The following is a 144,179-nucleotide window of genomic DNA, read 5'->3' on the forward strand; positions in this document are numbered from 1 at the left end:
CGAACAGCAAAGCTCACAAAGTGATGTGGGCCACACTGTGTTGGTGTTTCCTCAATACAGGTGTTTATCCCTTGTTATTGTTGCGATTGACGTTCTGTAAGGATGTACTTCCTAATGTCATATGTATTTTCATTGCTGTATCCAAACTATCATGCGATGATAACACTGTTCATAGTATGTATGGAATTGCATTGACCTTAATCGTACTCACTTTTATCATCACAGTTGTGATCATCACATATAGTTTAATTCTGTATGAATGTCTATGTTCAACCAAGAACTCCGAGGGAAGTAGTAAGGCTCTACACACATGTGTCACACATTGTATGGTACTTTCCCTCTTCCTTTTCTCCATTCTTTTTGCTAATATCTCTCTGCGTCTGTCAGCTGGAAAATCTTCCTCTTACGTTTTACAAAACCTGAGTGATTCATTGTTCTATTTGCTGCAGCCTCTTGCAAATCCGATCGTTTATGGATTCCGTATGGCTGAGATCCGCCGCAGCTTTCAGATTCTCCCTCAGATGATAATGCAGAAATTAATGAAACGGTATCCTGTAAAAGCTATTTGACTATTACACCACTGGTATTCAGAACACCTCTCTTCACAACTGTTGTCACCAGCTGTGTGTAATTCGCCATCAAGGTTTTCTCCTCCAACTTTATTCCTCAGTTTTTGATTAATTTTGTTGATGGCCATTTTTGGAGCAGCACCGAACTCCGAGTGGTGCAAAAATTTCCATTTGAATTAAACCTTAGATATATTTTATGGTTTGTGTCTTCCAGCAATTTTCATATTATTGTGCAGAGGTGGTGGGAGAATGGATTTTGAAACTTTTGCTCGCTGGGAGAAGCATTAGAAAGGCAGACAAACACCAACCAGGTTTGACGCTTGGGAGGAATTCAGCATTTTATAGCGGTGAAGCCACTTCAAGATTTGGTTTTGTTAAGTCGCCAAAATTGGAGTTTCACCCTCATCCTTTTTGTTGGATGAAGTTTTTTCTCTCTTGATTATTCATCCTCTGGCATCTAAGTAATAACATCCAGGCATATGTCAAGTTCTCACCCTTGAGCAAGTTGTGTATAAGACCAAAATCCAAGATGGCAACCACAACATTTTGGAAATCCCCTTTTCTCCTTAATTTTGCAACCTGATGTGTAGACATGAATGACCTATCATTTAATGTTTTCGGTTATGAAAAATCAAATTCCATCAACATTTCAATCATCGGACGCACCCAAAATGAAATAAGAACAATATTGCCACAAACTATTCATGACGAGAAGGCAGTAACTTACATTGCTCCATGCTGCCAGCATCAGGCAATTTTATACCAGAGTTTTGTGTGTTGTCAACCATCATTAATTGCATTTCATAAACTAGAGCTCTGACGTCACAACATCGATCGACATGCCTCCGCCCACATTATCAGATCATTATGCATACTTGTAGTACCACGTTTGATTTATATACATTCAGCCGTTCTCAAGTATCACATTTGTACCTCACACAGCTTCTGACCTTTGACAGCAAAATCTAATCAGTTCACTTTGCATCATAATATATACTTGTACCAAGTTTGACTTAGATCCCTTCAGCCTTTATTAAATTATGGTGGAAAGGAAAACCTATCATGGACAGACGGACGGACGAACAGCTGGACGGACAACCTGAAAATATAATTAATTCCTCCCGCGACTTTGGCAGCGGAGGCAGGAAAATAGTCAATAGTTCCTGAAAGGAGCATAAGTGCCAAGTATATTTCCTGACAAACAGTGATATATGTACAGTCACGTGAAAAAGTAAGTACACCCCATGTAAAGTTTTGACTTTTTCAACATATTTCAACATACAGCTATTTGATCTTCATTTCAACAATATTGATAGATAAAGGTGATATAATATAACAAATATCATGAAACATTTACATTTTGTAGTCCATTGTATAATTTAAATAAACATAAATGCAAATTTCGCATGTGGAAAAAGTAAGTCGACCCTTGGCTCTAATAGGTGGTATTGCCCCCTTTGGCAGAAACAACATCAAGTAGGCGTTTCTTATAACTGTCTACCAGTCTCTGACATCGACTGGGAGAAATTTTTGCCCTCTCCTCCATGCAGAATTCTTCAGCTGTGCGATGTTTGAGGGGTTTCTTGCATGCACAGCTCGTTTCAAATCCCCCCACAACATCTCGATGGGATTTAGATCCGGGCTTTGACTTGGCCATTCCAAAACCCTCCATTTCTTTCTTTTCAGCCATTCCTTGCTTGATTTACTGGTATGTTTAGGGTCATTGTCATGTTGCAAGGTCCACCTTCAGTTGAGCTTCAACTTTCCGACAGATGGCCTCACATTATCCTCAAGCACCCTCTGGTACAATGAAGAATTCATAGTGGATTCTCTGATGGTGAGCTGCCCAGGCCCTGATGCAGCAAAGCTGCCCCAAACCATAATATTTCCACCACCATGCTTTACAGTTGGTATCAGGTTCTTGTGGTCAAATGCTGTCTTTGGTTTTCGCCAAACATGTCTTCTGGTACTGTGGCCAAATAGCTCTACCTTTGACTCATCTGTCCAGAGCACTTTGTTCCAGAAGTGCTGGTCTTTGCCTCGGTGTTCATTGGCAAACTTTAGTCTTGCCCTGATGTTCGTTTTGAACAGCAAAGGTTTCCTCCTGGCACACATCCCATGTAGATCAAATTTGTGCAGCCTTTTTCTAATGGTAGACTCATGCACTTTGACATCAACAGTGGCAAGAGCTACCTGTAGGTCCCGTGATGACATTCTGGGGTTCTTAGGGACTACTTTCAGCATCTTGCGGTCTGCTCTCGGGCTGAACTTGCTGGGGCGGCCTGACCTGAACAAGTTGGCAGTTGTTTGGAACCTTCTCCACTTGTAGATGATCTTCCGGACAGTCGAATGATTGATTTCAAATTGTTTGGAGATCTTTTTAAATCCCTTCCCAGACTCGTAGGCATCTATAACCTTCTTTCTGAAGGCCTCAGAGAGCTCTTTTGATCTAGGCATGGTGACGCCGCATACTTCAACAACAAAGAGCAAACCAAACTAAATGTCTGAGGTTTAAATAAGACAGGTTCCTCCAAGATCCTCTCTAATGATGTTCTAATCATTTGCACCTGAGCTGGTGCACCTGATTCTAATTTTAGGTATTTGAAGTAGTGATAAATGTCAGGGTGTACTTACTTTTTCCACATGCGAAATTTGCATTTATGTTTATTTAAATTATACAATGGACTACAAAATGTAAAAGTTTCATGATATTTGTTATATTATATCACCTTTATCTATCAATATTGTTGAAATGAAGATCAAAAAGCTGTATGTTGAAATATGTTGAAAAAGTCAAAACATTACATGGGGTGTACTTACTTTTTCACGTGACTGTACATATTACAGGATAATGTTAACTGTGGAACTGTGGTTGGACAAAGCGTGTTTGTACCTTCCACCTGCGACCAACCATGAAAAGTGGGTTCTCGACTTGGAGGATTACGTTCTCAAGAATGAAACCAAATAGCAACTTGGAGATGGACTCCAGCCACATTCTCCTTGAATGCTTCATTTGTGGGTGGTAGTGAGCTAAGCTTTGGTGCAATCGCCTTGGTTCTGCCAACTTTGAGTGACCATGCTTTCTTTTGGGCCTTTGTGAATGATGTGCAGTTGACTTGACCATAACAGGCTAGCATAAATTTACTAGCTTGATCGACAAATCTGACAAAGGTACATCTCCATCGATCATACCCAATCGATCTACTTTGGATTTTTCCTTTCGCTGAATTTTGTCCAACACCTTTGCCAATGCTGAAGTATGAAGCAACTTGTCACACACTAAGAGTGTGAGCAGCAAGCAGATCTGGGAGGATCACCTGGTGTTTTTACCTCCTGTAGCATTGATGTCCAATACAGCACGACCTTGTATTGGTGAAAGCATGATAACATTGCAGGAGACATGACCATGGTAGCAGTAATGCAACAGAATCACCTACACACATATGCGTGTCATCTGCAACCACCTGTACAGTTCCAGTTGTCATTCGTGAAACCTGATAGATGATGATTGCGGTGGTTTCTTCTTGAGTTGTAGCCATAACATGTCGTTAATCATCTGACCATGTGATATTCCTGCAGGATCAATAGCAGTGACGATCAGATTATTCGTATGAAACTCATCTTTGTGTGCAATTAGATCATCCACGATGAGTTCAAGGAGTTGAGCTTTGTTATTAGAGACAGTGACGACTGGGGTGGTAGTTGAGCTCAATGGCGTAATGTGTACTCTCTGCTGGGTGCCCTCTGGCACGCCATGTAATTTATTTGGTACTTCTCAATGTATCTATCAAATATGGTACACATTACATTTTGCTTACTCGCTGTGCACATAACAACGGAAACGATGTATGTAGTCCAGCACCGTGCCAGATAATGGCCAAATAATTACCCAAAGTACTGCACATCCATCCAGGAATATTTCCCAGAAATCCCTCTCAGCTAATCGCGAGATGATTCAACTTTCAGAGCCTTCTTCACTTTTCATTTAGTCATGACATCCTTCATATCCCACTCTCAACAAACATAGATGTTGATACTGGAGACAGTTCATGACTTAGCAGAGTGTTTGTGTCAATGTCACGTGCACTTGAATGTAGACGCATTACCCTAGCATAGATGGTTTCCATTTAAAACACTTGGAACTTCCAAACATTGAAGTGCTTATGTGAAACTGCCCTAGTGGTAACACACTTGGATATTGGGCTGTGGAACCCCTCTGGCCAGATTTTTTCAAATGACTCCATTAGTGTTTTGCCGAGCTGTGCTGCTTGATCAACATTGATTGAAGTAAGAGATACTACTTCTCTTGTGACAATGTTCACCAGTCTAACTGCTGGGTGTTGTGATGGGTTCATTGGATCAATGCAGAGCTGAAGTTTGTTTGATATATGATAACATTTGGAGAAGTCAATGATTAAAACACAAAATAAAATAGGCGATTAGATATCATCCAGTCATAATTTGTGGCAATATTGTTCTTATTTCATTTTGGGTGCATCTCTTCATCAAGACATTTTGTACATATTGTTACGGATCTCAGAGACGGCACTCCCCTTAGCAAGGGGGGGTTAATCCCCTTGGCCTGTTAAGCTGGCCGTCTCTCGTCCTGGTACTTATAACGCTCCTTTGTAGAGTGAAATTGGTCAGGGTTATTGGTCAAGGTGTTCTCCCGAATACCTTTACCAATCCCTCCGCAAAGCAGGGAGACAAGTACCGCTCGAACCACGGACAAGATGGTATTTGCTGAGCGGTTTAGCAATCCACGATTCGAGCCGTTAGCAATCGACTAACCTGATTCTGAGCGTTGGCCAAATCGTGCCACAGGTACCAATGGGGAAAAGACTAAAGCGACCGGATGAGAGGAAGCCAAAGAACCAAAAAGGGTAAAGGAAGAACACAGGTTTATTTCTATACTAAAAGAGGAAACGAAAGAAGGGCCTTTACAAGCAGGAAAAAGCAGATACACACAGCAAAGCTTAAAACAGTCTTAATTATCAACGCCCAGGACAACACACAGACTTACACGAAAGGGGAATAGCAGGCAGGAATGACTGGAAGGAATGAGAAGGCCCAGGCAGACAGTAGGCGTCGAGGGCCGGCTCCAGGAGTCGACTCGCGTCGTGGCGGGAAAACTGTGGCGGGCAGCGAGCACGTATCGTTGACCACGAGCGGACATTGCATATAGCGGTGGGACTGGGATGCTCCGTATGTAATAAATGGCTTGTGCCAACGCTCTCTCTCTCTTGAACAAGATGGGGGAGATGCCAGTTCGTAGCGCACTCCAGCTCCTTCTCTTCTCATCTGTACCTTCTCACTCATCTCTCTGAAGCAGTCTCTCGCAGCCGCTTTTATTGCCCGTCTCGGAATCAAGCCGCCGGCTCTGATGACATGCCTACCGGTTGGCTCACCACGGCCTTTTTTTTTGTATACAAGATCGAGGCTCGTGAAAGAGCGAACATTAATCACACAGAAAGACAAACCGAGCTGGTTGGCCGGCAAAGGGCTCGCTGACTCCACCTTTGCTGACGAGTCGACGTGCCACACCTTGTTCTGGTGGCTCTGCCCCATTCTTCCTCGGCTTGACCGCATGGCTTATGGTGGTGTGGTGCCAGCAAGAGCAGCCCAATGCAATGGTGGCGAACGTGGCTGGCAAGCGAGGTAACACAATTTGGAGAGAGCAAAATGGACGGAATGGGGCCTATCTTATTTGATTAATGCAACGCAGATTCAACTATTGGGAACAGATCCTTAACTGAAACACATAATAATGAAATAACTACAGAGAGGTCCTATGGTTTGCTACGTGTTGTACATGGACTAACTAGGGTGCGATCTTTAACAAAGCCAATTGATGGGGATATTTACAGGGGATCATTTATAAGGGAAACATTTACAAAAATTTACTAGTGAAGGTTATAAAAACCGTAACACAATCATTGTGAATCTATTTTGATTTATCATGCCTTAAAACATATATAATGATCGTTCATTAATGTCTATAACAATAAAGTTGCGAAAATATAACGAAAAGGGGATTTCCAAAATTCCATGGTGGCCAACATAGATTTTTGTCTTTCATGCAAATTGCTCAAGGGTGAGAACTTGTCATCCACCTGAATATCCCGAATGGGTTGCCAATGATGCATAATCATTTTAAAACTTTATCCGGTAATACTAGGTTACCCTCCAATGCTGCCAGACTATGTCGTTTCTTCCATCCATCGATCCATAAAAAATGAAGAAGACGAATCTTTCTAAACCACTGTGTTTAGAGCTAAGGGGTTCTGAAGGGTAATTGTAAAGGGCCCAAAAGGGTAATTCTGAGGGGTTCTGCAGGGTAATTTGAAAGGGTTTGAAAGGGTAATGTTAAAGGTCAGGTCAGGTATGGGAGCATGCGCCGGAGCAGCGCGTCGCCACATCCACTTTCCGACAGTTCTCCAGGGGCCTCTGTCTGGCCATCCCCCATGCTGATACTTGGCCCATCCCTATCTCCTTGAGATGCCGATCAACCTGCTGAAACCACAAGGAACGTGGTCGGGCTGTTGGCCTCCTCCACTCACGACGATCCCTTGCTGAGAATATCTGGTGAGCTGAATCAGCGTCGGGAAAACGAGCCACGTGTCCATACAGCCGCAGCTGACTCTCACGGACCATACAGGTAACAAATCTCATCTGAGTCTCTCTCAGTAACCACTCGTTGGACACAAAGTCCGACGAGCGATTGCCAAGGATTCTCCGAAGAGATTTGGTTCCGATGGAGTTCAGTCTCATTCTCTAGCCCTTGGTAAGGATCCAAGTCTCGCATCCGTAGAGCAAACCTGGAAACACCAAGGACTTAAAGATTCTGACTTTCGTCCTCCTGCATAGATACCGAGAGCGCCACACCCTATGATCCAGTGAATCCATGACTCCTCAGGCCCGACCCAGACGTCTATCAACCTCTGGCTCACAACATGCGAGACATGAATAACACTGCCAAGGTAAGTGAATCTCTTCGTGACCGAAACATCTTCGCTACAAACAGGCACAGACAAGACGGCAGCATCCAAGATGTAATTGAAAGGCTGGATCTTGGTTTTGACCCAAGAAATCCGTAATCGCCCCTCCTTATTCGGTAATCCCCGTTATCCCAACAAGCTCCGCCTCCTCATTCAGTGCCTGGAGGGCACCCGTAAGAATATCCAACATCTCCGCAAAGATCACTGCATCATCTGCGAAATCAAGGTCAGAGTTCTTGACAATCCCAAACGATGCACCGCACCTATTTCTAAAGGGTAATTCTCAAGTGTTTCGTTCTTTTCTCAGCTTTGCCTATTTCAAGGACTGGAAATCATTCTGTTCAGTTACCAAATCCTCTTTATATCAGAGGTCTATTTTTCAACCACAACCATGTCAACATTGACAAATCCCTGTCATCCCCGAGTTTAATTGAATGACCATGGTTTGGAAAATGCTGCAGTTTCGAAATTCCATACTTCGAATTCCAATGGTCAAAGACATAACAAACATTATCAAGAGAAAGGGGGAAAAGGGGTAATTGGAGAGAAAAGACAAACAGGAGGGTAGCAAAGGAGAGAGGATTAATCAAGTGAGGAGCAGAGCGATCGTTTCTCTTCATGCAACTTTTACAAAAGGTACTGAAGATTTGTTTCTCGGCTTCTACTGGACGAAATTGGGTGCAAATTTCAGAAGTAAATATATTTTGTACGTCGAGGTAATATGTTCCAAATTTCAGCAACGTCCGTTTGTGCATTCTTGAGTTTTTTCAGAAAACCCTTGAATTATCGTTGGTGTCTGTCAGTCCGTCCATGTGTCCGTCCGCCTAAAACGTGTTGGCGCTCATCTACTATAAATGGATGTGTGTGTGTGTGTGTGGCATAATTTTTGTGTCTATTTATTACGTACGTCTATTAATTAATTACGTACGATTCAGATGTACCTTTTAACCCTTTAGACTGCTGAGACCCCTTAGACATTGGAATACCCTTTAACACTTGAGACCCAAAAGACCCCAAGTACCCAAAAGTCCCAGATGACCCAAAAGACTCAGATGACCCAAACGTCCTTAATGACCCAAGAGATCCAAAAGTTCCTGGGCCCATTCCTATTCCTGATCTTTATCAATGATCTCTCTGACCGAAAAATCCTCTACCAATTTGCTGATGACTCCACCCTCTGCCATGACATCTCCCATCCTTCAGACATGCAGGCTGCAACCTCTTCCCTCAATTCAGAACTTGATAGAATCACAAGCTGGTCAAACACTTGGAATATGTCTTTCAATCCTGACAAATCTTACACTCTCACAATCTCTCTCCTATAAGACCTTCTGGCAAACCCTCATATCTTCTTTCTTGGCAAGCCTCTTTTGGAAGTTTAGTCATTCAAACTCCTGGATCTGACTATCAGCTATGACCTTTCTTTGGCAAACCAGATTTGAAAGCTAGCCTCCAAAGCCAGCTGCTGACTGGGCATGCTGCCGTACAATGTCCTTCCTTGGCACACCTGAACTCCGATCCACCTACAAGGCCTTCATCTGCAGCTTGATGGAGGACTACTCTCCCCTCTGGGCTGGCTCCTCTGCCTCATATCGTGCTCAGCGTGATGCTGTGGAAACCATGGCCTCTAAGATTATTGGAAGCTCCCTCGATTAAACTGAGTCTCTGCGCTTATCACTTCACCATCACAGACAGGTCGGTGGTCTTTGTCTTCTACCACCTCCTTTCTGGTCTTTCACCCTCTGCTCTTTCTGTGCTTTGTGTAGCCGCTACAAGTCGCACACACACTCGAGGTCTTCTTCCAATCGTTTAATGAATGTTTTGGTTTGAAGGGAACACAAGATAAGAAAAAGGGGCAGCAACATGCTGTAAATACAATCGGAATAATAATCAGGTAAATAATGATTAATAACAATTAACATCTTTGGTAAGCAATACATTTTGATACACTAACATGTGTATCAACAATAATAGCCATGTAATACTTTAACCAATAACATCAAGCATACCGAACTGTAATACAGCATCACCTGGGTTGTTACCACGGATCTCCCCAAGACATTAACCTGTGTACCTGCATTAATAGCTCCAACTACTGTAGCCAATAATCCAACCCTCGTCATTGTGGCCAAAACATGCGTCTCCGTGCTGCATCCATACATTACTATCGGTTGCTTTGCCAATTCCTACGCAACCTGATGAAGGTAATTCCACAACCATTACGAGCCCGCGCAGATGACCACTCAACAACCGAAAATGGCGCGTTCTTTGCCGATGAGGAACACAAAGGAGCGGCGTTTTAAGAGTGAACATACGGTTCACGTCATTAGTTCCGGTAAAATCAATCAAATCGGAATGGTAATAACACCTGTAGCCCACGGATCTCTGAGTCTGAGATAATTTAATAACTCTGAATCAATAGATACAAGTGACGCACTTACAGCTCACACGAGTCCTAGGGTCATTCGAGTCCAAACTCCGAATAACAACCGAACCCAAAGACAACCGTCTTCCTGGTAGTCAGGGCCCTTAGGGATATTTTGGGGCCATTTGGTTCAAATTCTTCCAAAAGCTCCAAATTTGGCCCAGATGTTGCCCATGCCATACTCTTTCGATTTTTGACGGGCGCCAAGACGGGCGCCCCCCCCCCCCGGGGGCCCCATATTGGCGAAATACTAAATGGCCGCCACCCGGATGAGAGGAAAATCAGTTAAATAACCAAAAGGGTTGGAATCATGTATGATACCACTTTTCAGGGGTTTTCGAGGTCGAGGAATCCAACTATGATGTTATTTTGATGATTCGACGTCAAGGTCAACCCTCAAGGTCATCTTAAAGGTCATTTTTGAGTCAAACATGTCGGTTTTTGAGTTTTTTGTCAAGATTTACGCGAGGTTCACCATTTTATGTTTCTGGGTTGGGTAATCGAACTCTGACCTTATTTTTGACAATTAGAGGAAATATTTACATGTCTATTTCCTAATTTTCAGGCATATGCAGTTCATCAGTCTAATTACCAAGGTACGGATTTTGATGTTTTATGAACTGTATGCCATATCCTTGTGTTTAATTTTTGTGCGATCATGATCCGGGTTCATGTATACATGATTGTATACATGTCATAAATATGACGTCATAGGTAATGTGACCTGGCAGCCATATTGCATTTTATGAAAACCTTAAAAATGAATCCCTGCCTTCATTTTTCGATCGATTCATTTAGAACTTTGACCACTTATAGTACGCCATGTGATTGGATGCATATCCTAATTATGACGTCATAGGTCAGGTGACATGGCGGGATGGACCGGTATGGTCCCCGGATCATACCGCCCTTGGCGACCGTCAAAAATCGAAAGAGTATGGCATGGTCAACATCTGCGCCAAATTTGATGCTTTTGGAAGAATTTGAACCAAAATATCCCTAAGGGCCCTGACTATGGGTGAAGAAGCGAATCCACACTCCCCGTTAATGGCTGGGCCTGAGAATGCGCCAAAACCCTGCTCTCTTCACGGCGGTCAGGGCGGAAGCGTGCTTTCGATTTCCGGTGGCCAACAACTAAACTTAATTTTACATTTTATCACCCTCCTGGCACAAATCACCACAAATCACACAACGATCTATCGCTAGATATTAAATTACAGTGGCAAGGAAAATGTAATAAAATTAATATACCAGCCAATGAGAACAACTCCGCATGGCCACACCTTACGCCTACATTTGTCCCCCTCAGGTTTCTGCACGGCTCAGATGGTACACCATCAACCCCGTTCTCGTGAAACTACCTAAAGCCAGGATCACTGCTCTTCTCCACTCATTTCTTCCTCATTTTCCACATTTGTGAAATCAACTTGCACATCCTCATGAATCTCCTTCTTCCTTCCAGGTATTCAGGACAGCTGTTTACCACCATCTCAGATCGTCCCAAATCCAAAACCATGATCTGTTCTACCCTTGTACACCCTCCCCAAATCCCTCCTCCTTTGAATTTTCCATTTTGGCTTCCTTCCTACCAGTTTCTCACTGAATCCATCTTGTCCCCCACATGTATCTTCTGTATCCATCTTGTCCACCCCATGCATGCGTTTTTGCGTCCTGTTTTTGTCTGTTACATTCTGATCCATTCAGTGTAATCTTCCACGAGCCTCGACTATGTATCCAATTTTTTTTTTTAAGCTGCAACTTTTGAGAAGTAATTTCCATTTAGTACTCTGTTGCGATCAGAATTTGGGGAAAGTGTGAAACAAGTGTTGAGTTTAGAAGTTTCAAGTTCTGACCAAAAACTGAGTAGTTTTGATTTTTCAAAAAAGGATTTGGATTGATGAAGGATGCCCAGTCTGAAAATGCCTTTGGCGATCAGCTTGGCTGTGTGGTCAGCCATGGCTGATGGTGAATTCGAGAGGCACAAACGACAGAATATCTTCAAGTGGATGAAGAAGGAGGTTATCAAGGCAGATTCATTTAACGATCCTTCAGGTGCAATTGGGTGAGGATGGAAGCTTTTCCAGGATTGAACATGAACATGAACATGCCCAGTATGTGCCAGGATTTGGTGGCTCAATTGGATGTGTAGCCTTCCTTACTTGGATAAGTTGTGGGATCTTGAACCTGAAATGGAGAATTAAGATTTATTATGGGTACACATTGGCTTCAACCTGATGTGTTGGCGAACTATTCTATTATATTTTGTGGAACCATTCTCCAATTAAAGTTTGCCGTTTCACAAAGCATCAAACTGACTTTTGAGAACTAAAATACATCATTAATAACCATTGGTCCAATAACAAATGAATGGCGATTACATTCAAACAATCAATGAAGGAGACAAAGTTGTGCTGAAATGTTTTACGAGAAACCTCCAAAATTAGGATATTAGTGATAATGGTTGCACTCCGAGAATTTAAACCACTGGAGGATGAATCTGTCATCTGATCCAGTATGTTCCAGGGCTCTGAGGTGGGGAGTTTATATTTTTATTTCCCTGAGAGAATTTCATATTTTATATAAATACCAGTTATTGATAAGCCAAACAGCTTGTGGAGTCGACGTTAACAGTGAGTACAATGAAATTGTTGATGTTGAATAATAGCTGCAAAGTAAAGTTTTTGATTCAAATAAATAATGTAATAAGAATCTGAATGCCATTTATTGAATAATTATTTTGTTTCAGTGGTAGAGTGGGTTAGTGTGTAATTAACCTCAAATTGATTAAGTTATTACTTTTACCTAAATTATTTTAAAACGACAAGCTTGGATATCATTGAACTTTTCCTCAGATCTCTTGCTGAGACAAAGACGACATGATTGAAATGTAAGGGTTACTTTAATACTTCCCATGACAGTAAGCGCACGATCATTAACCTTCAGTGGATTGAACCGAAACTTTCGAGAAAAATAAGTATTTTCGACAAAAAAGTACTTTCGTAAAAATAAAAAGGTTCGACAATATATTCCTCCTTTCCTTGGTAATCCTCCTTGGTATTCCAAAATATTCTTTGGTGTCCATCCTTGCACTTTTGGTCGGATTTTAGGTCAAATGAACTTACTTTCATAAATATGTCACATGGCTCTTAAATGTCATGCTTCAAAATTGACTTTCCAATTATTTTTTTAAGTTAATTGACTTTCCAATGATTTTTTCAGTTCATTCATATCTACGTTTTCATTGTTAAGAAGAACAAAACATGAGAAGAAAAATAACTGTTTCAGCAATATAATGTAAAAAAAACATTGCACAAGTACGCTGCTTACACAAAAACGTGACCTCGAGAAATTGATGAGTTTGACCGTTCGTTATAAAACATGAAAGTTAAAGTTTTAATTGTCACTTGATGATAGATAGTGTACTCTAAGTTAATTCTGCATTATTTCTACTCCAAAGATTAACTTTACCACCAGTTTTCATTAAATCGAAGCAGCTTCGGGTGTGAAACCCCATGAGAGGTTTTTACTGTCAGAGAGGAACCGAACAGCACGAAGGTTAATGATGGGAATTGTGAGTGAGACGAAAACACTCTTTGCTGTTATTCAATCCACACACTTTCCCAACACCGTCAACACTTGAAATGGTGTAAAGACAAAGGTCCATCAAACAACTCATCATATTTTGGTTTAAAAAATGCATTTCGTTCAGTAAATAGTTTCCTTTCAATAAATTTTTAGAAAAGTTAAAGTTGGTTAATTGAGACATGTTTGTACAATATTTTTAACTCTTCTGGTAGAGTTAAATTCCTTTGGCAGTCCAGCCTTATCGAGGAGGGAAAGAGGCAATAATGGAATGAGGAATGCACTGTTTCTCTTCCTATTTCGTTATTAATATTCGTGTTATTATTACGAATATTTTCAAATTGGAAGCAGAATGTGCTAAATGGGCCCTTCTCTCGGAGTGGCTGCATGACATTCAAATGTTATCGGGAAAGAGGATCCAGGCGTGTGTGAGGGCCAGGGTGTTTGTGCTTATTTACATCTTATACGTGTGAATACTCCACTAAAGAGAGTAAAATGACAGGATGTAGCCACAAAAGATTTTCTTAGGTTGCATATTTTAAATACATTAAACTTTGTACATTCTCAATTTTCAATGTTTGTAAATTATAATAGTAAAAATATGTCTCTTCTCTGCCACGATGACTTTTACTGTTTTGCGCTTTGATTAATGTAAATAAAGGTTTAAAGTGAAGAATTCATTCCATATATAAAGGAAAGAATATACTATTGTATATTAATTTCCATTTAACAGCATCGAGACATATCGATATCTGCTTCCATGACAGTGGAGACTTTACCATCTGCAAAACTTCAAAATACCACGATAATTGCAAATGTTAAATCTTATGGATGATACAAGAAAACATGGACGATATTTTAAAGGAATCCAGTGTAGAGACAAAACAGATTAAATACTTTACGGTTTAGATATTTTTTTTCCTGGGTTTATTGAAGAGGGGTGTACCTGGAATCCAGGTAATATATTTTCTTATTTTAAAAGGTGCCGTTGCTTCTTTACGTTTCGAGTGTCACCAGCAGAAGTGCATTTGCACATAACAGCAACAAAACAATGATTTGAATCACAGATTTTGTGTTGCGAGCAGAACCGAGTAATTATAAACACACACAGGGCATGTGCAAAAGGCCTCATTTAGCATCCATACGTCATTTCCAAAGTCACTGATGGTCTTTTTCATCTGTGTGGCCTCTCCGCTGACTCAAAGTGTCTCAATAAATCTGTCAGAAAAGTTTTGTATGATGATGGCAATTAATCTGTAAGCAATTCAGCCTCTGATTTACACTAAACTGTCAACATATTTTCTCGATCAACGACCACTTTTGGCTTTACAATTAATGTAATTAAATTACATTTTGCATGAACCAATCTATCCTTGAAAATGAAAAAAAATTCCCCTTCCTTTGCCATTTGCTATTGATTTATTTGGTGAAAACTTTATCTATCTTGGCAGAAATATTTCAAATCACCTTAGCAATGATCGTGTTATTTATTAGTCGTCACATCTCGGCCGCAGCTCCAAGTTTCTGCAAACTGCGTAGTCATGTGTCGCACTCTGATTAGATTAATTTACGAACATAATTTGCTGTGTATCGTGCCGTGGTTTTATCCACTCTTACCTATGGACTTAAAACCTTTCACCTGTACATCAACCAAATTAAATGGCTCAATGCACTGCAGCAACGTCAGGTGTCTAACATTCTGAAAATCAATTGGTCTGACTATGTATCTTACTGAGAAGTTGTGCACCTTTCGAACTTCAAATTGATATTCACGCATCTGGCCAAAGCAAATGCGTATTGCGTCGGCAGTTGTGTCTTACGGATTACATTTTATGACATTTTAATTTATTTTATGGATGATGATGTGGTTATGATGTGGATGACAACAGATTGTCAAAATCCATTTTATATTCTGAAATTAGCGGTGGCCATCGGAACCATGGTGTTCAAAATCTATGATACAAAAACCATCTCAAAATAATTTTCTATTCTGAAATTAGCGAAGGCCATCGGAATTGTGGTGTTCAAAATCTATTCCACAAAGACCATCTCAAAATAATTTAGAAAAAATGTAAAGTTTCCGTTTCCATGTGGGAAACATCCTGTCACCGTTATAACAATTGGAAAGCTTTGTGTGAAAATGCCATTGTGAAAATGATCAAAAAGCAAAATTATATTATTGATAAACACAAATAATACTAGAACTGCACTTGGTAGAGCGCATACCTCCGCCAGGCTGAACAGTTTGTTTTGTTGTTTTGTATCCCACTGATAGGCCGGATCTGGATTTGGACCTGAACGAAAATCTAATCGGCTTGTTTTTGTCACCTAACGAATTCGTGTACAAAGTTTAGTCATAGATTGTCCATAACCTTTTAAAATATCATGTTATACAGTATATCGTTTTCACCCGATCTCTCAATGGTGAAGAATCACTTACAAATTACGTAATTCTCGTATCCGAATCCATATTCAGATCTTTACCAAAATAGAATTGATTCGTCATTGTCACACACCCAACCGTTCCACCAAGTTTCGTCCAAATCCATCCATCATCCTTTGAGATATCGTGCTATATATTGGTTTTAGGCCTGCCACTCAATGGTGAAGAATTACTTTAAAATTAAACAATTCTCGTATCCGAATCCATACTAAGATCTTCACCAAAATCGAATGGATTAGTCCTTGTCATACACACAACCTGTCCACCAAGTTTCGTCCAAATCCATCCATAACTTTTTGAGATATCCCGCTATATTTCGATTTTGGCCCTATCTCCAATGGTGAAGAATCACTTTAAAAATTCTAGAAGCCGGATCCGAATTGGTATCTTCACCAAAATTTAATCATTTCGTCCTTGTCACATACACTACATCTCTGGAAAATTTAGTTTTAATCTGTCCACAACCTTTTGAGATATCTTGTTCACAGTCAAACAGACAAACAAACAAGAAATATGTCGTGCATAGTACGATACTAGCGGAATCCCTAAAATAAGTTGTTGGCCTATGATGACCTCAAAAATAATTGGTGGTTGAATTAATTGACCTCTTATGCAAATCAACTTAAAATTTCAAGTCAATCAGATGGAAATTGATAATTTGAGAAATTTGGCCTATGTTGACCATTTTGTCTATGTTGACCTTAAAAATACATGGTGGTTGAATTTATTGACCAGATATGCAAATCCTCTTAAAATCTTAAGTTAATCAGATGAAAATTGAGGATTTTAGAAATTCGGCTTATGTTGACCTTTTGGCCTATGTTGATCTAAAAATAGTTGGTGGTTGACTTAAGTTCGCTGATATGACAATCCCATTCAAATTCAAGTCAACCGGATTAAAATTGAGGATTTTAGAAATTTTAAATGGTTGTTCACCTTTGGCCTATGTTGACCTTTTGGCCTATGCTGATATAAAAAATAGTAGGTAGTTTAAGAATGGTTGAACCAATACCCATAACCCATCTCCTTTATTTCTAAATTGATGTCCTACACCCCGTTGTCTCTTAGGTTTATAGTATCCTCTACCAAGAAATATAGATTCACCCTTATAGTATGGTGAAAGGAACATCCCATCCCCATCTTTTATAATTATTTTATATTTTACCAACTCGTGTTTCCTCACAATCACCATCGTATTTATTTATTGGAAAACTTCACGTAGGTGAATTCTGATGGATATAATTTCTTCATTAAAGGAAATCATACGATTATCTTGATCGGTTATCCTAAAATTTACACTGTACAGGCAGTCCCCTGGGTTACGAACGAGTTCCGTTTTTAAGTTTGTCTGTAAGTCGAATTTGTATGTAAGTCGGAACAGTTACGTACGGTTCACATCTATGTATATGGTTTTTCCTGACAGTAAACAGACAAGATTTTTTGGTTCCATATTGAATATTTAACCAATCGGGATTGAGTATGCGCTGAATGAAAATATTGTATTTGTTCTTATTCCATCGTTATAAGCACCATCAATCAAATCACAATGAATTAATACCGAATTTATACCGGAGGATATTTGAATGACATTATCACTGTAAAACGTCCCGTTAGTTTCAATCTTTTTTGAAGAGAAACCCAATAGCTCTCTGAATGAATTTTCAATCATGAAATCAACTTTATAATTATTTTTAAGTTTAATAGTTGATTTTGAAGTATGTTTTTGAATATCTATTACAATATTTTTCGGTTCATCACCTTGGTGTTTCATAAGACAGGCAATTTCAAAAGGTATTTGGGCAATGTCATATGCTCCGGGTGAAACTGTAATAGTTTTATATCCACTTCCTGGATTATAACTAAACTTGTTATATTTCTCCGTGATATTTAACAAGGTATTATAAATTTCCATTGACAACAAAGAAGCCTCATATTCTTTTGCGAGGTCAAGTTGTAGTTGCTAAGGGAATGAAGCCGTTTAATCACTTGTCATGAAATTAAAACTAAGAATTGTGCTTCTCATCATTTTTAATTTGTAATAAAATATCTTTGTATTGACATTTATTAATTATTTTCATATTCATCAACATTTTTTTCTTTTTTTTGTGTATACAAGATCGAGGCTAACATTAATCTCAAAAAGACCATCTGACACATAAAACATAAGATAAAGGGAGTGAGAGACAAGATGGGGAGAGAGAGGGAAGCACACAAGTACAACATTTGAGAGCAGGGGCGTCGGGAGATCTGTGGGAAGGAGAGGGCTTGGGGGGATGAGGCATGGGAAGGGGGGGGGGGGGGTGGTTGGAGAGGTATTAAACACATGGACACTGCTAGGACTTCCAGGAAAGAAGTCGGAATTTCCAAAAATTGGATCTGGGGTGAATTAGCGAGGGTTGAAAAGATCAATGTTTTGGATGGGGGAAGACGAGAGATGGTGGTGAACAGCTGTTTTAAAGACCTGGAGGGAGGAGTGGGATTGAACAGAGTGAGGGAGTTTGTTCCAGAGGCGGGAGAAAAGAGGAATGAAATAGTGAAGGTGAATAGAGAGTCTTGATTTTGGCAGCTTCACCATAAGAGGGTTGCAGGCAGATCTTGTGCAACCTGTAGCAATATTTGGGGGACTGTGATGAATCTGAAGAAGAAGAAGAAGAGGCGTGTTGCGGGCATGGATTAAACATATCTGTGTCTCCCTCCTGCCATTGCTGGTGATAACGACCGTCGAATTGATGCTTCAACCTCCACTACAAACAGTGTTTCACTCCCCAACATTTAACCTATTAATAATGATCCAATCCACAACGCTGCTGACGATGTTACAAATGAACCAAGGAACATTTAGAGCTTTCAAAATTGTGTAAAACTATTCGATTGTGTAAAATTGTGTAAGGACAAGCGATCTCGGTTGTACGTTTCTACCCATTGAGTCATCCATGGTAACTCTGACATATCATCGGGTTCCTGTCAATTCTGATTGACTGCCAAACAGGAGTGAGGAATGTTTGACGGGAATACCCCACTTGGTCTTCAGGGCCACGTTTACAATGGCTCCAATGGCACCTTGGGGCCAGGCCCACAATGCGAAGGGGTCCATAATGACCAAGATAGATGTTTTTTTTAAGTGTACACATTGTGATACGTTAATAAAAGAATATGTATGGAATTTAATGCTATTTTTAAAAACATGCCATTTAAATTGAAAAAACATACTATCATTTCCTGGCGTGTGACGTCACCACACTGTTCCTTGGTGTATATACCAGTTCCAGTACAGACGGCTTGCGTTTTATGCATGTTCTGTTTGCGCATTTTTGGAGCAATATTAATGAGGAAGACTACGTACTTCCAGTCTTAAATCATCAAGCTTTGCCGGGATCATGAATGTTTTTGTTTTTTTGTTTTTTTCAGGTGAAAAACAGGGGTGCGGTTAATACACTGTTGCGGTTAATCCACTGGAAGATACGGTATTAATTTTTTTTTGACTTCAGGCATGGACAACTGGTTCGTGAATGAATTGGGTAAAAAAACCAGGTGAATTGCAAACGATCAACAAATAAATTCCACATTCCTGTGCCACCTTCAGTTGAATGTCAGGCATTGACAGCAGGTTCGTGAAAGACTTGCACAAAACACGTACCCAGGCTGAATGTTGATATATACAGTTGGAAATCCGAGAATGTCACGGATGGAAACCCTTGCGTCAATTTCTCGTCTCTCTTTAAACTCAATATCTCTATATTTTATTACAAACAGCATCATTCATCATTCCAATCACAAATTAATACCATCTTACTATAATTCACCAAATGTCTGTCTGTCTGTTCCCAGGTACCGCAAAAATGGCTCAACCGATCGCAACGACAATTTTGGGTGGGTAATCCTGGGACCCCCTGGAGTAAAATAGGCTATATTGTTTTCCAATTTTTTCCCAATTTTCCAATTTTTACAATTTTCCCAAACACGATGGAATAATATTTACCGATATGAACAGTGATGTGGCTTTTATTGAAATTCTACAAATACTGTTTAGATTTTGATGATTTGCGTGTGATATGATTCAACGGATGTTTATATAAATCGTTTTAAATGAAAAAAGCCTTCAATTTCTGATATTTTGCCTTTTCATTTGGGCCTCCCAATTGAAGCCCCGCCCATAGGGCGGGTACCGTTTCTAGTAGTATTAATATATCAAAAAATAATGTCAAATCACGATTGTATCGAGATATTATCAAACCAGCGAACCGTTATCATCTATCCACTTCCGGATTCGGGAGCAAGGTCCGTGTTTATCGCATTTCAAAATCATAATTGTATAGAAGAATTTCTGAAACCTCCCATCTACTTTACGCCACCCACTGGGACCCCAAAACGTTCCATGGAAGGTTATTATATTTCCTTTTAGTAAAATATGCAACTGGAATGGTTACTAAATGCCTCCCCCTGTCATCTGACCATATCCGTGTCATCTGACCATATCTGACCGTAGAAAGAAACGGCAGTTTGAGTATGAGGCCCAAGAAGAGGCACCACAAGATCCAAAGCAGAAATTCAAAGTAGGTTTCTACTCTGCTGTTTTAGACATGGCCATACAATCTGTTGAAGAGAGATTCCAACAGCTACAACAATATAATTCACTATTTGGCTTCCTGTATGATATATACATATACAGTATAAAGAGAAAATCTACTGAAGATGTACTTAAGGACTACAAGAATTTGGAAAAATCATTGATGCATAATGGAAACAAAGATATTGATGCTGAAGATCTGTGTTGCGAACTTGTAGCAATAGCTCGAAGACTTCCAGTCTATGCCGCCACAAGAAGTACTTCTCTTCATACTACAACAAACACTCCTGTATAATGTGCCTAATGTTTCCGTTGCTTTGAGGATCCTTCTCACACTTCCAGTATCAGTGGCAAGTGGTGAACGTAGTTTCTCAAAGCTCAAACTTATAAAAACTTACATACGCTCTACAATGTTGGAAAAGAGACTAGTTGGCTTGGCAACTGCATCAATTGATTGAACATGCCCAGGCATCAGCACTTGATCTGGTTGAATTTGTGACGAAATTTGCAAAGCAAAAGGCACGCAAAGTGAGATGTTGATGTGTCTGAAATTGAAACTTTTATGAGACATTTTTAACTCTGTTTGTCGGTTTTTTTGTTTGTTTCTCTGTCTGACTGTAAGCGAAATATTGTGGTGACATGACGGGTTGGTTACGCCAAGTATCCTTCAATGGTATATATACTTAAAGGTGTGTGAAGTAAAAGGTTTGAATGTTGTGTTGCCAATGGCTGAGGTATGCATTATACCGAGTGCCCTTTAGTTCAAAATGATTTGTGTGCCAAAATATTTTCTTTTGTATTTGCGAAAGATAATCAAAGATTGATTATTTAAAATTTTGATTTTGCATGTCTAAAACTTATTGCTCAAACCAAAAACTGTTTTATTTATCTGTAATTTCCATTCACACACTCATAAAGGGACCACTTTCTTTATTTTGCATGGCAAACCACATGGAGTGTCATATTTTGTTAAGTGAAAGCCCATTTACCCCAAAGCGTGGGGGTAACAGGGCCACTGCCATATTAATGGATATTGCGCCTTTAATATTGGTGCTGTAATTTTGCTGTAAATTGCCAACCAATACGTTGGCATCTTACGGTACTTATTCTTGCAATTTAAAATAAATTTAGCAGTTTCAAGTTTTCTGCTCTATATTTTTTCGACAAAACCTCTGTTTTTAATAATCGAAGTTGGCAATTTTTTTTTGGGGGGTGGGGAGGGATGCAAATAGCTGGCCTTGCCTAGGGCGAAAATAGTCTGGCCCTGCCTATGGCTACACCATAAAAATCCCAATTACTTCATGGCAATGCAGTAATTTTAGTTATTTTTCCTCCTCCAGGGTCGTCAAGCCTTTCTCAGAGATGAATCAGTCACTAAAGCACGTGTTCTTCCTCCAAGTGATTTTTAATGAGCCAGCGCAGATTCGGCCCTGGGCTTTCAGTGCCTTCCTCTTCACCTACATTGTAACTGTCACTCTCAACCTGGTGTTGATCCTGCTCATTATCCTGAGAAAGCAGTTACACAAACCTGCTTATATCTTCCTTACTTATTTGTTATTTATGGACATTATATGTTCAACAACTGTGCTGCCTCGACTCATGTACAGTATCATTATGAATAACCAAACTCAGATAAGTCTTTGTATCATTCAGGCTTTTTTTGTTGCATTTTATGCTGGAATGGGCACTTACATACTCGGAATCATGGCTATCGATCGTTACCTGGCTGTCTGCCATCCACTCCGCTACAGTGTCCTGCTCACGAATAGCAAAGCTCACATAGTCATGTGGGCCACACTGTGCTGGTGTTTCCTTACTGTCGGGGTTCTTTACCTGTTGGTGTTGCGATTGACGTTCTGTAAGGATGTACTTCCTAATGTAGGATGTGTTTTCATTGCTATAGCTAATCTGTCATGTGATGATATCACAGTTAATAGTATGTATGGAATTGCATTGTCTTCAATTATTCTCTGCTATATCATCATCGTTGTCATCGTCACATATGGTTTCATTTTGTACACATGTCTTTGTTCTGCCCAGAACTCAGAGGGAAGGAATAAGGCTCTACACACATGTCTCACCCATTGGCTGGTACTTTCTCTCTTCCTTTTCTCCTTTCTTTTTAATATCATTTCTCTTCGTCTGTCAGCTGGAAAGTCTTTCTCTCACGTTTTTAAACACCTGAGTGATTCATTGTTTTATTTGCTGCAGCCTCTTGGAATTCCAATCGTTTACGGATTACGTACAGCTGAGATCCGAAAGGGTATGACTATGTTCCCTAGGGTGTTTCTGAAAAGAAAATGATATTGTATCCTGTGAAAGTGATCTGACTTTGAACATTATGTGACACTCTATTCTTTATCTTGCCCTTTGATCTGAATTTGAACATCATGTGACACTCTATTCTTTATCTTGCCCTCTGATCTGACTTTGAACATCATGAACATTTACAAAGCCGAATGGCTCAACTCTGTGTTTGCCTCAAAATCTTGTGTCCCAAACCCATGTCTCTCTGTTCCCACCTTTCCCAGTCGAACCCACCTGCTCCTGGACTCTGTGTCCTTCTCTCCTGACAAGGTGGAGAAGTTTTTGTCAAACCTCGACTCTGATTCTGCAACTGGACCAGACGGCATCAGCCCACGGGTCCTAAAATCCTGCTCTGCCGCTCTATCTCACCCTCTCTCTGTTCTTTTCACCCTCTCTTTTGCTCAAGGTCATCTGCCAGCATCTTCGAAATCAGCAAACATTACCGCTTTACACAAAAAAGGTGCAAAAACAGATCCTTGCAACTACAGACCAATCAGCCTGCTCCCAATTATCAGCAAAGTCATGGAATCCATCATTGCTTCGGATATCAAATCCTGCCTCTTCTCCAATGGCTTGATCACTGATCATCAATTTGGATTCAGACCAGGTCATTATACTCTGGACATTTTGCTTCTGCTGTCTCAACAATGGATGGAGGTCCTCAATGCCAAACGCGAAATCAGAGCCGTCTCCCTTGACATATCACGTGCCTTCGATACGGTCCGGCACCCAGCTCTGCTCTCCAAACACTCCTCCTATGGTATCCATGGAAATCTCCACTCATGGCTTGCGGACTTCCTCTCTGGTCGTAGGCAACATGTGGCCCTGAATGGATTTCTCTCATCTCCCCTTCCTGTTCTGGCTGGAGTTCCCCAAGGTAGTGTTCTGGGCCCTGTGCTATTTCTGGTCTTCATCAATGATCTCTCCGACTCTCTGGAAAATCCTCTCTATCTCTTTGCTGATGACTCCACTATCTGCTGCTCCATTCCTCATCCCTCAGATCGGCAGTCTGCAGCCTCCTCACTCTCTTCAGGCCTGGACAAAATCACAGACTGGTCAAACAAGTGGAACATGTCTTTCAATCCTGACAAATCTCACACTCTTACTATGTCTCTCCGAAAAGGCCGACTGGAAAACCCTCCCATCTACTTTCTCAACAATCCTCTCCAAGAAGTTCTGTCGCTCAAGCTTTTGGGTCTCACTATCTGCCATGATCTTTATTGGGAAAACCACATTTCCAAGCTGGCCTCCAAGCCAGTCGCCGACTGGGCATCCTCTATCGTGCGAAGTCCTTCCTTGGCACACCTGATCTCCTCACCACATCCAAGGATTTCATCTGCAACTCAATGGAATACTGTTCCCCCCTCTGTGCCGGTGCTCCTGCCTCACACCTAGCTCGGCTTCACGCTGTTGAAACCAAAGCTTTCAGAATCATTGGAATCTCCTGCGATGAAGCTAACTTTGAGGGCCTTTCACTCACTCACCGCAGGCAGGTTGGTGGACCTTCTGTCTTCTACCGACTCCTCTCCGGCTTTGCTCCCCCAGCTCTCTCTGTGCTCTGTCCCCCTAATATTCCTACAGGTCGCACAAGATCTGCCAGCAACCCTCTGATGGTTAAACTGCCGAAATCTCGGCTCTCTGCTCACCTTCACTCTTTCATTCCTCTTTTCTCCCGCCTGTGGAACAAACTCCCACACTCCCTTCAATCCCTCTCCTCCCTCCAGGTCTTTAAAACAGATGTTCACCACTATCTCTTATCTTCCCCCATCCAAAACCTTGATCTTTTCTACCCCCGCTAATTCACCCCAGACACACTTTTCTTGAAATTCCAACTTCTTTCCTGTAAGTCCTTGCAGTGTCCATATGTTTTATACCTCTCCCACCTCAACCCAAGCCCTCCCCTCCCACATTTCTCTCGATGTCCCTGCTCTCAAGTGTTGTGTTTGTGTCCTTCCCCCTCTATCCCCATCTTGTCTACCGCTCCCCTTATTTTGTGTTTTATGTGTCGGTTTGACTTTTTGTGTGATTAATGTTAGGTCTTTCACTAGCCTCGATCTTGTATACAAAAAAAATAAAAAAAATAAAAAATAAATGTGACACTATTCTTTATCTTGCCCTCTGATCTGACTTTGATCATCATGTGACACTCTATTCTTTATCTTGCCCTCTGATCTGACTTTGAACATCATGTGATCCTCTATTCTTTATCTTGCCCTCTTCCTTAGTGCCAAGTTGTGAATAATTTGTCACATGTGTGTTCTTCCATCATGTTTCTCCATTGCTGTTTGTGGTGGGGCTTTGACTTTGCTGCACCAATGCTTGGATGTATTTTGCCTCCTTTATGCCCGAGTTTACTCATTATCACGGGTACAATTCATTTCCACAATCAATCATACCCTCTCCTCTATTCTCCTCCTTTTTCAGTCGTCCCCACTATCCACATTTTACGGTCGTTCCACACTTTTTCAGATCTCCAATTCCTCTTCACCCATTGTTCAGAAGCCTAGCTTACCATCTCTTCTGCATAATTCTTGCATTTGATCCCCCTTTTCAAAGTTCCACCTCACCCCTCCTTCGTGGTTCCATCTCCACCCTCCCTGCCTACTACATCACCGACACGAACTGGAGGCTAATGCCACATCAGCACATTTTCCCTGTCAGTCTCCATATATTCCAAATATGCCAGAACAAGAAAAGGGTGAGCTGAAATGCACACCATAACCCAATTAGTCCTGAAACTACAATCAATTCAAACATGTATATTTCCTCCAACTCTAAAATTTCATAAACTTTCCTCAAATTTTCAAAAACACCAATTATCTCATTCAAATGTCCTCTCTGCTGCTATCACTCGTAAGTCGATTGCTGCCACTGTGATGTCTTCTCAGAGGGCTCCATAGTCCTGAGCCATGCTCTTGGCTCCTCTAGTGCCACACTGGGCTCTTCTTACTCCGAGGTGGGCTCTGGGCCTGATAGCAACAATGCCCGTAGTGTTCTCTGCCTTTCCTCCGAGGCTCGTGGGCCCAGCCCAGCCACCTGCAATAGCCTGTTCTTTCCTCCTTGGCCTCTCCCGAGTATGGGGTGGCAACAGATGCTGGCGTCAGCCCCACCTTTCCTTCTCAGCTCTCGGATCCAGGCCTGGTTGAGAAACCTTTGTCGCCACAGATTTCTACCCTGCTCACTATCTAACTCATCAGTCATTGTTATTCTGGTTGGTTATGTTTCTCTTATTACCTTCTGCTTGCATATCTTATAAAAACGGAGCAAAAACACTGCACTAATTTCACTCATATGGATGCACACATCCCACTGGGAGGTTCTGGGCCCTGTCCTGTTTCGACTCTTCATCAACGATCTTTCTGTCTCTGCAACGTCATCTTTATCTCTTTCTTGATGATTCCTCCCTCTACCACAACATCCCCCATCCGTCAGATAGGTATGCAGCAGCATATTCTGTATTTTTGCCTGGTATTCATCTTTTGATCTCAAATCCAAATTTATTGAGCACATAGCAATAACAACAAAGTTGATTTCATTGTTCCAATACTTATGGAGGGCACTGTATGTGTAACAATTACAGCACGTATACATTCCCACTTATCCCCTTCGCGACAGATCCGCCTTCGGAACCTTATCAATGACTTAACATGCGACAGTACATATGCCAGTATGGAATAGTTCCTAACACTACAATAAAGGAAGACTCCACTTGAAATTGTTCGGTTTATTAAGACTTTAAAAGGGTAGGGCAGTATTTACTAATTCAAGACATTGACTAACTAAGAACGAATCTGAACTTTAAACAAACGCCTCGTTCATTCCTGCTCATGGCATGGCACAATCTTCTCCTACGGTCAGATCTTCTCTCCTTCTTCAGCCTCGGTCTTGGCCAGCGCAGCAGCTCTCAAAGTTACTTTTATCTAATAAAAGTTCCCTCTTTGCAGAGCCACTTTGTTGCTCAAATCACCTTATTTGGGCATAGAATTCCAAATTCCACACAGGGCCGTTCGGCCCCAAACAGCGAGACCTCTGGGTTCCATCTTTCAGAGTTCCAAGCCCTTTCCTTGACAGTGGCTATCTCAAATGGTAAAAACACCTCTTATCGTTATCCAGGAATGTTCCTCGACTCCAGGGTTACATTTCACAGAGCCTCACAGAAAAACACATTTGAAGAACAAGGAGAATATAAATAATTATATGCCTCCACAATTACTCATTTTTTTCTTTTTGTTTATATTAATCATTAATCTAAACATCAACCTATTTAATATTCGACCCACAAATTTGGTAATCCAATTTTGCCATTCATAAGGCATACACCGTCATTCTTTGAGAATATGATCACAAAACATTTCTCTTTCCATATAAATAATGCAATTCACTTCATTTGCATCAAGCATACAACACTTAATCTTTACCAAAACACAATAATTTCAGTTCACCATTAAAATAATAAAACATCTGCAACATTTGGCAATACGTTTGCTTTGACACAAATGTTGACTTTTTTATTGAAAAGAAGGGGCGGATCAGTTGTGTTTGAAATTCAAGTATGAAACATTTTCTTCTGATGTATTCATGGCACTTACACTATTGCGTAGGATTCTCTGCTGTTGTGATAGCTGGGCAGAGTCACAAACTGACCCTGCTTTACATGTAACATTCTTGCCACTCTTGCTGTGAGCCATAGTAGATTTGAACAAGGCCTTCATCCAATTGTCGTCGACTTGCCTCCTCACTCATCATGAGTATGGAGCAAGTGTTGATGTGATGTTGATTGGCCAGCAAGATGTGGAACAGGGATGTCGGATGCATCCGCAATGATGATGTTGGGACCATGGTACTCAACTTGTCCATGGTCCATACCAGGAGCACCGAGCAGAACCGTGCACAGCTGTTGTGAAGAAAAGGCACAGCCGTTCGCTTGTAGCTCCATGCTGGCTCCCTGGAAGTTGGTGAAGTAATAACACACGTCACCGCATCCCATGGAAGTTGCAGGTAAAATGTCGTTGTCCTGCAATTGCTGACGTGATGAATGTCCGAAGCATTCGAACAAAAGTAGGTGATCGCCCTTCTTTCATATGTTGCAATGTGATCCAGGCCAATGGTCACATAAATCTCCCTTGGTGAAGGTAAACATCCATCTCCAATCTTACAAAGGAGTATGTCTTCACCATTCTTTGAGACGGAGGGTGTATGCCAAAATCAACTTCATTTTAGCCACAAATTTTCTTTTTCGAACTTCTTTCCAGATGTCGTCATCACTCCATTTGAAATGTGACCTGGTCTTTCCTTTACTCTGCCACATTTATATCTGCTCGCCACACAGATTGAATCAAATGGGGTACATTGTAACATGAAATCACTATATTTTAACTAATCATGTATATCTTATAACAGATTCACACGAATAATATTCAAATCAAGTATGTGTTTTATACTACTAAACTAAGAATAACATCCACAATTGCTTTCAGGTTCATATAATTCAAAAATTAAACTCATGCAGTTATTTTAACACTACTTCAACGACAATAAATGCATTATTAGTTGAGTGTATATAAGTAAAATCATCAACAGGAATATCTAATTCCCAACAAATCTTGATTCAAATCAGCAAACTATGCATAATGTATTATTAGCATAGTCCTCCCACTTTTTCTTTTAATAGTGTATCTTATGGTGATACGAGTTCACTAACTCATAAAACGGACACCATTCACAATGGCTTGTTATGTCCTTATCTCAGCTCTACTGTATTCATTTGCAACATTACTTGATTCAATCTTTTAATCTCAACATTTATGTTGCCATAAAAGTCTTCCTCTTGTGGTTCCACATGTATTTCCTCATTTGTTGCTTCATTTATTTCTGCATGTGGTGCTTCATGCACTATCATAGTGTTATTTGTTATCTTATTCAAACCCACCGTTACTAAGCTTTTCAAGCAAGCCATCACTAAAACTATTGCCAATATAACAACTAATCCAACAAACAAGTATTGGAGTATCTTAGCATCCACAATTGGATGTTATCTTAGCATCCTCCAAATGTATTTTCCAACCATGCAAAAGCACCCCCTTTTACATAATCGTGATATCTTGCTCCCTCTTGTCTTATTGTATCGGTTATGTTATAAATGTCTCCCGAATTATCAGGTATATATGTACAACAATCTGTACCAATCACTGCGCATGTACCTCCTTTTTCTGCTAACAGCATATCTAATGCCATACGATTTTGTAATGCCATGGTTCTTGTTGCTGCCAGCTCACTTGTAAGGTTTGTCAATCCACTAGCTGTTTTATTTGCCAATATTTCCAGGTTCCATAAAATGGAAATACTACCATTCCAACCCATTCTCCCATACTAACAGTTATTTTCTGCCTAGCATGTAGGATGCGCATTGGTGACTCTGTTAACAAGCGCATGTGTGGAAGTACAAACCCAAGAAAACATGTTCCGAACCATCCTGACGGAAGATGCGGATATGCCTTGTGTCCACATATAAAATATGTATTATTATATGTCCATGTGTTGTCCATTCCCCAAGTGCCTTCCCAATATAAAGTTAAACCCTTGGTGCCATTTGGTCCTAGTGGGACAGGCATCCTCATCCAGCCCTCTTCAAGACCATAATAGTGGCATTTGGAGGTGCCCATATACCTATTATGCGCACGCGTCTGGGTTCTGGTGATACACATTAATCCTTTCATTTGGTGTTGAATAGTCACGAAAGAGGGCATTTTGTGCTTATTATATGTAGGTCTATAACTGTCCTTAAATTGGTAACAATTATATCCTCCTTTTTGCCATCCTATCCTTCCTGACATTGAGCCTTCAAAATCAGCTGCTATCAGGGTGTCTGGGAAGCGGCTACATAATTCTGCCCAACCAAAAGAAACTGCCTCCAATGGTACTCCGTTCTCACTAGAATGCGGCATTTGTGTGCATATCCAACAATTACTTTCATTTGCTATATCAGCCCTTGTGTGGGCTAAACGTAAAAAAAAGTATTAATCCCGTGTAATCCATCGGGTTCTAAAGGTGTGTCCCTATCTTCCATTAAACTTCTCCTTTGCTTATGTCGTACTGCATAATCATATATTTGTATGTCGGCCACCAATGTTGCGTTTTGTTCTCTCATTGCCCCGAAATAATGCATGCAACACAGAGTCCCCACTACTAGAGAACTCATTCCTTGGATGAATATCACCATTTTCAAGGAGTATCTGAAGTAGAAGTCTCTGTTTTCCCCTGATTTGTCGGCTTGTCTTGATAAGGTCTTTCCCTTTGTCCCACCTGTATCCATCTGTAAAACATGTGAGCTACCCCTTGTATATGTTCATACCTATAACATAATTATATGTCAATGACATTCAACATTATATACCAAACTAACAAGCTTCCTAAAAGGTAAGTAAATACACATCCCTTAATATGTAACATAAATCTGATTATTTGCCTTATCCTGATCCCCCTATCTCCCGGGGTCCATATTTGTGTCTATTCTTAGCAACTACCTATGGTCTGTCAGTTCGTTCCAAAATACCACAACCAAAGGTTTTAACCAAAGCTCTACCAAACTATTTCCAATGTGAACTCAAAATACTAGTGAAACAATCAATTCAAAGAATTAACTTCAAAGGGTCAACAAATTCATTTTATAAACAGATCTAATTTTCTTTCTATTGCTATAAGGAAGAACAATAGTTCTTATAAGTCTTTGTAATATCTCATTTAATTTACCCAGCATTGAAGAATTTATTTACTATTCATTCCCTTTCTGTTTACCAGTAACTTTGTTTAGACTCCATAACTTAATTTGATAAATCCCATGTGTACAGCTACCACTTATGGAAACCCCTATTTTTTGTAGAAAATATCCAAATAAGTGGTTTTATGCCCCCTTAACTGTTGCTCATCCATTTTATGCACCTAGTGAATACTACTAACACCTGTATGCCAATATAGGTGTGCCAGATTAACAAAATATGTTGCAGGTACACGTAACATCGCGTTGCGAGGTTAAATAACGTAACAGCGCGTTCATGTCTGCCCCTTGGGTTTAAGATGCACAATGCATTCCGTTTTTAAAACTTACAATAGTTCAATTCAGCAAAATTTTCTTTACTATTTGCCCATATCATCTATGCCTAAGACATATCCATACATACAGCACAATTTATATGCTGATAAAAGTCCAATTTATATATGTCATAATCCATGAGCAGAGTACTCTGGGAAGTCAGCAGCAGACCTCTCCCAAATTTGGCTAATTTTGTACTCCCTCATTTTGTTACGAAGCTCCTATCCACAAATAGCTTTTATTCTCATATAAATTCTATCAACAACGGAATCCCAAAACTACACACAATTGTAGTATTAATTAATGGCTGCTCATAACCCAGCACATCAAATCGTCATATTCCATCGCCCTTAACAGAAGGGATAATTTTCATTATCAAATGATATTTCTATTTTATTTTACGAATTTTCTGGATATGCGATCCCATCCACATGAAACTATCCATTTCCAGACAAGCACATTGTCGGTTTCAACAATCTTGTAAGATTGACACAAAAAACAAAACACAAACATTGTCACTCAAACGTACACAAACCCAAGCATTATGTATATGTGTTTACGTTGGAACCATTATTAACAGAGCAAGATGTGTGTCAATTTTATTTTTTATTTCGTAAAATTTGTCCCTTAATGTTTTAACGCTAATCGCACAAATAGACAAAACGTTTATTTTCAGAAAACCCCTCTAACGTCACATTGAAATTACCCTTTGGTTCCCACTATAATGTATCCAAATTTGACAATACATCCATTTACATGTCAGTCGACCCCTGACCTATCAATCATGCAAAAGAATAATCCAAAATGCCCACATTATAATCATGTGACGCTTGTCACTTGGCGTCCAAAAACTTGCAAAGCAATGTTCCACTTTTATAAAATTTAAAAAAATTGTGTGGCCCAAAATGCTCCCTAAAACCACATTTATAATTTACAAATATGAAGCTTCCAGAATGAACTCTAATTCTGGATCTTTTAATTCATGTTCCAAAAATATTCAGTTTTGGCATTTGATCAATTAATTATTAATTTGCTAACAAGCCAAAAAGTAAAAATCCTTCTTGCTCCGAAAACTTTTCAGACACAAGAAGCGTCAACAGTTATTCATATTGGTCTAGTGATTTAATCTGTTGAGGCCAGTCGTCATTTGGGATCTGCAGCAATGAAGGCCTAATCGTTATTTGAGGTCCCGGTAAACACTGGTACCCTTAATCTAGGTTTTCCCTTGCGAAATCGTGTTTTATTGACATACGGACATCTTCTTTTCCAATGCCCCATTTCTCCATAATTGAAACACCGGTTTTTGTCGTTGCCTGGTCTGTCCACCTGTTCACTTGTATTTCTGGGCTTCATCTCTGGGTCTCTGGGTCTCTGGGTTGCCACTCCAATCTCCGGTTATCTCCTGGTGCATTATTGCGTTGTTGCCCAGAAACCTATTGCGTTGATTCGTAGTCATCAGGGCTTGTGTCTGTAATTGCATCAATTTTTTCGGCATTTACAGCACTGTTCCTGGCCTGAATTCGCTGATGATGCAAGGCATAATTCAATATTTCTTGCATTGGCTTGCCTTCCTAAGCAATACACTGTCTTTCCACTTCATTCTTCAATTGTGGCAACAAACCATTAATAAAAAGAGGTTTTAAGGCATTGTCTATGTGTGTCCGGTCGATTCCCGAATATAGTTGGAAAACATCTCGCAATCTGTCCAAATAATCGCAAGCATCTTCGCCTGGTTTCTGCTTGCATGGAACCACTGTGTTCCAATCCGTCACAGGTGGCAATTTTTGTATGGCCTCTATCAATCTATTCATCTGTAATGTCTTAGCCTCCGTGGGCATGTCCAACTGTCCATCTGCTGCATTGACCCAGTTTGCCTCATGCATTAAGTCCCTCAAAGTGGTGGTATTGGGAATTAAACACTTCAAAAGTATTTCCATGTCTCTTGCAGTGGGCAACTGAGTTTCCACAATCACTCGCAGCTCCTCCGCGAATTGAAGTGGATCTGTTTTGATTGATGGCATACTACTCTGCAATGCCTTGCCCAACCTGTGTTGTATCTGCTTCACCTCCTTTTTCAAACCCCCCAGTTTTGTTCTGGTCTCCCTCTCCCTAGACTCAACGTCCCAGTAATAAAATGGTTTCCAATCCACTTCCAACTTCTGTCTCCCTCGTGCTTCTATTTCTTCTCTGAGTGTTTCCAATGTGTTCCTGTCAAAAGTGCCATCCATGGGGAATTCCTGTTTTCGTCCTTTCGTCCATTCATGCCAGGATTCCACATCTTTAAGTGACTCTGCACCATATCGCTGATGCATGTAGTTAATACAAGCACCTCTGTGGGACAAGTCCAATTGACCTTGCTTCTCTTTGGAGACTCCATTCCCTATTTCACCTGTGTGTGAGTAACACTCTATATGCACTCAATGTACCAGATAACTACCAAGACTACACTTTAGATTACACCTGCACCCACTATCGACTGTGTGTACTGCAAGAAATCACTGAAATTTGTTCCACCTTATACACCTCTTATCGTTATCCAGGAATGTTCCTCGACTCCAGGGTTACATTTCACAGAGCCTCACAGAAAAACACATTTGAAGAACAAGGAGAATATAAATAATTATATGCCTCCACACCAGCATCATGCATCCGATGTTGAAAGGAGAGATGGGTGATTGGCAAAGAATAATGGGATGTTGACAAACTCCGACAATTGCAAGAGATTTATTAGACACATGCATGGAAGAAGTTGATTGGCGTATAAGCGAGTAACACCAAAGTGACTGCAAAGTAACATCAATGCTCCTCACAGCAACACACACAACTTCTCAAAGAGCCACAACCAGTCCTGGTTTATATACTTTCTCAAAGCACAAAGGAATTCTGAACAGCAAGCTGTGATTAGCCTCACAAGGGAACAACTCTGACTCAAAGCTAAGTTATTTCTGTCTCCTACACAAAGGCTGACAGGGCATGATAAGATTCAGTCACACCTCTGCATTAGTGGACTTTTGGCAAGTTAAATTTCCTTTTAGAGAGGGAGTGTTTACCAAGGTCAGACAAAGGCTGTTGTCTCAAATGTACTAAAAGCCAGATGGTCAGCAGTTGTCAGACAAAAGTCTAGGGCTGCCCTGGAAATAGCACACTGTTTCTTCTACATGGACCACTGCTGCCTTTGTCAGTGAATTACTGAGATGAAAATCCCTGGCACGATTAATAAAAATAATCGATCGAGCCCTGAACAATCTGTGATCACTTCAAGTCACAAAGCTTTTAATATGCCCTTCTCTCCCTCAGTCTCTCAAATTCCTTCACGTAGCATCCATTTATAACTCTCCACATTTTTCAATATTTGCTTTGCAACTCCCCTCATTTATGGGTGGAGCCGCTTTCTTGGAGCAATCTTCTTCAAGAAGCACTCATGAAATGTGTGATAGCTGTCCTCAGGGCACTAAAGAAGAGAATCTGTTCTGGACATTTGATTATCACACAATCTTTTATCAGAGCCACTTGTGAAGTAGGGGTGGGGGGGGGGGGGGGCTGCTGGAGTAGTACGCTAATGGTTGAGGAAAGTATTCGGCAGATAGTCCACAAAAAGGAATGTGGAATGCTGAAAAATAATATTTGGGGTTTCTCACGCTCGCAATGCAGATCCATCAGCATGGGCTTTGCACAGTTAAACTAAATAATACAACTATAAAATAACTGCTTAACTATGGTAAGATTTATTTTGGAACTCACAACCACAATGAGGCACCATCTTTGGAAGACATTCCAAACAGGCTTGGATTATGTTCTCTCATTCTCTCTCCATACCATCTTTTTCCCTTATTATTGTATACCTTGCCAAATATTATTTTGTTATTTTGCCCTTCCTCCCCTCCCTTGGGATTAGATAGGGACATTTGTCGGGGTGTTTGATTGTGGTGCCTGCCTGTCCTTTAATTAATTATTTCTTCATCTCCACATGTCTGTGGAATCTTCCTATTGTTTTTTTTATTTCTTGGTTGCTTATTCTGCAGGTTGGCTTATCCTGAGTGAAGGATTTGTACTTATTTTTCTCTTAACATGCCTTGTTTTGCTGCATCAGCATACCTGTGCATATTGTGTGAACATGGCTGATGTGCGGTTTGGTTTATCCTAAGTATAGAATCTGCATTCATTTCTGAGCTTGTATTGCATTGGTGGATTGGTATACATCTTCATAATGTGTATCGCTGATTTGGGGGGGGTGTAAGGTTGCATGAGCAAGTGGATAATCTCGCTCAGTCATATCTGGCTGCTTAAGGCATGACCCATTAACTGGGAATGTATTGACCTCCTCAGTACATGAAGTAGGACCTCCAGAGTAATAGGCTGTACCCCGAGCCCTCTACCCAAAGGCTAGGTCGTAACAGCGTGTGAGTGGACACAATCTATATAATATTCTCCGTAGGTGATTGTCTGTCCGGGTGAGTGGTTACACCCAGTCTGGGAGGGGCTTCAAAAACAAATCACCACCATTTTATTTCCTCGCATACCTTTGAGGCCTCTTTTAATAGGCCCACATTGTCTTGCTCTTTCTCACAGTTTTATTTCAACTCTAATTCAAATATCATTTCATTTTTCACAGTCACTAACATGGTTTTAGACTATGTTGCAAAAATGGGAAGGAAATTCAATGAAAGTTACCGTTTATAGAACAAAATGCATTTTAAATGAAACGAAGGCCTGTCCATTGAGACTTCCTCATGGGAATCACTTCCCCATTGAGTACCTGTGGCACGATTTGGCCAAGCGCTATAATCGGGTTTAGTCCTTTTGTTAACAGCCTGAGTCCATCGAGACTTCCTCACGGGAATCACTTCCCCATTGAGTACCTGTGGCACGATTTGGCCAACCGCTATAATCGGGTTTAGTCCTTTTGTTAACGGCCTGAGTCATGGCTCGCTTCGCTCGGCGTGTCCATTACAGGACACGACTCTAATCTCGACTCTAATTCAACATCTGATTTCATTTTTCACAGTCGCTAAGATGGTTTTAGACTGGGTTGCAAAAAACGGGAAGAACATTTGATGAAAGTTAACGCACAGGCAGGAAATTGCCGAGATCGGCACGGTACATCATCCCCCGTCCAAATAACACAGACGGGAAATATTCGATCAAAGGTAGTTTGTTTGTTTAAAGTGAGTCAACTCTTTTCCAACAATGGCATTAAACAATACAGTACTTCAAAAATGTACATAATAATGTAAACTAACTGTGGAATACAATATTTATTAAACCTTTGTTTTTAATCTATTTTTACTTTGCAAAGTGAAAAGTTTTCAATACATTCAATTTTAATAATGAAGAAGAGTCAAGGCTCCATCGGCCTCTGATGTCCATTTTAGGACTGAATCAAGACGTCTTCGATCATAAATTATTTTTGGAAGAAACAAAGGTTCATTTTGATTACAACTAATGCACAGGAGACAAGGGAGTGCCTGTTTTGGTTGGAGCGATTATACACTGCCCCAAAAAGATGCGTTTCATAGCCATAGCAAATATATTCGTGAAATCTTTAATTACAATTTTTTTGTTTGTTTTCACATGAGTTTTCAAGGCTGAATCGTGTTCATATCCAGGATTAATAAACAAACTCCATTGCACGTGTGTATGGACGTGCAATTCACAGATGTGAAATAAATAAATAAACACAGACGGGAAATAATCTGGTCCGGTAAATACGATTATAATTGCTGCGGAAGTGGTCACTATAATTTGTCGTGATTCCGTGCTGTCACGTGTTGCAGATGTTGTTTTGTCAGGTTATTGGTGCGAGTTGCTCTCCATGTCAGAATATGCTCCATATACGTCGCGTGCATCCGAGCTGTCTTAAGCTTAAGGTTCCATAATGTGGGGCTATGTGGGTGGTCATTCCTGCTTCTGTATGTCAGTGCTGTCTCAATGAGTTGCATGAGGGTCATTTGTAACTGCCATTTTAAAAGTGAATAAAAGAATGAGGGAACAGAACGAGACCACCAATGAATGTCATGATCCTCTCCCCCTCCCCCGTGTGTGACACACTCCCCCATGTGTGACCCACTCCCCCGTGTGTGACCCACTATCCCATGTGTGACCCACTCCCATGTGTGTGACCCACTCCCCTGTGTGTGAACCACTCCCCTGTGTGTGACCCACTCCCCTGTGTGTGACCCACTCCCCTGTGTGTGACCCCACTACCCTGTGTGTGACCCACTCCCCTGTGGATGATCCACTCCCCGATGCAGTGTGCATGAGGTGGGAGGGATGGGGGCATGAAGGGAGAGGATTTGAGCTCTTGAAGTCACATTTTACAGATGTAATTACACATTTCAAACTTTATTTCCCATGTGCACGCACATGCATTCACATGTTATCAAAAGTAAATATATTGTGTAGATTACATCATTTGTGGATCTGTTAAATTGCCAGTATCCATTTTGTAAAACTGAATGTGCAGCATCGAAATGACGATGTCCAAATGTCACACACATCCATGTCCGTGGGATTCCCACGGGTGACCCCACTAGACCAGGAGCCCAGAAGGTTTATTCAAGTGAAAAGCGCCGAAGCAACTGACCACGTCGATTGAAAGGGTTCTACCCCCACATCACAAAAATGCATTGCTGCTGGGTCAGGGCTAGTGCCTTCCCGCCCAAAATAGGGACGCCATTACCGAAAATCCTATTTTCTTCAATACCTGGAAAACTATACATGGCAGTATCACAAATCTGGTGTCTACACCCATGTTTTCATGGTCAATCATTATAAAAATGCATTTCTCCTTAGTCAGGGTTGTGTCTTTCCCACCCAAAGTAAGGAAACCATTGCTGAAAATCCTATTTCCCTCAATATCTGGACAACTATACATGGGAGTATCACAAATCAGCTGTCTACACCCATGTTTTCATGGTCAAACATTACAAAAATGTAGTTTTCTCCTTAGTAAGGGTCATATTTTTCCCGCCCAAAGTAAGGAAACAATTGCTGAAATCCTACTTTCCTCAATATCTGGAAAACTACACATGAGAATATCACAAATGATGTGTCTACACCCATGTTTTCATGGTCAATTATTACATTGCCAACAATTGCAGTGCTTTTAAAATGACTAAATTCACCATGTATTATCTATACAATGGTGTGTTATATTGGATCATACATGGTGTTATGTAACATGTCTTGATTTTATTGCAAAATTTGCTATACTAGTTGCACCAATGTTTTTGATTTCCTTAAACCCCAAGGAACACAGCTGGGTTGGTGTCATTTTTTAAATATTATTCCAATGGTGGCCATTTTGAATTTCACAATGTCCGCCATTTTTACATAAAAATAGCTATATCTCAGATTGTAGTACAGCATCTAGTACAGTTATTTTGGTGCCAATGGGTAGGTTTATGGGATCAAATAATTCAAATTTACCATTATTTCCAATGTTGCTGAGTATCCATCTGCCAAAATTCAAGATGGTGGCCAAAATGGCTTCCAAAATGGACGCCACAGCAGAAAAAAAAATTCTGCCAGCTTAATGACTGTGGAAAAAAAAAACGTGACCATGATCACGGAAGATGGTGATAATACGAAATTATTAAATTAAATTGGACAAATCTGGGTATCCGTAGTAAAAAAAACAACTTTAGAGGGCAGCACAGTGACTACAGGCTTTGTTTACTACAACCATCAGCTCATCAAATTGGGTGGAAGTTCTGCATGCCATTGTTTGTATCAAAAGGTGACTAGTGTCATTGAGCAGTACTATTTTCCTTCTGAAGGACAATGACCCTGCAAGTTGTGAGTTAAGGACACAAGTTGGATGGAAATACCATAATACACCATTGTTGAGGTAATGCATGGTGAACTAGATATTTTAAACACTGTAAATGTTGTCAATGTAATGACTGACCATGAAAACATGGGTGTAGACATGTCATTTGTGACTTCAAACACTTTTCTTGCACAACGTTTCTAAAAATGTTTAAAACCTAAACACAAATGTCAAATTCATAAACACCCTCTGTTTAATAAACACAAGCCATCAACTTCCTAAACATGTTTAGCATAAATTTGAACATGTTTAGAAACGTGGTGCAAGATAGTGTTTAGAAAAGTGTTTAAAGTCTAAACACTGTTTTTGCATATGGTATTATCATGTATAGTTTTCCAGATAATTAGGAAAGTATGATCTTTAACAATGGTATCCTTACTTTGGGTGCTTTTGGGCTTGACCAAGGAGAAATGCATTTTTGTAATGATTGACCATGAAAACATGGGTGTAGACAGCAGATTTGTGATACTCCCATGTCTAGTTGTCCAGATATTGAGGGAAATAGGATTTTCAGCAATGGTTTCCTTAATTTTGGCACTTTGGGTGCTTTTGGGCGGGAAAGACAACCCTGGCTAAGGAGAAATGCATTTTTATAATGATTGACCATGAAAACATGGGTGTAGACACCAGATTTGTGATACTGCCATGTATAGTTTTCCAGATATTGATGAAAATAGGATTTTCGGTAATGGCGTCCCTATTTTGGGCGATTTGGGCGGGAAGGCACCGGCCCTGACCTGGCAGCAATGCATTTTTGTGATGTGGGGGTAGAACCCTTTCAACCCACGTGGTCAGTTGCTTCGGCGCTTTTCACTTGAATACACCTTCTGGGCTCCTGGTCTACACTTGTCTATATAATATTCTCCATTGATGATTCTTTCTGTCTGTCTGCCTGTGATTTGTTTGTCCAGGGGTGTGGCTACACCCGGTCTGGGAGGGGCTTCAAAAACAAATATCCACCATTTTGTTTCCTCGCAAAACTTTGAGGCCTCTTTTGTTAGGCCCACAGTGTCTTGCTCTGTCTCACAGTTTTATTTCAACTCCAATTCTATATCTCATATCATTTTTCACAGTCGCTAACATGGTTTTAGACTCGCTTACAAAAAAACGGGGAGAAAAATCAATGAAGGTTACCATTTATAGAACAAAATGCATTTTCAAAGGCCTGTAACATAAAGTCCATTGAGAATCCCTCACGGCTTTATCTCCACTCTAATTCACCATCTGATTTTATTTTTCACATTCGCTAACATTGTTTTAGACTTGGTTGCAAAAAAAACAGGTAGAAAATTCAATGAAAGTTACCGTTCATAGACCAAAATGCATTTTAAAATGAAATGAAGGCCTGCCCATTGAGACTCCCTCACGGCTTTATCTCGACTTTAATTCACAATCTGATTCCATTTTTCACAGTTGCTAACATGGTTTTAGACTCGGTTGTAAAAAAAGGGACGAATATTCGATGAAAGTTACCGTTTATAGAACAAAATGCATTTTAAATGAGAAGGCCTGTAACATAAAGGCCATTCATTGAGACTCCCTTGCGGCTTTATGTCGACTCTAATTCACCATCACAGTCACTGGGATGGTTCAAGTCTCAGTTTCAGCTAAAGTTGAGAAAATCCGTGAAATGTATTCCAACAGCCGTTGTGAATGTGTCTGGTCGGTCGAGATGTGGGCATGGGGAAGGAGAGGAGAAGGAGGGAGGAGAAGGAGAGAGGGGAAGGAGAGAGGGAAAGGAGAGAGGGGGAGGATAGAGAGGAAGGATAGAGGAGAAGGATCGAGGGGAGAGACAGAGGGGAAGGACAGAGGGGAATTACAGAATGGAAGGAGGAGAGAACGTTCCCAGGACTTTGTTATTTATAGTATTACTTAGTAAAAGTACAGCGACTGATTACTGAAGTTCGGGATCGAACTGAAGTTTAATTATATATATTTACATATTCCTGGGGTGTGATGAAGTGAGATGTCCGATGTCCGCAGACACGAAAGGCCAAGAATACGAGCCGTTTCATGTCGAGAAATACACATGTGGGAGAGGGACGTCAGCTCAAAACTGGCTCGATCCCTTCTCAAATACAATTCCCAGTGAGCTTCATTTATATACAAGCAGGCAAGGTCCAGCGCAGTGGAGATAAGAATATGCAAGTAAGTTTCCTTCTAAGTATATGCCACACATTCATAGTGCCACGCATACAATCTTGAAGGTCAGATTCGAACATGGGGTGACCTGTTCTCCTGAAAAACCCACAATGTGTTTTAAAATCTTAGATAAGCAGACAGAAACACAGACCAGCTTTTTGGTCAGAACGGCAAATGCAAGAGAAAAAGATCACAGAGCATGAGATATGCATTCTCAGCCTGTTCAGCAAACTAATGAGAAAAGGTTTGATAAAGCAACCATCAGCTCCCACATTCCCTTCTCCTGTTCAAATATTAATCTTTAATATCAAAGAACAACAATTTTGTGGAACTTTATTAACGTTTTGATCCGCAACGAAAATGGTTGGTTCAGCGAAGATGTGCCCAACTGGGGAACCAGTCACCTCCCCTGCAGGACTGGCTCCCTCCGCCTCCCACAACCACAATCCTTGCTGATATTCCAGTTAATCGAGCTCCATTTTCATGAGGGCTTGAATGTGTTGTTCCCATGGGGAAAATATGAGGTCGTTAATTTCTTGCAATATTCGCTCATGCTTAGCATAAAAGGCCTCAAAATCAAAGAAAAAGAGAGAAACGCCTCTTGTGTCGGGATCATCCATGACTGAGGACACCTTGGAATCTGGAGTGACAGGTAGATCAGGCAGTTCTTCATTCTTGTTAATCTCCAGTTGGGCCATTTTGTGCTGAAGAGCTAGAATATAACCTCTCCATACACATCCGAAAGAGATGCTTTGTTATAAACACAACTAAAATTAATCCCACAATTATGGTGAGACCCCACAAAACCCAGTACAATATGGTGTACCCAAAACTTGCTAAACCATCCTGAATCCCAATTTGTTATGCCCAAATCTTCCTGTCTAGTCCAAAGTTTTCAGTTTTGTATATCATCCAGTATCAAGATTTCCGGTACCACTGAGCCCAAAGAGCAGACTCCCTTTCAGTTATCAAATAAATAGGGGTAAGCTTTAACTCTGCAGATAAAGATTGTCCCATGTGGAGAAATCATATGATTTGAAGTAGGGCTGTCAACCGAGCCGAGACCGGGACGAAATCCCGGCGGTTTCGGCTTTCGAGACGGTCTCGGGACGGTCCCGAGATAAATTGATTGACGCAATTTCTCGGTAAAAAAATCCCGGTTAAAATTCCAACTTCTTGCAGATATTTTCCATAATAGAGGCATTTATTGAGCCTTGCTTTCATTACTCTGCTTCTGCACAAGCATCATTTTTCGCAAGTGCAGCTGAACTGACACAAACGATGATAGATAAAGTAAACTCACTGTTCCAGGATTTTCCCCTTGTCAACAAACAATGCACTGCAAACGAATCCGAATTCCGAATCCGGATCTACACCAACATCTAATCTGTAATCATGTCGTCCTTGTCACACACGCTGCATCTCCACAAAATTTCGTCCGAATCCGTCCACAACTTTTTGAGATATTGTGTTCACAAACAAACGGACAAACAGACAGGAGTGAAAACATAATCTCCATCCACCTTTGGTGGCGGAAGTAACGAAATCAGGATAAAGGTCCCAATGAAAATCCGCCTCATCACGACTTTATTTAAACCGTTGAATCCTTCCGCTGTATCACTCCGCCTCGCCCAGCTACGCTGCGGTCATGTGTCCGTCCTTGGAGACGAGTTACAGGATGTGGTTGCTATGGTCTTTTGCACATTAATATCGAGGGACTCGCTCGAGGCTCCGTGAATGGAGGGACGATGTTTATTTAGATTAAAAACACGTTTATAACGGATTATTCTCCACACAATGTATTAATACAAGTACAATACATTATGTAGTTTTATGAAATGAGTTTTTGATGAACGTTTATGTTTAATTGCAACGCTAAATCTATAAATTGTAAGAATCCCTCGGGGTTTGGTTTGACGGTTTGAATGTGAAAGTATTTTGGTTATCTTATCTCCACTTTAGGCCTGATAAGTCGATTACGTTTACTTTAGTCACAGAGTCAAAATAAGGAGGGGGGGGGGGGGGTGATCACTACACCGCCTGCTTTATAATTTACTAGCAGAAGTACCCGGCATTGCCGGGCGGGGGAGGGGAGGGGAGGGGAATGGGGGGGGGGGGGGAGGGGAGCGAGCCCCTTGGCGATCACAACTCACAAAATGATAATGAAACTCCAACCGGGACTCGAATATGCCTGGGCAGAAACATTTTCTCCCTCTCTCTGACATTCCGAGCAAGAAATTACACGACAATACAAACTGTAATGAGATAACCCGGTCCCGTCGGTGGCCGATCATCTGCATGTAGGCGGTGTATTTTATTTCATCCCGGTAAATGGAAGCTAAGTCGGAATTTAAGTACTCAACATCAGAAATGAAATTTTTTCATTGTTGTTTATATATTGTAATGAAATTCCATTATTTTTGAAGCCTTATTATTTATTTATTTATTTATTTATTATTATTATTATTATTTTTTTACTTTGCCGGGAACCGAGCCGATCCGAGATCCCGTTATGAAAATTGAAAATTTATCGAGACGGTTCCGAGACGGGATTTTGAATCTAGCTAACAGCACTAATTTGAAGGACACCTCATGCCCTCTGATTTTACCCTCATAATTAAACTGCTGAGACCCCTCAGATCTTGAACGACCCTTTAATTCTCCCAAGACCCCTCCAGACCACCAAGACCCCTGAATGCACCGAAATACCCTTAAAGACCCAAAAGACCCCGAAGATGCAAAATACCATGAAGATCCAAAAGACCCCGAATATCCAAAAGTCCCTGAATACCCAAAACACCCTGAAGACCCAAGAGACCCTGAAGACGCCAAATATTTTGGCAGTAACCCAAAAATACACTGAAATGGTCAAAGATGCCTATCCCTGTGAGATGACGTGTGGTGACTAAAGCTTTTTTCCCAATCCAACCTATCCTCTTGATACCGGGCAACACTTGGCCTCAATCTGTATCAGGCTTGGGTTCTCTGGAGGGACATTTACAACATTGTGAGTGCAGGTCGACTTTCCCAAATCTATCCCACCTTGACCTTTATTTATGAAATCCAAAAATTCAATGTCTCAGAGAATTTTAATAGGTTTAGGGGGTTTGAGATATGATGGCACAAGTTCATTCCCCCATTGCTGGCCATACATCTCGTTTCAGTAGCACTTCACTATGTACGAGCGGTGTCTCTATCATGACCAGCAGCAACATCTGTGTGCTGGTGTGTTGTGCTGGTGGTGTGCAACATGTTGTGCTGGGGTTGGTTGGTGCCCTGGGTGAGTGTTGGTGTTCTGAGTGGCCTCTTGGTGTTGTGTCTTTGGGGATCTCCATTGCTGAAAAACAAAAACTTAGGACAACAGCCTCCATTATAATTAACAAGCATCTAAAAAACAACAACCCATTATTCCAACGATTATTCCCCACAACTGGCCCTGGGAAACAATCTCCTCGAGCTGCAAGGTCAATTCTCCCTTCCAGGCACATCTGTCGAGACATTCACAGATTGTCCACAAGATCACATTACCATATTTCACACCTTACCTCCCTGGAACAGCTGGTGGTCCTCTGAGTGATGCATTCCGATGCTAAATCGCTTCAGCTCCTAAGTGCTCAACTTTGGCCTTACATGGAATCGCCCCGCAGACCTCATGGTCCCGCAGCTTTGTTCCTCTCCATGTACCTGCCTGCCTCTTTGAAACCCCTGTTCCACCACTATAACTCCATTACCAGCTTCATGAACACAGTCGGACGGACAGGGGTAAAATCATTCACAAAACCATTTATTCACCACTCAGCTCCTCGATCACAACTCATCAAATATTCAATTTTCCATACATTCATCCATACCCAACCTGTCAACGAGCTTTCGTCCGAATCTGTCCACAACTTCCTGAGACGTCCTGCTCGCAGACAAACAGATAGACAAACAGATAGGGGTGAAAACATAACCTCCATCCACTTTCGGTGGCTGCAGAACACACGTCATACCAATTCAATCTTAATCTTACAATATGCTCTTCTAAATCTTAATCTAAATCTTATGCAGATAAATTTCAATTTCAATCTTATAGTAGAAATCTCCAACCGTCTCAAAATGTCTCGTCAAGGGTTGGGAGGGTGTCGCCTTGTCCAACAGCCCATGACACCGCACTCCAACGTCTATAGAACAATTGCTTGATTAAATCAGAGTACCCCTCATATATACCTCATATGGTATCCTCACATAGCATCAGTACACCTCATATAGCATAATTTACTTACATTACAATGTGTGAGAACCAAACCTCAAATGCATTCTTTGGATTCCCGCCAAAACTCGGGCATGTTTATTGCGTTTTACGCAAACTGTGCTGGGAGCGGGGGGGGGGGTGAAGGAGGGGCAGGGGCCTCGAACCGCCCGCACTGTATCTCGTCCACACCCTCACAATGCTGAAAGATCACTCACAAGTCAATCCCCAACACACATGTGCCATTCAGAGCACACCACAAACGACATTATACCTCACTAATACTGAATTGACTAGTTGTCCCGCACTCAGTTTGTCCACCAGATCACATCCACATCTGTTCACAAACCTCTGAAACTCACACAACCTGTCCACAAAATTTCACAGTAAGGTGGGGTGAGGTGCAGATCAATTCTGAAATACAAAGGAGAACAAGAAAAAGAGCAATCAGAGATTGCAAACCCTTGCCAGGATGTATTTTCAGTGGTTTTTTAAGGCTTTTGTGTTAAAACAAATATGGCTGCCGAACCACGTGACCGATGACGTCATCATTTTTTTTCTCCACCAATTTATGCCTACATGACGCTCAAGAAACTTCATCTTGATTGGATGAAGTATTATACTTGTCGAATTATGACGACATAATAAAAGCACCCATGACATCATCATTAACATATTTTATTCCCCAAGGAGAGTTCTTTACAATGAGCCATGTCTCCAAATTTTTTTTAATCGGCGCTTTCGGAGATATAGAGGTGCAAAGTTTTTCGGTTTTTCCAAGATGGCCACCGAACCACGTGACCTATGACGTCATAATTATCATTAGAAAATTATACAGGTGGAGTTGCACCTATCATGAAAATTTCCTGTCAATCGGACTAAGGGTTGCAGAGAAAATCATATTTATTCTGTGCGGACAAACAGACAGACAGACAGACAAACAAACAAACAGACAAATGATAAATCGGTCAGAGAACGAGGACATGCCGGAATGTACTTTTTTTTTTGATTTGCCAACCACTCCCCGCCATCACGGTCGTCTCTCTAACGCACAATCCCACGAGATATGCGGAAAGGACGACCCAAAACCAAATATCTTTTTAAGATTTGCTTTTGTTGAGGCTTTTGTGTTAAAACAAATATGGCGACCGAAACACGTGACCGATGACGTCATCATTATTTGTTTTCTAAACTAATTTATTCCCAGATTATGCTCAAGAAATTTCATCTTGATCGGATGAAGTTTTGTAATTGTCGAATTATGAAGTCATAATGGAGCATCATTGACATGACATCCTATGACATCATCATTAATATATTTTATTTCCCATGGAGAGTTCTTTACAATGCGCCGTCTCAATTTTTTCTATTCAGCACTTTCGGAGATATAGAGGTGCAAAGTTTTTCGGTTTTTCCAAGATGGCGGCCGAACCACGTCACCGATGACGTCTCGTTATTTTTTTTCTCCACCAGTTTATGCCGACATGGCGCTCAAGAAAATGCATCTTGATTGGATGAAGTTTTGTACTTGTCGAATTATCGAATTATGACGTTATAATGGAGGCCTTGGGCCAAGAGAGTTAAAAATTGGGCACAGTCTAATCCAGGTCAAGACAAATATGTGTGTAAAGTATGGCGATTCTTTGTGCATCGATGTAGACGTAGTACTGCGCACAAACAAACAGACAGACAGACAAACAGACAGACAGACAAACAAACCAACCAACATACTTGCCGGAATCTTAGATGGGTTTTCATGAGACAAACTTCAGACAAAACCCTCTTTGTTACCCTCGCCATAGGAGAGGGTATTGCATTTGAGTCCATTTCATGGCTAGAGGAAATAAAATCGTGAAATATTATTTTAAAAAAATTTGTTTTGCACAAGTTTTCTAGGCTGAATCGTGTTCACATCCAGGATTAATAAAGAAACTCCATTTCACGTGTGCATGAACATGCAATTCACAGATGTGAAATAAATAAATAAACACAGACGGGAAATAATCTGTCCGGTAATTACGATTATATAAGCTGCGGAAGTGCCGCTATCATTCGTCGTGATTCCGTGCTGTCACGTGTTGCGGAGGTTGTTTTGTGAGGTTCTTGGTGCGAGTTGCTCTCGACGTCAGAATATGCTCCACATGTGTAGTGTGAGTCCGGGCTGTCTTTAGCTCAGGGTTACATAATGTGGGGCATGTGGGTGGTCATTCCTGCTCTTTTATGTCAGCGCTGTCTTAATGAGCTGCATGAGTGTCATTTGTAACTGGCATTTTTAAAATGAATAAAAGAATGAGGGAACAGAACGAGACCACCAATGAACGTTGGGATCCTCTCCTCCTCCCACTTTTGTGACCCACTCCAATGTCTGTGACCCACTCCCCTGTGTGTGACCCACTCCCCCATGTGTGACCCACTCCCCCATGTGTGACCCACTCCCTGTGTGTGACCCACTCCACCGTGTGTGACGCTCTCCCCCGTGTGTGACCCACTTCCCCATGTGCGACCCACTTCCCCGTGTGTGACCCACTACCCCGTGTCTGACCCACTACCCCATGTCTGACCCACTACCCCGTGTGTAATGCACTCCCCCATGTGTGACCCACTCCCCCATGTGTGACCCACTCCCCCATGTGTGACCCACTCCCCCCTGTGTGACCCACTCCCCCCTGTGTGACCCACTCCCCCCTGTGTGACCCACTCCCCCCTGTGTGACCCACTCCCCTGTGGGTGATGCCCTCCCTGGTGCAGTGTGCGTGATGTGGGAGTGATGGAGGCGGGGAGGGAGAGGATTTCAGCTCTTGAAGTCACATTTCACATGAGATGTAATTGCACATTTCAAACTGCATTTCCCATGTGCACGCACATGCATTCACAGGTTATCACATGTTATCAGAAGTAACGTGCATAGGAAGGTGCGGAAGCATAGGAGGGTGCGGATGGCATGCAAGGCTTCAGGCAACACAGAACCCCACTGATTAGAGTTCAGGCCTCGAGTTTTCAAAGCCATTTCCACAGCCTTCCAGACTATGCCATTAAATTGTTCGACTTCTCCATTCCCTTGCGGGTGATACGAAGTAGTATGGCTAGCAGTGATGCCTCGCTCCAGGAGAAAGGTCTTTACCTCCTGTGACATGAATGCCGCCCCCCTATCAGAATGCATGAAAGCCGTATATCCAAACAGTAGAAACAGCTGACGCAAGCAGCGAATGTCTGTCGCGGATGACATGTCAGGTCATGGAAACGCAAATGGTAATCACGAATACTCGTCTATGACCGTAAGTATATAGCGGTGCGGCCCCGACTGTGGCAAGGGTCCCTCAAAGTCGATACTCAATCTCTCCCAAAGACGGCCAGCTTGAATCAAAGTTCCTATCAGCGGCTTATAGAAATGCAGTTTAATTTCAGCGCACATTGAACATGAACGGCACAGGCGTCTGACATAATTTACCAAGAAAGGCAATTTATGACAGCGAACAAAATACGTGAGACGAGTCACCCCAGGATGTTATAGAGATTCATGAATCATTCACAAATCCTCAGACGTCATGCCTGCACATAAAGGGTGAGACAAACCATCTGCCACCAGATTATCATGACATAGACGATCGACTATGTCAAAGCAATACTCAGCCAATTTGATTCGCCATCTCGATATATTTTCATTCTTACTGCGTTGTGCATGCCGATAGTCATACTTGAATGCCACAGACTGCTGATCGGTCACGATTTGAAACTTCTTGCCCAATAGAAAGTGACGCCATCGCCTGATCGACTCGACGATAGCATACGCCTCCTTTTCAATAGCAGAGTGTTTACGTTCACTGTCGCTCAAGGTGCACGAAAAGAATGCCACAGGCTTCCCCCCTGGGTCAGTGTTGCAGCGATCGCACAATCAGAAGCGTCTGTTTCGACTAGGAAGGGTATTGTCTCGTCAATGGAGGTCACGCAGGCGCCTGCTGTGTTCTCTTTCAACTGCTGGAATGCGGCCTTGGCTCCCATCATTAGAGGGAATGCCTTACAATCAACAAGAGGACGAATCTTTTCCGAGTAGCCTTGGAAACCACCGGGAATCATGTGCAAACAGCCCCATGGCACGATGCAGAGACGCACGATCACATGGAGCCGCCATCTCAAGCAAAGGGTGCAGTCTCTCGGTGTGAGGTTTTATCTCGCCTCCGGTCACTGTGTACCCAAGAAGATCAATCATCCGGGCCGAAAATTTACATTTCTCCTCGTTGAAAGTCAAATAGTACTGCTGGGCCACCCACAGAAATCTGCGCAAATTGGCATCATGATCTTCTTGATCATGGCCACAATCCATCACATTGTCAACGTACACAAAAATGTGTTTCAATTGCTCTTTAGCAATATGTCATCAATGGCGGGCTGGAAACAAGTTAGCCCATTCGTTACTCCGAATGGTATGCCAGGAATTGATACATTCCTTTGGCCAGATTCAAACCCAGTTTAGGGCCTGTCAGACTCACATATAGGTATCTGATGGTACACACTTCTTAAATCTAAGGTACTGAACACGCGGTACTTAGCCACGTCACGTACCATGTCATCCAATTTGGGTAAAGGATATGCGTCAAGCTGTGTGAATCTATTAATAGTCTGCGAATAATCCACGACTATGCGCTTCCGATGATTAGCCGTATGCACCACGAGCACCTGGGCCCTCTACGGAGAAATGCTAGGCTCTATAATGCCCTCCCGTAGCAACCGTTTAGTCTCATCAGCGATGAACTGAGTGTCGGCGCGGGTGTACTGTCTAGACTTTATGGTCTGGGGTTTACAATCGGCATTTAAACTAGGGAAGAGAGCAGGGGGCGCGATAGCCATCTTGGCCAGACCGCAAACAGAAAGGGTATTCTCCCTGGCTCCGAACTGCATTTCCAACCGCCCATGTCTGCAGTCATGTCCCAGCAACACATCGGCACATACGTTTGACATAATCATGAGTTTTACATCTGGATACACAATATCATTGACAACCACATTAACAATGCACATTCCCTCCGTGCGTGTCCACAGGCCTGAGGATGCCATGTAGATTTGCTTCGTAGCAGGGCCGACCGTCCAGCCATGTCGTTTGACCAGCGCTTGACAGACATAACTTGCGCTACTTCCCGTATCAATCAGTGCGTCGGCAGCCTTCCCCTTGACGAGTACAGGCGGCACAGCGCTGGAAAGGCTCCGAGACAGGCCCGGGGGTCCGGAGTGGGCTTCCCTCGAGGTATTAATTCCCGTGAGGGTAGTACGTCATGTCTTCATTGAGCGACAAACCTTCGCAAAGTGTCCTTTCTTCCCGCAAGTAAGACGAATCGCATCATTGGTGGGACAAAGACCCTGGGCGTTCCGTCAGATCCCTAAAAAATAACACCTTGCATTCTCGGGAGGAGAGATCGCAGCGGCTGTACCCTGGGCTTCTTCATTGGGTGCCGGCAGAGCATTGGTTGCTCCCAGCTCGTCGTGGCGCCCACAAGAGGTCGCTCGGCATTAGAGGCTAGCTCCGTGTAAGCTTCAGCGGTAGCTCCTGCTGTTATGCAAGGCCATCCGTAAGCCTCGGAGCAAGTTTGCGCGAGCTGTAAGACGCAAACCTGATCGTAAGCATCTTGGAGACAGGCCCGGGTGTCCGGAGTGGGCTTCCCGGGCCTCCAGTAATCTTAGCCATATTGCTGGGGACGAGAGTCCAGTTACGAAGGCGTCTCACATCAAATCATCTGCTACCTCAGCGGCCGTTCGAGCCTTTGTCATGCAGTCCTTCGCGAGTTTCCTCAATTCTTGAAGATAACGTTTGAGAGGCTCCAATGGATTCTGTCTCCGCGTGGAGAGCATATGTCTCGCATACAGAGCACTATGAGGCTTTACGTAGTTTTCTCATAAGGCATCCATAGCAGCCTCATAAGTTTCACAATGTGAGATGTAGTCGAAAACGGTGTTGGACACGTGGCAAGTGAGCACCAACAACTTTTGCTCATCGGACAGGTTCGGTATTGTGGCTGTATAATTGGTCAAAGCTCGAAGCCAATGTTCCCATTGACTCGCAGCATCCATTGCCTGAGGGTCCCCATTGAACATCTCGAGTGGGAGTAACTTGCCCATGTTGACTCCGAGCAAAGGGTTTGATTTCAATAAAAAAATGTGGTGATATGGATCCACAAAAGCTCCTTCTCAATAGTGAGCTTTATTGAAATAAAAAACGTCCACGTAATCTAAAAGGAGATTAAGCAATCATTAGCAAACGGTCATATAAAACGCAATAGCATGCAAGCCGTTCAAAAGAGTGCTCATTATGCTTACCAGCTCGGATCGTCACAGAATACAGACCAGACAGTTCTCGCACGCATACCGAACTTCATATATATAATTTCTTATCTCCACCGCCAGGGAGGAACTGCAACAGATCACAACCATTAATTTCATTACACTGAGTGTCCCAAACTAATCAAGATGGTACTAGATCTGCCAGGTGGAATATATATATATTGAATGATCGTTTTAAGGCCATTTCCCCCCGCTACAGCGGGGGTTAGCCTTGCGGGCCCCATGGCAATCATGGTTCCCTGTTTGAGGCAATCTTTTTATGGCCAGATGCCCTTCCTGATGCCAACCCTTAGTCGCCTCTTACAATGCACAGGGACACGGTGTACCTTTTCTAAATCGGGGTACACACTGGGATCATTCATCCCAGCAGGCTGGTACTCAATTTGCTGACCTCGGAAGGATGACAGGCTGAGTCAACCCCCCTGGCGTTAATTCAGCGATCGACCAGGATGCGAACTCAGGATCCTTGGATCCCAAGCCTGCACCCTAACTGCTAAGCCAATACCAGGCTATGCATCACTATGAGAACTGAAGGTGGGCAGCGGTTAAAAGGTGATGTTATCTGCCAGGTGGCCACAAATGGGAAGGTCTAGGACAGAGAAGCAGGAATTCAGGGACACACTGGAAAAGATGATGGGAATATTTGAGATGGAGGTGATGCTGTACATTGTGGGGAACTTTAACATACATGTCGGAGTAGCGGAGCCTGGTGAAGGAATGTGTTGGAAAATTTGGTTGGGGAATGGGGAATAGAGTGGGACAATGCTGGTGGAGCTGGTGGCGAGTAATGGAATTGCCATAGCTGGTTCATTCTTTCAAAAGTGGGAAAGTCACAAGTTTACCTGTAGGAGTGGACAACACAGAACAGAACTGGATTTGGTGGTGGTAAGGAAGCGACAGTTGTGGAGCGACAGTTACTACTCAGCACAAGCCTGTCGTGTTTGTGGTGAGGATGAAGAAAAGGAGGGAAGTTAAGAGCAGAGGAAGAAAGGTTATTAGTTGGGGGAAGTGTCGGGGAAACGTCGCCGTAGAGTACAAAGAGAGGGTGAAGGCCAGGTATGAGCAACTTGGCGAAGAAGCGAAAGGTTTGGAGAAGGAGTGGAAGAAGTGCTGAAAGGTATTTAAGGGAATTGCTGAAGTGTTGTGTGGAATACATCAGGAAAGGGTGCATCGGTGTGGGATAGAACCACGAATAGTGGACGGAGGAAGTAGCAAAGGCAGTTGGTGAAAAGGAGGTTTGGAAGAGGATAGAGAAGACCAAGGATGGAGGGAGGCAGCCAGATGCAGGGATGCTGCACCTGTATGGGCAAAATAAGGCAGCAAGGAGAGCTGCGGATAAGGCGAGGAATGATATGAAAGATGAGGTGTACAGGTTGGAAGAGGGTGGTGGGAGGAAGATGATCTATAAATTGGCTTGTGGCAGGGTTGAGGATAGCAAGGACATGAAGGGGGACGGTGATTAAGGACAGACAGAGAGGGACGCACTATTGAAGGTGTGGGAAGGATATTTCACAGCTGTTGAACTGAGAAGGAAGAAACGGCGAGCTGGAGCTACTGAGTTATGTGGAGAAGAAAGTGGAGTTGGTGGAGATCATGGAAGAGGTAATGCAGATTGAAGAGGCTGAAAAAGGGAAAGGCACCAGGCATTGATAAGATGTGTACAGAGATAGTAATTGCAGTGGGAGAAGTCAGAGTCAGGTGGACGAAGACGTTGTTGAATGCATGTATGAGAGATGGGTCAATTCCAGAGGGGTGGAGGATATGGTTGTTTGTGCCAATATGGAAGGGGAAGGGGGATGTTCAAGACCTGGGGAAGTACAGGAGCATTACACTCCTTAGTTATGTCATAAAGGTGCTGGAGAGGATTCTGGATAGGAGGATGAGGAAGAGTGTGGAGAAGGACATCAGAGAAGAGCAGTAAGGGTTTAGAAAAGGTAGAGGAACGACAGATGGGATGTTTGCCTTGAGATATCTGGTGGAGAAGAGGTTGGAGGTAAAAGGTGAAATGGCGTTGGGATTTGTGGATCTAGAGAAGGCCTACAACACTGCCCCAAGAGAGATTGTGATGGCGACACTGAGATGGATGGGAGTGCTAGAGGCAGAAGTTAGGTTGGTGGAATGGATGTACAAATTAACAAAGGGAAGAGTTTTTGTTGATCCTGGGATGTTGAAGGAGTTCAATGGGAACATCGGTTTGAGGCAGGGAGCTGGTGAGCCGTCTTAGCTCGCTCCTGTTTATCATGTTGATGGAGCTGGTGAGCAGGAAGGTAAACATGAAAGATATCCTGGGGAGGATATTGTATGCAGACAATCTGGTTGTTGGGGTCGAGAGTGGGTGGAAGATGCAGGAAGTACTAGGGGAGTGGAAGGAGGCATTTGAGAAACAAGGGCTGAAAATGAGCATAGAGAAGGTAGAGGTGATGTGGGTTGGGCAGCAGAGAAAATAAATGAATATCAGGTTGGAGAGGAAGGAGATCAGACAAGGAAATAGGTTTGGTATCTGGGAGGAACAGTGACCGGGTTTGTAAATCAGAGGCTGATGCGCGGAGGAGGATTCAGTTCGGTGCGAATGAGTGGAGGAGGTGGAGGGTGAAATGGCAGACAGAAAGGTTTCAAGGAGATTGAAAGGAAATGTTTTGATGTCGTGCGAAACACCGTCCTACCTTTACGGTCTGGAATGGTGGCACTGACAGAGAGACAACAACAAAGGCTGCATAATTGCGAGACCAACTGGGTCAGGAGGATTGCGGGAATGAAGACAGTGGATGGAAAGATAATGGATGAAGTAAGGGAGGAGGTTGGTGTGCAGATGAGCATGACTGACATGGGCTGGACAATTCTTGCGGATGAGGGAAGAGAGAATGGCAAAGAGAGTGGATAGGTTGAGGGAACAAGGTAGGAGGAAAAGTGGTAGACCACAGTTGAGATGGGAGGATTTTGTAAAGAAGGCTATCAGAAAGTTGGGGGTTGTTGGAGAGTGGAGAGACTTGGGTGAGGACAGAGGGGAGTGGAGGAGTATTGTGGTCAAAGCAGAGCAGCAGTTTGTTTTTTTGTTTTTTTTGGTATACAGGATCGAGGCTTGTGAAAGAGCTAACATTTATCACACACACAAAAAAAAATCAAACAGGCACACACACAAACATATAATAAGGGTAGAGGTAGACAAGATGGGGATAGAAGGGGAAGCACACAAACACAACATTTGAGAGCAGGGACATCGGGAGATCTGTGGAAGGGCTTGGGGGGAGGAGGCGTGGGAAGGGGGAGGGGAGGGGTGGGAGAAGTATAAAACACAAGGACACTGCAAGGACTTCCAGGAAGGAAGTTGGTTTTCAAAAAAGTGAAAGGTTTTAAAGTTTTAAAGTTTTAAAGACCTGGAGGGAGGTGTGGGATTGACGAGAGTGAGGGAGTTTGTTCCAGAGGTGGGCGAAAAGAGGAATGAAGGAGTGAAGGTGAGCAGAGAGTCTTGATTTTGGCAGTTTAACCATAAGAGGGTTGCAGGCAGATGTTGTGCGACCTGCAGGAATATTTGGGGGACAGAGCCCAGTGAGAGCTGGGGGAGCAAGGCCGGAGAGGAGTCGGTAGAAGACCGAAAGGCCACCAACCTGCCTGCGGTGAGTAAGTGAAAGGCCCTTGGAGTTAGCTTCATCGCAGGAGATTCCAATGATTCTGAAAGCTTTGGTTTCAACAGCATGAAGCCAAGCTAGGTGTGAGGCAGGAGCACCGGCCCAGAGGGGAGAACAGTATTCCATTGAGCTGCGGATGAAAGGCTTGTATGTGGCGAGGAGCTCAGGTGTGCCAAGGAAGGACTTTGCATGACAGAGGATGCCCAGTCGGCGACTGGCTTTGGAGGCCAGATTTGAAATGTGGTTTTCCCAGGAAAGATCATGGCAGATAGTGAGACCCAAAAGCTTGAGTGACAGAACTTCTTGGAGAGGATTATTCAGAAAGTGGATGGGAGGGTTGTCCAGTCGGTCTTTTCAGAGAGACATAGTAAGAGTGTGAGATTTGTCAGGATTGAAAGACATGTTCCACTTGTTTGACCATTCTGTGATTTTGTCCAGGTCTGCAGAGAGTTCAGTGCTGTTGGGGAATTAATTACGTTAGCCTTGAATGATAGACAAGACTGAGGAATTAATTGTCCAATCTTGTTTCAGAAGTACCATCAGCTGATTTAATAACACATGGGAGTTCTCAATTCACTTGTACAAAGGTATTTACAAAACAGCTTTCAATTCAAGTTACACATACAGGAATAAAACGAAATCACTACACTACATTCTACGCACACTACATTCAACACAGGTAACTGGATTGAGAACCTCTCAATCATCACGCAGGCTCAACAGTCAACACACTGCATTTAATACATGCAATTGAACCGAGAGCCTCTCAATCATAACGCAGGCTCAACACACTACATTCAAACATGCAATTGAACCGAGAGCCTCCCCGATCTTCTGTTGCATGGCTTTTTATGGTCAGAGATGAAAGAGGGAGAGGTCGAATAAGGTTCAGAGAGATAACAGGCATTTCGGCATTTCGTGATTCCGCCACTCCTTGGCAGTCAGCCTTTCCTTCGTTATCTTCAACTCTCCCGGCCACGAATGTCAAGTCATGAGAAACAGAGATTTCTAACTGTCTTGCAAAATAAACAGAGCTTACTGTTCCCCTGAGATAATATGCCTTAGCGTGCCTGAGGACATCTGTTTTGTTTCCCAATCTCCATCTTGGCTGCGAGGCTCTGAAACTTGACAGGCCTGCCTCTGCATGCGAGGCTTGCTGGTCTTGTCTGGACTGTTAAGATTCATCAAATTACTAAACTATTTCTGTCTCATTGTCATTACAATACATTTTATTAATTTAGAGGATCAGGGACAAGTTTGAATTTGAATGCCTGCGATAACTCGCCTGCCCCTGGCTTGTAGAGGATTTTATACTTGTACAATCCCTCATTTTTTGTTTTTTGTTTAAATAAATAATTTAAACAACAATTACAAGTTACTCAAATTACAAAATTTGGGTGTTCAATTTCCCATCTTCCTGAGTATACACCATCCACATGAAAATATCTGGCCATTCATAGGCGTCAAGTGATCCACTTCCTTTAACATTTGGCAATTATTCATGTGTGATTTTCGGCAGCAGGATGAACGCTGGAACTCTGTGCTCCTGTCATCAAAGAGTGACCCTCATACAGGTCACAATCTTCTCTGTGCTTGCAATGCACAATCTGCCACGTTTTAGCAGCACACAAGCCATTGTGGGTTGAATCACCAATATTGCTGTAGATGGGCAAGATCACAAAACGACCCTGCATAGCAGGGCAGCATCACTGCCATTCTTACAACAAGCATTAGCAGATCTTCACCAAGGCTGTCGTCCAGTTTCATCTGACGTCCAGTCTCTCAAGCAGAGAGTGTGAGGAGCTGCACAAATCCCGCTCAATCAGCAGAATTGTGTGAGGTAAGGACCAAAGCTGGAGGTGCATCGATGAAGGCTCCAGGATCATGATGTCCAATTGATCAATGATGCACACCAGAAACAGCCAGCAGAGCCATGAAGGCCCAGTGTCCAGCGCAGTCCAGCAGTCCCATCCAGGACTCACCCTCCTTTGGCAATCAGCAGAGTCGTGATGTCATGTTGGAACATCAGGCAGGAGTTTTGCCTGCAATTTGCCATGCCAATGGAAGAAGAAACTTTGGCAGTTGATGTGAGCTCCAAAACAGGTGCTGACGTGATAGATATTTCTGACATTGTACTGAAGCAGGTGGTTGCTTTCAACCCACATATAACAATATGGTTCAGGCAAATGGTCGTCTTGAAATTCCTGTGAGGGTAGGTGAACCACAATATTCAATTTTCCAAAGGAAGGTGTCTTTCCATGTTTCGGAGGTGCATGCCATAATAATTTCATATTGAGCTAGCCAAGTTCACTGATCATAATCTCCAGCAACTCTTCCAAAAGCCTCTTTTTGATTCTTACAAGTGGGTTATTCTCCTCTTTCATTTAATCACACCAGAGCCTGTTTCCAACACACTGGATCAAGCAGAATTATTTTAAAACATGGAATTAACACATTAAAACTGACAATGTAATTAATATCCTGATTATGTCCTACCTTATAACAATTTACATTGGTTCACAGGTTCCCCGAGAACATTTGAAAGATTATATTTCATGTGTAACACCGGTGTGTACCGGTGTGTGTGTACCCCGGTTTAGAATAGGTACACCGTATCCCTGCGCATCGTAAGAGGCGACCAAGGGTTGGCGTCAGGAAGGGCATCCGGCCATAAAAACATTGCCTCAAACAGGGAACCATGATTGTCATGGGGCCCGCAAGGCTAACCCCCGCTCCAACGGGGAAAATGGCCTTAATTAAAACAAAGCGCCTTTGGGCTTCTTGAAAAGCGCTATACAAAATAAATGAATTATTATTATTATTATTATTCATTCATTCATATGTAACACCCGAAACAAAACATATTAAATCAGGGGTGTACATGTTTCGAGCATAACCAAAGTACCTATGAATGTATTCAATAAATCTTCAAAATTGTATTTCCCTTTTTCTCACAACACAAAATACCCAAAATTCTATGACCCAGAAATCTCAAATCTTATCATCTATCTATAATTCCATTAATCTCTGTGTGTATGTGTGTTTGTATGTGTGTATGTGTGTATGTGTGTATGTGTGTATGTGTGTATGTTTGTCTGTGACCGCTGTTTCTCGACAACTACCGGTCCGATATACTTTAAACTTGCCAGGTATATTGCTGGGGACCCGAGGTTCATATTAATCGGAGAAGTAGTTACCGAGCTATGGCGATTTCTTTACCAAACACTGCAAGCCGTTCGCTTTGGACCAAACCATTGCATGTAAATAGAGGGGGGGGGGTTCTGTGGTCGTTGCGAATGGACCAAACCATTCATGTAAATAGAGGGGGGGGGGGGGGGGTTCTGTGGTCGTTACTGCCACGTGGTTTCAAAGTTTTTTTTTGTTGTTGTTGTTTGCACGCATGTTTTTTTGCACCCACGTACGGGCACGCCCTAGGATGTTTACACACACACACCCCTACACAATTTTTTTTTTTTTTTTTTTTTGGCAAGGAACGGGCACCCACGTACGGGCACGTCCTAGCTTATATATAGTACGGGCATGCCCTAGTCTATCTATAATTCCACTAATCTCTGTGTGTATGTTTGTTTGTATGTTTGTATGTTTGTCTGTGACCGCTGTTTCTCGACAACTACCGGTCCGATATATTTGAAACTTGCCAGGTATATTGCTGGGGACCCGAGGATGTGCCTTTTCAAGGTTTTAAATTAATCGCAGAAGTAGTTACCGAGCTATGTCCAAAAAACGATTCAACCAATCAGAGAGCAGCGAGCTATCACGTGTGCCGAACGTGGCGAACAGACTCTGCCTCGGATGGCACATTTGAGAGCGTATTCATTTATTTCCCGTCGGCAAACTATGTTGGCGCTATGTTGGCGTTAAACTATGTTTTAAAACTAATTAAAACTAATTTGCGATTCTTTCGCTTTCCTGCGATATGCGACCTTCCGGAGCTCCTGTGAGAGCGTGCGCCATTACGGATAGTACGGGTACGGGCATGCCATATGTTGGCGTTAAACTATGTTTTAAAACTAATTAAAACCATTTCATGTAAATAGAGGGGGGGGGGATTGTCACTGTACTCGCAAGCCGTTCGCCGTTCGCTTTGGCGTTGCGAATGGACCAAAACATTTCATGAACCAAACCATTTCATGTAAAGCGTTCGCCGTTCGCATTGGCGTTGCGAATGGACCAAAACATTTCATGGACCAAACCATTTCATGTAAATAGAGGGGGGGATATAATTTTAGATATAGATATAGTACGGGCATGCCCTAGTGTATACAATCAACATTTGCATAATCATGTGGTCCTCTCACCACAAGGTGAGAAGGAAATCAATCATTACTGTAACTTTTAAATAATTTGTCTTCTTTCATCAACCTTACTTTCATATTTTACTTCCAAAATATCTCATGCAATTCACAGGTGCTCAAACAAGCATCAGCAAAATCTTTTTTTTTCCAAATCAAATCAAAGCAAAAATCCAAAATTAACCATTTATGTATTCTTATCATAATTATCACAGATCTCCTTTGCATCAATTTTCCAACAAAAACTGTCTGTATATGATTCACATTACTTTCAGCACATAATTCCTTGAAATCATCATCACCTCCCTTTTTCCTTTATTTTATAACAAATAAAACAAACAAAAATAATAGGCCTCAATTTATCAACCTGAATGTTTGTTTATAATAAGCCTCATTTTTCCCATCCTTAACAATTTTTCTTTCACATTATTTTCATTATCTCTCACATTCATTATTTTACAAAATCTGTTGCGAATGTCTGTATTTTCCTTCTCTCCTTTAAAAAAAACTTAAATTCAACCATTTTCTCTAGCCGTGGAATAGTCCATTATTCATATAAATAATCATAGCCAATTATTTTAACCCACATGTTTGCTCCAAAAACAACAAGTCACATTCCCACATATTCACATTCCCAACATTGTTCATCATTTAAGTATCATCCAGAACTAAAATTGTATTAATCCATCAACTTGTAGATGCATATATTTATATTCCATTAATCCAAGAACTCTCAATTGCTTGGTTTTTTAGTAATGCCATATATCCATATTTCTTTTCAAAATGTTTCTGACACACATGAATTCCATTAGACCTCAAATAACCTACAATCCTAGAAATAATTTTGTGACATTTCAACAACGATTACCATATTATTGTACTTCTCATCCATAACAGTTCAAACATTCAAAGGACAAATAGCAGTTTATTATGTGTATACCTATGTAACAGGTGCATGAATATGTAACAGGTGCATGCCCCCAGGGGCACTCTTTCCTTCCCTTTTTATCCACCTTATAAATTATCCACACCACTCATTAAAAAATACTATAAGAATCACATAATTCCACTCTTCCTTCAGTGAGGCCATGTTTTCCTTCTGGTTCAAGATTCACATTTCATTCAATTAATTGGAGCATCCCTTCATCTTTTTTATCATGAATTGTGATAAAAATTGATCATTTGAATGCAAATTGAAGAAAATTGATCAAACAAAACAGTTCCATTAACTCGACATTCTTTCCATAGCACAAAGTTCACTTGAACATCCTTTTACGGGATACTCCCTCTTTATTTTTATTATTTTTACAAGGGAAAAATAACCTAGTTTTATCATCAAATTTTACAAATTTCATATTTCCACTTTAACTAGTGAATACAAATGACATCAGTATGTAGATGTCCCAAGTTATCAAAAGTGTATGGTGCTGGTGCACGTAACATCACATTATTATGAAAAACTACGTAACAGCACGCTCAATAGTTCATAAAATTTGTGTTTTTCCTCCATTTTGAGGTTCACTACTACATCTCGTTCATATCATTAATCATAAGACAATATCATAACATATCTATTGTGATAAAACGTACAGTACTAATGATTGACCATTCTCATAACCCATTGTTTTGCGAGGTCCATGCCATCACTAGATGAATCCACGGGATCGTAATTTCAACCATGCTTCTCCACTTGTAACCCAAATATTTTCCATTAAATAAATAAAATGAATTTTATGAATTTTCTCATTATTCAAAAGTTTACAAAATGTCCCAAATCTGTATATTATTTTTCTACTGTGGTTACATTAAACCATATATATTGTTACTGATCGCGGTTTAGGATGTTGTTTGCCGAGCGAAGGCTCCGCGACCGAACAGTTGTTCCCCAACTCACCCGATTCACCCAGAACTTTGGCCGTATCGCACCGCAGCTGCCCAATCTGGGAAAAGACTAAAACGACGAAATGCAAAGAGGAAAAGGAATAAGACGAGAAGACGGACAGAAGAGTAATTGGATTTATTATACACACAAGCAAAAAGAAGGCAGTCACGTTTATTTACAACACATAAGACGCAGGTGACACAGTGCAAATACTAGCTTAAACAGACTTAATTAACCCAGGGACAGAACAAACAAAACAAACTCACGTACACAAGAAGGGTGGAAAGGCAGGAGGTGGATGGCTGGAGGGAGAGGAAGGTCCAAGCAAGGGGGTCCTGCAGCACGATCGGCGCGTTTAGCAGCCGCCGTTCCTTCGCGGCCCTGCTCAAAACCGCCGTCCAGGCCCCAAGCGGCTGTTGAGTGTTGTTGCTGCTGTGGCCGCCGCTTGCTTTGCCAGGACTCGTCTGACTCGTCTGGTCCAAACCCTCAACTCAACAACACTCTTGCACGTCTCCCTGTCCAACCACTCTTTCTCTCTTGGTCCAACCACTCTTTCTCTTTCTTGGTCCAACCACTCTTTCTCTTTCTTGGTCCACTCACTCTTTCTCTTTCTTGGTCCACTCACTCCTCACCACCGACTCTTCCCCGCTTCTTGCGTGCGCGCCTTTATAGCGCCTCCGGCGATCAAGCCGCCGGCCTTCAGGACACGCCCATCGGTGTGCTCAACTCGGCCCTGGTTGGTCACGCGACCCTCTGGCTCCACCCTTGATGACGACGGGCGGGCACGCCCCTCTTCCCCGACCCGAGCACATGTTCAATGGTGGTTTTGGAGGGGATGTAATTGGCAATCGAGGCTTGGCAATGACGAAAGGGGATGTGAAAGGAAATGGAGATTTTGGGGATGGGAATGAAAGGGGATCTATTCTCTTTCACTGGTGCAATGGAGTACTTCAATTAATGGGAGACACAGCCTTACCCTAAAACACAGAATAAGATATAACTATCGAACAGGGGTATTCTATTATTGGCTGACGTGTATGCTTGTGGACTAATTATGGGATGCCCTTTCACCTTTACACAGCTCCGGAGGCAGGGGGCGCAGAATAAACAATAATAATAATTCACACAATAAAAAAAATATACAGTCCTCATATCCGCAACACTGCACCCTCCTCCTCTTAGGCACGTCCCGGGCCTACAACTTTTACTTAGTGTGACACGTAGGTGTAGTTCCCTCTACTTTTAACCTGACCCTAAGTGCGACAGTTTTAAAACATAAATAAATGTGTCCCGCTGCTCCAATGCACCCTGCCTAACAGACTTACGCCCACAGTTAACCGAATTGCGGAATTGTCTTCAAACTATACACTGACGGTGGGAAGCATTATTTACAATGACGCTATTTTTATTTACAAAACTAACCCAGGACCTGTGATTGTTCTTTCTGGGGGGGGAGACAGTCTGCTCTGCATCAATGCACCATTAAAGCACCCAAAAACGCACCAATACACACCCAAGCACCAATCGGTGCAGTCACCATTGTTCATCAATGTTCAACAATAAAAAATAAATCACCAACCCCTAACCCTGCAGGTGATCTCTTGCTCTTCGGCTCCCTCTGCTGGTTATTATTATTTGTTCTTCCAGATGTTGTCATTCTTTCATTTTCTTACTGGCGGCCTATTTGCAATAAAGTGTGCCCAATGTGTCCTTTTTATTTTCTTTTATTTATGGCCCACAGGGCCGACTACGTGTGCTTCACCTGTGTGGCATCGGTGCCCTGTGGCCAAGGTCCGCCAGCAAGATTTCGGGCCCTCATGGCCGGTTCCAGCAGAGGGGCCATGCCCCAACCCATGGGGTCCATCAGTGGTGCTCGGCCACAGGCATGTGGTCCATAATGTGGTGCATCGATGCAGACAGCTGGTTCTGGGAATTTCGGGTGCACAATGGCCGACCCACGCACGCTCCCCTTGGCGCCCAATGGCGCACAGGTCATGTGGGAGACAAAAGGGGGACAATTGAGCGAGGGGTAAGGTCACAAGGGTACACATCAATAAGGCAATGCAAGGCGAAATGCGTACAGAGGGCGAAGTGAGAAAACTTGTCCCTACCGTACGTCACCCCCCTGTCACCTACACTACCCTTGCCCTTACCCCATATGTACAAAAATCTACACATTACCAATCCGTCGCTACTGTCACGTCTCCCCATATTTCCTCTATACCAAATTCGTCACCACAATCCCTCTATCCAAAATTTGCCATCACCCAATTCGTCATCAATCCTCATAAGGAGGAAGAGATGGAACAACAAAGCACAATGTCACACCCACGTCATGATGCGTCTCACAATCCAAACATTTGCACAGTAAAAAATAATCAAAACACGGCATGGTGTGGAGTTCCTGTCACCTCAGGTGAGTGGATGCAGATGGTACGAGGAGATCCTTCATCCTAACTATCCTCTAAATGATTTTAACACACTTTACACTACCCGGGGTCTTTCCCTGCCAATCCATTGGCCAACTTACACTATGGGTTCTAAAAACCAATTCCCATGGACCAAACTGTGGTGCTTCTGAATTTGGGATCTCACTCCCCCGATTCATCTCCCGGTGCCCTTGCACAATTTCTGGGCTGTGACGTGTAGCTCTCCCAGCAGGTCTACCCACCTGCACACCTCCACCACTGTAGTTGCCACCCGAGCTTACCTAGCTCCTCACCCTAACCTAACTAACTGGGGAAGACCCCTCCTGGCTCTGTCACCCCACTCGGTGCCCTCTGGCACTGGGCTACCCGGGTCCGTCCTCCGGATCCTCGGGCCCCATCCACAACAACTACTACCGGCTCCCAGAGCCCACCTGCGGCCTCACCTGGCCGACATCCTCACAGTGGTGGAGCGCCCAAACCAACTACACACACTAACAGGCTACACGCCCAGCCATTTCCACAACACTAATGCACCCATCCAATCACCATTCTTCCACCCGCACCACAGATGCCAATATCCAACCACAATTTACCTATACCCTCTACCTAACACTTACACTACCCGCCCCGGGTATCCGTGATGGGGGTCCACTCTTCCCCCATTCACACCTTCGCACCATCCACTCCACTCCACAATTTCCACCATACTCACTCCACGACCATCCATTCCAATACTCCATTTATTCCACACTACCATTTATTCCACACAGCCACATACACCTGTTGTTGCACACCTGTGCCCTCACACCTGGTGCCACCTGCACCCTCCTTTCTTCCTGGACCATTTGGTCATCACAATACACATCACCATCACTCACTCATACACTGCTCCATCCACCTGTTCAGTTGCACACCTGTGCAATCACACCTGTTCAATCCTCAAACACACGGCATCATCTCATCTAACTACTCCCCTCTGAAACTTGCGCTTCCCAGTCGTCCCTTTAAACTATTGCGCTCCCACATCATTATCATCCACGCTAATCTACCTGCGTCCCCACTACAGGTATCCTTGTCACTAACTAACCTTAACGTTACCTAATGTCATCTTCGCTAGATCCCTACACACAATATCCTAACCCACCCGGGCTAGTTTTCACTGCCATAAACCCCATAAGCTAGTGCTCCTTTGCCCCCCCCCCCCTGTGAGGGATGACAGAGTTGCCATCCCACCACATGGGGGGCGTTCCCACTATCATCCCCCCCCAGTCCTCTGACGCTACGAGCCCCCGTCGCAAGAGGTACTGGGTCCTGCCTCGGCATCTAGAGCCGAGGCGATCCATGAGGGCGCCTGCTCGCCGGCATAAGGTCTTATCCGGTCGGCATGGACGATCCGAGGGGGGGCCCGTGGCCCCATTTTGATTTTAATGACCACGTCACAGATTTGCGACAGGACGACTCCCGGGCCTTGCCAGGGGGAGGTGAGTTTTGGGTACCTGCCCTTCCGCCTCCGGGGATTAAAGAACCAAATCTTCATCCCCGGAGCGTATTGACTCCCCTGGCTCCGGTCGTCGTACCTACGCTTCATCTTGGGCCCCGCCAGATGGAGCTGGCGGCGGGCGAAGGCATGGACCCGCTCCATGCCTTCCTCCAGGTGACGTGCGTAACCCTCCCTCGGCGGTGTATCCGTGGTGTCTGGCACGGGACCGCATAGCAAGTCGGCGGGAGCCCGTAACTCCCGCCCATACATAAGCAACACTGGACTGCATGCGGTGGCCCCGTGCTGGCTAGTTCGGTAGGCCATCAACAGGTACGGGAGATGTTCGTCCCAGTCATCCTGACGGGTGGTGGTGAACAATGCCAGTTGTTGGATCAATGTTCGATTGAACCTTTCCACCATCCCGTCAGATTGTGGCCGCAAGGGCGTGGTGCTGGTTTTCCGAATTGACAGGAGTCTGCACACATCTTTTAGCAATTGACTTTCAAAATTTCGACCCTGATCGGTGTGCAGCTCCTGTGGAATCCCGTGCCGACATACAAATCCTTCTACGAAGGCCTGTGCTACCACCCCTGCTTCTTGGTTGGGGAAGGCATAGGCCTCCGGCCACTTGGTGAAATAGTCCATTACAACGAGGATATACTTATTACCTTGGCGGGTGCGGGGCAGCGGTCCTAGAATATCCATAGCCACCCGCTCAAGGGGGGCCCCCACCTGATGTAATTGGAGGGGGGCCCTCATCCTCCGTGCTGGTCCCTTTTTGGCAGAACAGGCGTCGCATCTCCGACACCAGTCCTGTATGTCGCGCCCCATATTCACCCAATAGAACCTCCGGCGGACCCGACATATTGTCTTTGTCCTGCCCAAATGGCCGCCGGAGCGGGTACCATGCACCTGTTGTAAGATGACGTTCTTGAATTTGGCTGGGACTATCACCAGCCAGGAAGTTCTATCAGAGGGAACCTCCACCCACTTGCGATATAAGATGTTGCCTTTCAACTCCAGGGTCTGCCACTGAGCCCAATACGCCTTTGTTTGCGCCCCGAGGGGGGTGACCTCTTCCCCCTTTGGTCTTTGCCCCAATTTGACCCAATTGAACACCGGCCCCAGGACAGGATCCTCCTGCTGGGCCGTGCTCCATGCCAAATCTCCAAATTCCTCGTCCGCGGTTAGTGGCAAAATTGGCCCTCTCACCCGGGTTGCCCGGACGACGAGAATCGGGGCAGAATCGCCCAATTGCTCCCTCTCCTCGTGTCTCGCACAAAATTTGCAGTTTTCCCCCAGACAAGGATGCCGAGAGAGTGCGTCCGCATTACCATGGGCCTTCCCGGCCCTATGGGCCACATCAAAATCGTACTGCGGCAACTTTTCCAACCACCTTGCAATTTGGCCCTCCGGTTCCTTGAACCGAAGGAGCCATTGCAAGGAGGAATGGTCAGTTCTAACCAAAAATTTCCGCCCGTACAGGTACGGGTGGAAATGGTTCATGGCAGCCAGCATAGCCAATAACTCTTTGCGAGTGACGCAATAATTTCGCTCGGGCCTACTTAAGGCCCGACTATAGTAACCAATCACTCTCTCCACGCCCTCCTGTGTCTGAGACAAAACTGCGCCCAATCCTTCCTGGCTCGCATCCGTGTCCAGGGTAAATGCCCCATTGCTAGTGGGGTAAGCTAGAAGGGGTGCGGATGTTAGACACCCCTTCAATTTTTGGAAGGCCTCGTGGCACTCCCGTGTCCAATTAAATCGCGTCCCCTTCTCCGTAAGCCGGTGGAGGGGACGGGCCAACTCCGCAAATTTCGCCACAAAGCGCCGGTAGTAGGAGCAGAGTCCCCAAAATCCCCGCACCTCCTTGATGGTACGTGGTGCGAGCCACTCCTCTACCGCTTTAATTTTGTCTGGGTCCGTTTTTACCCCCTCGCGGCCGATCACGTGACCTAGATAGGCCACCTCTCTTGCAAACAAAGTGCACTTACTCGGGTTCAGCTTCAACCCTGCCTGTCTGAGGCACCCAAACACCTGGTCCAAATTAGCTACTGCCTGGGGGAACGTTTTGGCATGTACTAGGACGTCATCCAGGTACACCAGGCATGATTGCCATGGCATGCCGCCTAGTACATGTTCCATCAATCTTTCAAAGGTGGCGGGGGCGTTACACAAACCAAACGGCATCACAGTAAACTGATACAGTCCCTTACCTGTGGAAAATGCCGTTTTCTCCTTCCCTGCCCTATCCATCTCCACCTGCCAATACCCACTCTTGAGGTCCAAAGTTGAGAACCAATTTGAGCCCGCAACGGCATCGAGGGTGTCATCAATCCTTGGCAGGGGATATGAGTCCTTGAGTGTCACGTTGTTTAGCTGGCGATAGTCCACGCAGAACCGCGTGGTCCCATCCTTCTTTTTGACCAGCACAACAGGTGACATCCAAGGACTTCCCGAGGGCTCGATCACACCTGCGTCGAGCATTTTTTCAACCTGCTCGTCAGCTTCTGCCCTCTTGCTCCAAGGGAGCCGTCGGGCGGCCTGACGAATAGGCCGGGCCTCACCGGTGTGGATCTGATGTTTCACCAGGCCCGTACGTCCAATATCCTCGGTGGACAAGGAGAAGAGGTCCAAATGGGACCCAACCAGTTTGTGTAAGGCCTCCCTCTGGGTACCTCCCAACTCTACACTACTACGATTTACCATCTCGCAAATGGGATCGGGCCAATTCCTAGAACTTATTGAAGGCTCCCCCTGGGGCCGGCTCGGCTGGACGTTCTCGCCCCTCACTGATGCGACTTCTCTAACTGGGGTGCAGCCAGCTACCTTCGTGCCCCTCACTATAGTGCGTGGTTCTGTGCTAATATTAATTACTCGGACGGCCACCACCGGCCCGTCCGTTTTTACAAGGGTACGGCCCACGATTAAACCAGGTATGGATAGCGCTGCCACCGGTTCGACCAAGCCGCAGGATTCCTGCCATGTCGGGCGAGCTGACCATCGGGCCGGCACGATGGCCTCGGCCCCCGGAGGGATGGTCACGGCCTCAGGAGCCTCCAGCTCCACCCTCTCGGCCGTGCTCATCCCCTCCAATGGTAGCTCTTCCACTCCCCATCGCAGGATCCCCCGACTCAAGTCGATTTTACAACTGCTGGCAGTCAACAAATCCAACCCTATTAAGCATGGGTCGCACACCTCCGCCACCCAAACCTCTATCTCCTGCTTTACCGATCCCAACTTGAGGGTCACAAAACCACGCCCTATGATCGGAGCCGTTGCCCCGGTAGCCAACTGCAAACTATGATTTTCCAGACGCTGGATTTTACCCCAGCCGTCTGCACTCGAATTAAGGACCACGGGGCTGATGATCGTGGCGCTGGCTCTCGTGTCCACCACGGCGTCTACCCCCACGCCGGCAATTTTGCACCGAATTGTCAAACTACCCGTCCCAATTCGGCCACAATGAATGACCTGCCGCGTCAACGAGGGCTTCTCCCCATCCCCTACTGCCGAACACCGCCCTGCATGCCCGGCACGTTCTAGTTTCCCGGGCCCTGGCGGGGGGGTGTCTGAGGTCGGCTAGGCCGATCTATACGGGGCGGAGTTGAGGGCATCGGTTGGCGGGAAACGTCCCGGCGCGGAGCTCGACACTCCCATGCACGGTGACCCATCCGAGCACAATTATAGCACCTCACCTGGTAAGGTGCTTGCCTCCGGTATTCCAAATTCCCCCCCCTGTATGTCCGAATTGGGGTACTCTGTCGGGGACTACCGGGTGCCACCGCTGAGGCCGCCTGCCATGGTCCAGGTCCCGCCATGCGCCGATCCACTAACCTCCGGACCATGCTCTCCAGGTCAGGGCCCCCCATCACGGGCCCCATCTGACGCACCGCCACTGCGTGGCGCTCACCTCCCCGGGCCAGGGGCCTCGCTGCTTCCCAACGGGCTGCAGCGTCGGCCGCCTGACTCATGGTTTGCGGGCGCCACATGGCGAGCTGTTGCCGGAGCTCCAGATCCGGAAGGGCCTGAATAAAGTGATCCAGCGCCAGGCTTTCCTGGGAACTCGCTGCCATGTCCGCGTGTGCAATCCCGACCGCGCGGCGAATGTCGTGAGCAAGTTCCCCGATGGTCTCCTGGGGCTTGCGTTTTCGCTGCGCAAGTTGGGCTTTAACAAGCTCGCTTTGCTGTTCAATGCCGAACCGATTAATTAATGCCGCACGGAGAGCTGGCAGGGTAAGAGCACCCGGTGGTAAAGCCGTCAGCACCTCCGCCGCCGCACCGCGCAGTGCCCCCACCAGGTGTACTCCACCTTCGTCCGGATTCCAACCGTTGCCTTTACACACGTACTCAAACTGCGCCAGGTACGCCCTCAAATCACTCTTGCCGTCATACGGCGTGAGTGGGACCTTGTGGGCGCCCGAAGGTCGGACCCCGCGCGTCACTCCTTGCGGGATCAACGCGGGACCAACCCGTTCGGGCTCCCACAGTACGCTATTCCTGGGGGGCTCCCGCGCGTCCCCCGTCCCTCCAAACACTACCCCTCCTGGTGTCGATGCCTGGGTCGCCCCTCCGCAACCCGCTACCCACGCCATACCCCCACATCCTTGCTCCCCAGCACCCCCCTCACTCCCCATAGCCAAACCTCCTTGCACACCTCCCCTGTCCATCCACTCCGGACCAGTCATACATCTTACCATTGGTCCCTCACGAACACCCGGGTCTACACCACCCTCCAAGCCGACTGACTCTCCCCTCACATCATATACATTGCCACTCACCTCCGTACCTCGTCGTCGCACCTCCTCTGCCACCTGCAAACTCTTTATTTGGTTAGTGAGCAGCACATCATGATTTGAACACAGACCTTGTACATATTCCATGACTTCCTCCTTTATCTCCCTCTTAGTTTCCCTCCGTCTCTTCTTAATTTCACTCACCCCCTCTTCCACCTCCTCTAATTTTTCCTTTACCTCCTTCATCTCCCGGTGCGCCCCCTCTATCTCTTCCTCTAACGCCACCTTAACCGTTTCTATGTGCGTCCTCACCTCTCGGTCCTTCGTCTCCATTACTTCTGTCACCTCCTCCAACTTCTTCGTCAACCCCTCATGTACCATCTGACATTCCTTTTGTGTTGCTATTAATTCGTTTTTAATGTCCTTTTGTGTCGCTTTTAAACCCCCGATGATTGCAGTGTTCTTTTCCACTTGGTCCGCTAGTTCCCTTTGTCCGACTGTCAGCTGTTCTACTCCCTTCGTCAGACCCTCTATTCCCCCCTGTAACCTAGCTGTATTATTCCTCACCTCTTTCTCCATATGCTTCTCACCTCGCTTTACCTCCTCGCGTAGCCCCGAAACCTCCTCACTCACACCTCGTCGTATCCCCTCTTTCATCTCCTCCATCTCTTTTGTAGATGCCACCCTCATCTGTCCCAATTCATCCCTCTGAGCATCCAATTTGGTTTCTACCCCGATTTTTACCTCCTCTATCTGCTCTCCCATTCGTTTGATTTCCCGGGCAGATTGTTCCCCTATTTCCCGCAATTTGTCCTCCATCCTATTTTCTAACCCCATTAACCCATTTTTCACCTCTTTTATCCCATTGTCTAACCCCTCAAAATTATTGTCTAACTTCCCAAATTTCTTGTCTAACCCCTCACCAGTACCCTTCGCTTCGTCCCTCATTACTCCCAATTGCTCACTCTGAGCATCCATCCGGTTCCCCATTTGTCCCATTCGCTCACCCTGAGCATCCATTTTTGCTTCTAGCCTGTCCATAAGGGCCCCCATTTGTAACATAAAAAGGTCCGAATTCTCCAGCGGCGCTGCTACGGTCACGGGCGCGGCTAGATTTGGTGCCGCTGTAACCGCGTGCGCAAAGGCGCCATTTTGCGCGCCTGATACCCCCTCAACCACATTGCCAATGTTCTCCTCCTCTCTTTCATCCACATACATTTCCCCGAGGTCCTGGGTCGATTCTACCCCGTCTATCTCTCCCACCGGCATCCCGTCACCTTGACCAGCCATGGCGCGATTTCAAAATTCGGGTTTTGTAAAACAAAAGCAATTTCGGTACTTTGTAATTTTGAGCGCGTTAAGCGCGCTTCGGGTCCAATCCCACTTCCCGACACCAATTGTTACTGATCGCGGTTTAGGATGTTGTTTGCCGAGCGAAGGCTCCGCGACCGAACAGTTGTTCCCCGACTCACCCGATTCACCCAGAACTTTGGCCGTATCGCACCGCAGCTGCCCAATCTGGGAAAAGACTAAAACGACGAAATGCAAAGAGGAAAAGGAATAAGACGAGAAGACGGACAGAAGAGTAATTTGATTTATTATACACACAAGCAAAAAGAAGGCAGTCACGTTTATTTACAACACATAAGACGCAGGTGACACAGTGCAAATACTAGCTTATACAGACTTAATTAACCCAGGGACAGAACAAACAAAACAAACTCACGTACACAAGAAGGGTGGAAAGGCAGGAGGTGGATGGCTGGAGGGAGAGGAAGGTCCAAGGGGGTCCTGTAGCACGATCGGCGCGTTTAGCAGCCGCCGTTCCTTCGCGGCCCTGCTCAAAACCGCCGTCCAGGCCCCAAGTGGCTGTTGAGTGTTGTTGCTGCTGTGGCCACCGCTTGCTTTGCCAGGACTCGTCTGACTCGTCTGGTCCAAACCCTCAACTCAACAACACTCTTGCACGTCTCCCTGTCCAACCACTCTTTCTCTCTTGGTCCAACCACTCTTTCTCTTTCTTGGTCCAACCACTCTTTCTCTTTCTTGGTCCACTCACTCTTTCTCTTTCTTGGTCCACTCACTCCTCACCACCGACTCTTCCCCACTTCTTGCGCGCGCGCCTTTATAGCGCTTCCGGCGATCAAGCCGCCGGCCTTCAGGACACGCCCATCGGTGTGCTCAACTCGGCCCTGGTTGGTCACGCGACCCTCTGGCTCCGCCCTTGATGACGACGGGCGGGCACGTCCCTCTTCCCCGACCCGAGCACATGTTCAATGGTGGTTTTGGAGGGGATGTAATTGGCAATCGAGGCTTGGCAATGACGAAAGGGGATGTGAAAGGAAATGGAGATTTTGGGGATGGGAATGAAAGGGGATCTATTCTCTTTCACTGGTGCAATGGAGTACTTCAATTAATGGGAGACACAGCCTTACCCTAAAACACAGAATAAGATATAACTATCGAACAGGGGTATTCTATTATTGGCTGACGTGTATGCTTGTGGACTAATTATGGGATGCCCTTTCACCTTTACACAGCTCCGGAGGCAGGGGGCGCAGAATAAACAATAATAATAATTCACACAATCAAAAAAATATACAGTCCTCATATCCGCAACAATATGTTCATATCTTAATCCAATCAGAAAATTGTCAATTTACTTCCAATATATGTCTGTACCCACAACATGGTTGTATGTATTTTACAAAATCCAACTTTACATGTGTCCGACTCCAATAAACTGAAAAAAAAAAAAGATTTTGCTTTTGGTACATGCAACCAAAAATGTTGACAGTGGATGAGAACCACAACAACGGAAGTGACGAATCAGTAACATAATGAAAATATATTTGAAAAGATATATTGTGTCATGACACACAAAAGGTTGAACGTGCGAATCCAGTTACAGAAAGGGGCAAGTATTTTTGATCCAGCTGACGTTTTCGTGTGACGATTTGGAACGTTGGGTGTTTGATCAATCCGAAAGATACAAGCCTTTCGTCTGTGAGCTGCAAGTCGACCTTTTGTTTAATTATAGGTATCATACCTTATATTTACATGTAAATGCATGACTGGTATGAGATTTGTAACTGCCCTGTGAGTTTTTGGGAAATCGGTATGTGTTGCTGGATTACGTTTGATCGAGTGGTTGTTACATATACTCTGGGTACATGTTGTGACTTGAAGGATGAATTGGAATTGTGGTGAACGGTGTAGATGCAGGAGGAGATGGGCAAGGACACATTGAGCTGCTAAATGAGCTATTAAGGTAGATTGGATGTGTTGTTGTTGTCTTAGGAGTTTGGTTGTTGCATTGCCAAAAGTTTCTGTGTGGTGTGGTGTCTGTTTTCTGTCTGTTACACTGAACTCTTGGATTGGGTTTTAATGAGAAAGATTCCAGACAAAACCCTCTTTTGTTCTCCTGTATTTCAGAATTGATTTGCACCCCAACCCACCTCACTGTGAAATTTGGTGGTCAGGTTGTGTGTGTCTCAGAGATTTATGGACGAGTTTGGATGTATCGGTGTGTGGGGAGACCTAGGGACATTAGAGGTCGGGTTTGTGGCATGGTGTAGACAGATGGGAGGTTGCGATGTTGGTGCCATGGATGCAGTGTCCCAATTCTGGTAAATTGGTATTTACAGATCACTGGAATTGGTGGTGGTACAAAGATTGGTGCATTTTGCAGAACACTCTGATGTGACGTGTCAAGGGTCATTTTGGGCAAGTTAAACGTTAAACATTTTGCTCGAAATTTGAGTTATTAGTTTTAATTGGTGACCAAATTATGTTATCGCATTGTAAATAGTATGACGATTGTTTATAAAGAATAGAATGATCGTTTTAAGGCCATTTTCCCTGCTAAAGCGGGGGTTAGCCTTGCAGGCCCCATGACAATCATGGTTCCCTGTTTGAGGCAATGTTTTTATGGCCGGATGCCCTTCCTGACGCCAACCCTTGGTCACGCTCTTACGATGCGCAGGGATACGGTGTACCTATTCCAAACTGGGGTACACACCGTGAGTATGACGATTGTTTGAAGATTGTAAATTCTATGAGACAAAGTGTAGACGAATTTTGTTTCACTTCTAAAAAAAAAAGGTTGGGGCCATCGACCTGTGTGTATTTTAAAATTGTGGACAAGATTAGATAAAATTTTGGTGGACAAAAGTGGGTGTGATTCAACTGTTTGGTAAGGATGTAAGGTAAAATTAATGAGGCAAGGGAATTTTATAAATGAAGCTTGAATTTTCAGTAATATCTTGAGATAATCTTGGAGATATTTGAATAAATATTGTATTGAGGACAGCAGAGAAATTGTCTGCTGACAGCAGAAGACTTCCAAATAATATTTATGGCTGGATTGCTTCAAGGGAAAATTACATACTATTTGTTTCAATTATGGTAGGAATTAATAGGATTGCTATTAAATTAGATTTTTTTCAATTGGATGTTAAAGCGACGATGTGTTGTATGGGATTATAATGTCATATAGTGACATCATGGCCAAGCTAATGTTCATTGTTGGATGGCAGAGGTAATGGTGCAGTTGAATAAGTTCACACTGTTTGAAAAAAAAAAATGCTCTATGTAACAGGATCCTAAAATAACCCCTCCCTGCATATAAGGATCAGGGAGGAAAGGAATGGAAAATTTGGGGTATTAAAGTTACGAAACTCAAAATATCTAGGTTTGGATGTACAGTCATCGGAAAAAAATTGAATATGATAAAGGTTCCAGATATCTCTGTATTCGAGGCATCCTCATTGGGTTAAAGTTATTATTTTAGGAATGAAGGTGCATTCATGAGGAAATACATTTTTGTCTGTTGAACTAATAGTTGTAGAGAAGAGGTTGCATTCTTCATCATTGAGAAATCAAGCGAAGGGCAATGTTAAATAAGCTATTTGTAAAATTGGTGAATAAATTGATAAAAATAATGAGGATAAGCCGATTAGATCTTGATTCAATTCTGAATCCAGATCCGGCCCAACTTTGGGATACAAAATTGATAAGGACAATGTATTATTATGATGTTGGTGTGTGTGGTGTGAAACGAAAGGTGTGTGATCACCAATTCAAAGACAATGGTATGCTTTTGAAAGATATGTCTTTGGTAAGTTTGCAAAATTTGTGAGGGATTATTTATTGTTATTGTTTAGGTGAAATAGAGATAACTGTTTTCAAAAGGTAAAAAAGTTAATGTTTTAAAAAGAAACCAGAAACCGGATCGGGAACCGGACGAAAAAGAAGAGGAAGAAGAAGAGGAAAAGGAGGCGGAGCAAGTGAGGTCGGAGAAGGAGCCGAGCTGTTTGGAGGTCTGGAGCAAACGCTGGCGAACGGGGGTCACTAGCGAACTTTGGGGTTTCCTGGGAAAGGGATTCCTGCGACAGAGTTGTTATCGCTGACAGTAAACCCACGTGACAGGTTTTGCGGTTGATTCCGAAGAGAATCATTGGAGTGCCGTTACGTCTCGAGAATGGACCGTTGGCCATTTTGCCTCGCGCCGGATTTCGCATCGCTCCAGGTTTTTCGCCTCGCTCCAGCCATTTCAACGCATCCAGCCGTTAGCTTGGTTTGCATGTGTAACGTGGATTTCGAGTGGGAATTTGCAGTTTGCCGTGTGGGGAGCCGTTGAACATCCATACCTGAAGGTGTGATTTCCCAGTCGCCTCTTGAGGACACCTTTGCCTATCTTTGGCAGTGTGACTGTCAACCGAGCGGGATTCTGGTCTCGATACAACATCGTTCTGACGATCACTGGAGCTGGATCGACTTTGGCTTAAAGCTGGGACAGAGACATTGGGAATGTTATTTTCGCTCACTTGGAGCACAGTGAGGTACATTGCACGAAACTGATGGTACCATCATAGGAATGATATATTGGTTGTACAATTGATTAATATTGTTATTGTCCTGTTATTCTTGTGTGACCTTAATACAATACTTGTTTGTTGGTAACAATTGGTGTGGTTTCACCATTGATCTTTGACACACAGAATAAAACATCTTTCTCCCATGACTCCTCTCGAGGCTCGGAGGTACACCGTGACCGGGGTTCGGGGAGGAGCACGTAACAGAAATTGGGGGCCTCGTCTGGGATAGAATTCCCTAACATTCCCAAAATTCACAAATTTTGAATTTTCTAACATTCCCAAATTTTTCAAAACATTTGAATTCTTTTTGTGTGAAGGTTAACAGGTGCTAACTGATAGTCACCATGGTGTTTGACGCAGAAAAGTTTGCGGCGTCCCCTAATGAGGCACAGTTCCAGGCGTTAAAAAGATCAGAACTCATGATATTGGCCAAATATTTTAACTTGGAGGTCCGAGTTAGTATGAAGAAAGCAGAGATTTAGACCTTGGTGGTAGAATCTCTAGTGGGACAAGGAACATGGGAAGAGGTAGCCTTGGATTGGTTACCAGAGGAAAAAGGAAATGTGGAGCTCCGGAAAATGGAGATGCAACTGCAGAGCCAGGAAAGGTTAGAGAAAAGAAGAGCAGAGGAAAGAGCAGAGGAAAGGAGAGCTGAAAAGGAAGCCGAAGAAAGAAGAGCAGAGGAAAGAGCAGAGGAAAGGAGAGCCGAAAGGGAGTTAAAGGAACGTGACATGGAGTATCAGAAGGAAATTAAACTCAAGGAGCTGGAATTACTGGGAGAACGGAGAGAAGCAGTATCCATGCTGGCTAGTTCGACAACTAGTGAGAACTCTTGGGATGTTGGTAGGCATGTGAGGCTGGTTCAACCCTTCAATGAAAAGGAGGTAGCCAAGTTCTTTTTACATTTTGAGAAGGTGGCTCAAATGCTAAAATGGCCTGTGGGGTCCTGGACTATGTTAGTGCAAAGTGTTCTGGTGGGTAAAGCTCAAGATATCTATATGGCTTTACCGATTGACCAATGTGCAGATTATGAGATAGTGAAGAAAGCCATTCTCAAAGCCTATGAATTGGTCCCTGAAGCTTACCGGCAAAAATTCAGGAATGCCAGGAAGGGGGAGAGTGAGACCCATGTGGAGTTTGCCAGAATGAAGGAAACCATGTTTGATAGGTGGTGTGACTCGAAGGAGATTGGGAAAGACTTCAACCTGTTACGACAATTGATCTTGGTGGAGGAATTCAAACAGTGTGTCCACGTGGACATTAAAGTACATCTGGATGAGAAGAAAGTACCAGAGTTGCATGAGGCAGCAACTGTGGCAGATGACTATGCTTTGACACACAGGATGGGGTTCCACAAACCTAACTTCTCACCGAGAGTTAGCCAGGGGAGTTATGGTAAATCAGGTTCGGAGGACAGATTTTCATGGAGGCGGCCTAGAGAGGACTATGGGGACAAATCTGATACCGCGACTTTTAGGGATCAGAAGACTGCAGTTCCAAGACATACCTATCTTCCAGGGGGCCCGAAGCAGACCACGAGTTTTTCCTCCGAGCCGACTTGCGCTTTTTGCAAGAAACCTGGGCATTTGATGTCCCAATGTTACGCCCTGAAAAGGAAAAATCAGGAGCGGAGTCAGACTAGTACAACTCCGAATGCATTGGCCAATGCGAGAAATCATCCTTGGAGGACAGTGCCTTGTGAAGGTTCCCATGCCAAAGTTACGGCATCACAGAACGACCTTGTTCAAGAGGGTTACAAACCTTTTATTTCAGAGGGGTTTGTTTCACTGGATGGGGACTTAACTAACCAGAGACCTGTTAGGGTATTGAGGGACACAGGAGCACATCAATCTTTGATGCTTGAAGGCATTTTGCCATTGTCAGAGAAGATGGCAACTGGTGTTAGTGTTCTTTTACAGGAGGTTGGTGGCTATGTTAAAGCTCCTCTTCATGTCATACATTTGAAGTCTGATTTGGTGTCAGGACCGGTCACCGTAGGTTTGCAAGCCACTCTTCCTGTGGAGGGAATCTCTTTTATTATCGGGAATGATTTGGCCGGTAGTCGAGTTTCTGGTAATCCAATGTTGGTTGAAAAGCCCAGTATGGAAAATAACACAGCACAGTTAGAGCAGGAGATTCCGGGTATCATTCCATCCTGTGCAGTGACTCGTGCTATGGGTAGGAAGCGCTCTGAAGAGAAGAAGGAAGGCGATGTGGATTTGGGTTCCTTAGAGGTATTGGAGGAAAATTCAAAAGAGGAAATGGGGTGTCCGTCGGAGACATCTGGGAACGAGGTTGAACAAACGGTGCTGGTCCGAAAAAGACTTGTTGAAGAACAACACAGAGATTCGGAGCTCCGGAGTTTGATTGATAAAGCCGTTACAGAGGAAGAGGCTATGAAGGTACCTGTTGGTTACTTCATGAAAGGGGAAATACTAATGAGAAAATGGAGACCACCAGAGGTGCCAGCAAACGATGAGTGGAAAGTTCATTACCAAATTGTGGTGCCACCGCCGTACTGGAAGGAGATATTGAGTTTGGCGCATGAGACACCTTTGGCCGGGCACCTTGGAGTGAACAAGACATGTGACAGAATATTGGTACATATTTTCTGGCCAGGATTGCGACGTGATGTGGCGGAGTTCTGTAAATCTTGCCACTCTTGCCAGCTGGTGGGAAAACCTAATCAGAAAGTCCCATCCGCACCTTTAAAACCAATTCCAGCTTTTGAAGAGCCATTCAGCCAAGTCATTATTGACTGTGTAGGCCCTTTACCTAAAACTAAGGCTGGACATCAGTATTTGCTGACCATCATGTGCGCTTCCACAAGGTTGCCAGAGGCAGTGCCTCTTAGAAAAATTACTGCGGCAGTTATTGCGAAGGCCTTGATTAAATTTTTCACTTTGGTTGGCCTACGTAAGGTCATCCAGTCTGATCAGGGTTACAATTTCATGTCAACACTTTTTCAGCAAGTGGTACACCTGTTGGGAGTGGAGCAAGTAAGATCAAGTACTTACCATCCCGAGAACCAAGGGGCCTTGGAAAGGTTTCACCAGACATTGAAGAATATGATCAGAACGTATTGTTTTGAATGTGACAAGGATTGGGATGAAGGAATGCCCTTATTGTTGTTTGCTACGAGGGAATCTGTTCAGGAGTCATTGGGCTTCAGTCCTTTTGAACTTGTGTTTGGACACGCAGTGCGAGGACCATTGAAATTGGTGAAAGAACAGTGGCTACAGGAGTCACAGTCAACAGTGGTAGAGTATGTGTCAACGGTTCGGCACAGATTGGCAAAGGCTTGTGAAGTTGCGAGAGGAAACTTGAAAGTGACACAGGATAAAATGAAAGTGAGACATGACAAGAAATCTCAGATACGAAATTTCAGTCCTGAGGACCGAGTGTTAGTGTTGCTTCCTGTTCCAGGTCAGCCACTACATGCTAGGTATTTTGGTCCCTATGCAATCGAAAGGAGGCTTATGAAACAGATTACGTGGTGACAACTCCCGACCGACGGAAAAAGCGGCAGCTGTGTCATGTCAACCGACTGAAGAAATATTATGAGAGGAAGCCTGTGAAAAAATGGTTCCTGTCTCACCTGTCGTGCCTGTAGTCGGGGTGCAAGAGAATCCAGAGGTTGAGGCCGGTGTGAAGTTTGATAACTTTGATGACCAGGCTTGTTCCAGATTGACAAACATGGAAGTGTTGTCATTTAGATGAGAAATTAGGTCATTTGACGAGGGAACAACAAGGACAACTATCCAGCCTAATTTTTGAGTTTGCACATTTGTTCACAGATGTACCTGGTCGTACTGACTTGGTATATCATGATATTGAGGTGGGGGAAGCCACTCCTGTGAAGCAACACCCCTATTGGATGAACCCTGTGAAGATGGAGTATCTTCGGAAGGAGGTTCAGTATATGTTGGAGAATGACATCATCGAACCAAGCAGCAGTGAATGGAGCTCACCATGTGTGTTGGTTCCAAAACCCGATGGCAGTTTTCACTGTTGTACGGATTTAAAACGGGTTAATGCAGTGACCAAGACCGACTCATATCCCATCCCGAGGATTGATGACTGTATTGATAGAATAGGCCCAGCTAAATTTGTAACTAAATTTGACTTGCTGAAAGGGTATTGGCAGATTCCTCTTACTGATAGAGCCGAGGAAATTTCGGCTTTAGTAACACCAAATGGGTTGTATCAGTACAAGGTTTTTCCCTTTGGATTGAAAAACGGGCCTGCTAAGTTTCAACAGCTGATTAATAAGCTCATTGCAGACCTTGAGGGGGTGGAGGCTTATCTGGATGATATCATCATCCACACCATGACCATGGAAGATCATATTAAACAAATTCATGCATTTTTCAAGAAACTGATAGAGGCAGGGTTGACCATCAACTTATCTAAGAGCGAGTTTGTAAAAGCACAGGTGGTTTTCCTAGGCCACGTAGTAGGTCAGGGTCAAGTGCAACCGGTGACAGCCAAGATAGAAGCCTTGATCGCTTCCAAGTTCCAAAAGGGAAGAAGGAGCTTATGAGATTCTTGGGTATGGCTGGTTGGTACCGGCGGTTCTGCAGGAATTTTTTCTGACGTGGTAGCCCCTTTAACGAATTTGCTGAGGAAAGAGACCAAGTTTGTTTGGGATGACAAATGTCAGGCTGCCTTTGCCCACGTCAAAGCAATATTAATGAGCTCTCCTGTCCTAGCAGCCCCGGATTTTCAAGCACCTTTCAGCGTTGGCCCTGAAAGGTGCTTGAAAATCCGGGGCTGCTAGGACAGGAGAGCTCATTAATCCCTAGTGTTGGGCTAGCGGTTAGGGTGCCAGCTTAGGATCCTAGGATCCTGGGTTCGAATCCCGGTCGATCGCTGAATTAACGCCAGGGGGGTTGACACATCCTGTCATCCTTCCGAGGTCGGCAAATTGAGTACCAGTTCACTGGTAATTCCCTGCTTGTCGTAAAAGGCGACAAAAAGGGTTGGCGGCAGGAAGGGCATCCGGCCGTAAAACATTGCTTCAAAAAGGGGACCGAAAAACAACAACAACCACGGTCCTCGAAAAAGGCCAACTCCCGCTTGTGGGGAAAAATGGCCTCTAAAGGTGTTTTTTTTTTGTTTTTTTTCAGGGTTGGCCATTGATGCAAGTGATGTGGGGGCTGGGGCAGTTCTATTACAGGAAGATGAGGATGGAGTGGATCTCCCGGTGTGCTACTATTCCAAAAAGTTTAACAAACACCAGGCAAATTATGCCACTGTGGAAAAAGAGACCCTTGCTCTCCTGCTAGCGCTTCAGCATTATGAGGTGTATCTGGGAACTACTACCTTTCCTATAAAAGTCTTCACTGATCACAACCCCTTAACCTTCATTCAAAAAATGAAAAATAAAAATCAGAGGTTGATGAGATGGAGTTTGGCTTTGCAGGAGTTCAACTTGGAAATTGAGCATGTAAAGGGCAGGGACAATGTCGTTGCTGATGCTTTATCCAGAGCGAACTAACTTCGGAAATTCCTGTAGGTTGTTTGGAAGTTTTGTTGCTTTATTTTGGGGAATATTAATTATTGTTGCTCACGTGAATTGATGAATTTGGGGGTGAGTTTTACTTTTGTTTGTTAAAAGAGTTTTTGCATGGAAAGAAATTTTTCACTATGTTCCAACTTTCTTTATTGAGGGGGGGAGGTGTTACGTATTCGTCACTTCCGTTGTTGTGGTTCTCATCCACTGTAAACATTTTTGGTTGCATGTACTATTATTGTTATCTTCTTCTTCGTCTGGTTCTTCTTCTTCATGTACTTCTTCTTCGTCCGGTTCCCGATCTGGTTTCCGGTTTCTTTTTAAAACATTAATTATTATTATTATTATTTTTTTATCTTTTGAAAACAGTCATCTCTATTTCACCCAAACGATAACAATAATAGTACAAGAACCACTCTAAAGGTGGTTCTTGCACTATTATTGTTATCGTTTAGGTGAAATAGAGATAACTGTTTTCAAAAGGTAAGAAAAGTTAATGTTTTAAAAAGAAACCAGAAACCGGATCGGGAACCGGATGAAGAAGAAGATGAATAAGAAGAGGAAATGGAGGCGGAGCAAGTGAGGTCGGAGAAGGAGCCGAGCTGTTTGGAGGTCTGGAGCAAACGCTGGCGAACGGGGGTCACTAGCGAACTTTGGGGTTTCCTGGGAAAGGGATTCCTGCGACAGAGTTGTTATAGCTGTGACAGTTAAACCTGTGTGACAGGTTTTGCGGTTGATTCCGAAGAGAATCATTGGAGTACCGTTACCTCTCGAGAACGGACCGTTGGCCATTTTGCCTCGCGCCGGATTTTGCATCGCTCCAGGTTTTTCACCTCGCTCCAGCCATTTCAACGCATCCAGCCGTTAGCTTGGTTTGCATGTGTAATGTGGATTTTGAGTGGGAATTTGCGTTTCGCCATGTGGGGAGCTGTTGAACATCCATACCCGAAGGTGTGATTTCCCAGTCGCCTCTTGAGGACACCTTTGCCTATCTTTGGCAGTGTGACTGTCAACCGAGCAGGATTCTGGTCTCGATACAACATCGTTCTGACGATCACTGGAGCGTGGATCGACTTTGGCTTAAAGCTGGGACAGAGACATTGGGAATGTTATTTTCGCTCACTTGGAGCACAGTGAGTTACATTGTATGAAACTGATGGTTCCATCATAGGAATGATATGTTGGTTGTACAATTGATTAATATTGTTATTGTACTATATTCTTGTGTGACCTTAATACAATACTTGTTTGTTGGTAACAATTGGTGTGGTTTCACCATTGATCTTTGACACACAGAATAACACATCTTTCTGCCGTGAATCCTCTCGACACTCGGAGGTACACCGTGACCGGGGTTCGGGGAGGAGCACGTAACAATTAATACATCTATCTGTAATGCCAGTAATCTCTGTGTGTCTGTCTGTGACCGCTGTTTCTCGACAACCACGGGTCCGATATACTTGAAACTTGCCAGGTATATTGCTGGGGACCCGAGGATGTGCCTTTTCAAGGTTTCATATTAATCGGACAAGTAGTTAGCGAGCTATGTCCAAAAAACGATTCAACCAATCAGAGAGCAGCGAGCTATCACGTGTGCCGAACGTGGCGAACAGACTCTGCCTCGGACGGCACATTTGAGAGCGTATTCATTTATTTCACGTTGGCAAACTATGTTGGCGTTAAACTATGTTTTACAACTAATTAAAACTAATTTGCGATTCATTCGCTTTCCTGCGCGTTTGTGCACGCTATGGCGATTTCTTTACCAAACTCCGCAAGCCGTTCGCTTTGGACCAAACCATTTCATGTAAATAGAGGGGGGGGGGGGGGATTGTCACCGTACTCGCAAGCCGTTCGCTTTGGACCAAACCATTTCATGTAAATAGAGGGGGGGGATTGTCACCGTACTCGCAAGCCGTTCGCTTTGGCTTTGCGAATGGACCAAACCATTTCATGTAAATAGAGGGGGGGGGATATAATTTTAGATATATATATAGTACGGGCATGCCCTAGTTCATACAAATGCCAGCTTCAGTCGCAATCCAAGTAGATTACAGCTGTCAGCCCGTCTCCAAACACCAATCACGTCGAATGTAAAGAAACCAAAAATATTTAAATCTATCTATCACACTACACATTCTCATTCACCCATAACTCTTACACACCATTTTCAAAGCACACCATTTTCAAAGCACATCCTTTTCTGTCCCTCTAACACCATAGCACTTCCTACAATGTCGTTGTTACATCTAATTATCATTCAACTCGTGAAGGGCTAATTAAATATGATTTAACCTATGGAACGACCGAATTTACATCACTCATGAAACGTAGACAATGCAAAACCTTTCTGCACTCATTTCATTTGTGTACATTCTCAATTAATTCTCAATTTTCGTTTCTGACACCAAATGAATTTCTCTAGCAACAACTGGCTCTCTTGAAAATCCTCTCTATCTCTTTGCTGACGACTCTACTCTCTGTCGCTCCATTCCTCATCCCTCAGATCGGCAGTCTGCAGCCTCCTCACTCTCGGCAGACCTGGACAAAATCACAGACTGGGCAAACAAATGGAACATGTCTTTCAATCCTGATAAATCTCACACTCTTACGATGTCTCTCCGAAAAGACCGACTGGAAAACCCTCCCATCCACTTTCTGAATAATCCTCTCCAAGAAGTTCTGTCACTCAAGCTTTTGGGTCTCACTATTTGCCATGATCTTTCCTGGGAAAACCACATTTCAAATCTGGCCTCCAAAGCCAGTCGCCGACTGGGCATCCTCCGTCGTGTGAAGTCCTTCCTTGGTACACCTGAGCTCCTCACCACATACAAGGCTTTCATCCGCAGCTCTATGGAATACTGCTCTCCCCTCTGGTCTGGTGCTCCTGCCTCACACCTAGCCCGTCTTCACGCTGTTGAAACCAAAGCGTTCAGAATCATTGGAATCTCCCGCGATGAAGCTAACTCCAAGGGCCTTTCACTCACTCACCGCAGGCAGGTTGGTGGTCTTTCCGTCTTCTACCGACTCCTCTCTGGCCTTGCCCCCCCAGCCCTCTCTGGGCTCTGTCCCCCAAATATTCCTACAGGTCGCACAAGATCTGCCTGCAACCCTCTTATGGTTAAACTGCCAAAATCAAGACTTTCTGCTCACCTTCACTCCTCTTTTCTCCCGCCTCTGGAACAAACTCCCTCACTCTCTTCAATCCCACTGCACCCTCCAGGTCTTTAAAACAGCTGTTCACCACCATCTCTTATCCTCCCCCATCCAAAACCTTGAACTTTTCTACCCCCGCTAATTTCGGTCCCCTTGTGTTTTATACCTCTCCCCCCCGCCCTCCCCCTCCCACGCCTCCTGCCCCCAAGCCCTCTCCCTCCCACATTTCTCCCTGCTCTCAAATGTTGTGGTTGTGTGCTTCCCCTTCTCTCCCCATCTTGTCTTCCGCTCCCTCTTTTTGTGTTTTGTTTGTCTGGTTGATTTGTTTGTGAAATAAATGTTAGCTCTTTCACGAGCCTCGATTCAGTATACAAAAAAAAAAAAAAAAAAAAAATGCAAGAGTCTTATCTCTGCACGATATTTGCAGTCCAAACTTACAATCTCACAAGAATCACAAGCACAATCAATGTACGCAAACAATGAATTACCACGCACCAGATCTATGACCACAATACGAATCGAATATCCCAAATATAAACTATAAACCCAACCAGAATTTGTACATTTCCAGATCAACTCAAATCAAGAAATCAACACAAATCCTTGAGCAGACCTTATACCAATACAACAAAATACTTCCTCAAACCACATCGTATCTCTGTTCATGTTTTCACGCCAACTTTTGCCAGCTCAATTGCCAACCATTATATATGCATAAATTGTGAATTAACAACTTATGTGACACATATATTAATAAAAGAACCATATATAATCCTTACTGTCCCATGAAATATCTGTTCATAAGTCGTCACCTACTTGGTGGACTTGGACTTTGACTTGCCACAAACACTCATCGCCGACCCGAGGGAGGCCACACAAAGGGCAGCCTCATGGCTTCCGATTGGCCGCCGAGATTAATCGCTGCAAAGCTTATCTTTAATTTAAAAAAAACTCGCTTTAATGCAGTTATTTGCCTATCTTCAATGAATGACGTTAAAAAAATTATTTTGAATGTGATTTCCAAAATCTAAGATACATTTTCGGGCTTCATACACCGCCCACTACAGCCATCAGGTCGGAGGTGTACAGCCTGCATCACAGCTCAGGGAGGACAGCTCAGGGATAATAACTCTATTTCACCACCATCTGCTACACCACTTCAGATATTGCCGCCAATTTATTTGTCTCTCGTCGTAAACAATGAAAATTTGAACCAACCAAAGTTATTTTGCACATATACACTCTTAATTTGATTAGCTAGCATATAAAATCCAATGTTTTTCAAATAAGTCGTTTATTTTACCGGAAATTACAACTGGACCGGATATTTCATGCTCTCTCTCGCCTAATCGGCCATTTTCCTTCTTCACGATTCGTGTCGGCTGTGTACAATGTAGCTACCGATTACCTTCTAGATACTGCCATCAAATAAGGTTCGCTAAGGAATTTATTCGTCTATGCTCGACCCCATTTCCCTTTCCTGCATGGGGCACAAAAAAGGTTTGTACATCTCGAACTCGTTTGTACAGTTGTATACGTAGATAGATATAGATCCCAATACAGAACCACTCAACCATGCCATTGTTGATCAACCAGGTGATTGAAGTGAAGTTCCCGTTACATAATCAGCCATTACAATTGAAGAAACGTGTTTGTAAAGCTGTGCATTCCAAAAAATGAAAGTGATAAGTTAATTTTGATGTTCAGTTTAAAACTGACCAGAAAAAAGTGGTGTGGCCCAACTGCTTCAAGCGTATTTTGCAGCGCCAATTTTGAAGACAATTTGTGCCCCACCGGCCTCTATTTCCAGTTTGAGATGGGTAAGTTAAAGCGATTAAAATCCAACATGATCCCCATGAAGATTAGAGATAATTCAAACCAATTAGATTTTAGGTCAGAATCCAGATCTAGCCTATCAGAGGGATACAAAGCCAGCATATAAAATCCTTTTTTTTTCAAATAAGTCGTTTATTTTACCGGAAATTGCAACTGGACCGGATATTACATGCTCTCGTCTAATCGGCCATTTTCCTTCCTCACGCCTTGTGTCGGCTGTGTACAATGTAGCTACCGATTACCTTCTAGATACTGCCATCAAATAAGGTTCGCTAAGGAATTTATTTGTCTAAACAGACCATAAATGCTAGACCCCATTTCTCTTTCCTGCATGGGGCACAAAAAAGGTTTGTACATCTCGAACTCGTTTGTGCAGTTGTATACGTAGATAGATATGGACTGAGTTTATCAGAGGTGTAGCATATTTAACAAGGATGAAATGATTAGACTTTTTTGTGAAGATCCGGATTCGGATCCGGCTACTAGAACCATTTTTTAAAAGCGATTCTTCACCATTGGGAAATAGGGCCAAAAACGATAGCTGACAGAATATCAAGAAATTGCGAACGGACTTTAACGAAATGTGGTAAATAGATTTTTAGTGTTCAACAAAGACCATCGCTCGTTATAGCTAACCAGATGTGACATTTATGCCTGTTTCTTGTATTTAATATGTGACAGCCAATTAATTAGCACCAAGTGGATCGATTCAGCCCACCATCCCTAACACCGTTTCAAATTTGGAAGATTCGACCAACAGGTAACATTATGCAGACATTCACAATAGACGTTGTGCTTTATCTCCTTTACACTAATTTTTTTATGATTCTTTTCCTCTGAGATATCAATTTTCTCTCCTATTGTTTAATGGGAGATAAATCTTTCATATCTAGATCTTTTATTTCCCAAACTCATCCAGATTTTTACTGAGGAATTAATTAAATCTCCGATTTATATACAAATACATTTTAATGAGCATTTTTTTCAATTAATCTGGATTTCTCCTCACATGCGAACTACTCTATTAAATTAGATACATCCAGATCTTACTTATATCCTTGTTGATCCACCAAAATCCTTATTACCTTCGATAAACTCAAACGCACAAATGAAATAAAGCAATTCAAAGACAGATCGAATCAGCAATCACAAATCACTTTTCCAACCAACACAAATGAAATCCAATATCCGATATCCAATCCAAGGAAATCAAATCAGGAAAAATGCAATTCACCATGCAAACAACACAATTGTATACCATAAGCAATTCACTGACACCAGATCCAGCTGGTTATCAGCAACCAAGCTTAAACACACAACTTTCACCTACTGTGACAAATAAAACCAAATCACTTCAAATCTGGCCTACACAGAGTACTACAACAAATCACTGTTCACAGCCCCTTCTTCTACAGTAAGAGCAGGTTCATGACAAAGTTTTAACCTCCGCTACAAGATGCGGACAACCTGTGTTTAACCGGTCAAAACCAGATCAAATCAGATCTGTCCTAACTATCAAACACACCAGGGTATTTCACACGATCAACGTCTGGTGTACCCTAAAAAACCGAATCTTTAACCAGATAACACATACCAGATTACACACACTACATCACACACACTAGGGTTATTCCACTCGTTTTTAGAGCCCGGTGCACCCAAACCGAATCAGATCTAGAAATCACAAATCACTGAACATTACACCTCAACCTGCGAGAGGGTTTTACACCTGTACATAATAAAGCAAACAGGTAAACACACACTTTACACAATACACGGTCATTTAAATCAGCAATTGGCTCTTTTTATACGTTACCAGGTGACGTGGAGAGAGAACAGATCATAGAACGCGAGAGGTGAAGACCATTACAAATTGTCTCTTTCTTACCTTCAATCTCTTACCTTGGTACTGTCTTTCCCTCGCGGTCCCCATGAACTGTCTTTGTCTTTCCCTCGCGGTCCCCATGTGCTGTTTTTGTCTTTCCCTCGCGGTCCCCATGTACTGTCTTTCCCTCGCGGTCCCCATGTGCTGTTTTTGTCTTTCCCTCGCGGCCCCCATGTACTGTCTTTGTCTTTCCCTCGCGGTCCCTATGTGCTGTCTTTGTCTTTCCCTCGCGGTCCCCATGTACTGTCTTTCCCTCGCGGTCCCCATGTACTGTCTTTGTCTTTCCCTCGCGGTCCCCATGTGCTGTTTTTGTCTTTCCCTCGCGGTCCCCATGTACTGTCTTTGTCTTTCCCTCGCGGTCCCTATGTGCTGTCTTTGTCTTTCCCTCGCGGTCCCCATGTGCTGTCTTTGTCTTTCCCTCGTGGTCCCCATGTACTGTCTGTCTTTCCCTCGCGGTCCCCATGTGCTGTTTTTGTCTTTCCCTCGCGGTCCCCATGTACTGTCTTTCCCTCGCGGTCCCCATGTACTGTCTTTCCCTCGCGGTCCCCATGTACTGTCTTTGTCTTTCCCTCGCGGTCCCCATGTGCTGTTTTTGTCTTTCCCTCGCGGTCCCCATGTACTGTCTTTCCCTCGCGGTCCCCATGTGCTGTTTTTGTCTTTCCCTCGCGGTCCCCATGTACTGTCTTTGTCTTTCCCTCGCGGTCCCTATGTGCTGTCTTTGTCTTTCCCTCGCGGTCCCCATGTGCTGTTTTTGTCTTTCCCTCGCGGTCCCCATGTACTGTCTTTCCCTCGCGGTCCCCATGTACTGTCTTTGTCTTTCCCTCGCGGTTGTCAGCTCTTTCACGAGCCTCGATTCAGTATAGAAAAAAAAAAAAAAAAAAAAAAAAAAAAAATCTCAATCAAACTGTCGGGAATTCACCTCCATGTACTTTGCTCTCTTCTCCTCACTCCAAGCCGCCTTCAGTATCCTTGTCACGGTTGCCATTGATGTTAGGGAATTAATTAATTTAGCCGTGAATGATTGACAAGACTCAGGAATTAATTGTCCAATCTTGTTTCAGAAGTATCATCAGCTGATTTAATAACACATGGGAGTTCTCAATTCACTTGTACAATGGTATTTACAAAACACACTTCAATTCAAGTTACACATACACGAATAAAATGAAATCACTATGCTACATTCTACGCACGCTACATTCAACACAGGTAACTGGATTGAGAACCTCTCAATCATCACACAGGCTCAACACACTACATTTAATACATGCAATTGAACCGAGAGCCTCTCAAGCATCACGCAGGCTCAGTATGCTACATTCAAACATGCAACTTAACTGAAAGCCTCCCCAATCTTCTGTTGCATGGCTTTTTATGGTCAGGGATGAAAGAGAGAGAGGTCGAATAAGGTTCAGAGAGATAACAGTCATTTCGGAATTTCGTGATTCTGCCACTCCTTGGCAGTCAGCTTTTCCTTCGTTATCTTCAACTCTCCCGGCCGCGAATGTCAAGTCATGAGAAACGGAGATTTCTAACTGTCTTGCAAAATAAACAGAGCTTACTGTTCCCCTGAGATAATATGCCTTAGCGTGCCTGAGGACATCTGTTTTGTTTTTCCAATCTCCATCTTGGCTGCGAGGCTCTGAAACTTGACAGGCCTCTGCATGCGAGGCTCGCTGGTCTTGTCTGGACTGTTAAGATTCATCAAATAACTACTAGACTATTTCTATCTCATTGTCATTACAATACATTTTATTAACTTAGAGGATCAGGGACAAGTTTGAATTTGAATGCCTGCGATAACTCACCTACCCCTGGCTTGTAGAGGTTTTTATACTTCTACAGTGCCATCAGACCTCTCCCCTTATAAAGGTAAAAAGGAGGAGAACAAAAATAATTCCTTCAAAGTGTGACCAATATCTCAAGTCTTTTATTGTTGGAATATGGTTCTGATCCACCAGCATCTTGTGTTTTGTATAGATCTTGGGGAGCTGAAACATCTTTTTCATCTGGAGATTGCCAATTTCCAACCCTTGCCCAGCAAATGTGTTGAGAGTTTGGGGAACACTCATTGTGCCCAGAGTGATCTGCATTCTTTTCCCAGTTCCTCCAAGTTGCCGCATGAGATTCTCAGTGCAGAATGAAACACTGCTGCCCGAATCAAAGAAAGCATATGTTTGGAGAGTGCGTAGCCCATTCTCAATCACTGTGACAAGTACGACTGTGACGTTCTTCACTGTGACTGGTATGATAGCCATGGTGCTTTCACCATCCCCAGTCCCAATGTCATCTGTATGTGCTACAATTGGGGCACATGCACCAGCAAGGAACATGGAGTTTTCAGCTCTGTTTGTTGTTCTTCTGAGTTTTCATAGTGACATAGTTGGATGTGGACCCTTGCAACGTGTAAAGCTAGCCCTTACTCTGCACATGTTGCACCGGTGGCCATGTTTCAAACAACCAAAGCACATCCCTTTGGATTTCATAAAGTTCATTCTGCACTGAGAATGCCATCTCGATGTATTGTTGCTGGATGGAGCAACGCTGTACAACCAAAGATGCTGTGAGTATACATGCTTTCCCAAAATATCTACATGTAAGGAAAATATACAGTCACGTGAAAAAGTAAGTACAGTACACCCCATGTAAAGTTTTTACTTTTTCAACATATTTCAACATACAGCTATTTGATCTTCATTTCAACAATATTGAGAGATAAAGGTGATATAATATAACAAATATCATGAAACATTTACATTTTGTAGTCCATTGTATAATTTAAATGAACATAAATGCAAATTTCACATGTGGAAAAAGTAAGTACACCCTTGGCTCTAATAGGTGGTATTGCCCCCTTTGACAGAAACAACCTCAAGTAAGCGTTTCTTATAACTGTTGACCAGTCTCTGACATCGACTGGGAGAAATTTTTTCCCACACCTCCATGCAGAATTATTTCAGCTGTGCGATGTTTGAGGGGTTTCTTGCATGCACAGTTCGTTTCAAATCCCCCCACAAAAATCTCGATGGGATGTAGATCCGGGCTTTGACTTGGCCATTCCAGAACCCTCCATTTCTTTCTTTTCAGCCATTCCTTGGTGGATTTACTGGTATGTTTAGGGTCATTGTCATAGTGCAAGGTCCACCTTCGGTTGAGCTTCAACTTTTCCGACAGATGGCCTCACATTATCCTCAGGCACCCTCTGGTACAATGAAGAATTCATAGTGGATTATATGATGGTGAGCTGCCCAGGCCCTGATGCAGCAAAGCTGCCCCAAACCATAATATTTCCACCACCATGCATTACAGTTGTTATCAGGTTCTTGTGGTCAAATGCTGTCTTTGGTTTTCGCCAAACATGTCTTCTGGTACTGTGGCCAAATAGCTCTACCTTTGACTCATCTGTCCAGAGCACATTGTTCCAGAAGTGCTTGTCTTTGCCTAGGTGTTCATTGGCAAATTTAGTCTTGCCCTGATGTTCTTTCTGGACAGCAAAGGTTTCCTCCTGGCACACCTCCCATGTAGATCAAATTTGTGCAGCCTCTTTCTAATGGTAGACTCGTGCACTTTGACATCAACAGTGGCAAGAGCTACCTGTAGGTCCCGTGATGACATTCTGGGGGTTCTTAAAGACTTCTTTCAGCATCTTGCGGTCTACTTTCGGGCTGAACTTGCTGGGACGGCCTGGCCTGAACAAGTTGGCAGTTGTTTGGAATCTTCTCCACTTGTAGATGATCTTCCGGACAGTCGAATGATTGATTTCAAATTGTTTGGAGATCTTTTTAAATCCCTTCCCAGACTCGTAGGCATCTATAACCTTCTTTCTGAAGGCCTCAGAGAGTTCTTTTGATCTTGGCATGGTGCCGCCGCACACTTTAACAACAAAGAGCAAACCAAACGAAATGTCTGAGGTTTAAATAAGACAGGTTCCTCCAAGATCCTCTCTAACGATGTTCTAATCATTTGCACCTGAGCTGGTGCACCTGATTCTAATTTTAGGTATTTGAAGTAGTGATAAATGTAGGGGTGTACTTACTTTTTCCACATGTGAAATTTGCATTTATGTTTATTTAAATTATACAATGGACTCCAAAATGTAAATGTTTCATGATATTTGTTATATTATATCACCTTTATCTATCAATATTGTTGAAATGAAGATCAAATAGCTGTATGTTGAAATATGTTGAAAAAGTCAAAACTTTACATGGGGTGTACTTACTTTTTCACATGACTGTAGACAGCCAACGTATACTCAACATCAAAATAAACTTATCAAATCTTTAGAAGGACACTCATTGAAATCCTCCACGCAAAAATATAAAAATATTTGAACACAGAGGTAAAGTTCAGGTATATTTACTAAACACATATCAATAAACAAGACGTTGCCTCAATCACAAAAAACAAAAAGCATGAACATCACAAGGGGTGGTGCAACAAAAGTCACAGCACTGCAACACAAAGGCACACACCTGAATACAGTCATAATAAAATGACACAGGAATGGACACAACACTCTTAACAGTCAAGGACAGAATGACAGCAGTCCTCAATATCGTCTGTGTGTCCTCCCTGAGCTGTGATGCAGGCTGTACACCTCGACGCATGCTCTGTTCCAGGCACCTGATGCAGTCCTGGCGAGTCTGTCCCACTCCTCCTGCAAGCTTTGAATGAGCATTTGCCGATTGACAGCCGTTGATCTCCTCGATGCAAGACGTCGACCAAACTCATCCCATAAATGCTCAATGGGATTGAGGTCAGGGGAATAAGGCATCCAAGGCATCACTTCAACACCCTGTTCCTGGAGGAAGTTGGTGGTCAGGCGAGCAGCATGGGGTCGAGCATTGTCCTGCTGGAAAACTGCGATGTCAGGATGAGCCTGGAGAAACTGCAGCAGATGAGGTCTCAAACTTCATTGGCATAACGCTGATGAGTGAGATTGCCTTTGATGACGACCAGAGGTGTCCTGAAAGGGGAGGAAATGCCAGCCCATACCATCACACTGGGTCCTCCCCAACGATTGATCTGGCTAATACAGCATGATGCATACCTTTCCCCACCTCTGTGCCATACCCGTTGATGCCCATCAGCAGCATGGAGGCAAAATCTGGAATCATCGCTGAACACGACTGCACTCCACTGTTGCTGTGTCCAGCTGTGATGCTGCAGACACCATCTTAGTCTGTTCCGCCGATGCACTGCGTTCAACACTGGACCTCTGCAAGGACGTCTTGCCACGAGGCCCCGACTTCTCAAGCGCCTCCGCACAGTAGAGACACTGATGCAGTTGTTGTGGTGACCTTTTGTCACTGCAGCTGTTTGTATCGCAGGGTGGAAACAATCACGAAGATGCTGCAGCACAATCCAGCGGTCTTGGTTTGGGGTGGTTACCCGTGGTCTTCCTCTTCATGGACCATCATTCAGAGTTCCAGTTTCACCGTAACACCTGGCCAGGTTAGAAATTGCAGGCTGTGAGCAACCAAGACGTTAGGCGATTGTTCACTGGCTTACACCAGCCTCAAGCATCCCAATTTCCCTTAGACGTTGTTCAGATGTCAGGCGTGGCATCTGAATTTTCTTGTTGGTTTCCCTGTCAGAAGCCACTGGACTTAGAGTGACTATAGACAGCAGTAAATGAATGTCTAACCACGAAAACTGAAGGATTTCATTATGAGGGTCATTATATAAAAGGAAAGATCCCTATACAGAACCACTCAACCATGCCATTGTTGATCAACCAGGTGATTGAAGTGAAGTTACCATTACATAATCAGCCATTACAATTGAAGAAACGTGTTTGTAAATCTGTGCATTTCAAAAAATGAAAGTGATGTTTATTTTGATGTTCAGTTTAAAACTGACCAGAAAAAGTGGTGTGGCCCGACTGCTTCAAGCGTATTTTGCAGTGTCCATTTTGAAGACAATTTGTGCCCCACCGGCCTCTATTTCCAGTTTGAGATGGGTAAGTTAAAGTAATTAAAAGCCAACATGATCCCCATGAAGATTAGAGATAATTCAAACCAATTCGATTTTATGTCAGAATCCAGATCTAGCCTATCAGAGGGATACAAAGCGTGAACTGTTCAGCCTGGAGGAGGTAAGCACTGCACAGAGTGCTAGTTTTAACTTTTACACAGAGTGCTAGTTTCTCTTACACAGAGTGCACAGAATGCTAGTTTCTAGTTTTAACTTTTACACCTCACAAAAATATTAGAATTAAAAACCATGTTCAGTTCTTTGTTTACGACTTAAAAATCGATATCATCAAATCAAAAATTATTCTGATTCTGTGGAACTTTAAAATCAAATCATTCATGAAGAAGGAGACAAAGATGTACTCCAATTTTTTGGTAGATGCAACAACCTCCACAATTCGGAGATGGTTTATGCCCCACAACAAGCCTCCACAATTAGGAGATGGTTTATGCCCCACAACAACCCTCCACAATTAGGAGATGATTTATGCCCCACACCAACCCTCCACAATTAAGATAATAGTTATACTTGGAGAATTTTAAACCACTGGAGGACTAATCTGTCATCTGATACAGTATCTTCCAGGGATGTGAAGTGGGAGTTTATGTTTTAATTTCCCTGAGAGGGTTTTATATCATATATAAATACCAGTTATTGATAAACCAAACGTAATGTGAAGTCGACGTTAACAGTGAGTACAATGAAATTGTTGTTGATGTTGGAAAATACAAAAGTAAAGTTTTGTCTTGAAATAAATAAATAATGTAATAAGAATCTGAATGGAATTTAGTAAATAAATTATTAATTTATTTTAGTGGTAGAGTGGGTTAGTGAGCAATTAACCAAATTGATTAAGGTATTACCTTCAACGAAATTCTTTTAAAAACCGACGAGTTTTTAAACAAAACCGATGACAACGATAACTAAATTTGTAAATACAATTGAACTTTTTCCTCAGATCTCTTGCAACAACAACGGTGAAATTGAAAGTTAGGGTTACTTTAATGCGTGAAATTGAAATGTTGGGGTTACTTTAATGCTTCCCATGACAGTAAGCACACGATTATTACCTTTCAGTTAATTAACCTGTTACTTGATCATCTGTTGACAGAATCACACTTGGCTTGACAAAGTCTATTATTCCTCCTTATACATTTCGTTAGCTTTTCGGTCAAACGAACTTACTTTCTTAATTCTGTTACATGGGTCTTAAATGTCATGCTTCAAAATTGTCTTTGTAACGGTTTATTCAATAAATTTATATTTGTTTGTCAATGGCAGTTATCATAAGAAAGAACAAAATAATTTAAAAAAAACACAGTTCTTTCTCCACCAAATATAATCTGTAACATCACTTTTCATTAAATAAAAGCAGCATCAGGTGTGACCCCATGAGAGGTTTTTCCTGTTGGAGTGGAACCACACGACGTTTAATGATGGGAATTGTGAGTAAGAAGAGAACACTTTTTGCTGTTATTCAATCCAAACACTTCACCAACAACGTCAACACTTGAAATGGTGTAAAGACAAAGTCCACCTAACAAATTAACTCATCGTATTTTGGTAAACAAAAAGAAGAAGTATTTCGTTGAGTCAATCGTTTCATTTAAATAAAATTTTAGAAAAGTTAAAGTTGGTTAACTCGGAGACATTTTTGTATAATATGTTCTCTTCTGCTGGTAGAGTTTTGGCAGTTCAGCATTTGGAAGAGGAAAAGAGGCAATTATGGAATGAGGAATATACTGTTTCTCTTCTTATTAGTTTATTGATATTGCAGTTATTATTACTTATATTTTCAAATTGGTGGCAGAATGTGCGGAATGGGCCCTTCTATAGGAATGACCGCATTGCATTCAGATGTTGTGGGGAAAAGGTATCCGGGGGTGTGTGGGTGCTGTGAAGGGGTCAAACAAGATGTTTGTGCTTATCTTGTTCATGTGAATACTTGACTAAAGGTGGTAAAATGACAGGATGTAACCACAAAAGATTTACTCAGGTCGCATGTTATCGATAAAACTAACATCGTACATAATCAATTTTGAGTATTTGTAAATAATAATAGTATAACTAAGTCTCTTCTCTTCCATGACGAACTTTAAACTTTTACAGATTTGCACTTTGATTCATGTTAAATAAAGTTAAATCAAGAAGTCATTACATACAAAATGGAGAAAATAATGTACGATTTTATCTTTATTTTCATGTCAGGTTTCAGGTTAACAACGTTAACAACAACAACAACGTTAACATACAGTTATCTGCTTTATTGATGCTATAGTGGAGAGTAACTTCTGCAAAAGTTTAAAATTTCATGATTGTAAATGGTAAATGCTATGGAGGATATGTGAAAACATGGATGATATTTGAAAAGCATTGAGGGCAGAGACAAAACAGATGAATTACTCAACAATTATATATTTTTTCCAGGGTGATTAGGGAGGGAGGGATGAGGATGGAGTCCAGGTAATATATATTCTTCATTAAAAGTGCTTCTTCCCGTTTTGAGTGCCACTGGCAGTGAGCATTTACATATCGAGCACAGACATCTATAATCTCAGCATGCCAAACACTGAATGGCTTCGAAAGGTCTGGGTTGAAATATAAAGTGTGTGGAAGTTCACGATCATACAGCAGAACATTTAAACAGAGGAAGATCACATTCTTTTGTCAAGTTGATCCCAGAATTAATTATTTCACGAAAAAATCTCAGAGATATTGAATTTATCAATCCCTTCCATAGTTCAGTGAAAGTGTTCGGCCCCTTTTGCAATTGAGAAGAAAGTTTCTTCAAACTGCGGAATCGTGTGTCGCACTCTGATTGGATCACTTTGCAAACAAAATTTGCTGTGTATCGTGCAGTGGATTTGTCTAATTTTACTTATTGACTTTTCCCCTGTACGCCAACCAAAACTTGTGTCAAATTCTGAAAATCAATCGGTCTGACTGTATCTCAATGAGAACTTGAGCACATTTTGAACTTACAAACTCATGCTCACGCATCTGGCCATAGCGAAGGTGCGTTGGGTCAGCCATGTGTGTCGTATGGATGACAAACGATTGCCAAAATCAATTATATATTCTGAAATTAGCTGTGCCCATTGGAATTGTGGCGTTCAATATCTATGCTACAAAAAAAATCTCAAAATAGGTTTTGGAAAAAAAATGTGAAGGTAGAGTTTCTACGTGGGAAATATCCTGTCACTGTCATAGCAATTGGAAAGCCTTGTGTGAAAATGGCATTGTGAAATTATATATATATATATATATATATATATATTTATATATATATATATATATATATATATATATATATATATTTTTATATATATATATATATATATATATATATATATATATATATATATATATATATATATATATATATATATATATATATATATATATATATATACAGACTTGGCATTTAATATGCAATATTTATTTTGTGGGGGTTAACTTACTTTTCAAGATGTCTTAGAACCAAAAGTTCATTGGAATTATGTTGAAATTATTCTAGATTTTGTTAATGTGACCTTTAAAAGAAACAAAAACCACATTTGACATTTCGAAACAAATAAATTGATCCTTGAAAGTGATGTAAACTGATATCGAATTCAATTCATGGACAGTACTGTGTTAAACTTCTGTACGTTTTCCAGAAGTATCTCTTTATTTTGCACATTAGGCAAAAAATTTTTTAACAAAAACAAAATTTAAATTACGACTGCGATTACGGACAGTAAAATTACAGTTCAGTACTTTGTGTAACCCCCACGAGCATTCAGGAGAGCATGTACACGTTGAGGCATGCTGTTCACGAGATTTGCCAAGGTTTGGACAGGAATCGCTTGCCATGCAGTGACAATAGCCGGCTGCAATTTATGCACAGAGGTCGGCTGCTGGTCCAAGTGGTCGATTTGACGCGTTAATTCTGCCCACAAGTTCTCTATCGGATTCATATCCGGGGACATGGCAGGCCACTCCATATGCTCTGCACCACGGTCAGCAAGAAAGTGTTGGATCATGCGAGCACGATGAGGCCGTGCATTGTCATCTTGGAAGACAAAGTTTCCTCGAAAGGCTGCACGAGCAAATGGAAGCAATGTTTCTTCCAGAATGGCCCTGTACTTGAACTGGTTCAGGTTTCCATTCAGAACAACCACGTCAGTTTTGCCCCCTGCAAGAAGAGCAGCCCAAACGGTCACCCCACCACCTCCAGCTTGGACTCTTGGCACTATACAATCTTTGTTGTAGGCTTCATGCACTTGTCTGCGCACTCGGACGCGGCCATCTTGACGATAGACCAGAAATCTAGACTCGTCACTGAAGATCACGTGATTCCAGTGTCCTGGTTGCCATTGACGGTGCTCTCTGTCCCACTGCAATCGACGCTGGCGGTGTTGTCTGGTCAGGCGTGGCTTTCTCAGGGGACGCCTGGCACGATAGCCTGCTTGAAGCAGTCATTGGTTGACTAGCCTTCTGGATACAGGCACATTTGTCAGTTGCTGCCACTCAGCCCTAAGCCGATTAGCTGACTTGGTACGGCCATTGCGGACTAACCGGTGCAGCTGGCGATCATCCCTCCTTGTAGTTCTGCGGTGGACGTCCTGGCCTCGGTATTGGAGTAGGGATACCGCTCTGAGCATTTCGTTTCAGGATCTTTGACACCTGACCTTGAGTGATGCCATACTGCCGAGCAATAGCACGCTGTTTCATGCCGTAATTTCGTAAAGCCACCACTCCATGACAAACAGCATTGTCGAGTTGACGGACCATCTCCAGAGGAAGCGGCAATAACTTTTGAAGATGTGCAGCAGTTGTTTTCCACTAATACAGAACGCAACAACCCTTGTATACCCGACTGTGAAGGCAATCATCAAATGCACCTGTCTGTACATTTTGCCACGCCACCTGTGATATAATCCTGTTGTTGACTTCTTGCTGCGACAGACAATCAGTGACATGGTTCTTTTTACAAATAAATCACCCAAAGTGTAAAAGAAACTCACCAGATTGATATACTGAGTTAAGAAAGTAAACCCAAGTCAAGAAAAAAAAATATTCCATATTAAATGCCAAGTCTGTATATATATATATATGTGGGAACATACGCTGGATCAGCACGTCGCTGTTTCTCCTCAGCACCATCCCAACACACACCACTGTGTGTGCTATGGAATGAGGTGTTTTTACGGCAGCCGGAGTGAAAATCCTGCCACCAATCTCCTTGAGAGAGGATCCAGTACCCTGGTACTCATTTCGCCGACCACGGAAGGATGATTGGCTAAGACAACCCCACCTGGTGTTAATTCAACAGCTGAACAGGATTTGAATTCAGGACCTTAGGATCCTTGGCCACCCTAACTATTTGGCCAACACCAGGTATGTGAAAATGACCCACATGCAAAATTAAAGTCTTCAACGGTGTTAATATAAATCACTTATAATTCGAATCAGTTGTCAGTGGCTTCTACTCCTTTATTACTCTTTTGGAATTAATTTTGGAATAATTCTCCTTTTCAAATTATATGTTGTAATTCAATTATTGCATGAATTATCCTGTCAAGTTGTTGGCCTTATCCTGTCAAAGGATGCCGAATGATGAGGATATTTTCAAGTATAATGATATCTCTTGAAGCCCTTGTGTCCATATAGTTAATGTGTAACAATAATATCCCAAGGCCCTTGTCTTTCCGCTGAACTACGCTGATGTCTCCTCAGATATTCCTTATGTAATGTATGTATAAGATTGTGTACGAGGTGGGATGGAAAATATCCTTGATCAAAATTGAAACAAGTTATACAATGATTGATCAACCTGAACTGTCAAGGATTTCTCACCAGAATTTATCAGATACTTTCTTGATCTTTAAAAATCCCAATTACTTAATCGCAAAGCAGTAATCTTTCTTCTTTTTTTTCTCCCCCAGAGTTGATAAGCCCTTTCTCAGAGATGAATCAGTCACTGAAGCACGTGTTCTTCCTCCAAGCGATTTTTAATGAGCCAGCGCAGGTTCGGCCCTGGGCTTTCAGTGTCTTCTTCTTCACCTACATTGTAGCGATCACTCTAAACCTGGTGTTGATCCTGTTCATTATCTTTAGAAACCAGTTACACAAACCGGTCTATATCTTCCTAGCTTATTTATTGTTCATTAACATTATAGGTTCAACAACTGTGCTTCCTCGGCTTATGTACAGTATCATCGTAAATAACCAAACTCGGATAAATCTTTGTTTCATTCAAACTTTTTTCCTTTCGTTTTATGCTGGAATGCAAACATACATACTTGGAATCATGGCTATCGATCGTTACCTGGCTGTCTGCCATCCGCTCCGGTACAGTATCCTGATCACAAACAGCAAAGCTCACAGAGTGATGTGGGCCACACTGTGCTGGTGTTTCCTTACGAGAGGTGTTTATCCCTTATTATTGTTGCGATTAACGTTCTGCAAGGATGTACTTCCTAATGTAGGATGTGTTTTCATTGCTGTAGCTAAGCTATCATGTGATGATATCAATGTTCATAGTATGTATGGGCTTGCAATGACTTTTATCACAATCACATTTATTATATTAGTTGTCATTATCACATATGGTTTCATTCTGTACGAATGTCTATGTTCTACGAAGCACTCCGAGGGAAGTAGTAAGGCTCTACACACATGTATCACCCATTGCATGGTACTTTCTCTTTTCATTTTCTCCTTTCTTTTTGCAGTTATCTCTCCACGTCTATCAGCGGGACAATCTTTCTCTCACGTTTTTAAACACCTTAGTGATTCATTGTTCTATTTGCTGCAGCCTCTTGCAAATCCGATCGTTTATGGATTCCGTATGGCTGAGATCCGCCGCAGCTTTCAGATTCTCCCACGGATGATAATGCAGAAATTAATGAAACGGTATCCTGTGAAAGCTATTTGACTATTAAAACACTGGTATTCAGAACACCTATTCCGCAACTGGTGTCACCTTCGTCCATGGCCAGATGTGATTCGCCATCAATGTTTTCTCCTCCAACTGAATTCACCAGTTTTTTAAATTAATTTTGTTGACGTCCATCTGTGGAGCAGCACGGAACTCTTGAGTGGTACAAAAATTGCCTTCTGAAATAAACCTTCGATATATGGTCCTTCGATCGACATAACTGATGTAAGGTCGATATAACGGATCCCCTTCCATACAGTCGACCAAGTGTTTATCAGCAATCGTCATTTTATTATTTTAGAGATGAAATGGTGGGGGAAGAGATTTTACAACTGTGTCTCTTGAAACTGTATTGCTCGCTGAGAAGCATTATAAAGGCAACGAACTCCAACCAGATTTTACACTTTACGCTTGGGAAGAATTCAGTATTTTTAAAGTTATTTTAATTTTCCAGAGACTGAAATTCACACTTGTGTGGTAGGTGAAGGACTGGAAATCATCTGTTCAGCTTCCAAATCCTCCATGTCAGGGGTCCATATTTCAACCATGACTACAACAAAATTGACAATTCATCAGCAGACTGTAAATATATGACCATCATTTGGACAATGCAGCAATTTCGAAATTCCAACATTCATGCTTTGAACTCCAATGTTAAAAAATATAGTCATTAAAATAAAAACTGATATAAATGGTGTGTGTACCAAGGACCGATTTCATAAATTCCGTTCACACATCAATGTATATAACTTAAACCTAGTTATTGTCCAGAAGGGAATTTTAGTGACAATAAATGCCCGGTTGTCATTCTCTGAGTTTACACAACCGACTTGTGAGCATATTTATGTGACTCATCATGTACATGATTCATGATATTTCAAAAATTTTCATACTGGCACTAAAATTCAATCTACATAATATGCAAGTTGTATGACAGTCATGCCCCTATGCATATACAACCCATATATTGTGATAATACAGTTTTCCAAGATTTTTTGACAAAATTATGTTTCGGTTTAGGTGTCGACGTTTCCAATAATGAAGGTCCACAGAAGAGTGTGACGCATTAAATTATCTTCACATATTACCCTTCATGGCAGAACACAAAAATCATGGAGTATTTATAGCAAGCATACCCTAGCATCGACAAATATAAAGTTACTAGTGGGGTCACCCTTGGGAATCCCAAGGGGATGCATGTGTGTGACATTTGGGCATCTTGAGTTTGATGCTGCACATTCAGTTTTACAAACTGGTTACTGGCAATTTATCAGATCCACAAATGATGTAATCTACACAATGTATTTACTTCTGATAACATGTGAATGTATGTGCGTGCACATGGGAAATACAGTTTGAAATGTGTGATTACATCTCATATAAAATGTGACTCCAAGAGCTCAAATCCTCTCCCTCCCTGCCCCAATCCCTCCCCGATCACACACACTGCACCAAGGAGTGGATCACCCACAGGGGAGTGGGTCACACACACACACGGGGGGGGGGGGGGGGGGTGGGTCACACACACGCACACAGGAAAGTGGGTCACACACACACACACATGGGGGAGTGGGTCACACACACACACACACACACACATGGGGGAGTGGGTCACACACACACACACGCATGTGGGTGGAAATAAGTTTCACTGTTGCTAGGCGACAGGTGTAGAGCACGCTACGTGTTGAAAGAAGTGCAGTGTTTGAAAGACACAGGAAAATCAGAAACAGGGGAAATGGGGGGAAATCAACACCCATTTTGAAATTTGCATAAAACATCAACAATCACTGAAATTTGCATATAACCAGGCCATCTCTCATCTCCGCTGCCATCATCTCCCTTCACTCTCCCTCAGTGAGACTCGTGAATCAAAGCTTGGCGGACATGTCTTGGAGTCCCTTCAAAGTTTGAGCACCTAGACCAGCTTTGGCAGCATGAGATATTAGCAACATTTGGCATGGATCCATCTTGCTTGTAAGCACTTTCCTGTTCAAAGTTCTCAATGTACACAAGAGTCCCCAGGCTTGGGTAAATAAACTTGCGTTTGAGCTTGAGGTGACACTCATTCGCTGTTGGTTCAGGTAAAATGTCCTTTACGTAGTGGAGTGTGCAGGAAAGACTAGATATTTTCAAAGTTTGTTATTTCATGTGATTTCATAACACGACCAACCAAGCCCGGCCACCACAGCTCGTTTCATTCAGCAAGGCCTTCTTTTCTTCCTCTCTGTGTGACTCAAATACTCTCACAGTAATCATCATCCATTTAGTTTACGTTCATTTGCATTTGTGCAAATCGTGATGGGGGGACAGGGGTTACGGGGACAATACAGCTTGTACTGTCTCCCAATTAACTTGTCCACAACCCTTTAAAATCACATGTTATATATCGCCATCTCCGTGAAGGATCACTCAATTTTTTTATCATTAACACATATCCCAATTTGCATTACCATCCTCACTAAAATTGAATGGACTTGTCATCACACACCCATGTTTTGTCCACCAATTTTCGTCCAATGCCATCCACAAACTATTGTGGCCATTAGTGCTAGTGGGATGATGTCTGGCCATTTGAGATTGGTCTCCGCACAAATTTTTTCCAGTTTGTTCTTCAACACCCCATTTTGCTGCTACACTGCCCTTGCTGACTATGAGTGGTAACGACAATGAAAATGGAGCTTTATCTGCATTGCTTTACACAGTTCCTGGGCAATTTGTGCTGTGAAGTGTGTTCCTTGATCAGAAGAAATTTTGCAGGGGACCCCAAAATGACAGATGAAGTCTTTCAGCAAAATTTCCACCACTGATTTTGCATCCGTGTGCCAACAGGGGTAAGCTTCAACCCACCTTGTGAACATATAGGGCAAATGGGGGCATTAAGCTCCAGGGGGCATTAGGCTCCACTACATTGTAAATGCATTATATTTACCTTCAAGATTTACAATGTAGTGGAGCCTAATGCCCCCTGGAGCTTAATGCCCCCATTTGCCCTAAACAATCACTAGAACAAATTTGAACCCGCAACATTTCTCCATTTGGATGAAATCCAATTGTACATGCACAAATGTGCCTGTAGGTGGTGGGGGTGCGGCTTGGGCAGTCTTTACCCCTTTCCGCGGATTATACTCTTGACACAAATGACATGTAGCACTATACTGTTCCACCACAGGTGTAAACCCGGGTGAATACCACTGCTTAAACACAGACGCACACATCCCTCCCCTTGCGTGTGACATGGTAACAATTGACGAGGAGCAACAACAAGCCCATCGCGGGAAATCCACATTTTGGACTCAACATCATATGTGCACCCTGCATTTATTCAGGTGTCCTTCTCTTGGTCACTGACAACTTCCTGCATAGCGCTTATGTCCTCTAGCATCGGAGTACTCTCGGGGGTGGGGGGGGGGGGGGTTGTCTCAGCTGCTTGCACAACCACTGGGCTCTGTTCAGAATTAGCCGCAAGTTTCACAGCATCATCTAACCAGATTGTCCCCAGGTGTTCCACAAATTGTAAACTCCCCCCCTAACCCCCCCAAGAATGTCATGGCCCCAATACTTCAAATCATGAATTGCAACTAACAAAATGAATTAAAATAATTAGTCCAAAAGGGTAAAATTGGCCAATCTCATGCAGAACACAGCCACAAGTGACACCAACATCCCCAATTAATCACTTGCTGACAGCAACATCAGCTCTAAGATCCAATCTCCCAGAACACCACAGCAGGAGAGCCACGTCCTCTGCCAAAGCCACTCAAGATGCCAAACACATACAGTCACGTGAAAAAGTACGTACACCGCATGTAAAGTTTTGACTTTTTCAACATATTTCAACATACAGCTATTTGATCTTCATTTCAACAATATTGATAGATAAAGGTGATATAATATAACAAATATCATGAAACATTGACATTTTGTAGTCCATTGTATAATTTAAGTAAACATAAATGCTAATTTAGCATGTGGAAAAAGTAATCGGTAAGCACGAGAAAAAGAAAAAGTACCGAAATACCACGCGGCAGGCCTGAACAAGTCGACCGAGGCCGAAAGAAGGCGGGGCAGGAGGAGTAGCAGCCATCGGTAAGCACGAGCCACCAATCAGGGCTCGAGGGGAGTGGCTTACCACTGCGGCAAGAGGCGGGGTTTGGAACATTCGAGTCGGGCTGGGGCGGGGCCATATAACCCTGTGCCCAGAGCCCCCCACCTGAGTTATGAGATGAGTTGGAGAGGAGATCAGATCGGAGATCAGATGCGCTGAGTTCAGTTGAGGTCCAGAGCAGACGAGTTGGGAACGCACGTCAGTATTGAGTGATATCGTCTGAACTGAATTCCCCCATTGTACACGAACTTGCCCTGCTCCCCGCGCTCTGCGCAGTATTAAGCGCGCTGTAAAAGACGACCCGCGCCGGGCTACAGACGCGCGATTTTCCTCCTGCCTGCCTTTACCTGATACGTGCCGCGAGGATTTTCCCTCCTGCCTGCCTTCGCCGGGATACATGCTGTGACCACCAGAGGGCCATGCTGGGTGAGCTGTTCCCGGAGCGACCGAAGCAGGCGCGTTTGGGCGCGATCATTCTTCCTCCATCTCCGCGTGTGTGTAAGTGGGCCCATTGTCTGGGGATAAGTATAAGATTAATTAAGTTCTGCCCTGTGTCCCTTTCCTTTCCTTCAAATCCCTGTAAATAGTGTAAATAAATCCTGTTATTTCTTCTGATTCGACCGTTTTTGTCTTTTCCATCATTGGTCTCGCATGGTATGAATTAGATCACTCTAATCAGGTTCTATAGAAAGGTAACAGCACGAGTCACGTGGTATGCATTCCGCTCGGGCATACTCAATTATGCGTGGTTCGTGCGAGACTCGATCCCCGCTACCGCTGCGGCGTGTGTACTCAAGGTACGTGTGAAATTGTCCCGAAACCCTTTTCCACGTCTGCCTGGAAGTGGCGACTCGGTCTCGTGGTTTCGAAGACCCAGAGGGGAAAAGGGGCTTAATCTCCCCTTTGTAACGGGAACGGGCTTTGAAGATCCGCAACAATATTAAGAGGACTAGCGTGACTCGGCGCGCCCCGTGTGCCTCACTACACGTCGTTTCAGAGGGGTAGGCATCTTTGACCATTTTGGTGTCTTTTGGGTTTCATGGTGTTTTGGGTCTTCATGGCCATTTGGGTCTTCAGGGTCTGTTGGATCCTCTGGGCTTTTAAGGGTATTTTGGGTCTTTGGTATCTTCAGAGGCTTTTGGGTCTCAAGGGTCTTCGGTGTCTTTTGGGTCTTAAGGGGCTTTTGGGTCTTAAGGTTCTTTTGGTTCTTCTTGGTCTTTAAAAGTCTTTGGGTCTTCGGGGTCTTTGGGGTATTTTTGGTCTTTGGGGCCTTTTGGGTCTTCGGGGTGTTTTGGGTCTTCGGGATGTTTTGGGTCTTCCGGGTGTTTTGGATCTTTGGGTATTCAGGGTCTTTTTGAGCCTCAGGGCCTTGCAGGTTATTTAGGGTCTTTGGGGGTCTCAGGGTATTTTGGGTCTTCAGGGGTCTTGGTGGTCTGAAGGGTCTTGGGGGAATTAAAGGGTCATCAATGGTCTGAGGGGTCTCGGGAGTCTTAACGCAATTAAAAGGGTTAATTAAGAGGGTGGTAATTATATTTGAAGAAGAAGACGTTTTCGACACATATAAACATACATACATAGCGACATACATACCATATACGTTTGCTCTATTACAATAAGATTATTTATTTGTAATTTATTTGCAATCAAAAAAGGTCCAAGTGGTGTAAAGCTCTACAATGCTGGTCTAATTGGCCTCAAGCATCTTATGGGTCTTCATGGCCTTTAATGGTCTTCATGGCCTTTTCAGTCTTTGGGGTATTTTGGGTCTCCGGTGTGTTTTGGGTCTTCGGGGTGTTTTGGGTCTTCGGGGTGTTTTGGGTCTTCTGGGTGTTTTGGGACTTCTGGGTGTTTTGGGTCTTCGGGGTCTTTTGGGTATTCGGGATGTTTTGGGGTCTTCGGGGTGTTTTGGGTCTTCAGGGTGTTTTGGGTCTTCGGGGTGTTTTGGGTCTTCGGGGTGTTTTGGATCTTCAGGGTATTTTGGGTATTCGGGGTGTTTTGGGTCTTTGTGGTGTTTTGGGTCTTCAGGGTGTTTTGAGTCTTCGGGGTCTTTTGGGTATTTGGGGTGTTTTGGGTCTTTGGGGTGTTTTGGGTCTTCAGGGTCTTTAGGGTTTTTGGGTATTCGGGGTCTTTTTGAGCCTCATGGCCTTGAAGGGTATTTTGGGTCTTCTGGGGTGTTTTGGGTCATCAGGGTGTTTTGGGTCTTCGGGGTGTTTTGGGTCTTCGGGGTGTTTTGTGTCTTCGGGGTATTTTTGGTCTTCGGGGTGTTTTGCGTCTTCGTGGTGTTTTGGGTCTTTGGGGTGTTTTGGGTCTTCGGGGTGTTTTGGGTGTTTGGGGTGTTTTGGGTCTTCGGGGTGTTTTGGATCTTCGGTGTGTTTTGGGTCTTCGGGGTGTTTTGGGTCTTCGGGGTGTTTGAGTGTTCGGGGTGTTTTGGGTCTTCGGGGTCTTTTGGGTATTCAGGGTCTTTTGGGTCTTTGGGGTGTTTTGGGTCTTCGGGGTGTTTTGGGTCTTCGGGATGTTTTAGGTCTTCGGGGTGTTTTGGGTCTTCGGGGTCTTTTGGGTCTTCGGGGTCTTTTGGGTCTTCGGGGTCCTTTGGGTCTTCAGGGGAGTTTTGGGTATTCGGGGTGTTTTTGGTCTTCAGGGTCTTTTGGGTATTTGGGGTGTTTTGGGTATTCGGGGTGTTTTGGGTCTTCGAGGTGTTTTGGGTGTTCGGGGTGTTTTGGGTGTTCGGGGTGTTTTGGGTCTTCGGGGTGTTTTGGGTCTTCGGGGTGTTTTGGGTATTCGGGGTGTTTTGGGTCTTCGGGGTGTTTTGGGTCTTCGGGGTGTTTTGGATCTTCGGGGTGTTTTGGGTCTTCGGGGTGTTTTGGGTATTTGGGGTGTTTTGGGTCTTTGTGGTGTTTTGGGTCTTCAGGGTGTTTTGAGTCTTCAGGGTATTTTGGGTCTTTGGGGTGTTTTGGGTCATTGGGGTGTTTTGGGTCATCGGGGTGTTTTGGGTCTTCGGGGTGTTTTGGGTCTTCAGGGTGTGTTGGGTCTTTGGGGTATTTTGGGTCTTCGGGGTGTTTTGCGTCTTCGGGGTGTTTTGGGTCTTCGGGGTGTTTTGGGTCTTCGGGGTGTTTTCGGTCTTTGGGGTGTTTTGGGTCTTCGTGGTGTTTTGGGTCTTCGGGGTCTTTAGGGTTTTTGGGTATACGGGGTATTTTTGAGCCTCAGGGCCTTGAAGGGTATTTTGGGTCTTCTGGGGTGTTTTGGGTCATAGGGGTGTTTTGGGTCTTCGGGGTGTTTTGGGTCTTCGGGGTGTTTTGGGTCTTCGGGGTGTTTTGCGTCTTCCGGGTGTTTTGGGTCTTCGGGGTATTTTGTGTCTTCGGGGTGTTTTACGTCTTCGGGGTGTTTTGGGTCTTTGGGGTGTTTTGGGTCTTCGGGGTGTTTTGGGTCTTCGGGGTCTTTTGGGTATTCGGGGTCTTTTGGGTATTCGGGGTGTTTTGGGTCTTCGGGATGTTTTAGGTCTTCGGGGTGTTTTGGGTCTTCGGGGTCTTTTGGGTCTTCGGGGTCTTTTGGGTCTTCGGGGTCCTTTGGGTCTTCAGGGGAGTTTTGGGTCTTCGGGGTGTTTTTGGTCTTCAGGGTCTTTTGGGTATTTGGGGTGTTTTGGGTATTCGGGGTGTTTTGGGTCTTCGAGGTGTTTTGGGTGTTCGGGGTGTTTTGGGTCTTCGGGGTGTTTTGGGTCTTCGGGGTGTTTTGGGTATTCGGGGTGTTTTGGGTCTTCGGGGTGTTTTGGGTCTTCGGGGTGTTTTGGGTCTTCGGGGTGTTTTGGGTCTTCGGGGTGTTTTGGGTCATCAGGGTGTTTTGAGTCTTCGGGGTATTTTGGGTCTTTGGGGTGTTTTGGGTCATTGGGGTGTTTTGGGTCATCGGGGTGTTTTGGGTCTTCGGGGTGTTTTGGGTCTTCGGGGTGTTTTGGGTCATCAGGGTGTTTTGGGTCTTCGGGGTGTTTTGGGTCTTCGGGGTGTTTTGTGTCTTCGGATGATGGATGGTGTGGGGGGGGGGGGGGGCGGGAGGGATGTGTGTGTGTGTGTGTTTGGAGGGGTGTGCGTGTGGGTGGAGGGTGTGGGTGTGTGTGTGGGAGGGGTTAGGGGGGATGTGTGTGTGTGTGTGTGTGTGTGTGTGTGTGTGTGTGTGTGTGTGTGTGTGTGTGTCGGGGTTGTATCCAAGGGGGTTGTGCCAAAGCATGTCCAATGATAGTAGGGTTGTATCACAAGTGGGGTTGTATCAAAAGTGGGGTTGTATCAACAGTGGGGTTGCATCAAAAGTGGGTGCGAGTAAACCGGTCATCACTGCCAGCAGTTTTAAAGTGGCAGTTCTAGTTATTATTCTCCCGCCCTATTTTGCACCTCTGAAAACTTCATAATTAATGTTCTCAGCAACCGCTGGTCGCATTGACAGGAAATTTTCATCAAATGATCCTCTCGGCTCCTAGAATTTTTTCATGCTAATTATGACGTCATAGGTCACGTGGTGTGGGCGCCATCTTGTAAAACAAATTCAACTTTTCCCCTCTGTATCTCCGCAACGGCTCAATGGAAAAATTTGAGGTATGGCTCATTCTAAAGAACTCTTCAATGGGAACAAAAGACATGTGTATCGAGTATATTAAAAATGCTAACGTTAAGAGGTAAGAATTCGTCAAACAAAAACTTTTCTCCCCCGAAAATGGGATTTTTTTCCCAGATGCTTAGTTAAAAAAAACTCAGAATGAAAATTTTTCCGAAGTCATACGTCACATGGTTCGGCCGCCATCTTGTTTTCCGTGAAAAAACACAAAAACCCCTTTTTCTCCGCAACGGCTGAAAGGATCGAGCCCAATCTTGGCATGCATATTCGCATACCCATGACGAACAAAAAAGTCAGCGAGCACGACGTCATCCGACACATGGTTTCAGAGTTATGACGTTTTAAAGCTCAAACTAGAAATGGAATCACCTCCATAATTTGTGGAGATATCGAGTGGAAACTTTACACAAATGTTCCTCATGGGGGTATGTTTCAACGTTACTTGAGACGTTTTGATAAGTCACATGGTTTGGCCGCAATAAATAATGGAAATTACATTTTAAAAAGCTTGTAACTCTTGAACCACTGCATGTAACGACCTGAAGTTTTAACGCAATGTAGCTCTCATCAAGCGGAACAAGTGTGCAAAATTGCAAGATGATTGGATGTACGGTCTCGAAGCTATAAGTCTTTATTGTTGAAAGAAGAAGAAACACACCGATTGTCTTTCCAGAACGTGATCACGATAAAGCGATCTCCCGCGGTCATTTGAACCTCAAAATAAATTATAATTGCAGATTTGTCAATAGATGAGGCATATTAACAAACGAATGAAACAGATTTGCTCAAATTCTGACTTTTTTAAACTCGATCGTATTTCACTCAAAGTTGTGAGCAACTGAAGAAGAAGATGTCCATCCAAGACATCATCACTATAAGTATAACGCAATCTCCCACGATCATTTGAACCTCAAAAAAAATTATAATTGCAGATTTGTCAATAGACGAGGCATATTAACAAACGAATGAAACAGATTTGCTCAAATTCTGACTATTTTTAACTCGATCGTATTTCACTCAAAGTTGTGAGCGACTGAAGAAGAAGATGTCCATCCAGGACGTCATCACTATAACGCGATCTTCCACGGTCATTTCGACCTCAAAAAAAATTACAATTGCAGATTTGTCAATAGATGAGGCATATTAACAAACAAATGAAACAGATTTGCTAAAATTCTGACTATTTTTAACTCGATCGTATTTCACTCAAAGTTGTGAGCGACTGAAGAAGAAGATGTCCATCCAGGACGTCATCACTATAACACGATCTCCCGCGGTCATTTCAACCTCCAAAAAAATTATAATTGCAGATTTGTCAATAGCTGAGGCATATTAACAAACGAATGAAACAGATTTGCTCAAATTCTGACTATTTTTAACTCTATCATATTTCACTCAAAGTGATGACCCACTGAAGAAGAAGAATTCCTTCCAGGACGTGATCATTATCACACGATCTCCCGCGGTCATTTCAACCTCAAATGAAATTCAAATTGCAGATTTGTCAATAGATGAGGCATATTAACAAAGGAATGAAACAGATTTGCTCAAATTCTGACTATTTTTAACTCGATCATATTTCACTCAAAGTGATGACCCACTGAAGAAGAAGAATTCCTTCCAGGACGTGATCATTATCACAAGATCTCCCGCGGTCATTTCAACCTCAAATGAAATTCAAATTGCAGATTTATCAATAGGGGAGGCATATTAACAAAGGAATGAAACAGATTTGCTCAAATTCAGATTTTTTTTAAATCGATCGCATTTCACCTAAAGTTTGAGGTACGAAAGAAGAAGAAGTATCGTTTAGCTTCTCAGATAAAATAAATAATTCTGTCTGCAATTTCAGGTTAATTTTCTTTTTAAAATGGCTTTTTCTGCAATCAGTGCATGGTGACACGTGTGGATGTGTGTGTGGGTGTGGGTGTGGGGGGGGGGGGGGGAGGGATGTGTGTGTGTGTGTGTGTGTGTGGAGGAGGGGGGGTCGGATGTGTGTGTGTGTGTATGTATGTGTGGAGGAGTGTGAGTGTGTGGGGGGGTGGGGGGTGAGTGTCGGGGGATGCGTGTGGGGAATGTGTCTTGGGGGGTGGGGGGAGGGGGATGTGCGTTTGTCTGGATATGTGTGTGCGTGTGGGGGGAGGGGTGTGCGGGTGTTTGTGTGTGTGTGTGTGTGTGTGTGATATGTGTGTGTGTTTGGAGGGGGTGTATGTGTGGGGGGAGGGGTGGGGGGTGTGTGTGGGTGGGGGTAGGTTGTGTGTGTGGGTGGGGGTAGGGTGTGTGTGTGTGGGTGGGGGGTAGGGTGTGTGTGGGTGGGGGTAGGGTGTGTGTGTGCGTGTGGATGTGTGTGTGTGTGGATGTCTGTGTGTGTGGGTGGGGGGGAGGGGGATATGTGTGTGTGTGTGTGGGGGGGGGGGGGGGTTGGAGTGTGCGTATGGGGGGGGCGGGTGTGTGTGTGTGTATGTGTGGAGGGGTGCGTGTGTGTGTGGGGGGGGGGGGGGTGGATTTGTATTACGGAGGGGTGGATGTGTGTGTGTGTGTGGGTGGGGGGGGGGTGGATATGTGTGTGTGTGTGGGTGGGGGGGGTTGGGTTGTGCCATATGGAGGGGGGGGGCATATGTGTGTGTGTGTGTGTGTGTGTGTGTGTGGAGGGGTGTGCGTGTGGGGGGAGGGGTGTTTGTGTGTGGGTGTGTGGGTGTGGTTGGTGGGGGGGGGGTGGATATGTGTGTACGTGGGGGAGGGGTTGTGTGAAGGAGGGGGGGTTGGATGTGTGTGTGTGTGTGTATGTGTGTGTGTGTGTATTGTGTGGAGGGGTGTGCATGTGGGGGGAGGGGGGATGTGTGTGTGTGTGTGTGTGTCTGTGTGTGTGTGTGTGTGAAGGGGGGGGTGTGTGAAGGGGCGGTGTGTGTGTGTGTGTGTGTGTGTGTTTGTGTGTGTGTGTTTATCAGGGTTGTATCCAAGGGGGGTTGTGTCAAGCATGTCCAATGAAAGTGGAAGTGGGGTTGTATCAAAAGTGGGGTTGTATCAAAAGTGGGTTGTATCAAAAGTGGGGTTGTATCAAAAATGGGGTTGTATAAAAAGTGGGGTTGTATCAAAAGTGGGTGCGAGTAAACCGGTCATCACTGCCAGCAGTTTTAAAGTGGCAGTTCTAGTTATTTTTGTTATAGCTAATAAAATGGTACCATTTATGGGCTTTGAAACTTGATTTATGTGTTGGTCTTTAATTCTTCCATAATATAATTATTTATATACCTTTGAAAATAGGAAAGAAAGTTAAAAATTAATACCACAATAGAGTGAATATTTACGCTATTACTTTAATCTGATCACTTTAAAGACACAGGGAAGCATCATAATTAATAAAGAAACAGAAAATAAAAACCAGCAATTGGGCACTTAAAACTTTCAAGGGAAATTTTCCCTTTATTTATGAATGGAAATTTTCATTGCTAAAATTGATTTAAGTGTCTAATTTATGGGTTTTATATTTTTCTTTTATCGTTCAATTATTGCTATCTGTTTCTTTGTTTATTGTGGGATAAAACGATAAAGCAAACAAACTGGGTTATATTCAACTTTTAAATACTTTATTTGACAAGTGGGATCACATGGTACATTTAGTTCACAGGTTATTATAAGGTCAGATGTTATGGCTATAAAGTTCATTTGATGGTCCAATTATAATAATTCACCAGTTGAGAGCTGCCTCCTGCCATGGCACCTGCCGGCAGCACTGTTATAATAGTGTTTGAGGTGTATCCGGAGCTCTTTGCCGGCACTGTTCTCCCTGGGGGCACGTAGTGCACCCTGCATGTCGGTGAGGTAGCCTGCATCCCTCCATGCCCCTGGGACAGTCACACCGTCCGCCTGCTCCCCGTCAAGGTCGGCATTCTGCAGGTTGGGAAAGCGGCTCCGCATCAGGTTGTGAAGTATCACACACGCCTTGGTGATCTTGGTGGATGTCTCGGGGGTGGTCATGAGGGTGGTGAGGAGGCACCGGAAACGGTTGGCAAGGATGCCGAAAGCATTCTCAACCACCTTCCTGGCACGGGAACACCTGTAATTGAAGATGCGTTCGTCATGCGTGAGGTTCCTGTGGGAGAAGGGCTTCACCAGGTATGTTCGCAGGGGGAACGCGTCATCCCCGATGAAAAAGTATGGCACGTCGTGGTCGTCGTTGGGGAGGGGCTCAGGGGGAGGGAAACCAAGTCTTCCTTCACGGAGGTCGGGCTCAATGGAAGACCAGTTGTAAATCCCTGCATCAGAGGCAGCTCCTTCCGCACCCACATGCACCCAAAGGAAGCGATAGTCTGCGTCCACAATCCCCATCAGCACTATTGAGAAGAAGCCCTTGTAGTTGAAGTAGACGCTGCCTGACTTCGATGGCTTCTTTATCTTTATATGTTTGCCGTCAATGGCCCCACAAGCGTGAGGGAAGTTCCACCTCCTCCCAAAGACCTGGGCAACTTCATTCCATCCATCAGGAGTTGAGGGGGTCACGAACACCTCGTCCCGGTACTCTTCAGAGATGGCATTGCACACCTCGGGCACAAACAGTGATATTGTGTTATGTGCCACCCTGAAGCTGAATGCAAGTGAGTGGTAGGAGTCACCCGTTGCCAGGAACCGGAGTGTTATGGCCAGCTTCAGGCCTGGCGCAAGGGGGGGCCTTGCACCGTCGCTTTTTGTGATTCTGGGAGCGACACGGACCAGCATCTCCTGGAACATTGCAGGTTCCATACGCAGGAATGCCTTGAAGTCACCCCTGGATTCACGCATCAGCTCCTGCATCAGGTTGTCGTAGTGGCCCAGGGTGACACGCCGCAACAGCCAGGGCTTCACCCACATCGTCCTCCTTTTTCGCTGCCGTCGGGCCAGCCACTGCTCCTCCAGGAAAAGGGCTGCAATCAGGTAATCTCGCTCTCGATGCACCCGCCTCAGCTGCATGCGCAGGTAGCCCAGCCTCTGCCGATGAGGAACAACCAGCGCCATCTGTATATAAACTGGTCCACAATCTACAGACTTGGCATTTAATATGGAATATTTTTTTTGTGGGGGTGAACTTACTTTTCAAGATGACTTAGAACCAAAAGTTCATTGGAATTATGTTGAAATTATTCTAGATTTTGTTAATGTGACCTTTAAAAGAAACAAAAACCACATTTGACATTTCGAAACAAATAAATTGATCCTTGAAAGTGATGTAAACTGATATCGAACTCAATTCATGGACAGTACTGTGTTAAACTTCTGTACGTTTTCCAGAAGTATCTCTTTATTTTGCACATTAGCCAAATTTTGTTTTAACAAAAACAAAAGTTAAATTACGACTGGGATTACGGACAGTAAAATTACAGTTCAGTACTTCGTGTAACCCCCACGAGCATTCAGGAGAGCACGTACACGTCGACGCATGCTGTTCACGAGATTTGCCAAGGTTTGGACAGGAATCGCTTGCCATGCAGTGACAATAGTCTGCTGCAATTCACGCACAGAGGTCGGCTGCTGGTCCAAGTGGTCGATTTGACGCGTTAATTCTGACCACAAGTTCTCTATCGGATTCATATCCGGGGACATGGCAGGCCACTCCATATGCTCGACACCACGGTCAGCAAGAAAGTGTTGGATCATGCGAGTACGATGAGGCCGTGCATTGTCATGTTGGAAGACAAAGTTTCCTCGAAAGGCTGCACGAGCAAATGGAAGCAATGTTTCTTCCAGAATGACCCTGTACTTGAACTGGTTCAGGTTTCCATTCAGACAACCAGGTCAATTTTGCCCCCTGCATGAAAAGCAGCCCAAACGGTCACCCCACCACCTCCAGCTTGGACTCTTGGCACTATACAATCTTCGTTGTGGGCTTCATGCACTTGTCTGCGCACTCGGACGCGGCCATCTTGACGATAGACCAGAAATCTAGACTCGTCACTGAAGATCACGTGATTCCAGTGTCCTGGCTGCCATTGACGGTGCTCTCTGGCCCACTGCAATCGGCGCTGGCAGTGTTGTCTGGTCAGGCGTGGCTTTCTCAGGGGATGCCTGGCACGATAGCCTGCTTGAACCAGTCGTTGGTTGACTAGCCTTCTGGATACAGGCACATTTGTCAGTTGCTGCCACTCAGCCCTAAGCCGATTAGCTGACTTGGTATGGCCATTGCAGACTAACCGGTGCAGCTGGCGATCATCTCTCCTTGTGATTCTGCGGGGACGTCCTGACCTCGGTATTGGAGTAGGGACACCCCTCTGAGCCTTTCGTTTCAGGATCTTTGACACCTGACCTTGAGTGATGCCATACTGCCGAGCAATAGCACGCTGTTTCATGCCGTAATTTCGTAAAGCCACCGCTCCATGACAAACAGCATTGTCGAAGTTGACGGACCATCTCCAGAGGAAGCGGCAATAACTTTTGGAGATGTGCAGCAGTTGTTTTCCACTAATACAGAACGCAACAACCCTTGTATACCCGATTGTGAAGCCAATCGTCAAATGTACCTGTCCTTACATTTTGCCACGCCGCCTGTGATATAATCCTGTTGTTGACTTCTTGCTGCGAAAGACGATCAGTGACATGGTTCTTTTAACAAATAAATCACCAAAGTGTAAAAGAAACTCACCAGATTGATATACTGAGTTAAGAAACTAAACCCAAGTCAAGGAAAAAAAAATATTCCATATTAAATGCCAAGTCTGTATATGACAGATATGAGATATGATATACATATGAAAAGGAACTGGTATATATACCCACTCGTTACCGTCCGTCTGGCCGCAAGTTCGCCTTAGGGCCCCCCTGCGGTCACCTTGCGGGCACCTTGAGGCTACCTTGCGTCTGCCTTGAAAATTCTATGGCCGCCGCAGGGACGCCCTAAGGTCACCTGTGCGACATCAAATCAAAGACCGTACGGCGCCCCAACGTTTTCGTTCTCCACAATTTTTAAATACCCCGTGCGGCTACCCGAAAAATAAAAACATATGTGACTGCTACATTGTGTGACCGTGGAAATACTGCGGCCGCCCTATAATTGCTAGTGGCCGTAGATTTTTTAGACCCTACGGCCGCCGAGCCAAATGTGACTGAAGCATTAGATCCGGGCTTTGACTTGGCCATTCCAGAACCCTCCATTTCTTTCTTTTCAGCCATTCCTTGGTGAATTTACTGGTATGTGTTAGGGTCATGTTGCAAGGTCCACCTTCGATTGAGCTTCAACTTTCCGACAGATGGCCTCACATTATCCTCAAGCACCCTCTGGTACAATGAAGAATTCATAGTGGATTCTATGACGGTAAGCTGCCCAGGCCCTGATGCAGCACAGCTGCCCCAAACCATAATATTTCGACCACCATGCTTTATAGTTGGTATCAGGTTCTTGTGGTCAAATGCTGTCTTTGGTTTTCGCCAAACATGTCTTCTGGTACTGTGGCCAAATAACTCTACCTTTGACTCATCTGTCCAGAGCACATTGTTCCAGAAGTGCTGGTCTTTACCTCGGTGTTCATTGGCAAACTTTAGTCTTGCTATGATGTTCTTTCTGGACAGCAAAGGTTTCCTCCTGGCACACCTCCCATGTAAATCAAATTTATGCAGCCTCTTTCTCATGGTAGACTCGTGCACTTTGACATCAACAGTGGCAAGAGCTACTTGTAGGTCGCGTGATGACATTCTGGGGTTCTCAGAGACTTCTTTCAGCATCTTGCGGTCTGCTCTCGGGCTGAACTTCCTGGGGCGGCCTGGCCTGAACAAGTTGGCAGTTATTTGGAATCTTCTCCACTTGTAGATGATCTTCCGGACAGTCGAATGATTGATTTCAAATTGTTTGGAGATCTTTTTAAATCCCTTTCCAGACTCGTAGGCATCTATAACCTTCTTTCTGAAGGCCTCAGAGAGCTCTTTTGACCGAGGCATGGTGACGCTGCACACTTCAACAACAAAGAGCAAACCAAACTAAATGTCTGAGGTTTAAATAAGACAGGTTCCTCCAAGATCCTCTCTAACGATGTTCTAATCATTTGCACCTGAGCTGGTGCACCTGATTTTAATTTTAGGTATTTGAATTAGTGATAAATGTAGGGGTGTAGTTACTTTTTCCACATACGAAATTTGCATTTATGTTTTTTAAAATTCTACAATGGACTACAAAATGTAAATGTTTCATGATATTTGTTATATTATATCACCTTTATCTATCAATATTGTTGAAATGAAGATCAAATAGCTGTATGTTGAAATATATTGAAAAAGTCAAAACTTTAAATGGGGTGTACTTACTTTTTCATGTGACTGTAGGTTATATCGAATTAATAGTGTATCAACTTCAGTTTGTATGACTTGAAAGAATGTGACTAATTTGCTTTCCTGGAGAAAAGTAATTTTATGACCTTGGTTGCTTAGGTAATTATCTGTTCATCAAGAGGGAGGGACGGTGCTTGAATCAGCTACAGATGTTGACACTTTTGCAATATAAACTCAGAACTTTAAATGTAGACTTAGACAGACTTACTAGTCCGGCAGCTAAGCTAAATATAGCATAACAATTGTGCATTTTGTGAGGAAAGCTCCAAATTTTGCAGACTAGTAGACTATCATATTATGAAAAGATCTGGATATTGGGCCATCTCAGATTCAGAGATTAGATTTTTGCAAGATTTGCAGATTTTGCAGATTTGCAAGCTGAGATTGCAATGCCAGGGACGGCCGACTCCTTCCTACGAGCTGCCCACGTCACCTGCACAAGAAGAGCTCATCAAATCACTGCAGCGGCACGACACATCCTGCAACACCGTGCGTATGAACGCCACTGTATGACATATGCTGATGATGCAGAAGACCTGCCTGAGTTTGAAGACTGGTGTCACCAGAGAGGAGAAGACATTCCCAACTTTCAGTACTGGGCAACTGTGCTGGAACTAGAGATGTTGGTACTGGTCTACGTGCGTTCTCTGCGGCAGGCTTCATTCACGATGTACCTTGATGCCCTGACGGAACTAGTACCATGGTTCCATGCCTTAGACCACACACACTATGCCAGGTGGGTCCCTGTTCACCTGAGGGACATGGGTGCACTCCCAATGAAGCACCCAGATGTAGCCAGAGAATTCAGGGCTGGCAACTTCACTGTACAGAAGACGAAGAAGGTGTTCTCTTCGATCCCAATCGACCAGGCGCATGAACAGAATAACGCCTGCATCAAAGGAGATGGTGGAGCAGTCGGCCTCACTGACAACCCAAGTGCCCTGCAGCGTTGGATGATTGCCAGGCCAGAAGTTGCCAGGGCAATATAAGAGTTCCAAGATGGCCATCAACACTGGGGGAGGCGAGAGGACACACGTCATCACGACCAGACACCAAGTGTGCAGACATCTTTCGCCAAGGATATCCGCGCCCTTGTCAGCGTCATAGAAGAGCTTGGCAACCCCTTTGAGGAAGAGAGCATGGATCTGGTTGTCCTTGACACAAAGGAAATTGCAGGTCCTGCTGCAGTTGAGACTGTCAGGAATGTGAAGAAGATTGGCCAAGAGCAGTTCCAGGCTTTCACCAGAGAATGCCTGGTGGAAAGGACCAAGCCAATTGATGATGCAATTCGTCGGAATCAGCTGAAGGTGTCATTTTGGAAAATGGCTGCCACAGCCATCACGGGCTGAATTTGAGATGGCCCAATATCCCAATCTGTTCATAATAGGATAGTCTACTAGTGTGCCAAATTTGGTGCTTTCCTCACAAAATGCACAATTGTTATGCTAAGTTGCCCCACTATACTAACAATTAAAGAGTTTTTTGTTCTATAGTTTATGTCATTGAGTATACGAGATAAAGTTGAAATCCATGAAAAGTAATATGAAATCATAGGAGAAGTCCTTTGAACAAACAAAGTATCTTTTGTGAAACTTTTAATTATCGGCTTGCCAGGTGTGGCCACGTCATGCAACACGGATTTGGCCTTCACTTCTGATAAGAAAGTTTTCAAGAGTTACAAACCATGGGAAACTTTTCCCAAACTTATATATATGTTGAAATCTGAATACATAGGTTATTTGTTGAATACTGTGGCGGACACGATGGCTCGCTGGCGTGGTGACATCATTCTGCGCACCAAGAGGGTGTCGGCCACGCCCGAAGAGTAGGCGTGGCCTCGGGATATACACGGGGCGCGCAGCCCCGAGCGAGTCAGTGCTACAGTTTGAGCTATTGAATAAAGACTCTTTTGACCTTATGCGTTGTGGCTTACCTTCATTGGCAAACAAGTTGCGTGCGTAGCACCACGCTACATTGGTGATCCCTTTTGGTTCAGCCGTCGCTGACCACAGAACGCGCCATGGCCAACAACGCGGTAGCGGTGAAGCTCCCTGAGTTTTGGGAAGCTCAGGCCGAAGTATGGTTCGTGCAGGCCGAGGCACAGTTCCAACTTCGAGGCGTAACGGCGGATGAGACGCGCTATTACCACGTCATCGCCGCCCTCGGGCCCGGCACAGCCGCCCGAGTCATGTCCGTCCTGCGGAACCCACCGGCCGACCACAGGTACGAGGTGCTCAAGCATCTCCTCATCACCACGTTCGGCCTCACGGAGTGCGAGCGGGCCGACCGCCTCCTGGACCTTCCCGAACTCGGCGACACATGACCATCGGTCCGGATAGACTACATGCTTTCGCTGCTGGGTGACAAAGCCCCGGATTTTTTTATTCCAGGCGCTCTTTCTACGCCAGCTGCCGGCACAGGTATGCCTCACGTTGGCCCGTTCCAAAATAAAGGAACCCGGCTCTGGCCGTCGAGGCCGAGAAGTTTTTCGCGGCTTGTGACATGCGGGCGAGAGTCGGTGCGGCCATCGTGGATCCCGAGGATGATGCTGATGCACACCTTGTGGATCCCGAGGCTGATGCCGATGCACACCTCATGGCCGCCGCCACGCCCCGCCCACCACCACCGCGAAAGCCGCGGCCTCCGCCTCCGCCACAAACCTGGTGCCGTTTCCACGCCAGGTTTGGCCACAAGGCTAGGAATTGTTGCCTGCCGTGCTCGTTTGGCAAGTCGGGAAACTCCCGGGCCGGCGCTCAGTAGCGGCTTTGAGCGTCGGCCTTTCCGGCAGCCTCCTTTTTGTCACGGACACCTTGTCCGGGCGTCACTTCCTCTGCGACACAGGTGCACAGGTGAGCGTTATCCCCGCCTCCACGTCCGACAAGCGAACTGTGGGCCAGGGCCCCGCATTGCTTGCAGCCAACGGTACACCCATATGCACATTCGGGAAGCGCGGCCTCTCCCTGCGCTTCGGAGGGCAACGCTTTCAATGGACGTTCGTAACCGCCAGCGTGCCCATGGCATTGTTCGGTGTGGACTTCCTTTGTGCAAATGGGTTGTTGGTGGACGTGAAGAACAGATGCCTCGTCCAGGCCGAAACGTTCAGCTTGCTTGCTTGCACGCTGAGCAGTTCGTTGAGCAGCTCCCTGAGCGGCTCACCGAGCGGCTCGCCAAGCGGCTTGCTGAGCGGTTCGGTTCCGGCGAGGTTGGTCTGTACGCTTCCGGCAGCGGACGAATTCACCTGCCTCCTCGCCAGCTTCCCGGCCCTCACGCAGCCCATCTTCTCGGCGGTGGCCATCAAGGATGGGGTGGAACATCACATCCCCACCGTCGGGCCACCGGTCTACACACGGGCACGCCGCCTCGAGCAGACGAAGCTCGCGGTGGCGAAGGCGGAGTTCGCTATGCTGGAGCGGCTGGGCATCGTACGGTGCTCCAAGAGCGCTTGGGCATCGCCACTGCACATCGTGCCGAAGCCCGGCGGGGGATGGCGGCCGTGCGGAGACTACCGCCGCCTCAACGATGCCACCACCCCCGACCGCTACCCGGTCCCTCACATTCAGGACTTTTCCACCCGGTTGGCGAAAATGTCCTTCTTTTCTAAGGTGGACCTCATCCGCGGATACCACCAGGTCCCCGTCAGGCCGGAGGACATACCGAAGACGGCCGTCATTACACCATTCGGCCTCTTCGAGTTTCTTTGGATGCCCTTCGGGTTGAAGAATGCGGCTCACGCGTTCCAACGGTTGATGGACAGCATCTTGCGCGACTTGGATTGCGTTTACGTCTACCTGGACGACATCCTCGTCGCAAGCGCGTCCCGCGAAGAGCACCTCCGCCACCTCCGCATGCTCTTCGAACGCCTCGGCCAGCATGGCCTGATCGTAAACCCCGCCAAGTGCCGCTTCGGCGTCGCCGAAATCGACTTTTTGGGGCACCGCGTCTCCAGGCACGGGGACACCCTCTTACCGGAAAAGGTGGAGGCGGTCAAGGGGTTTCCGCGCCCCCGCACGATCAGGGGGCTCCAGGAGTTCCTGGGAATGGTGCACTTTTACCACCGTTTCCTGCCCCGCGTCGCCCAGCTCCTGCGCCCCCTGCACGAGGCCCTCCGGGGGAAGCCGGGCAAAGGTGACGTTGTTTGGACCGAGCAGATGGACGTGGCGTTCGCGGGCACGAAGCTCGCCTTGGCTAACGCCACCATGCTCGCGCACCCGGCGCTCGATGCACCAATCGCCCTCACCACCGAAGCGTCGGACTACGTGGTGGGCGTGGTGCACGAGCAATGGCTGCGTGGCGCTTGGCAACTGCTGGCGTTTTTCAGCCGGCAGCTTCGCCTGCACGAACGCCGGCACAGCACCTTCGACCGCGAGTTGCTCAGGCTCCACCTGGCGGTCCGGCATTTCCGCCATCTGCTCGAGGGCCGTTTGTTCACGGCCTTCGTCGACCACAAGCCCCTGGTCTTCGCGATGGCCAAGGTCGCCGAGCCATGGTCGGCCCGGCAGCAGCGTCACCTCTCGGCCATGTCCGAGTACACGACGGACATCCGGCACGTCGCGGGAAAGGACAACCCGGTGGCGGATTGCCTTTCGCGGTCCGTCGCCCACGGGGTCCACCTCGGGATCGACTATGCCCGGATGGCGGCGGACCAGACCGCTGACCCCGACGTCCAGGCCTTGCGGACCGCCGTCACGGGCCTCCGCGTCACCGAGGTGCAGTTCGACGGCGCGGGCAAAGCCCTCTTGTGCGACGTCTCGCTCGGGCGGCCTCGCCCCATCGTGCCCGCGGGTTTTTGACGCCATCCACGGCCTGTCCCACCCAGGCACGAAGGCCTCCCGGAGGCTGGTCGCCGACAAGTTCGTCTGGCATGGCCTCCGGAAAGCTGTCCGCGATTGGACCAGTACGTGCCTCGCGTGCCAGCGCGTGAAGGTGCACCGCCACACCCAGGCCCCGTTGGCCCCGTTCACGGTGCCCGAACGTCGGTTCGACCACGTTCACGTGGACTTGGTGGGACCTCTGCCCCCCTCGCGGGGTTTCACCCACGTCCTCACCATGGTGGACCGCACCACCCGGTGGCCGGAGGTCATGCCTTTGGCGGCGACGACGGCGGCCAACGTCGCGCAGGCGTTCATCGCCACCTGGGTTGCCTGGTTCGGCGCCCCCTCGGACATCTCGTCCGACCGCGGCCCCCAGTTCATCTCGGAGCTCTGGGGGGCGGTCGCGCGGGGGCTCGGCGTCCAGCTGCACCGCACAATGGCCTACCACCCCCAGGCCAACGGCCTTTGCGAGTGCTTCCACCGCTCCTTGAAGGCCACGCTCCAGGCCACCCTCCGCAACGGCGGCTGGGTCGACAGGCTCCCCTGAGTCCTGCTGGGCCTCCGGACGGTGCCCAAGGATGACCTGCACGCATCCGCGGCGGAGTTGGTCTTCGGACAACCACTGCGGGTGCCGGGCGAGTTCCTCCCCGAATCCACGGCAGCATGGTCCGTGGCGCAGCAGCGCTCCGCACTGCAGGAGACCGCCCGGAGGTTCGCCCCAGTGCTGACGGCGCACCACGGGTGCCCGCCAACGCACGTCGCCCCGGAGCTTTGCACGGCGGAGTACGTGTTCGTCCGCCACGACGCCCACCGGACACCACTGCGGCCCCCGTACGACGGGCCCTTCCGCGTGCTGGAGACCGGGGCGAAGCACTTCACCCTCGACATCGGTGGTACTCCTGACCGCGTTTCCGTGGACCGCCTCAATCCGGCCCACCTCGACGTGGACCACCCCCCGCCAGTGGCTCGGCCCCCGCGGCGGGGCCGCCCCCCGGCGGGCGGTCCTCTGGCACCGCCCAGCCCCGCCGGCACGCCCCCCCCGGTCCTGCACCCATCCCAGGTGCCGCTGGGGGCATCCCAGATGACATCCCGGCATCCCAGATGCCGCCAGCCGCCAGAGGGCGCTTCGGCCGGGTCATCCATTTGCCCCGCAAACTGACCCTTCAGGTGCGCGGGAATTCTGGGAGGGTGCGTGTGGTGGGCGTGGCCTCGGGATATACACGGGGCGTGCAGCCCCGAGCGAGTCAGTGCTGCAGTTTGAGCTATTGAATAAAGACTCTTTTGACCTTACGCGTTGTGGCTTACCTTCATTGGCAAACAAGTTGCGTGCGTAGCACCACGCTACAATACAATGATTATATATATGTATTACATAAAGAGTACATTCATTTTTTGTGCAGATATTTAATGAAATAAACGATTCGTTAGTATTTGTCAATGTAATTGCGAAGCTGATAAGGGAACTCACAACTCGAGCAGGCAGGTTGCCCTGGAAAAGCACACGAGTTTGCCTGCAGCTTCGGCAAATATTTTATGACTCTTCCTCAAGTCCCAGTTACTAAAAGAGAATAGTTATTGCTGGTAGATTTGAAAACATGATTCAAACTGAACAATATATATTAATGAAGCTTTTGAAGCACGCGGTGCTACGCGCGTGACTTGCTACCAAGGAGGAAGCGGACAACGCGGTACGTTTATAGTTCTTTATTCCAAAGAGGTCACTGTAGCACTGGCGCACTCAGGGCTGCACGCCCGGTTTATATCCTGAGGCCACGCCTACCCCTCGGGCGTGGCCGCCGCCCACTTGGTGCGCGGAATGATGTCACCACGCCAGTGGGCTTTCGTGTCCGCCACACGCACCCCCCCAGAATTCCCGCGCACCTGGAGGGCCAGTTTGCGGGGCAAACGGATGACCCGGCCGAAGCGCCCTCTGGCGACCGGCGGTGTCCGGGGTGCAGGGATGCCAGGTGGGATGCCCCCGGCTGTACCCGGGATGGGTGCCGGACCGGGGGGCGGCCCCGACGCGGGGACCGAGCCACCGGCGGTGGGTGGTCCACATCGAGGTTGGCCGGCTTGAGGCGGTCTATGGAGACCCGGTCAGGACTGCCGCCGATGTCCAGGGTGAAATGTTTCACCCCGGTCTCCAGCACGTGGAAAGGCCCGTCGTACAGGGGCCGCAGTGGTGTCCGGTGGGCGTCGTGCCGGACGAAGACGTACTCCGCGTTGCGAAGCTCCGGGGCGACGTGTGTAGGAGGGTGCCTGTGGTGCGCCGTCGGCACCGGGGCGAACCTCCGGGCGGTCTCCTGCAGCGCAGAACGCTCCTGCGCCGCGGACCAAGGTGCCGTGGGGTCGGGGAGGAACTCGCCCGGCACCCGCAGCGGTTGTCCAAAGACCAACTCCGCCGCGGATGTGCGCAGGTTCTCCTTGGGCGCCGTCCGGAGGCCCAGCAGGACCCAGGGGAGCCTGTCGACCCAGCCGCCGTCGCGGAGGGTGGCCCGGAGCGCGGCCTTCAACGAGCAGTGGAATCGCTCGCACAGGCTGTTGGCCTGGGGGTGGTAGGCTGTGGTTCAGTGCAGCTGGACCCCGAGCCACCGCGCGACCGCGGCCAAGAGCTCCGAGGTGAACTGGGGGCAGCGGTTGGACGAGATGTCCGAGGGGGCGCCAAACCGGGCGACTCAGGTGACGATGAACGCCTGCACGACGTCTGCCGCCATTGTCGCCGCCAAAGGCACGGCCACCGGGTGGTGCGGTCCACCATGGTGAGGACATGGGTGAAACCCCGCGAGGGGGGCAGAGGTCCCACCAGGTCCACGTGAACGTGGTCGAACCGACGTTCCGGCACCGTAAACGGGGCCAAGGGGGCCTGGGTGTGTCGGTGCACCTTTGCGCGCTGGCACGCAAGGCACATCCTGGTCCAGCCACGGACGGCCTTCCGGAGGCCATGCCAGACAAACTTGTCGGCGACCAACCGCTGGGAGGCCCTCGTGCCTGGGAGTGGGACAGGCCGTGGATGGCGTCAAAAACCTGACGCTGCCAGCCTACGGGCACGATGTGGCGAGGCTGCCCGAGGGAGACGTCGCAAACGAGGGCTGTGCCCACGCCGTCGAAGGGCACCTCGGTGACGCGGAGGCCCGTGACAGCGGTCCGCAGGGCCTGGACCCCGGGGTCGGCGGCCTGGTCCGCTGCCATCCGGGCATAGTCGATGCCAAGGTGGACTGCATGGGCGACGGCCCGGGAATGGCAATCGGCCACCGGGTTGTCCTTCCCGTGATGTGCCGGATGTCCGTCGTGTACTCGGACACGGCCACGAGATGACGCTGTTGCCGGGCCGACCACGGCTCGGCGACCTTGCCCATCGCGAAAACCAGCGGCTTGTGGTCGACGAAGGCCGTGAACGCACGCCCCTCGAGCAGATGGCGGAAGTGCCTGACCGCCAGGTGAAGCCCAAGCAACTCGCGGTCGAAGGTGCTGTAACGGCGTTCAGGTGGGCGAAGCTGCCGGCTGAAGAACGCCAGCAGTTGCCAAGCTCCATGCACCCATTGCTCGTACACCGCGCCCACCGCGTAGTCCGAGGCGTCGGAGGTGAGGGCGATCGGTGCATCGAGCGCCGGTGCGCGAGCATGGTGGCGTTGGCCAAGGCGAGCTTCACGCCCGAGAACGCCGCGTCCATCTGCTCTGTCCAGGTAACGTCACCTTTGCCCGGCTTCCCCCGAAGGGCCTCGTGTAAAGGGCGCAGGAGCTGGGCGATGCGGGGCAGGAACCGATGGTAAAAGTTTACCACGCCCAGGAACTCCTGGAGCCCGTTGATCGTGCGGGGGCGCGGAAACACCTTCACCGCCTCCACCTTGGCCGGTAGGGGGACGGCCCCGTGCCTGGTGACGCGGTGCCCCAAAAAGTCGATTTCAGCGACACCGAACCGGCACTTGGTGGGGTTCACGATCAGGCCATGCTGGCCCAGACGTTCGAAGAGCGTGCGGAGATGGTGACGGTGCTCTTCGCGGGACGCGCTGGCGACGAGGATGTCGTCCAGGTATACGTACAAAAAATCCAAGCCGTGCAAGACGCTGTCCATGAGGCGCTGGAACGCCTGAGCCGCATTTTTCAAACCGAAGGGCATCCGAAGAAATTTGAAAAGCCCGAATAGCGTGATCACAGCCGTCTTCGGGATGTCCTCCGGCCTGGCAGGGACCTGATGGTAGCCGCGTATGAGGTCCACCTTTGAAAAGAAGGATATATTCGCCAAGCGGGCGGAAAGGTCCTGAATGTGGGGGACGGGGTAGCGGTCGGGGGTGGTGGCGTCGTTGAGGCGCCGGTAGTCCCTGCATGGTCGCCATCCCCTGCCGGGCTTGGGCACGATGTGGAGCGGGGACGCCCACGCACTCTCGGAGCGCCGCACGATGCTGAGCCGCTCCAGCGTAGCGAACTCCGCTTTAGCTACGGCGAGCTTCGTCGGCTCGAGGCGGCGTTCCCGGGCATAGACCGGTGGCCCGGCGGTGGGGATGTGGTGTTCCACCCCGTGCTTAACGGTCCCCGCCGAGAAGGTCGGCCTCGTGAGAGCCGGAAAACCCACAAGGAGGCGGGCGAATTCGTCCGCTGCCAGAAGCGTACAGATGAACCTGGCCGGAACGGAACCGCTCAGCAAGCCGCTCGGCGAGCCGCTCGATGAGCCGCTCTGTGAGCTGCTCAATGAGCCGGGCAACGCACACGCGAGCGAGCTGAACGTCTCAGCCTGGACAAGCCTTCTGCGCTTTACATCGACCAGTAATCCATTCGCACATAAGAAGTCCGCGCCGAGCAGTGCCATGGGCACGTCGGCCATAACGAACGACCAACGGAAAACCTGCCCTCCGAACCGCAGGGAGGGACAGCGTTTTCCGTACGTGCGTATAGACGTACCATTGGCCGCAAGCAGTGCGGGACCTCGGCCCGCGGTGTGCTTGTCTGACGTACTGGCAGAAACGACACTCACCTGCACTCCCATATCGCACAGGTAACGGCGCCCGGACAAGGTGTCCATTATGTACAGCAGGCTGTTGGAATTGCCGACGCTCACCGTTGCCACCGAGTGCCGGCTTGCCCGTTTCCCGACCTGCCGAATGAGCATGGCGGGCGACACTGCTGAGCCTCATGGCCGAACTTGGTGTGGAAGGAACACCAGGCGGGCAGCTGCGGCGTCGGAGGCCGCGGTTTTCTTCGCGGCGGCGGCGGTGGTGGTGGGCGGGGCGTGACGGCGGACACGAGGTGCGGTGCATCGGGGAAAGCTTCGGGAGCCTCGGGAGCCTCGGGAGCGGCAACCGCGCCAAGACTCGCCTGCGTGTCCAAAGCCGCGTAGTATTTGTCGGCCTCAGCAGTGAGCGCACGGGGTTTCATTAACTCGGAACTAGACAAAGCGAGGTGGACTCGTGCTGGCAGCTGGCATCGAAACAACGCCCGGAATAGAGCATTCGGGGTTTCGTCGCCCATGAGCGCCAGCATATGGTCCATACGGACCGACGGTCACGTGTCCCCGATCTCGGGGAGGTCCAAGAGGCGATCGGCCCGTGCGTCCACCGTAAGGCCGAACGTGGCGAGGAGGAGACGCTTGACCGCCTCGTACTTGCCGTCGGCAGGTGGATCCCTTAGGACCGATATGACGCGGGTGGCTGTGCCGGGCCCGAGGGCGGCGACAACGTGGCAGTACATGGTCTCGTCCACCGTGATGCCTCAAAGTCGGAACTGGGCTTCCGCCTGCAGGAACCAAACTTCGGCTTGTGACTCCCAGAATTCGGGGAGCTTGATGGAGACCGCGTTGGTAGCCATTGTTGCGGCGGTTTCGGGGAGTCAGCGATGGCTGACTCGAATGTCGGAGGTCACCAATGAAGCACGCGGTGCTACACGCGTGACTTGCTACCAAGGAGTAAGCGGACAACGTGGTAAGTTTATAGTTCTTTATTCCAAAGAGGTCACTGTAGCACTGGCGCGTTCCGGGCTGCGCGCCCGGTGTATATCCTGAGGCCACGCCTACCCCTCGGGCGTGGCCGCCGCCCACTTGGTGCGCGGAATGATGTCACCACGCCAGTGGGCTTTCGTGTCCACCACACTTTAAGCCTTATAAATGAAACAATTAAAACTCCAATCTTGCAGCAAGCTGTTGAGGCTCAAGAAAGTCACTCAGTTCACAAATTAAGTACTCAAATAATTAATTCCTCTTCCACAACCTCCACCTACTGGTAACGGTGTTCCTCTTGACCCTTGGGGGACGAGGCTCCGAACTAAGTGAAGATTAAATTCTCTGTTGTGTTTGTGTTTCATATGTATTGATGTACTACAGTGTTTATGATGTTACTGAGGTGGCACCACCTGAGGTTTGGAACCCCACTTAAGTGCAAAACGTCCGGTTGTGAAGAGTGCTGGTAAGGAGGGTAATCCCTGCACTGATCATGCAGAAACTCCATTGTCTTAGAGGTCTTGACGTAATAAGTCGAAGAGGTACTCAGACCGGTTTGCTTTAGGAGGTCTGCCATGTTGTGCAGGGGATAGTTTATGTGTACCAGTGTTCAGCAGGTTCTGAGACTGGTGCATTTTTGTTGTCCATACTGAGGAGGTATTGAAAAGGCATGTTGTGTAATGTAATTGTCCAAGTGTAAAATTGATGGAAATTGTGTGATATGTATGTATAAATGTATATATATTGTGATTAAAGAAGCCTCACTAAGCCAAAGGGCAGCTTCATGTGTGAAGCATCGTGACTCCCATAGTCCTTTGCAGCACAAGCGTTTTCCTGCCCCACCTCCAACTTCCGCTGGATCAACGATTTTAAAAAAAAAATTGGTCCTTATTACACTATTTCATCACAGTAGGAAAGTACTCTATGAGTAAATATCTTTGGTCTGCTTAAAATCGTCCTTTATCAAGATGCGAAGCATAGAATTTGCTTTAGGAGGTCTGCCAGGCCCAGTCAATAGAAAGATATGTTACGACGCTTATTTCTCATAGGCCAAGCAACACTTTGCTGGGGTTATTGTTGTTTATTGGGCATAGAATACTCTTCCTCCTCTTTCTTCTTATGGCGATCAGAAGTTGTTCCAGTTAGATCTCGGTAAATCTCTCGGTAAATACGAACAGGCTACTATCCTGCCAATTGGGTGGTGTGCGAAGGTGTGAGTATTACATGCTATTATCCCGATGTCAGTCTCCCACTTAAAGATGGCCGAGTAGTTACAGAGGCAGCCTCAAAATCCTAAATGGCCGACAGGTTTCAATCCCGGTAATAATTTTTTTTTTTTAATTCAGAAGGGTGGATCGAGTCATAAAATAATTTTCCCCACAAACCCCTGGTCGGATAAACTCCGGGTTAGTTTCAAAATGTACAGGGACTAAATGCTGACATTTAATGATCTGTCTGGACTTTTAGACCCATCCGGTTGTTGAGATAGTGGGTACCTGTGATAGTAGGTTCCTGCATCGCTACAGGAACCTATACAATGTCTGTTGGCCAGGGCAGTGTAATGCATGGCGGAACCTGGGTTTTGGAAACAACATTTTTGCTTTCACGGACGGACATATGGATATGAAAGATATATCGGGTGGTATTCTATATATCCAAAAATGTTTTTCATACGAACGACCATTAATTATAATATTACATCTGGAAATTGACCGAGGTTCAGAGTCTCAGAGATTACTTCTGGTTCGTTGTACTCTCTCGCGTGTACTGTAAATCAACACATAAACTCATACAGTGGCGAGATGTCAACATGCGTCATCTTTGTAATTATCAAGAGGTGTCATCGTGAGATCGCATTGGGACAGCTTCCTGTCTTTTAAGCATCCATTCTTCCAAGTTGAAACTAGCGATGTCCTTGTGCATTAAAAATGGTTGTCTCCCTCGCTGGCCAATTGAGGTGTAAAAAGAGGTGTTTCTTTTGAATAGACATCCCAGTACGGCACGACACTGAAACACGCTTCAGCGAATGATGCGGGAAATCAAAAGCCACCGTGGAATCTTTAAAACTGTCCTGTCTCCGGGCATTGGTTGAGCAAGGGTGGACATCACGCGGTTCTGGTAGGGAGGTAGTGTGGGTGACAAGGACGAAATGATTAGATTTTGCCCCCAAATCTCGTATCCATGGGCATTTTGTGTAGTCACTTATATAGCATTTGTCATGAATTTCTGTCCAACGTCTGAACCCAGGTGTCATGCATATTTTGCCCGCTACGCGGCCGTTATAAGACCTCGGTCATTCAGTGCTATGATCATACCTGAGACATTAACTGTATGCTATGCTGGTGCATAACTAGATGGTACGTACCGCCACTTTGTTACGGCTTGCTTGCTTGTGCTCATCTGTAAACTCATTACTAGTTCAGATGTATGCTGATTAATTGATATGATGTTCGCTGGTTCTCTTTACAGGTATTGTTAGGGATCGAATGATATTAGAATCATGATCTGAGCCTGATCTTGCAACTCTGATTCTTACAACAATTAATATCATTCGACTCTTGTCCTGATCGACAACGATGACTCATAAGCTGATACTCGTCCCGATTTTCGGAGCAGATCCACAAGCCCCGGACTCGGCGGCCCAGCTCCAGCACTGGCTTCGACTGTTGACAAGTTACCTCGGAGCCCAAGCTGAACTCACGGATGAGACGAAGCTCGCAGTGCTTAACTCACGCGTGTCCCATTCTGTCTATCAGTACATCTCTCAGTGCGTCACGTACGATACGGCTGAAGCGGACCTACACTGGATCGACATCAAGACTCGAAGCGCGGTCTACACCAGGTATCTACTCTCCTCACGATGGCAGGACCCTTCGGAATCCATCGATCACTTCGTTCAGGATCTTTGCCGTTTAGCGAAGGACTGTACAGGTGAACCTAGATCCCACGAACAGGTCTGTGATGATTTAATGAGAGACGCTTTTGTTTCCGGGGTACACTCACTGATGATACGTCAAAGATTGCTAGAGACAGCCGATTTAACTCTTGAGACTGCTCATAAGAATGCGCTCGTTTATGACGAGGCGAGAAGACAACCTGAGGCATACGATCGTCACGATCGTCAGTATGTCACTGCGGGGCTAACCGGTGAACGACCGGAGAGGGCTGCTGCAGCGGAGCGAGCAGATGCTGAACCTCCACTAGAATCGGGGACAATGGACACTCTCGAGGCTTCGGGCCCGAGTGTGACCGCCGCTGCTGCCACGACCTCATCTGCCGGGGTTTTTTTTTGTTGTTGTTTTTTTTTTTACAGAATCGAGGCTCGTGAAAGAGCTAACATTTATCAAACAAACAAATCAAATAAACAAGCAAACAAAGTATATAAAAAGGGGAGCGGTAGACAAGATGGGGAGAGAATGGGAGGAAGCACACAAACACAACATTTGAGAGCAGGGACATCGGGAGATGTGTGGGCGGGAGAGGGCTTGGGGGGTGGCAGGATAGGTATAAAACGCAAGGACACCAAGGACTTCCAGGAAAGAAGTTGGTATTTCAAAAAAGTGGATTTGGGGTGAAATTAGCGGGGTAGAAAAGATCAAGGTTTTGGATTGAGGAAGATAAGAGATGGTGGTGAACAGTTGTTTTAAAGACCTGGAGGGAGGAGTGGGATTGAAGAGAGTGAGGGAGTTTGTTCCAGAGGTGGGAAAAAGAGGAATGAAGGAGGGAAGGTGAGCAGAGAGTCTTGATTTTGGCAGTTTAACCTTAAGAGGGTTGCAGGCAGATCTTGTGCGACCTGCAGGAATATTTGGGGGACAGAGCACAGACAGGGCTGGGGGGGGGCTAGGCCGGAGAGGAGTCGGTAGAAGACGGAAAGACCACCAACCTGCCGGCAGTGAGTAAGCGAAAGGCCCTCGGAGATAGCGTCATCGCGGGAGATTCCAATGATTCTGAACGCTTTGGTTTCAACAGCGTGAAGACGAGCTAGGTGTGAGGCAGGAGCACCAGCCCAGAGGGGAGAGCAGTACTCCATTGAGCTGCGGATGAAAGCCTTGTATGTGGTGAGGAGCTCAGGTGTGCCAAGGAAGGACTTCGCACGATGGAGGATGCCCAGACGGCGACTGGCTTTGGAGGCCAGCTTGGAAATGTGGTTTTCCCAGGAAAGATCATGGCAGATAGTGAGACCCAAAAGCTTGAGTGACAGAACTTCTTGGAGAGGATTATTCAGAAAGTAGATGGGAGGGTTGTCCAGTTGGTCTTTTCGGAGAGACATCGTAAGAGTGTGAGATTTGTCAGGATTGAAAGACATGTTCCACTTGTTTGCCCAGTCTGTGATTTTGTCCAGGTCTGCAGAGAGTGAGGAGGCTGCAGACTGCTGATCTGAGGGATGCGGATTGGAGCAGCACAGAGTGGAGTCATCAGCAAAGAGATAGAGAGGTACCGCAAAGTGCTATTTTTGGGGGAATCAAAATCATTTGAGGACAGTTTGCCCTGCGCGCGAGGCGACGGGTCATTCGTGCTCACGAAAATGTCATTTCTCAAAGGTATGCTGAGCGACACAGGGCCAGCGAACTCCTCCGACATTGTCCGTGCTTTTCGCACAGTCAGGGGCACAATCTGCATCTCGCATGACCTTGACTAGGATCCACTCACAGCCTGCGAGGCCCTTGACTGTGATCTCCCCGCACGGGCCTCGTGGGGCATGCACGTCCTTGACGGGAACTCTTTCAGTACCCGCGGCGATTTCACGCTCGACGCTAGCTGGCGTCAGACCAGCGCGCATGGCTCGATCCATGATCTAGCTCGACGCTAGCTGGCCTCTGGATGTTTCGTAAACTACGCCACACTCCACACTAGCTGGCGTCGGACCTACGTGCGTGGCTCGATCGCCACCTCTGGATGTTTCAACAACTACAGGGCCACACGGGTTAATCAATGCTGTTATTCCAGTCATGGTTGAGGGGCAGATGGTCAATGCCTTTATCGACACGGGCTCTACTGATAGCTACGTTTGACTTGCGGCTCGTCCAGAAGCATGGATGGCCGATTCTCGGGACAACACACAGGATTTTCATGGCTTCCCAAGCTCTTTGGCTGCGTACCAAAGGCGAATGCCGGCTGAAGCTAGTGATAAATGGCCGAATGTTTCCGGATGTGCATTTAATGGTTTTACCAACGTTATGCGCAGAAGTGCTGCAAGGTCATGATTTTCTCCGTCGACATGGATGCTTGGAAATGGAATTTGGAGGTGACAATACTCTCTCTGTGTGTGCTCTGGCCGGGATGGAAATCGAACCACTGACGCCGTTTCCATATTTGACTCCTGACTGCACCCCGGTTGCCAATAAATCGCGACGATACTCGCGGGCTGACACAAATTTATAGCGGAGGAAACTAGCCGACTTCTGAAGGAGGGTATAATCGAACCTAGTCGATCGCCTTGGAGGGCTCAAGTTCTGGTAGTCCAGACAGAAAATCATCGCAAACGCATGGTAATCGACTACTTGCAGATGATTAATCGGTTTACGCAACTGGACGCCTACCCACTCCCGGGATTGGATTCCCTGGTTCGACAGGTGGTCCAGTACTCGATCTACAGCACATTAGATCTCCGCAGCGCATATCATCAGATCCCTATCACAGAGGCCGATCGCATCTACACCAGGTTTGAATCCAGACAGAGGTTGTACCAGTTCACTCGATTACCTTTTGGGGTCACAAATGGGGTGTCATGCTTTCAAAGGGCCAGAGATGACATAATCACGAAGCAACACTTAACCGATGTCTTTGTTTACCTGGACAATCTAACAGTTTGTGGGTACGATCAGGCCCATCATGATGCTAATTTGCAGCATTTCCTCCAGGTTGCGCGCACGTATCAGCTAACTCTGTCAAAGGCTAAATGTCGCTATTCCACCCGCATGATAGATCTCCTGGGGTACACCGTGACCCAGGGCACTATCACTCCAGACAAGGAGCGGCTACGACCTTTGCTTGACATGGCCCCACCACATGATCACGCTTCGTTGAAGCGTGCCTTCGGACTATTTGCACATTACTCGAAGTGGGTTCAAAATTTTTCTCAAAAGCTCTGCCCGCTTGTAGATTGCAAAGTGTTCCCCATGGGTCATGCCGCCAAGGCCACTTTCCATGGCCTGAAGTCCGACATAGCTGGCGCTGCTGTGTCATCTATCGATGACAGTCAACCCTTTGTTTTGGAAAGTGATGCGTCCGACCACGCGATAGCTGCCACGCTCTCTCAAGGGGGGCGACCTGTCGCCTTATTTTCTAGGACTCTCTCCTGAGAAACGTCATTCGTCTGTCGAGAAGGAAGCGTACGCCATCGTCGAGTCTATTAGGCGTTGGAGACCCTATCTGCTTGGGAAATCTTTCGAGGTCATTACTGATCAGCAAAGCGTCACTTTGATGTACGACATGCGCCATGCCCAACGCATTAAGAACGAAAAGATCACTCGCTGGCGGATAGAACCAGCCGATTTTTGCTACACTATTAAGAATCGCCCAGGGCTGGATAATCTCGCCATCAACGCAGTATCACGCCCTTCGGTGTGTGTGAGTCTCACCTCCTTTGAGGATCTGCGTGTTCTTCATGAAACGTTGTGCCATCCCGGAGTGACGCGTTTCGCTCATTATTTGCACAGTCACAATTTGCCCTACTCTGTTGAGGACATTCGACAGCTGTGTCGCACTTGTTCCGTTTGTGCTGAACTCAAACCTCACTTCTACAAACCGCCTATGGGTACACTGATTCAGGCTACTCGGCCTTGGGAGAGATTGGCAATGGATTTTAAAGGGCCTCTACCGGCTTCGTGTCTCCCTGCTAGTCCTAGCCTACCGACCTCGGATAGCTCTCGCTATCTCCTCACGATAGTTTATGAGTTCTCCAGATTCCCTTTTGCTTTCCCATGCAATGATATGTCAGCTGCGACGGTTATCCGGTGTCTGCAGATTTTGTTCTCCATGTTTGGGAATCCGGCTTACGTACACACCGATCGAGGTGCTGTGTTTCTGTCCCAGGATGTGAGGACCTTTTTGCTCCAGCGCAATATAGCTTCAAGCTATACTACCCTGTACAGGCCACAGGCGAATGGTCAGGTGGAAAGATTTAATGGCATTATATGGAAGGCCATTACTCTGGGCCTTAAGTCTCGTGGACTAGGACTGGATTGATGGACCTGGATGGTGCACGGGGCGTTAAACTCGATCAGGACTTTATTATGCACAGCTACTAATCAAACTCCTCATGACCGTCTGTTTCGTTACTCACGCCGTTTGGTGCTGTTCGAACTTTGCCCGGCTGGCTAGCTGAGCCCGGACCGGCTTTCCTCAAACGCGCTGTTCGTCAAAGTAAATATGACCCACATGTCGACAAGGTTCACATTCTCCAAGCCAATCCCGAGCACGCTCGAGTGCTGCTGCCAAATAGACGTGAGTCTACAGTCTCGGTGCGTCATCTTGCTCCGTGCGGGGATGTCGTTCAGCCGGAACTCAGCCAGGGGGACCCGTTGATGGAGAATTCACCGTCGGCTCCGCTCCCGCACACGCCCAATCCAGTCGGCCCTGAGCCGCCGCCACCGTCTCCCGAGATAGGCGGTTATTCCGATGTGGGGAAATTTGGTATCGCGGATGAAGCTCCCAACGCTTATCGAACACGTGCCGAAAGAGAAATTCGATGCCCCGATCGCTACGGCTCGGACTGACATGACTTGCTGCTCTATGTACTATTTTGCTACCTGAGTTTCTATACTGCTATTCTGCTTGCTTTCACCCCTAGGGGTAGTGTAGATTTAACGCCGGGGAGAATGTCATGAAATTATGTCTAACGTCTGAACCCAGGTGTCATGCATCTTTTTCCCGCTACACGGCCATTATAAGAACTCGGCCATTCAGTGCTATGATCATACCTGAGACATTAACTGTATGCTATGCTGGTGCATAACTAGGTGGTACGTACCGCCACTTTGTTACGGCTTGCTTGCTTGTGCTCATCTGTAAACTCATTACTAGTTCAGATGTATGCTGATTATTGATATGTTGTTCGCTGGTTCTCTTTACAGGTATTGTTAGGGAACGAATGATATTAAACTCATGATCTGAGCCAATGTTGTAACTCTGATTCTTACAACAGTGTGGAAGTGTAACTCATTGGTTGGGACTAGTAACGGAGCAGGTAGTCCAGGTGGTTCGTAAGAATGTCAGGAATGTATCTCAGAACATGGAACCTGGGAGTTCCTTTGTCCACCTTTATCACGGCCCCGGGCTAACACACATTCCCAAGCCCGTACTATTGTTTTGGACATCGGGATGCAAAGAGGGTGAAGGAACTCCCCAGCAGGGGGGCGAGCATGGATGACCTCGGAGCATTTAGCGGAGAGAGGATTAACACGAGTGTGCCCATATAAATGAGAACATACTTTGAGTCAGGACACTTGTCATCAGAATCTCTGCCCAAACGGAACGAACGAGTACGGAACGAGGACAGCGCAGAAGGCCAAAGAAGAAGAACCAACGACTTGAATTACCAAATTCGTTATTGTATTGTAGTTCTTTATTATATTGAAACAAGTGAATTATTAGTTAATAAAGCATTGCTTTTGTAAAAGCTGTTTGGTCATATCGGAGTCTCCTGTGTCCAGTACATTCCCGAACAACAGCTTTAGCCTCTACGGTGACAAAACCTGACAAAATCGGCTAATGTTTTTTAAATGGAATTGTCGGGTTTCATTTTTGTGGGATAGGATGGCGCCTTGGGCATAGGGGAGGCCTATGCTAGTCTACGTGGTGTGACGTCGATATGTAGGGGCGAGATGATGCGGCGCGTATGCGGTAGGAAGCAGGATTGAATAATGAAACCCCATGTGGTGTAAACGCCAGTTTTTAAGGGGTAGCATATGCTATGTAATGGTCAGCTCACCAGCTTTTCTGTCTTTGAATGTTTGGAGTTTGTGTAAAGAACATACATTAATAGTCCGGCAGCTAAGCTAAATATAGCATAACAATTGTGCATTTTGTGAGGAAAGCACAAAATTTGGCACACTAGTAGACTATCATATTATGAAATGATCTGGATATTGGGCCTTCTCAGATTCAGAGATTTGATTTTTGCAAGATTTGCAGATTTTGCAGATTTGCAAGCTGAGATTGCAATGCCAGGGACGGCCGACTCGTTCCTGCGAGCTGCCCACGTCACCCGCACAAGAAGAGCTCATCAAATCACTGCAGCGGCACTGCACATCCTGCAACACCGTGCGTATGAACGCCACTGTATGACATATGCTGATGATGCAGAAGACCTGCCTGAGTTTGAAGACTGGTGTCACCAGAGAGGAGAAGACATTCCCAACTTTCAGTACTGGGCAACTGTGCTGGAACTAGAGATGTTGGTACTGGTCTACGTGCGTTCTCTGCGGCAGGCTTCATTCACGATGTACCTTGATGCCCTGACAGAACTGGTCCCATGGTTCTGTCAGGGAATAAATATTCATATTGACAATATTGCTAGAATATATCTCAATGTAATATTGTGTAAAGTGGAATATGTTTTACTTTACAAATGAGACAAGAGCAATATAATTCAAGACAGAATGTGTACCGCTCTTGGACTGCCATCTGTGTCTATCAATAGTTAGCCTGTGTTACATAGATGGAGCACAGGCTGCAAATTCCCCCTCAGCAGGTCAGAGCATTTGACCTCTTGAACATAAATAATGTGGTGCTCTCAGTCTCCCAAAATAGAGGGCTGGCCAAAGAGCCAAATAAAGGCTTTTGGATGAAGGAGTCTGGGCCTTTAAAACCAAGAGAAAGTTGCGATTGGGGAGGAGAGTGGACTGGGAGAGTGAACTGAAGAGGAGTGAAAACTGAAGACCAGTTGAACTGATCAACCAACTGGAGATTGTCAACAACTGAACGAGCTTCAAAAGACCTACAGACCGAGCTTCAACCAAGACCTACCAAACAAGCTTCAACAAAGTCTGGAACAAAGCCTCATTAAAGATCTCGGCTTAGTATACAACAAATTCTCTAAAGTGAATAAACCATTGATTTTGCTAAAACGAGTCTCTTGAAGTTTTAGTAACATAACACCAGTAATTATTATTAATTCTCCAAGAAGTGGTGGCCCGTAGGGACTCAACTGCCCAGGTAAACAAGGTAAGCTTTTGTTGTTATCTGTGTAGGATGATGTTAATCTGTGATAATTGTCTAGTGTTTGAGTTTTGTGTATTTTTGTTGAGATGTGGAAGGTGGGAAGAAACCATGGTACCTCTTCGTGGGTGGATTATTGGTCCCCCCGGAGTCTGTAAGGTGTGTAAAATTTCAGAAGTCATGACGATTCAACTTTTTCAAAAAAAAAAATTTGTGTTTTTTTTTTTTGTGTTTTTTAAAACTAATTTGGAGGTTTTTTTTCGGTACATTTTACAAGTTCGAAGAACCTCTAACGAACCCCCTGGGGCGTTAGGCAAGGGGTGCTGCATTCGTCCATACGAGTTCAAAGAACCACTAACGGACCCCCCTGGGGCGTTAGACAAGGGGTGCTGCATTCGTCTTGTCATGTACAACTGAAACTAGAACAGGCACTCGGTAGAGCGCATACCTTCGCCGCAGCTACTGTTCTGTACTTGGCATGGGAGTGTAGGGAACAGAACAACAAAAATACGATTTTGACCTTTTCGTGACCTTGACCTTGACCTTTGACCCGATTGCTCCCAAAATCTAATCAAATGTGTCCCGTATAATAACCAATCATCCCACCAAATTTCATGCAATTCGGTTGAATACTTTTTGAGTTATGCGAATAACATACACACACACACACAGACATACAAATAAATACACAGCGATCAAAACATAACCTTCCGCTTTTGCGAAGGTAATAATTGAACCAAGGAAAAAAAAAAAAAAAAATAGAAAAAAGTAATAATTTTTTAATTTTTTAATTTTTGTATATTTCCTGTTCATTTCATGAACGTCATGAATTCCTGAAATCGAACGTCCATTTTTGTAAATATCTTAAAAATTATTTCCAGTTTAATAGTCTGCATTAAATATCTGCTCGTTTTCGTGTTTAAACAACTTATAAGTGTGCCGATTTTCCCGTTGAGAAAAAAACTGGTTGAGATCCCACTTCGTTGGACATTCATAAACAAGCAGATTGCAGAATGGACACTATTTCATTGATGATCATCTAAGTGATTTTTGTAAAAAAAAAGTGAATTTTATACAGTTTACAGTGCTAAGGGAAAATCGGCTGGATTCGATTTTCAAACATAAATTCCCATTGTGGTACAAAAGTGGGTGTAGCATTTTCATAAAAGTTAATCCGATACGTGCTAGTCTGCACGAGTCGATGGACGGTCTAAGAATAGGCATTCTTTTCCACTTCCAGCCAGGCACGTTGTAAAATGCGTGCAGGCAGGTTGCCCATGGCAACGCTTGGTGTTGCGTCTTGGTCCCTGTCCACTTCTTACATATGGGATCAGAAACGATTTTTTTTTTTAAATGTAACCTCTTTCACCTTCTCCTGCCCTACACCCCCCAACCTTCCCCCGCCCTTTCCCCCTCCCTCCTTCCGTTCCCCCCCCCCTCCATCCTAACTCCTTACCCTTACCCCATCTAACTATTATCCAAACCCCCCCCCCCCCCATTTTTTCTTCCCTTCTGCATCCCCTTCCCCTTTCTTTTTCTTTCCAAACTTACCTTTTACATCCTGATTAGGGAAAACATTGACACTTCCCGATCTGATCTGACTCCGGATTAGGACAATATACATGTTTTTAGGGTTTATTGCATAAATGAATGACATGTACCTGTTGCGTGTACCTGGAGGTAGCACCCTGGCCTATCCTGAGAAATGTGTATTCACATAATTGGAGCTCCCAGATTTTCACCAATTTTTGGTAGAGATCTTATGTGAAGGAATACTTCCTTGGTAGATAACAGGTACTGCTATTTAGGCCAAACACATTTGGGAGACAATTGTAATTACATATGTAAGTTACAGATGAGTATTGGGGAGGTCATACAGGAATTTATTGAAATAAGATACTATGCCATGTGGCAAGGCCATTAACTGGACCCAAACACAAAATTGTACCTGTTTGATGAAACAAAACTTAGATCTGTATATATATGGGTGAATTTACAGGTAAATGGATTTGGTGACCCTTTCAAGTGGTGAACTAACATCATGTCCTTCCCCCCCACCCCCCTTCCATTTCCTGTCCCCTCTACCCCAATCCTAAACCCCATCCTGCCATCATCCTCCCCACCAAGTCATGTTATTACAGATTGTGAGGCATGTATAGGAGTGTGTTGATTGTATAGGATTGGATGGGATTGTGGATCCCATATTGATTTCGCATATCACCTCATTATGTGGTCTTGCTGTTTTTTTTTTGTGTGTGTGGGTATGTGTTTTTGCACCCCTCTTCCCCCCCTCCTCAAACCATGGCCCAATACTGCTAAAATAATTTGTGAAATGGTACAACACAGTTTACATCGTTAGATAATACACAGATGAGTGTATGGCTTGCACAGATGTTCGAGAGGGACAATAGTATCCACCATATAACCTCTCACAGCCTTGTAAGGGAGAATAAGTGCAGCCAATAATACACAGTTATTTTTTGAAAAATACAATGAGTGTCGTATTTCGCATAGTATTAATACCCCTAAGGGAGCCCCGCCCCCCCCCCCCCCCCCAGCCTCATCCCTCCCTTGGCATTCTGCCACTTCTCCTCCTCCCTTCCCCACCCTTCATCATTAATGATCAGTGGTCTTGTTCATTCTCAAAGTTTGTTGAAATGACTGATTATGGTATGACTCTGATTATGGTAATGCATTACAAATTACAATTTACAATTTTTTTACAATTATAATTTATAATTGCCAATTTACAATTATGGTAAATTTACATTTACAATTTATAATTACAATGATTTACAATGAAAATGGTTTTACAATCATGAAAATTGCTATGATTGTCAGGCATGTCAGCATGTCATCATGTCATCATGTCAGGCATGTCATCATTGGGTTTTGATGTAAATTGAGTGCATGGGCTGTTAAGGATAGTTTTACAGCCCTGCAGGATAAATGCTGTATTACAGGTCACAAAGTTTGTTGGAAGGTTGCACTTTCAGTGTGATTGGATTGCATTGGTCAATATTATGAATTAATTGCCATTCATTGGTACGGCATTTCAGGAATCTTACAACATTTTAATTATCAAGCACTTTGGGTACCCAATGAACTGGTTCATATCTGTCTGATCAATTTGGTTGATTGTCTCACAAATGAAGGGTTGAATTGCCTTCAGTGGTTGGTAAACTTGCATTTGTGACCAGACAGGATTGAAAGATATGTCAGATATGATCCAGAGGCAGAATGGTTATTTGTCAATTGACGGAAGGTATGGGTCGAAAGTGACGTCCATGATCAAATACCTCCGCCAGCGGACGGAACTGTTTTGGCAACATTGGGAAAAGGCTTAGGTATAGAGTTATCAGACTGATAAATGTGACTTTTGATATTATCATTTATGATATTTTATTATGTATTATTATTAGAATTTTATTGATTAATATTGATAAATTGATTGAAATTGCATAATTGAATTGAATATGGTCGACCTTGGGTTTGTTTGGATTTGTTGTTTATTTTTGTGGGTATATATTTTTGTGTATTTTGTATATATTTTCATGACAAATTCCAGTTAACATCCTGCAAAATTTGCTCGTTTTTCTGGCCGAGTCAAAATTGCGTTGAGTTCCTATGGCATGCGCCATTAAAAGCGCCGTGTAATGGTTGAGCTCCCTTTATTTCGTTTTGGTCACGCGAATGAACAGACAAAATGACGAATGCTGCGGCTGGAGCAGTAGAAGCGATTTTTCTTTCAATTGTTTAATGATTAGTCGATATTGTTATGACTTATTGTCAATAGGTATACTAAGTGGTCAGGAGGTAGCCTTTTGCTATGTACAGTTTATTTTATTGTTGATTATACCACATATGTAGCTGTGGTGATAAATGAAATGTTTGTTTTTCAAATAGATGATTATGATATGACCATGGTTATAAAATCATTATGATTATTATGAATGATATCATAGGGTTCCAATGCAGAATGATTGCACGAACTTGGAAAAGAACTTTCAACCCCTATGGGATAAATTGGGTATTACAAGCGATGGAGTTTCAAAATTTAGCATGATTGAAGGAATTTGACAGTCCCATTTCAGGACTTTTACGAAAATTATATTGCCAAGAGATTTGGGTACTATTAAAAGAAAAATGATGAGATATTTTTCCCAAAGAACTTTAATATCTGCCATCCATTTTGGCGATCTCACGAATGAAGGATGAGTTGCCTTTAGTGGTTGCAAAGGAAATTTGTGGAGATCAGGCAAAATGGAAAAATAGGTCAGATATGACCCTAGGACAGAACAGTGATTCGTCAATTGACATGAGGTATGAACCAGAGGTGACGACCGATGAGCTTCGATCTCAGTCAATAGATGGACCTGCCCTGACATCATTGGGGAAAGGGCTTATGCAAGGAGTCATCCAAAATGATTAATTTGATTTATTGATGAATATTGATAAATTAATTGAAATTGAATAATTGAATTGAACTGAATAAATTTAATTGAATAAATTTAACTGAATAAATTGAACTGAATAAATTGAATTGAATATATTTATTGTTTGATTGATAAAAATTGCGGTCTCAAGAAAGAAGCTTTGAGACATTTGCGAAACATCAATGTGCAGACAACCTTGGACGATGAACGAGGTGGTGAGTCTGGTAGTTATTTGTTATATTATATGTGGTTATTTTTGTTTGACCCCCCCTCCCCCCCCCCCCCCCCCCTCAACAGGACTTACTGATCCAGACTCATCTGCAACACTGATCAGTGAGATTGGGGTATGGGAAAAGCCACAGGTAGTACCTGTACCTGTACCTGCCGAAAGACCAGAACAGAGTACAGCGATTGGTTCTAGTCAACAGAGGACAGGTGAAAGAAGTGACCCATTTGAGGTAACTACCCAAGAGGGTGCAATTGGGGCACAGGAACCGACTCAAAGTGGGCAAACGATGCAACCAGCTGCTATACCTTTATCATGCTCTCCATTTCACCATACAAGGAGTAAGGGTCGTGTGATAAATGCCAATCAATCTAACGATCAATGTGATTGGCTAATGAATGATCAAAAGTTGACTCTCTCACAAGGAGGGTTTGAGCAATGTGGTGTTATGAATTTTCCTCAGCGGCAATTTCC

Source organism: Myxine glutinosa, chromosome 10, assembly GCF_964187855.1.
Source record: "Myxine glutinosa chromosome 10, kmMyxGlut1.1, whole genome shotgun sequence".
NCBI classification, from domain to species: Eukaryota; Metazoa; Chordata; class Myxini; order Myxiniformes; family Myxinidae; genus Myxine; species Myxine glutinosa.